At 39.4% G+C, this 123,669-nt stretch overlaps 7 protein-coding genes and 1 pseudogene across 8 annotated transcripts; 5 read left to right on the forward strand and 3 right to left on the reverse strand.

Annotated features, from left to right (window-relative positions):
* Positions 1-7,673: 7,673 nt before the first annotated feature.
* On the forward strand, positions 7,674-19,323 carry slc4a1b (solute carrier family 4 member 1b (Diego blood group)). The gene is given in 23 exon segments (XM_034119916.1): positions 7,674-7,740; positions 9,409-9,449; positions 10,872-11,064; positions 11,610-11,745; positions 12,785-12,857; positions 13,342-13,384; positions 13,493-13,677; positions 14,334-14,544; positions 14,617-14,820; positions 15,502-15,650; positions 15,766-15,963; positions 16,084-16,191; positions 16,193-16,333; positions 16,439-16,528; positions 16,917-16,979; positions 16,981-17,040; positions 17,042-17,090; positions 17,231-17,289; positions 17,291-17,416; positions 17,418-17,460; positions 17,920-18,089; positions 18,455-18,628; positions 18,710-19,323. Coding segments are annotated over 21 exon segments (2,532 nt in total). The 5' UTR covers positions 7,674-7,740; positions 9,409-9,449; positions 10,872-10,895; the 3' UTR covers positions 18,791-19,323.
* A 243-nt stretch (positions 19,324-19,566) lies between these two features.
* LOC117473295 (upstream-binding factor 1-like protein 1) lies at positions 19,567-25,811 on the forward strand. The gene is made up of 16 exons (XM_034118812.1): positions 19,567-20,716; positions 21,208-21,389; positions 22,390-22,467; positions 22,599-22,754; positions 22,840-22,904; positions 22,998-23,049; positions 23,233-23,282; positions 23,661-23,796; positions 23,885-23,926; positions 24,001-24,066; positions 24,220-24,275; positions 24,393-24,579; positions 24,682-24,729; positions 24,820-24,875; positions 25,190-25,258; positions 25,338-25,811. Exons 1-16 carry the CDS (start codon positions 20,683-20,685, stop codon positions 25,387-25,389), a joined length of 1,329 nt encoding a protein of 442 aa, XP_033974703.1. The 5' UTR covers positions 19,567-20,682; the 3' UTR covers positions 25,390-25,811.
* A 126-nt stretch (positions 25,812-25,937) lies between these two features.
* On the forward strand, positions 25,938-30,335 carry si:dkeyp-118b1.2 (uncharacterized protein LOC559983 homolog). Its single transcript, XM_034120058.1, is given in 10 exon segments — positions 25,938-26,096; positions 26,627-26,675; positions 26,784-26,907; positions 27,038-27,174; positions 27,607-27,777; positions 28,130-28,230; positions 28,341-28,363; positions 28,495-28,513; positions 28,516-28,539; positions 29,402-30,335. Coding segments are annotated over 8 exon segments (606 nt in total). The 5' UTR covers positions 25,938-26,096; positions 26,627-26,675; positions 26,784-26,856; the 3' UTR covers positions 29,482-30,335.
* A 743-nt stretch (positions 30,336-31,078) lies between these two features.
* Positions 31,079-39,449, forward strand: smarcd2 (SWI/SNF related, matrix associated, actin dependent regulator of chromatin, subfamily d, member 2). Its single transcript, XM_034119774.1, has 13 exons — positions 31,079-31,467; positions 32,725-32,960; positions 34,506-34,548; positions 34,652-34,774; positions 35,244-35,363; positions 35,986-36,081; positions 36,370-36,471; positions 36,568-36,729; positions 37,158-37,255; positions 37,442-37,577; positions 37,698-37,820; positions 38,064-38,165; positions 38,274-39,449. The coding sequence occupies exons 1-13, from the start codon at positions 31,321-31,323 to the stop codon at positions 38,325-38,327; spliced, it is 1,542 nt and encodes a 513-aa protein (XP_033975665.1). The 5' UTR covers positions 31,079-31,320; the 3' UTR covers positions 38,328-39,449.
* A 656-nt stretch (positions 39,450-40,105) lies between these two features.
* On the forward strand, positions 40,106-44,372 carry psmc5 (proteasome 26S subunit, ATPase 5). The gene is made up of 12 exons (XM_034119977.1): positions 40,106-40,174; positions 41,223-41,294; positions 41,384-41,453; positions 41,559-41,656; positions 41,743-41,799; positions 42,038-42,268; positions 42,403-42,529; positions 42,647-42,837; positions 43,345-43,443; positions 43,530-43,640; positions 43,727-43,813; positions 44,211-44,372. Exons 1-12 carry the CDS (start codon positions 40,151-40,153, stop codon positions 44,262-44,264), a joined length of 1,221 nt encoding a protein of 406 aa, XP_033975868.1. The 5' UTR covers positions 40,106-40,150; the 3' UTR covers positions 44,265-44,372.
* A 1,366-nt stretch (positions 44,373-45,738) lies between these two features.
* LOC117473410 lies at positions 45,739-62,319 on the reverse strand (annotated as a pseudogene).
* Positions 62,320-63,655: 1,336 nt separating this feature from the next.
* lrp2b (low density lipoprotein receptor-related protein 2b) lies at positions 63,656-107,787 on the reverse strand. The gene is made up of 81 exons (XM_034119889.1): positions 107,620-107,787; positions 106,783-106,893; positions 106,554-106,676; positions 106,061-106,177; positions 105,797-105,907; positions 104,163-104,279; positions 103,716-103,832; positions 103,237-103,380; positions 102,644-102,760; positions 102,174-102,302; positions 101,804-101,973; positions 101,415-101,638; positions 100,391-100,597; positions 99,495-99,697; positions 98,674-98,814; positions 98,029-98,238; positions 97,738-97,930; positions 96,965-97,090; positions 96,729-96,859; positions 96,119-96,256; positions 95,288-95,566; positions 94,773-95,012; positions 94,548-94,670; positions 93,876-93,992; positions 93,265-93,642; positions 92,671-92,919; positions 92,196-92,404; positions 91,819-92,003; positions 91,008-91,236; positions 90,406-90,583; positions 90,079-90,207; positions 89,750-89,916; positions 89,262-89,405; positions 88,590-88,699; positions 87,877-88,054; positions 87,047-87,260; positions 85,985-86,221; positions 85,701-85,892; positions 85,098-85,570; positions 84,419-84,866; positions 83,697-83,862; positions 83,444-83,602; positions 83,063-83,352; positions 82,468-82,671; positions 81,989-82,231; positions 81,659-81,784; positions 81,405-81,524; positions 81,133-81,264; positions 80,749-80,950; positions 80,370-80,665; positions 79,180-79,693; positions 78,808-78,963; positions 78,141-78,311; positions 77,770-77,993; positions 77,505-77,682; positions 76,863-77,059; positions 76,311-76,556; positions 75,796-75,924; positions 75,214-75,333; positions 74,953-75,069; positions 74,751-74,867; positions 73,932-74,069; positions 73,414-73,536; positions 72,106-72,234; positions 71,108-71,239; positions 69,987-70,112; positions 69,473-69,616; positions 69,214-69,379; positions 68,832-68,960; positions 68,408-68,628; positions 68,138-68,320; positions 67,485-67,604; positions 67,022-67,109; positions 66,611-66,675; positions 66,329-66,506; positions 65,995-66,058; positions 65,438-65,569; positions 65,003-65,089; positions 64,686-64,769; positions 64,403-64,459; positions 63,656-63,939 (listed from the first exon to the last, which is right to left on the reverse strand). Exons 1-81 carry the CDS (start codon positions 107,687-107,689, stop codon positions 63,913-63,915), a joined length of 13,878 nt encoding a protein of 4,625 aa, XP_033975780.1. The 5' UTR covers positions 107,690-107,787; the 3' UTR covers positions 63,656-63,912.
* A 2,296-nt stretch (positions 107,788-110,083) lies between these two features.
* muc13b (mucin 13b, cell surface associated) lies at positions 110,084-116,848 on the reverse strand. Of its 2 annotated transcripts, none has more exons than XM_034120187.1 (12): positions 116,707-116,848; positions 114,990-115,841; positions 114,753-114,875; positions 113,962-114,068; positions 113,631-113,692; positions 113,308-113,477; positions 112,460-112,588; positions 112,128-112,173; positions 111,986-112,023; positions 111,563-111,650; positions 111,017-111,284; positions 110,084-110,256 (listed from the first exon to the last, which is right to left on the reverse strand). In XM_034120187.1, exons 1-12 carry the CDS (start codon positions 116,759-116,761, stop codon positions 110,089-110,091), a joined length of 2,106 nt encoding a protein of 701 aa, XP_033976078.1. In that variant the 5' UTR covers positions 116,762-116,848; the 3' UTR covers positions 110,084-110,088. The 2 variants fall into 2 exon arrangements, with proteins under 2 accessions (XP_033976078.1, XP_033976079.1); XM_034120188.1 differs by having other exon boundaries at positions 114,990-115,838; positions 116,707-116,829.
* Between the last annotated feature and the right edge of the window lie 6,821 nt (positions 116,849-123,669).

Below are 123,669 nucleotides of genomic sequence, written 5' to 3' on the forward strand. Positions count from 1 at the left end.
TCTTTTTCTGCCTGGTGACTTTGACATCCTGAAGTCTGACCTGACCTTGTTTTTCTGTCAATCAGCACAGCCTGAAGACAGCAGTAACCAACACACTCCCTGTGAATGCACCTTAACACAGAAACCTGAGACCCAGGTATGCATGCATTGATTTGCAGCAGCATATGCAACTTAAATAAGAGTATGAGCTTGATTTGAATCCCATCCCGTTAATTCAAAACTTTATTATGGTGATTTATTTCTTTGTGTCACTGCTAGGAATCACACGGCTCTGATCAGACACACTGCTGCCTTTATGTATAAGAAGAGGCATCTTCTGTCTTCCAACACCTGAGGCCAAGTGTTGGCCTGAAATAAACCTGGGAGCACATCATGTTCACTCGGGTTTAGGTCATGACTATACATGCTACCCTGCTCAGCGTGTTAGATGGACAAAGTTGTTTGTGAGCTTTACGGACAGATGGGTTTCATTTGTCATGTTTGTGCACAGCCTGCGAACTGAATGTACAATTCAGCAAAACATGATGTTGGATCTATTTCTTGAACAGTTCATGCTAAAGGTCACTGAACCAGTTGCTGCTCATACATATTGCTTTCTTGTATTATATAAAGCGCCATTATTGTTTTATGTTTACTTTCAAATAGGCTCCTTTTGTAAACTGTTTAGCAGATGGAGACACTAATGTACAGTTGTTTAAAATATTTTGGCAGATATTGTGAAATTAGATAAGAACATATACAAAAGTCGGGAAATCTTTGTGAGTTACACCAAGTTTTGACATTAAGGCATGATTCTAAATTCCTTCAAAATAAAGTCAATATCTTAGTATGTATACGTTACATTCATTTATATTATGTAATGATGAGTATATTACATTTACATAATGTTTATTTATGTAACTAGTTCTTAAAACATGCTAGGAGTTTATTTGTCTGACTTCTAAGATGAAGTAAGGACGTTTCCTCTTTGATTGAATCATCTTGAAGAGACAGTGATTTATAAAGAGCATGTAAGGAGGACATAGGGCAAAGGAGGAGGAGGAGAGAGGAAGCTGGGTTGCGGTTGCTATGTGTGGATAAATAAAACATGAGAGGGAGAAACAGACAGACGAAAGAAAATCAGAATCATTTTTTTCGGCCAAAATATATTAATCACTAATGAATTCATCTGAAATCACTAACATTTAACATTATAACTTTTTTTTTAGCTTTAACAATCAATCTTTTTACTTTGTGTTTTATAACCATTAGAGTAGCACATTTTAATCGTTTTTAATGGGTAATTTTGAAGACTAAAACAAATTCAAAGCCGACATAAAAAGTTGTTTTATAGGACTGGAGAGTGATGGAATAAATAAACAAACTGAGAAAAAGTAGTTTAATGATAAATGCTCGGTTTTCTTAACTGTAAATGTCAAAATGTTACATATTATTTAAAAAACAAAAAGCATTTAAGGAAGTTATAGGTAATTTAAACAGCAAACAGGATAACTATTGGCTACTTTATATTTTATAAAGCACGCATTTGCGTATTCATCCACCTTTGTTTACTGGTATGAAAAAGAGATGAGGGCATGCATATACAAAGACAAAGATCTAGCCTCACACACCATGCAGTCACACAGATGTGCACACACACACACACACACACACACACACACACACACACACACACACACACACACACACACACACACACACACACACACACACACGCAGTAGCACACACACACACTCATTGACCATCTGTCACCAGTGAGTGGACAGAGGACGGGTGGTCCAGGAGACGTAAACCGTCCCATCTCATGTTCCGAGAAACTGATTCTGTTCCAGGTGGCTGGTCCTGTGGCAAAAAGTGTGTGTGTGTGTGTGTGTGTGTGTGTGTGTGTGTGTGTGTGTGTGTGTGTGTGTGTGTGTGTGTGTGTGTGTGTGTGTGTGTGTGTGTGTGTGTGTGTGTGTGTGTGCGTGCGTGCGTGCGTGCGTGCGTGCGTGCGTGCGTGCGTGTGTGTGTGTGTGTGTGTGTGTGTGTGTGTGTGTGTGTGTATTGTCTGTCCCAGTCTAGGTAAGCCTTCCATGCTTATGTATGTCCAATGTTTATTGATATTACCTCCCATGCAAACATGTATATCCATCTTAAACATGTACAAAATGTAAATGCTTTTCTTTCCACCAACACTGGCCACCTGTCACTAAACAACAACAGAGGAGCACAGACAATGTGATCCTCAGCTTGCGAGCTTTCTTTCTCCTAATGCACCGTAATAGATGGAGAGGCATCATATGACGAGGCAAGGAAGCCCTTAAATTACTCTGAGAGCACTCACAGCAATAACTGGCATGAGAGAGATATCATGTTGTGTTCAGAGAGCACTGCAGTGCCGGCGGAGCATTCCTCTTATGTGGTGTATTTGGTAAACAACCTCAAGTTCAGCAAACCAGCATCATTATGTGCAATAGAGCTTTGGACTAGTGAGTCAGTGCAGATATTCTTAATTTGGTTGTGCGCCTGCTGTGGAGATAAAATAGTGGGGTTAATTTGGTACCAGAGTGAACCTTGAGCAGGCCAGATGGCAACGAAACTCGCCCCTTCCCGTGGGACCCCCTCATCTGCGCTTTATTGATCTGATCTGTCTTCCCCCTTTTTCTCTCTTTTTACTGTACACCCTCCCTCCTGCCACATCTCATAGGAGGAATAACAAAGTTGCTTGATTTTACATTAGAGGTCATTGCACATCATGTGAGAAATATCTCTTTTAAATACCGTGAGCCCTGCTCATTCCTCTGAAAACTTTGCACATTTCTGTATAATGCTATACCTCTTTCAAAATCTACACACTTTAAAATCTGGTATACTGTATTTTTTCATATTTTTCACTGTTCTTAGTTATAGTGCACCACAAAACACCAAAGCAAATTCCTTGTATGTGTAAACCTACTTAGCAATAAACCTTATTCGGATTCGGATTTTCCTTACAGATTTAGATCTTTCACTGTTATCTGAGTCATTTAACCTTTTCTTGGATATATAACTTGTTGAAAAATGCACTACAAATGACCCAGCCAATCAAAGATATACAAATGTAATGAGTAAATAAATGTTAAAAAGGGTTTCTACTAGGTAAAGATGCTTATGAGGTTTTCTCACTTCACTCCAAAACTCTCAATGAATGAATGAGGCTCCTCTGTTGAGAACGTGTGACCTTTCAACTGGGACCTGGCCTCAACCCAGAGACAACGCACACTGTGGGTGTCATGTTTAGGACATTTGTCATTTGTCTTTTGGCTCCTCTCCAACTTTGCCCTTTTTCGTATTTTGTCAGTGTTTATTTACTTTTTGCCGTCTGCTTTTAACATGGTTCGCAGCATGCAAGCCAACCGCACCAACTCTGCTATACAATATAGCAGAGAGGAACTTCTTCACATCAGAAACCTTGTGGACAATAGCCCACCGACAGACAATGGAGATCCGCCATGGCTACCTGTTGCTGTCCTACCTAAGAGACGCAAGAAGAAGACAAAGCACTAAGTGCCGGCACTAAGTACAGCAAAGTACTTGGTGTGAAAGCGGCTATAGAGAGTATCCTGACTGGCTGCATCACAGCCTGGTAAGGTAGCTGCACCGCCCTCAACCGTCCGGCTTTACAGAGGGTGGTGAAAACTGCACAGAACATCACCAGGACGGAGCTGCCATCCATGGAGGACCTTTACTCCCAGCGGCTCAGGAAGAAATCCCTCTGGATTATAAAAGACCCCCATCACCCCAGCCACAAACTGTTCTGTCTGCTGCCGTCTGACAGGCGCTACCGCAGCATCCGGACTAAGACCACCAGACTCAGGGACAGTTTCATCCCACAGGCAATAAGACTGTTAAACACCTGAACTGTTGAAACAACATAAACAATATTCATCTGGCTGCTACTTCAAAACTATTTATCTATTTACCTAATATATCATATTTCAATGACTTGCATAGACTCTTATTGCACTATTTCACTATTTCACTTTTTTAAACTATTTTTCTTCTTGTATTTACTATTTACTATTTACTTGCACTATATTTTTTCTGTTTATCTGTGTTTTGTGTTGCACTGTTGGAGAAGCCTGTGACACAAGATTTTCATCGACATAACTACACTGTAGCTATGTTCGTTTGACAAATAAAGAACCTTGAACCTTGAATCTTGTGCCTATGATGATATTCTGTGTGTACACAGTCATGTTTGCACCTTCATTCAGCATGATGTCCATGCATTTGTGCATTTTTCTGTTGTTGTTCTCACTGAATCAATAAAAAAAGTATTGACTTCAAAGTTTATTTGTGTCTATGTTGCTGATATTGAAGGGGCTTTTTTGTGGGGGTGAACAGGCCTTTGTATTGATCAGATTTGGGCTGACAGTTGGATTCATCACACACACACACACACACACACACACACACACACACACACACACACACACACACACACACACACACACACACACACACACACACACACACACACACACACCGGGGTAAAACCGGGGCCTCGGGCTGTTGACAGTCAATGCAGCCCATTATGCATTCAGACACAGATTTGGCTGATATGAAGCACATACATGCTCCCACAGACACAAGAGTAACCTGCTGAATCACAGAGGTACAGGAGGACATGTTTTACTTTATCTGTTTGAAAGCTGACCCAGGAAAACTAAGGCTCTGTTTGGTAGATTATCTTGTCTTGTTACGTGTTTTTAAAGGATTCAAGACAACAAATCTGAGAATATTGCAGTAACAAATTGAAGAGATACCCATCCAGGAGTAATTTGAGTTCATTGTTGCCTCAATGAGAAATGCCTGTTTCTTTTTCTCACTCCTGAGGAAGATCTTTTAGATTGAACATTTTTCATGTTTTTTGAGAGTTTATTTCGGATTCATTTCTCGTGTTTTACATTTCAGAAAATATAAAGGGGAAACAAAGACTGTGGTACAACATGGAATTGGTGATATGTTTCTAGGGAAGACTCTTACTCATGATCAATAAAAAATGGGCCTTGCATGAAAACCTGAACATTTCCGTTTCCACTCTCACCGATGATGCTGCTGCTGTAAACTAAGACAGTGCTGCCCCCTGCTGAGCAGCAGACATCAGTGATGTGAAGGGGAACAGCAGCCATGCATATTTACTGTTAGATTATTTTATAACAGCAAATTATATTTTCCGAGACAATGTGTTTAGTTTGTTAAATGTTGGATTTTAACCACTAGGGATGATTGATGAGTAAAGTACAATACAAAACTATAATAATACATAAAGTAAAGCATAGCCATACCTGTTATGTAATTTTAGAGACAACTCCATTCAGGTGTACTGTAATCACCAGCAGGCCCTTCTTTATAAACGATTGCTGCTTTTGTTCTGCTCATGTTGGCTTGTTGCCATCCATTCAGAAGTTTAAGCCTCTCCCTCTAGCAATTCTCAAAATATCAGCACCTTGCATACAAAGAAAGCTCTGGCTCAAACCTCAGTGTTTAATCTCCTTCACTGTACTTACATTGTTGAATGATTTTATTTAGTTTGCAGCATTACCGACATGCCTTTATTCCATTGTGTATTTATACCTCTACATCAAACTGAGAATGTCTCCCAGATTTTGATTAATCACATAAACGGGATTGAATCTCACTGAGACACGTTAATCCAGAAGTTATATTGTTTGACAGTTCTGGTAATGTTTCCTTATTTAGAAAAATGATTAAAGAGATTCTATTGTGGCTTTCCATTTCCTGTACTGTGTACTGTGACTTTTATTTTTGTTATTTTGTCTCATTTTACTACTATTACTTATTATTTTCTCTAAAATGTGATTTTTTTACGAGTTGTTGAGTTTTCTCACTTTTATTAAATTCATTATATAGAGCTAATGTTTGTATTAGGCAAGCTTTAAGTTCTAATTTCTAAATATAATTAAAATATGCCCAAAGGAAGACAAGTTGCTATTGAAATACACTAGCTAGTTGGGATCCAAATAAACAAAACCTGGCATTTAGGTCTCTATTCATTAAAGAAGATTATTATACATTAAAATAATGCAACTACTTATTATCTATGACTTCCTATAATAATTCATTTCATAACACTAGTTTATAATGTTGCATCAACTGATAAATCGATGCTGGTTCCCTCTATTTACAGTTAGCACCATCTCTCACATGTATACTAAACAGTGAAGAGCAATTAGCCTGCTTCATCTTTTGTAATACACGCTTTATATTGGCACGGAAATACCTCTAATTTTGCCTGTTTGACACTGTACTGGGTTAAATAACATTTTATTATGAAACTCATTTAAAATATGTATCCACAGATTAAATAAAGAGATACAAATGTGAGGAACTTGTACTTTATTTGAGTATTCTCATTATGAAACACTTTGTTTTTACTTGAATTAAGTGCACTATGACTCCTACTACTTACTTTCTACTTGTTTTACTGCACCAACAGCTTTAGTAACTTTACAAATTAAGATTTCTACAAAACGTTTAAAGAGCTCACAAACACTACAGTTTTCTTTTACGTTTTTAAATAATGCAAAGGGTTTCATTTACTCAATGTCCATATATCTCAAAGATACATGATCAACAAAAAGAAGAGAGAAAAACATATTTGTACAATGTAGCCTTTTAGGAAGCTAACTCCTGCTCTCTGCTGCACTTTCTCAATGCACTCCGATGCATTTGAACCTGTCACCTGATTTTGTGTTGTATTTGTACTATCCTCCTTTTAATGCACAGTTTTATCATCATACCTTTTGATCTACATTTAATTTGAATATGTTATTATATGCTATTTTAAGTTTGTTTGTATGTATTTTACTGGTAATTGTATTCTATGTGATATCAATTTTGATGATATCAAAGATGTCTACTGTGAAGCATTATTATATTATATATGATTATTGAACGTTTTGGTGTGTGTTAATCCAAAAACGCTATTGTTTGATCTGAAGCCAGATTGCTTTCATAGTTTTTAATCAGATATCTGTAAGAATGCACATGGGTTTATATAAATTGCATATCTGTGCATGTGTGCAGCCATGCATGTATAAATGCATATACAGCATGTTTGTGTGAGTGTGTGTGGGGGGGGGGAATCTCAGGTAAAATCTGGTAACACAGTGCAAAGGCGACTAATAATGTGTTTTAACTTTCAGGCTTCAGTCTATCAAGGATGGACAGATCCGAGACGTTGACAGTCTTTTAAAGGGAGAGGAAGGGAAGAAGATGAAAGGCAAACCCCCCCACCTCGGTGATGTTGAAGGTGAGTGTGCAGAACCGGCAGTGTAATCCAAGCCTTTGTTGTCCTCACAAACACAGACATGAAATATGATAAGATGCTGGTTGGATAGTGACACAGTGCGACTGTTATTTCTCCACATAAAGTCGCTGTATTTACTATCAATATTATGGGTTAGAGAAGAACACATCGCTCTGATGGATGTATGGTTCAGAGATAATTAGAGTGTCCACGTCCGTGTGTGTGTGTGTGTGTGTGTGTGTGTGTGTGTGTGTGTGTGTGTGTGTGTGTGTGTGTGTGTGTGTGTGTGTGTGTGTGTGTGTGTGTGTGTGTGTGTGTGTGTGTGTGTGTGTGTGTGTGTGCGTGTGTCTGTGTCTGTGTCTGTGTTGTTTAAAGAGGTGGTGTTTATAAAGTCGTGCATTTTTACCATCCTGCTGTCTTTTATGCTGCTGAGTGCCTGCATGAGGTAAGTGTCACCTTTTCTGCCAGAGCTATGAGTGGTATTTGTGAAGTAAAGCTGCAGCTTTGAAGCATAACAAATAGAGGAACTCTTGTAAACTTAACTGTTGCTGTTATTGTCTTTTGGTTGCAAAGGCTGACAGCTGCAAATATTAGTGCAGACATTTTCAGTTTTATTTTTCTTTAAATATTCTTGAACTGCAAAGTACTACTCTGAAGAAAGTTAGACGCTGAAGGCATTCATAATGTAACACACATGAGGAGAACATTTGACATTCATTACCAAGTGCTTTGCAATACAACCAAGTCTCTCAATAATCTTAGTCATGACGTAAAACATAAAGCGTTAATCTTGAGAGTCAAAACATCTTCACAGCTGCAGTTTGATTTACAGTAGGCTACGTTAGTATTGCTCAACTTTGATGCCTTAAAGGTAGGGTAGGTAAGTTTGAGAAACCGGCTCGAGATACACTCTTTGTTATATTCCATGGAATGCTCTTAACATCCCGATAGCAATGAATATCTAAAATGCTTTGACAAAAAATCCATTAAAAAATATCATCTGTGGAAGCCGTAATACTGTAAAAAGTACGACCAATCATTTTAGCCGGCCCGGCTAAAATAACTGGATGGCCTACCTGCCTGTCAGCCTTCCATCTGTGCACAAACTTATCTCGTGCCCTCATTGGTCATGTGCGCGTTCGTGTGTGTTGGAGGAGGGGCTCTATAAGGAAGTGGCAGATTTTCTCCGGTTGTGTATTTTCTAATTCTAGCGATCTCGAGCCGGTTTCTCAAACTTACCTACCCCACCTTTAACTTACTTGATTTTAATGAAGGCTTGTGCTTAATTGATTAGTTATGCAAAGGGAAATGTTGGGTGTGCATTAACATTTTCTTGAAGTATGAAATATCTTCTCACATGCATATTGACAACAAAATAAAGAGTATTTTTTGCAGTGGACACATGTTGAAATAAAAAGGACAAAAAACTGAAATATGCATGTTTTAATTTATATGACATTAGTTTTACATTTTGAAACAACCATTAAATGTGTTTTTTGGGTGTGATGCATTTTTCCCTGCAACATGAACCAATAGAGTTATGATTGTACTGTCATCCTGATGCCATTTGAGACAATTGCACACAGCATTTACACCTACTCATGTAACAAAGTTCATTTTTATGAACTGTAAACTTAAGAATATGCCAATTTGTACCTTATGATGTACATACACACAAACACAAACACACAGAGCTTCTAGACCGCCTAATCCAAATCTTCCACCCCTCTGCTCAGCTGTGTTTTGGAAATAATTGTCCTGTTGTCACAGTCAACTTCAGCGCTTTGGTCCAATCTGAGATAATATGGACACTGTGGATGATCTCTTGCATAACACTGAAACTCAACAACCCAAAGCAATATTTCTCACACAGATTATTGCAAATGTAGAAATTCATTCGTTCACCCACTGCTTTTTAGCAAAGCTATATGAACAAGCACATACAAGATGAACCACTTTATTTTAGTATCTCCTAACACACCATTTTATTTAAACTTAAAAAATGGTAAAAAAGTGAATTTAAAGATTATAAGGGGAACTTCATCTCATTTTATATTATTCACTGTGTCATTGTAAGAGTGGGTTTTAACAAAGTCCATTGTGTCTTTTACAGCTGCCTGGAAAACCAACTCCAACCCCAGTGCATAGTGTCAGGTAAGGGACACATACACACACGCGCAGTAGCACACACACACACACACACACACACACACACACACACACACACACACACACACACACACACACACCACACACACACACACACACACACACACACACACACACACACACACACACACACACACACACACACACACACAGTAACAAGGCACACGACATGTATTGACAGTCCAAACATGTCCGTGGCGAGCGATCATTCATCTCGACTACGGAAACTGCGGTGGCCCAGAGCGTGGAGCCCTGTGTTTGTTGAGGCGGGATACCTAACAGGTTTACCTTACAGACACACACCCGTGTCACCTGCACATCACCTTTATACACTAACCTGCTCCAAATCCCCCACTGGTGCGGAACAGAGGATTATAAAGAGGATTATAGGGAATGATGTTATCTTTTTGTGACACTTAACACCCAAAATATCATCCGTGTTTTGTGGTGTTATCGGATCCTGGTCTGCAGAGAGTTCTTGTCTCTTTGGGTATGCAGGATGATATTTCTGGTGCTCTTTTCACCCACAACTATAATCTTTAGTTGGAGGTAATATCCTCATGAAAATAAAGGTTTGTTTAAAGTCAGTCTGGAAAAGTTAAGTACAAACAGAAAGGTGCATTTTCTTTCTCTAGTGCTATGCTAAGTGCAAGCTACTCCTGATAAGAATGAAACCAAATGAAATGAAAATGCAAATACTTACTTAATGCTTTAATAATATCTACTTAAGTCTTTTAATATAATTCACTTTGTTGTTTCATCGTTACTTTTATATTGAGTTTACATAAACCTATTCTTTATTGTTATTCTATTAAGCACTGGTATTACTCCTTTATTTGTACTACTTTATCGTATTTTATTTTCATTCTCACATTTGACATTGCCATTTTTTATAAATCAAAAGTCCTTCAAGGATAATAAAGTTCTACCTTATCTTATCCTAAATAGTAGCCTAACATCACATCCTGCATTAGAGGGACAATAAGACAAAGACTAAAACTATTTGCTACAAACATACTGCAGCTTTGGTAAGATAAGAGGTACAATTGCAGCAACCAAATATCCTTTTACGGTTCATATTGGAATGTGGTTGTTGCTTGAAGATGGCCTTGAAGTAATGTCAACCTAACCTAAAATCTATTAACATCTGTGATAATAAAGCTTTTTGTACTCAAATGTCTATTTTCAGCTTACATAGAGGCTGACCTTACAGTGAAACACACAGACAAGCAGGATGGGGTCAGTGAAACCACATGTGGAAAAGCTGTAATTGTGGGAGGTGCACGTTCATTTCATCCACCTGCACCGTGCAGATTTTCCCTCTCCGTCTCACAGACACAAGCATGGTTTGTGTCCCACGTTCAGGTCCTCATCAGCGGGTGTTTGTGTTTCTCTCTGTGCCTTCAGCAGTGCGTGGAGCTGAAGGAGCCAATGAAGGAGCCAATGAAGGACCAGAAGCAGCAGACCTACTGGCAGGAGACGGGCCGATGGGCGGGGTGCGAGGAGAGCTTCGACCCTCAGGCCGGGGTGTGGGCGACCTCCAGCATCTCCTACCTCACCCTCAAGAGCCTCATCCAGCTCAGACGCACCATGAACACAGGTCAGAGCAAAATCAATGCAAACATAAAGAGTTTCTATACATAAACATAAACCATGTATTCTGTGGTGCAAAGTAAAGTATGTTTACTCAATGACTGGTATTCCATTTGAGTAACTCCAAGTTATGCTATACTCTGTGAAGGAATTTAACCAAATACATTTACTCGAGTACTGTACTTAAGAACTACTTTACATTTTTGGGGCGAATACTGCACTTTATTTATTTCACTCTCATAGTTACTAGCTACTTTTCACACATAAAAACACATGATATGCTTATGATGTGATATATGGTACCATGCTTTTAATTAAATTAAATTGTCTAAACATTGACAAACTACTACATTTAATTGCTTTGACATGTATAGTGATATCATTAATCAGTATTAATGGGGGCACTCTAATGTTTCACCGTTGAAGAGCCAAAGTTAACCCCTTCAAATCCTACAGACTCTTTCTTGTTTAAACCTGTTATTCTTAAACCACAACACTGCCCTCGTCTCATGATCACTTCTGAATATTTTCCAACATGTTCCTATTTCCAAGGTGTGACCATTTTCGACTGTGAAGAGCAGACATTTGCCAGCATCGCGGAGAAGATGGTCAACGAGATGGTTAACAAGAAGGAGATCAAACCTGAATCCAAGGAGGGAGTGCTGAAGTCTCTGCTTCAAAACCACAGGTATTCTTTCAATTACCTAACTGTGACTCAAACACAAATGACCCACATTTATGATGCTGTTCTCAAAGCTGCATGTGAGGTCCAGCATCTTGCTCAGGGAAAGTTAACACAACACGGAGCTCCTGTGGAGATCAAACCTGTAATTATGTCTCTGACCACCAAACCACAGTGTCTGTCTGCTTAAGTCTCTTTTAAAGGTGACCAATGTGAACTGAAGTTACCTCGCACCTTTAAAGGTCACTCTAAAAGTGTGTCGATATCGATATGGGTATTGATTGAATACCCATAATATTTAGGAAAGAAAATGCTCATATCATGTTTGTAATACACATAAGATGATTTGATTCATATAGTCCAGCGCCTCTTGAATAATTTCCAACTTCAGTTATGGTTTGAGACTCTCTGTCCACCTCCATTCACTTGTATTTTGAGTGAAATAAATATGCCGACATTCTTTTAAAATAAATATTAGTTTTTTGAGTTCTTTAGTCTAGAATAATCATTTAGAGAAAATCTGATATTGTGACAACCCTGTCTAAATATTTGATCTACGCTGTTAGATATGGGATCCTTTGTTCAGAATATAAAAGGAATTCATTAAAAAATCATTTTATAAATAATGATTTTGTTTTTATTCCTAAACTCAGTTAGATTTTAAGATATTTACACAAAAATATATCAGAATCAACCTTTAAGGGATAGTTTGACCTCCTGGGAAATATGATAAGCTTTCTTGCTGAGTTAGATGACAACACTTGATCTCATGGCTGTACATAAATACAGAACGGTATACAGTAAATATGAAGCCACAGCCAGCAGCTAGTAAGATTAGTTTAGCATAAATAATGAAACTCGGGATTACAGCTATCTCTTTGATCAAATCTGCCCACTAAACCTTATCAAGTATGCTGTTGAATGGCTGCTTACCATCCTGAATGTATGCGCAGACTACTTTCTTCTGCAAAAGAAAACCATTTGATTGTCTTTCATCTGTCTGACACCTATACAGCCAATGACACGTGTCGTTTCCTTCCTCCAGCCAATCAGATGACCCGGAGAAACAAGCCCTGACTGATGGGGTGGATCTAAAGAAGTTTTCAGTCAAGGACAGGGTAAGATCTTCCCCTGATGAGATTATCTGCATGAATGAAAGTCATTGATTATAACTTGAACTGATATCGTCATCAACAATGGTGAGACGGTGGCAGTGAATTTAAAGGAGAAAGTGACTTCTGGCATCAGATCATTTAGAAAGTCCTTGAGAAAAGTCAGAGTTTAGAGGAGTCTGTTGCTTTTTTTGGGACATACAATATAATTATTTTGTTCTGGTACACAAAACCTCAGTTTTTAGTTGTTGATTAAATTACATTTATATTTTTATTTATGTGCTAAGTGGATCTTAATCAGTTTTAAGGGCCGAAACAAGTCTTGACATGTACTAAGTACTATAGACACTATTTAAAAGTAAGTATTTGAGCACAGCAGACATTCTTAGATTGGGATTTCCTATGAAAACTGCTGCTGTCATTTTCAAACATCACAGATTATTAAATCAAGCTTTACTAGAGAGACATTCTATACTCTGTGTTCCTTCAGAGAGATGAGTCTGACAGCGTTGAGGCTTCCATGGTGCTAGTAGGTAAGCCAGTGTTTGCATTGTTCATGTTTCATTTAGGATATGTAGTTTGTTGCAGTAGTGATTGCATATAATACAATTCTACTTTTATCTTTTTATTTTCTTAACCAGGAGCTTTGGACATTCTGGAAAAGCCTACCGTGGTGTTTGTGCGTTTGAAGGAAGCCGCCGTGCTCGATCCGGCCTTGGAGGCCCCGGTGCCCGTACGCTTCGTCTTTGCTCTAGTTGGCCCCACTGAGACTGACATGGACTACCGCGAGACTGGCCGTACTATGGCAGCACTAATGGCTGACAAGGTGAGTTAGCTGATACCTTCTGTACTTTCTGACCTAAATTGTGTGAGTAGTGACTCATTTAAGGAATAATTTCCCCTACTTTCTGACCTAAATTGTGTGAGCAGTGACTCATTTAAGGAATAATTTCCCCCTAAAATGCTGATTTGTATATATAAATTCACCCTCTTTAATTCCACATCAACAGTACTCACAATGATTTTGCCAGCATTCTTTCCCAAGCAAGTGTTTTAAATGTCAAATTCAGTGAAAGTGCCTGTGTTGGGAAAGTAGTGGGCATGTATGACTTATAAATGAGCCCTAACATTAATTCTGTATGAGTTTGTATACATTAGTGTGCGACTGTTTTGCTGTTGTTTAAAATTAACATTTATTAGGTGAAGTAATCCTTTAACAGAACAGATACGTAATGGTTGAAAGACATCTTCAGCTACAAATGCAGGGTAGTAGTAGCTAGTAGTAGGTAGTAACATACGCTTAAATCCTAATTTAGATTGTTCTAATAATGCCAGAAGAATATAAACTCCAAACAATACAAATTGTGCAGATAAAAGGAATGTTTAGATGAAGGAATTGTACTACCACTCTGCACCAAAGGTATTGATAGTATGAAATTGGGGTAGTCTTAACATCTCCTCAACTATCTCCTCCACATCCAGGTTTTCAACCAGGCAGCGTTTCAGGCGAAAAGCCCCCGTGCACTGACAGACGCCGTATCCGACTTCATGGACTGCAGCATCGTCATCCCGCCCACAGAGATCCAGAACGAAGCGATGCTCAGCTCCATTATCAGCTTTCAGAAGAAGCTACTTCAGGACAGGTTCCAATGCTCTGATCCAAACAACGACCTGGAGTCCAAACCTCGCAAGGGTGAGTCTTCAACACACACCCATAACTCCAGTATCAGAGTTGAACAAAATCAACATTGTTTTTTCCCTACAGTTTCCTTTTGTGCTGGTAACCCACCTGAAGACCCACTGTCCCGTACTGGTCGCCCATTTGGAGGGATGATACGAGACATGAAGAGGCGCTACCATTACTACAAGAGTGACATCACAGATGCATTTAACACCCAGGTCCTTGCTGCAGTCATCTTCATTTACTTTGCTGCGTTGACTCCTACCATTACCTTCGGAGGACTGCTGGGTATGTGTGGATAGTAATTGCATTTGTATGAGACCTCGTGTTTCTATTGCATGGTTTAAGATGTATATGATATGTTTTTTTTCTTTCATAAGATACACCTTTCAAGTAATTGTGTGTGGTTCATAGAAATCCAATGTTTAATATCTAATGGTAAAAAACACACACACATACAGATAATCTGGACAAATTTACTAATTCCGTTTCATCATCACAATTATAATGCTCGTGTCATCTAAACATGGCAACATTTTGGTCTGGGTTCCTTGAACAGAGCATTGTGTGTCATTAGGAAAAACAAATATGCCACAGCCAAGTAACATTGCCCTCATGTTAGACTTCTTAAATGATGTCATATTTTCATTTGACCTGCTTTTATCATTGTCATATTGTCAAAAAGGTGTAAATGGGACCTAAGGGTGTTAACAACCATGTGACACTTTAAACTAATCACCTGCCATTTCCTTTATAAAAATACATGACTTCCATTCTCCTTCATGCTCTGATCAAGGCCAGGGGCCAAAACATTAGCATGTTTGTTTGACAAGGCCAGAGAAAAATTGTGATGAAAATATACTGAGTATGTTTCCCTGAAGAACTGTGTGTGTGCTACCCTGTTTATCCTTTTGTGTATTTAACATTTAAGGCTATATTAATACTATGTTGTCATCTTTGCGACTACAGCTGATAAGGTGGACAACATGATGGGCGTTTCAGAGCTCCTCATCTCCACCAGCATTCAGGGGATCATCTTCTGCTTCGTTGCTGCTCAGCCCGTCCTGGTCATCGGGTTCTCTGGTCCTCTGTTAGTGTTTGAGGAGGCCTTCTTTGTTGTAAGTTATACCACTGAATCCTGTGATGATCCCATAAACATTACATTTTCGAATACCACTTCCCATGATTGATGTTTGTTTAAGTTCAACTGGTTCCCATTGCCCCTTCTTTCAGTTCTGCAAGTCTCAGGACATTGAGTACATTGTGGGGAGAGTGTGGGTTGGCGTGTGGTTGGTCATCATCGTGTGGTCGGTCAGTGTGGCCTTTGAGGGCAGCTTCCTGGTGTGTTTCATCTCCCGCTTCACCCAGGAAATCTTCTCCATCCTCATATCCCTCATCTTTCATCTATGAAACATTTCCAAGCTAGGAAGGGTAAACCATTTTCATCCATGTCACACATTTCATCTGTCCAAATGGAATTTAATACATTTCCTTTCTGTCATTATTAGTTTGTCTTAGATATAATCTGCTCTCTCTTGACCTCTCTTCAAGACCTTTAAGGCTCATCCGCTCATTCTGAATTACGATCATGTGAATACAACTGTAGAAAATCCCTGGCACCCAAAGGTGGAGGAGATGGCCATGTATGACAACGCTACCCGGGAACACGACTGTTGTTGTCAACATTATTAAGCCGTCTTACCCCAACACAGCCCTACTCTCCATGTGCCTCATGTTAGGCTGCTTCTTTCATCGCTTACTTCCTACGCCAGTTCAAGAAGGCACTTTTCTGCATGGAAAGGTACGTCTTGTCCACAGGCTAGCATTTTACTAATTCATTTACAGTTGAATGAACAAGTCGTGTATTTTTATTGGCTATTCAATTAAATTGTTAACTCTCAAACAGGTCAGACGTTTGCTTGGTGACTTTGGTGTGCCCATTGCCATTTTCCTCATGGTTCTCCTGGACTACAACATTGATGATACCTACACTAAGGTTGGTCCATCAGTCTAAGTTTCCAAAGCCAGTTGATGTACTGAAAACCTGCGTCATTCAGCTTAAATGTAGTATATTATAGCTTCACACTAACCACTAAAACATTAGTTAGGTACACAAATAAATTGATTTTGCTGCTGTAATCATTCTTCCTGTCCATAGTTGCGCGTCAAAAGATACAATCATAATGTTATGTCAATTTAAGTGTTGTACAAAATCCATCGTTCTCTCTCTAAGCAAAAATGTATCTAGGCTAATACAGTATAACCCATGTCTTGATTAAGGTGAACAGGTTTCACTGCACATTTATATTTGCAAAACATAGACAAATTGTGAAAATATCCTTTAAAACATGGAAGATTTCATCAAAAACTGTTTTTCTTAACAGAAACTAGCGGTTCCCAAAGGTCTCATGGTGTCCAACCCGTCCAAAAGAGGCTGGCTCATCAACCCCCTTCGGAGAGCACCAGGCCTTCCCTGTGTGGTTGATGTTTGCATGCTGCCGTCCGGCCCTTACTACTCGTCTTAATTCTGATCTTCCTGGAGTCGACAGATTCACAACGTGAGTCATCGCTTGTCCACAACAACGATCACTCACCGAATTATCAAACCTGAGAAAACACATATCATGTCCTGTTTTCAAACTAAACCTGACTTCATCTGCTTGACAGTCTGATTGTGAGTCAGCCTGTGAGAGGACAGATGGGATTGAAAGGCCTCACGGGTTCCACTTTGACTTGCTGGTTATAGTCGGCAGTGGGATGGACTCGCTGCAAACTTTTTGGTGTGTCCGTGGCTCATGCTGCTGCACACGGTTTTCGCTCTGTCCATCCACCCAACGCCCTCACGGTCATGAGCAAGGGACAAAACCTGTTATTGGAGAGATTGGAATGAGCAGAGGGTCAGCGGCATTCTGGTGGCGCTGCTTATTGGTAGGTGTCCAATCATCCATGTACTTTTTTACAACTCTCCTAAAATCCAACCCCTGTCATTAAAAGAAAAGTTACACAATGATCTAATTAACTTAATGCAAAGAGGAGGTTGCATTATGAACTTCAAAGCTCTGGATGCCCTTTTTAAATTCAGATTTCAAATAACCTGCATGTATACAGTATGTAACAGTATGTACTTGGCGTAAAATGTCAATTTTTTAAGACTCGAAAGGCATCGTACCAACCACAACCTCTCTTAAGTTTTATTTCATTTATTATCTGTTATACTTCTTCCTTATTTTGTTTCATTCCATTAGGTAGTTGTTTTGTTGTTGGTTACTTGTTTATCTTATTCAATGTTAATACTTTACTTAATACTGTTAACTATTTTGAAGCCTGTAACAAAATTATGTTTTAATTGTAATTATCAAAAAACACACTTTATCTATTTTTGTCTAGGTCTGTCCATTCTGATGGAGCCGATCCTAAAGATGATTCCCATGTCGGCCTTGTTTGGGATCTTTCTCTACATGGGAGTCACATCACTCAATGGCATCCAGCTGTGGGACCGTATGCTGCTTCTACTCATCCCCAAGAAATACCACCCTGACGAACCCTACGCCACCAGAGTAATACTTTCTAAAATATTAGCCTAGATTTAGATTTATGTTCAACATTTACATTTAGTATTTAGAGTTAATATCCCATTTTAATATATTTTACATTTAAACATATGACTAACAACTAACACGTATTTTTAAACCAATTTCTGTCCCAAATATTAGGAAAATTAGCCATATTTTCACAAGAGGACATCAACTAAAAACGTATTACTTTTGGCACCACGTTGAATGGTGTTAAGATTAGCAGAACTCATGTACTCATGTACTCATATCAACTCACTATAAGAGCCGCTGAATTATACCAGAAGACAAAAAGTATTTGTGGGTGCAGACTCTTCTAACTGATTAATATTTTTACATTTTGGCTACAGGTGAGCACAGGACGAATGCACTTATTTACGGCCATCCAGATCGTGTGCCTTGCACTTTTGTGGATTGTTAAATCCAGTCCAGTATCCCTCGCACTTCCCTTCATGCTCATCCTCACCATCCCTCTGCGCATGTTTATGACCGGCCGCCTCTTCACTGAACTGGAGATGAAATGTGTAAGTGGAAAACTCCTGTCATTTGAACACATTTATGCAGATATACACAGAATCAAGCACTAAAGTATCTGTTGTTTTTAGTTGGATGCTGAAGGCGCCAAAGTGACCTTTGAGGAGGAGCCGGGGCGGGATGTATACTGTGAATCTCAGATGCCATTGTAGATGTCTTCCATGACAGCTATAGCATGCCAGCAATCATTTTATTTTAACAAAAATATATATTTATTTTTTATGTGGCTCACATTTTTCATCTACTTATGAGCTCAAACTAGTTTTTTCTAATGAAAAATGCAGATATAGAATCTATCTTTATGAACATTGATATCTTGTATAAAAACGCTCAGGTACTTTTTTTGCTCAGGTACTTTATTTGCGCTCAGGTCGCTCAGGTACTTTATTTGCATTATGTTGTTTTGTTTCTATAAGCTTGTGCTTTGCATACTACTGAAGCTGAAATCATATTAAAGGGACACAAACATTTAAATATTGGACGCTAAGTGAAAAATATTGTAGTATTAAAAGCCAATATGTTCTTCAACATTGAATGTAATGTTGTAACATGTGCCACTTAAGTTATTGTTATACTCACTTTCTTCATGCTTGTAAAATCCAAATTTGAATTAAAGGTGGGGTTGGTAATTTTGGAGAAACCAGCTCGAGATCGCTAGAATTTGAAAATACACAGCCGGAAAAAATCTGCCACTTCCTTACAGAGCGCCTCCTCCAACACACACGAACGCGCACATGACCAATGAGGGCACGAGATAAGTTTGTGCACAGATGGAAAGCTGACAGGCAGGTAGGCCATCCAGTTATTTTAGCCGGGCCGGCTAAAATGATTGGTCGTACTTTTTACAGTACTACGGCTTCCACAGATGACATTTTTTAATGGATTTTTTGTCAAAGCACTTAAGATATTCATTGCTATCGGGATGTTAAGAGCATTCCATGGAATATAACAAAAAGTGTATCTCGAGCCGGTTTCTCAAACTTACCTACCCCACCTTTAAGTAATATATGATTTATGAAGTAACATTGCAAGCAAAATGTAGATATTTTAGCCAGAAGGATCAAACTGGTAACACTATAGACTATAGAGCAACAACACTGTGTCGCAGTACAGGGAGAGATAAAATGGTGAATTTGTGTTTGTTAAGTTTATACTGTGTGTCATGTTGCTGTCTTATTGTCATCTCTCTAATAAAGACTACCTCCCAAAAGACCTATCAACTTAGTTTCATTTGGTGTGGCTTCTTTCTTGGGTTAAGGGAAACATGAGACCAAGTAAATGCTCTGATGATACTATATTACTTTGAAAGCTTGAAGCTATAGCAAAGAAACAACATGCCTTTGACAGCAGAAACAAATGGAGTACTTGATGGCATGCATGCCTTTGCAATACAATGAAATACTATACTTTACCTACAAGCAATAAATAAATGTACCTACATAACTGCACAGTTGGTGAGGATTTAGAGTTCTGCCCTTGATGGTAGAAGATCAATTAAAATGGGGATTTTAAGAGAGGGAGCGGAGTTAAGGCAAGATATAAAGATAAAAGTTCAGCTAGTAAACAAATATCCGTTATATTTCTTGTATTATTATTTTGCACCAAAACGCAATCACCCTCCGACACAATAGGTGGCGATTTGTTCAATCAACGCTGCTTGAACGCTTAACATCCGGTTATAAAACACGAAGAAGAAACCTAGTAAGCTCATTGGCTGTTCTTTGAGGATGTTAGTTTCTGATGGTTGGGCCCGCCTCTGTAAAATGGAGACATCTAACATGCTTTTGGTGAAAAAACACAAATTGTGAATGTGTTTCTTTTTAGCTCCATGGGGTGTTTTTTTCCTGACGCAACGACAAAAAACCGCTAATATAGATTTAGGGTCAATACGCTACCCTCGCTACCTCTTTGTAATAAACTTTGAAGCTAATTTTGATATGTTTGCTAACTAGCCTGTGTTGTAGAGTTCCCCACAGTCACTTGGACCGACCTAAGGCTTTGCATCAAGTGACCTAAAGAATTGGAAATACTTTTTATTGGAAAGATGAGTGGGACGACAACTGTGCCTGAAGAATCTGGTGGGTATAATTAAATAGATATTTTATTTCACATGACTCAACTTAGATTGCACAAAGCACTGAAGAAGTAACAGACGTTTACTTTGCATGATGACCTGCTTGTCAAAGCTTTTAAAGATGATTTCAAATATGTGTTGTGAGTCAAAGAAACAATTACATGGAGTATATTGTTGTCAATGCTCATTCCCATTTATATTGAATAATTATAATATGAAATTAATGTAGCCTACATTCACAGATATAATGGATATGATTGTATTTTTTAGATTGGAACAATATCAGAAATAAGCATATTTAAAAAAAGAGAAAGGTAAATAATCTAAATTAATATGTCATATACTATGAAGAGTTACACAAAATACATATGAATCACAAGAGACAGGAACCTAGGTAAGATAAGGAAGTTTAGGCACATTGATTTATTTCCCTTTATCCTTCACCTTATCTTAATCATTCTAATGATTCAACTTTGTTTTGTCCCTGTGCTACAGATACAGAGTGGACCAAGAAAGACACCCAGAAGCTTCTTGCTGTAATGAAAACCAGCATCCTAATGAAAGACCTAAAGAGCACATATTTAAAAGCACTGAAAAATGTGGACTGGAAAGAAGTGGCTTTCGATCCTTTCACTCCTGAAGCATGCAAAAAGAAATGGGGAGAGATTTTGCAGAAGGTGAGTCGCAGTTCAATCCTAAAGTTTAAAGGTCCCATGTTATGCTTTTCTGGTTATTACCCGTCCCCTTGTGTGTTATGTAGCTTTTTCTGCATGTAAACGGTCTGCAGAGTCACAAACCCTCAAAGTACACCCTGTAGAGAGTAAAACTCTAACACAGAAAATACCTGTCTATGCTGCCCCAGAACGCCTCGTTGGAGATTTCTCTTTTTCCATTGTTTTCTTCCTGGGTACAGTGACGTGCCCATACCCAAATGGACCCATTGGTCCAAATAGACCAATCCCTGGAGCCGTTATGTTACACACACACACACACACTCAATCTTTTCTCAGCTGCAGCTCCGCCGATTTCTCCTCCCTGAGACGGCGGGACGCGGCGAGGCTGTGAGTCGGTGTGTGTGTGTGTTCGGGCGGGTTTCGCTGTGTCTTGCTGTCTCGCAGGCGGCCACTGGGCTCATAGGGAGGGGGGGGCAGGAGCTCCAACAAGCCGTTTAGGACAGAGAGTGAATACACATACTATACAGAGATGCTGTATGAGAAACCAATGTGATTTTGGAAAATTGCACAATATAAATCTATTTTAGTATACCTCAACAATGGAATTATGATCAGTAGAAATGGCCATGACATGGGACCTTTAAGTTGATAAAACAGTGTCATCACATAGTAGCTGTTTCAAGACTTTTACTTATATCATACAATGTACTTCAGCCGATGGAGTCGCCCAGCTGACTCTCAAATCTTAAAGAGATAGTTCGGATTAATTGAAGGGGGGTTTTATACACATTATATATATCTATGTATATATATCGAATTCAAATGTGTGCGTATAAAAAAGACAGGTAGTGAAAACACCATATTGTTTTTCAATTGTATTTTTATTGGAGTCATATGGAGTTGGTCATCTGCACAACTGACAATTTAGTGTTTCAAAATATCAAACTAAAACAAATACACTCTTATGAATGTTTTTAGTAATATCTTTGTTTTTCTTGCGCAGTTGCAGAAGTTTCGGACCCTCACGGAGCTCCTCGTTGAAGCTGAAGATGTCATTTCCAATCCTTTGATGAACACAAAGGTAAACCCTGCACAACCTCTCTTTGTTCAGTGTTATTTCTGAAATACCATTTCAATAAACACATTAAAAGTCCAGTAACCCTACATGTTTCATTCTGCGAGTTAACAGTAAGCTATTTTTTTTTCCTGCAGATTCACCCAGATCACCCGAAGAAACCCACTCCTCCAAATGCCATCTTTTGCAAGGAGAACTGGGTCAGTTATCATAATAAGTACCCAGATATCGGTCAAGAAAAGCTATTCAGGCGTCTAGCCAATAAGTACCAAGCGCTCCCTGATGAAGAGAAGGTACAGGCAACATAAACAACATTTCCTTTCATTCTGTGTTATCTGAGGTCTCACTTTTAAATTATGAATTTCTGACATTTTCCAGGCTCAATATGAGGAGAAGTTTAATCTCGCAACAGTGGAATACAAGAAAAAGAAGGAGGAGTTCAAGTAATTCATTAATACACTTACCAAATAAATGTATCACATTAAGTATAGGCTGCCTGCTTAAACACAGTGTCAAACTAATTCTTTATATTTCAGAAAACAATCGAGACCCAATAAGAGGAAACAACTCTCAGACGACAGCACAGATGTAAGTGATGGTCACAACAGCCACACCTAATGTTCACAAACGTTAGTGTCCTGACTGAATACCATAATCATATAATAACTGTTTCTATGACAATAGTTATTATGAAGGTCACATATAACACTGCTGAAAAGGTTGTTATTATTAATTAATTAACTTCAAATTAATTGAATCCAACAAATGCAGGAAGAAGAGCAGACTGAAGATGCAATCTGCCTGCCTCCCAAACCTCCATTGTAAGCCACACACACACACACTCACTCACTCACTCACTCACTCACTCACACTCACAACACGCAGGGTTACTAATTGGCAGCAGGTAGTGAAGATGTAGTGGTTAACTAAGTTATTTTATAAGTGTTGGCAGAGACAGTACATTTACCGTTTGATTTAAACCAGGGCTTCTTAAGCTTTTGTTACCTACACTTAGTTCTGTTAAAAGCATGCTCAATGTTTCCTGCCTGTGATGATAGTTGAAGAAGTTCAGTGGAGAACCAGCAAATGTATTTAACTTTGCTATACGTCTTATCTTTTGGTAAATTAAACAAGATAACATGGCTAACAAGCAGCTTATTCACTGTCACATGTTTGTATGTGTGTTTGTGTTTCATTAGCAATGGCTATCATATTTTCTGCAAAGAGCAAAACATGACGGGTTTACCAAACAATGCCTACACCGGTGTGTGGGCCCAACGCTGGAGAGACTTGACTGACAGAGAGAGGGAACAATACAGCTTCCGCTGCAGACAGGTAGGGAGGAACACAGACAAAAGTGTTACAAAACATTAGCATCCTGGTTAAAAATCACTTGAATGTGAAATAAATACTTTTATTTCAGATGAAGAGGGAGTACGCGGTTAAGCTGAAGGAATATTTAAAGGTGAGTCCTTTACAAGACTACAGTTGAGCTACTGCTGTCAGACTTTGTGTGACGATGGTGTTTCTGTTGCTCAGACTTTTGACCAGGAGGAGCAGCAGAAGATCCTGAAAAAGAATGGCATCAAAACTCCAATGCAAAAGGTGAGAAGTTATTTTTTGGTTCATGAACAGTTCTTGTGGTTAGAACAAAGGCCAAGTACCTGTAGATGTGCTATTTATTCTGTTTAATTAGAGGAGTAAACGTCTGAACACTTGATTGACAAATTTATGTTAAAATGTGTCATTTATGTGCAGCGTGATGTTAAAAAAGGTCCAAAGAAGATTCCTGGCGAGCCCCACAAACCTCCTAAGTAAGCACGATCGTCATACACTTGTTCCTTATAAGATTCCCAGAAATATTTAAAACTCTACAACTTGCAATATCTACCTGCAGGAAAACTAATTTGAGATTTTTTCCTTACTCACAGTGCTAATATAATATTCTGCAAAAAGCAGATGGTACTTTTCAAGGAGACATATCCAAACTCAAGGGAGCGATTCACCAAGGTCAATCTAATGTGGAGAAAACTCTCCTATGAAGACAAGAATTGCTTCATACAGGATGTAACTGAAAACATGAAAGAGTACTCGATGAAGCTGCAGAAGTGGTTTAAGGTATGAAGAATCCTGTTCTAATGTTCTGATTGTTTCAATCTTAGACATTTAACCTTTATACTGGAACGTCCTTTAAAATGTGTCACATTTTCCATTCTTTAGACATTGTCAAGAGCACAGCAGGAGTCTTATCGGACCAGTAACCCCTCCGTAAGAACTTACCGTAATCAAGTACTAGTTTCTTTCTTTACACACTATTCTTCAACATTTCTTCACGATTGTTACATGATTCTTTTTCAGAAATTGAAATACCTTGGTGAAAATTGCACTGAAGAACCATTTGCCTACAGACATCGGTAAGTTTAAGTAGTGTTGAAACGAAAGACGTTACGTTATAATTAATTATTTACCGCACCAATGCAAAGCCCTCTGACTGTCTGAAATGTCACTTAAATTTACCAGAAGTATGCGGATAAGTTTGTGGTCAATGGTACACAGTTAGGAAATTCTTATTTTTGGGTTAACTGGGTCATTTAAGTATAGAAGACATAATAATTGAGATATTTATATTATATGATGTAATTCATAGGATTTAAAAACAATTCTATCTGCATTTTGGTTTTTAAAACAAGCTCTATATTCAGTCCACGTTTATCATTATGTCACGCAGGATTCAGAAGATGAAATGTTTGAAGACAGCAACAGCGAGCAAGAATGGAAGATGTTTGACTTTGAAGAGGTTCGAACACATTAAAAAACACATTATTTTAACTTTTTGTATCATAGATGTTTAATTAATATTTAATGTTGTTTTATAGGACGAAGAAGAAGATGACGAAAACATCACATTTGAAATGTTTTAGATGGTGATGGGATGGGAAACAGAGCTTGTGAAGTTCAGAGCCGAATTCTGGATTAAGTGACTGACTTTAATGCCACATTGTACTGTATTGAGGAACTGCTTGTTGTTAAAATAGGGTCCCTTTGCAACAAGATGCTTTGGGATCAATGTAAATTTAATCCTGTGTTGTGTTCACATGCTGTTTTTACTGTTAAACAATGACTTGCATGTATGCATCAAAATAGTTTAGGGAGAAAACACGACATTGGAGTTTTATATCAGTTCTCATATTGCCTCATTTTACATTTGATGTTGGGAATTGTATTTTTATTGATTGTAAAAACAAAACTTCTTTGTCAAGCATTGTTTTTGTATTAATACAAACCCGTTTTAGATGTTTGTGAAACCCAGAAATAAGATTTTTCCAATAAACATGTTGAATAAAATGTGATTCATTTTTCGATTATCCTTTGTTAAGTTGAAGTAAAAATGCACAAACGACCAGTGCAGAGGAAAAAAGGTTTATAATTACTAATACAGAGCCGAACAAAAGGCTTATTTAACCCCTAAATGTCAGGGGGGTAACGCAGTCACATGTCGCGCTGGATGAAACAAACACATCGGAGCTGACGCAGAGAAGAAGCACTGCTGCAAAGGAAGCCCTCGGTGGAACTCGTGTAGCGATCGATTGGTACTGTCTGATCTCTGATGTAAAGATGGATGCCTGCCGAAATAGGTAAATAAACACAATTAGCAAATTCCCGTTGCTGTGGTTGCTATTTTTCCTCGTAAGTAGTTTTGTATTATGGGATACAATCGTACGATCGTTTTGGTCTCATATTGTTGGAGTTGAGAGGGGAACAGCCGCAGTGCAGCAGCGGTGTTGTGTTCGGGGACAAGCCTCGCTGTGGTCAAATGCAATTCTTCAACAGCAGAAAACCATTCAACCACTTACAAATGTGTTATATTGTTTCTAAATACTCAGCCAGGTTTGATACATTTTGATGTGTTTAGTTTGTAGATGTAGCTGTCGTTTACCTGGAGGATACAGCGTCTTGTAACCTCTTGGCATGCTTCAATTCCTCCAGCCTATTCATAGCCACGCTCTTTGTTTTCCCCAGCAAGACTTTGGCTAAGCTACCTTCGTTAGACAGCAATGCTCGCATGGGCAGCGTTTGTAATTTGAGCTAATGTCACGTTTGTGTGTTTATTGCGACATTGCAGTGCTACAACACCAAGTTATTTTCTGTTTTCTGTTATTCGCAGGTTATAAACGAGGGAAGTGAGTCCCCTGGCAGTGTTCAACGTGCAAGTGGTAAGTAGCTGCATCACATTCAAGGCATCATATGTTGACCATGCGCTCATTTACATGCATTGGGTAACGCCGCTGTGTTGCTAACTGTGTGTTTCCCTCCTGCTGCAGCCCTGTTCTGGCCAATGTTTGCTGCGCTACAGCATGACCACAGCAGTGTCGGTTCATCTGGTAGTTCTGGCAAATGAAAATGGAGGAGGTTTCAATGTCCAGCCTGGACAACAGCAAGCTGGAGGTACAGTAGAGCAGAGCCACTGTGTGACGGTGGTTTAATCAGCCTTGGAAATGCCCATTACATCTGAAAACACACGGCAGGAAACAGACAGTCTGACTTGTGCCTCTGTTTTCTCCGACCCTCCTGCCAGGGCCTAGCTCAGGACATCCTGTCTGACCTGGTGGAGGATGCCTGCCTGGGTCTTTGCTTCGAGGTCCACCGGGCCGTTAAGCAGGGCTATTTCTTCCTGGATGACACGGACCAAGAAAGCATGAGGGACTTTGGTGAGCACAAAGTCTACTATAGTGAAATAAAGGTGACATAAATAATGTTTGTGAACAACAGAGGAAATGTATAGCTTTTTCTCTGTGTCACACATTTGATGATAAAATCAAAAAAGATTCAAATCTGACTTCAACACCAATGACTCATGACTTTACTCAGATCTGAGCCTTATGACTTGAAAAACCTAATAATTAAAAAGAGTAACACAAAGGAATGTATTTCCCTTCATTTCCTGAATCAAGTGAGGTTACCACTTTCCATCAATTTGACACTTAATTCCCCAAATCCATTTTGTTGAACCAATCCGTCAGCATCCTTACAGGTTGCAAATCAATGACTTGGTCACACTTAAATAACACAACATAAAAAAAAAGACAAAAGTCAATAACAATGCATTCAGGCTATAACATCTCTCATTGCCATCTCTCATTCCAGAATTGTGGACCAGCCGGGATTGGATGTGTTCGGCCAGGTGTACAACCAGTGGAAAAACAAAGAGTGTGTGTGTCCCAACTGCAGCCGAAGCATTGCTGCCTCCCGCTTCGCTCCACATCTGGAGAAATGCCTGGGGATGGGACGCAACAGCAGCCGCATAGCCAACCGCAGGTATGAGAGAGATAAACAGGTAACCACAGTAAAATGGACAAATTAAAATCAAAGAAACATTTACACATTTGTCCTTTAAGCTAAATAAAAACCCACCCTACTACTATGTGAAAATGATAATAGGCAAGGTATTCATAGTGCATATGTACCATATTTGAGTTATCAAACTTGTAATCTATGTATACTGGAGATGCCCCACCACCTTTGAGTATATTTCCTTAAATAGAAGGATAGAAAACATTAAAGTTGGTTTCAGGTCATAATGTATTTTTATTCTAATCAAACTGTTATTTTGCAGCGAGTAATGCTGAGTGCACAAGGTGTGTTGTGTCTAATTCTTCCCTATTTACAGAATAGTCACCGGTAACAACACCAACAACAAGTCAGAGAGCGACCAAGAAGACAATGATGATGTTAATGATAACGACTGGTCTTACGGTGCAGAAAAGAAAGGTGATGTAGTGCTGTTATGTTTGACTTCCTTTTTAAATTGATTGTCAATATTCCCAAATTAAATGACCCTGTTTTTTTTAATCTAAATGTAATGTGTTTCTTTTACACAGCCAAGAAAAGGAAATCTGATAAGGTACTTTTACTTTCTTCTAACAATAAGTATTACATTGTTTTATTATCTAATCCCTATTTAATTTATAAAAACACATGGAGAGGTTTCTGATTTGTCAACGCATAATTGATATTTATCTTTTTCTACCTCAGAATCCAAACTCACCCAGAAGATCAAATCATTCAAGCATAAGAACAGTAAGCGAAAATGAATGCCTTAAACTTCTTCTTTTGTTTGTACTATGTGTACTTGTGTATCCAAATACTCATTACTTCTCAATTGTAGGCTAGTTATTTTTAACATATTTCTTATGAATGCTGTCTAGTGCAGCATTGTGGTTTCATTATTTGATGTTAAAGTAAAGAAGTGAAACCGCTTTGTGTCCAAAAACTTCCTCCTTAGATTATTGCTTAGTTCTAACCTCTCAAAATAGTTTATAATATCTGTCTCTTAGCTATGCGTCTATGATGACTTGCATTAATCAGACGTATCAGGGAATTAACCCTTGTGTCTCACTTTGAAAAAGTTCCCTTTGTTTAAAGTCTGTTTACATCAGAATTTCTTTATTAGTCAGCATCAGGGACATGTACAACTGTTCTTTAATACATTTATAAAATGTATGTCAATGTGTCATGGTCTGTCTCTTGGCCATGACAAAATAATATTTTAAAGACACGAGGTACGGAATAAACTAAGTGGTTTTATTAAAATAAACCAAACTAAGGAAAGATACCAATATGAAGTGTGTATGTCAGCAGTATCAGTCGTGTAGCTGTGGATGAGTGAGCATAATGTAGGGCAAACTGTTGTATGCCAAAACCAAAGATGATGCCAAACAAATTACAAAACGGGTAGCTGCTCTCAGGAAGGAGGGTCTGCCAGAAAAGAGAGAGCGGGCGAGACACAGATTTTGATGCATTTTTTAGTGCAGGAAACCAAGAAAATAGCAAAGACATGCTCCTGGAGATGCTCAAGGGTTAAAGTTCATAATTAAATCATTGTAATTTGTATATTGCATGAGTGAATTAATGAAATTCAGCCTGTTGTTTATTCCCATAGGCATGATGGGTCCTAGACATCGAATGGACAACCAGGAGAGCCCACGCATGCTGATGAAAGACGAGGCATTCCCTCAATAACACACTCAGTCACAAACACACATTCTCTTACCATAGTGTGTGCACATACACACATAAACGCACATACAGGAAGACCAGTAACACTTCAACTTTGGTTCTTTATGTTGTGAATCAATGGACGTCCATGTTATAGGTGACACTCATGGCGTTTGCTGCTCTGAACAAGCAGTCCAGACCTCTCACTGTATACTTGACAGATTTTTTAGTATTTCACAAATCATTGTACCAACACTCATTTTTTCTTTTTCTTTTGTTTAAGAAGTTCTAGCTGGAGTCCAAAATAATGAATTTAAACCGTATACGGTTCTTCACTGCACAGAGGTAGATTCTGGTGTAGTTCATGCAGCGGCCAAGCAGAGGCGGCTGTGTGAAGAGTGATCGTGTGCACATACAGTATGTTTTGTTTTGTTTTTGTATACAGAAATGATTAGGTATTAGGGTGTACTTCTATTTCCTCAACTTTTTTAAATTTCATTCTTTGAATAATAATGTCAAAGACAATCATTTCTAATGGTTTGTCTTTTATTTTCAGTTGAATCACGATACAGTGTTTGAGAGAAAAGCGACTGTTTGCCATTCACCTGTGGAAACTAGAAAATGTTCAGTAAATCAACCACCAATTGTACAAGCAAGTATTTGCTGCAGACAGCAAGTTTTGTTTTGTTTCATTTTGTGGCTAGGTCGGCTTGTTTTCTAGCATTCAAAAATGTCTTTGTATCATGTGTTTACATTGTAAAGGGTTACATATATCTTCGGTGTGATGTGATAGTGTAAATATTCCAATAGTTGAATTGCTGCTATCATGGCTCAGTTTGTTTAATCTGTCTAGCATAATAAATGATTTGTTACCTGTCTTTATGTCTCGTGTTAACTTGGAATTGTTAGCAGGCACTAAATGGGGTCACCCTGCTCAAGTACTTGCATTGAAAACAAAAATGACCAATAGGGGATGCTGTTACTCAAATAATGAGGTCTAGAGATGTTAGTTTGGTTATTTTGGTACACCTACCATAAATACATAACATGTTTTCTTAGTGATGTGCTTCTGTACAATTTATTCTTAGGAAATTGAGACGTAGTAAATAATGATTTCACACAGTGGAAAAAGTAAGAAGTTCAGTGTAGTCCTATTGCATTGAGTTCCCAGAATGATGCCTTCAAGTTCTTAACTCCGACATATGAGCTGTGATTCATTGGGGATCATTAATGAAGGCTAATAGTGGGCGTAAATCATAGACTACAGATTAAATCATGCATTTAAGATGATACAGACAGTTTTATACAATTTTTTTTTTTTAAGTATTAATTTGACAACGACAACCAATCCTTGAACCGCTTTGTGTGACGTAACCAGAGACTAAAGATGTCAATTTTATTCAATATCTCAAACTTTAGCATTTATTTATTTTATGGTCATTTCTTTTATCCCTACTTTGAGTATTTAGTTTACATTGTGCTCACATGGTACATACTTTTCATACTTAATTTACAAAGTATGTCTCTTATCTTTTTTTTACGAGTTAGCCATGTTAAGTCTTAAGAACAAGAGGAGGAGTTGACAAACTACCCAACAGCCTCCACTTGCTGTCCAGAAAACAAGCCGTTGCAGGCAGAAGCAGATCCCGGAAGTAGAAGCCGTTAGAAACGAGCTAACGTTAGCCAGCTTTTTGTTGACAGTTTGCTGGCTGTCAAACCACAGCTTGACCTCATTTAAAGAAACTGCAGTCAGCTAACACGCTTCGTCCCGACTTGTACCAGCGACGTGTATTTAGCAGCTTGATAGTCTTGTTTATTGACCGAAGTTTTCGTCACTTTTAAAACCACTTGTGGATCCAGAAGATGGCATCGAGAGGAGGAGGAGGGTTCACCCCGATGGGTCTGAGCCCCATGAATGTGGGGCATGCTGCGGGCATGAGGATGCCAGGTATGCCCCAACCTCCGGGGGGATACTCCCGGAGCATGAACAACGCTCCCCAGTACCCACAGGTGAGTTTTCTCTTTGTTTGTATTATTACTTTTTAAAAAGAGGGAAACTTGGTAACTTACTGAGCTTAAGTTAAGTGTAATGAAAGTTCATTTCACTATGGCTTTTGTAAAGTTTATGTTACCATGCCTGATTTGATTGTGCACACTCCTACATTTGGATTACAAAACAATTATTTATCTTCTGACAGTCATCAAACAGATTAAATATAATAACCCTAAATGTCTTTATCCTTAAATATCAAGGTGTGGACTCGCACTACTTCCGCATTGTAAAAATCAATGTAATAACTTACTGCCACCAACAAACTGAGTGTTGCATATTTAAAATGTTTTTATAGTGATTGATTATTTTCTACTCTAAAGTATTTTAATGTTTTAAAAATAATTAGCATTAGGCTACAGTTTTTGTGCATTTGTTAAAGAGAGAATCACGTGGCTGCCCTCAGCCTCCTGACAGTTAGCGTGAAACAAAAGTAATTTTATCATCTCCATCTGTCAGAGCTGAGCGTGCAGTTTTCCCGCCATCTGCATGTGGTATTTAGTTAATACGCATTATTACAATTGTGTCATGTTTGTTAGTTGAAGCCATATGGGTTCAGATATGTGTTTGTCTGTTAAAGGGAGTGTCCAAACACAGTAAGCAGCCGCGTTGAGATAGAGCATTCTCATCCATTGTTGGTTATTCATTCAATGTGGTTTATGTCAGACTAGAACTGATTTGAATCATAACACAATAAGTTATCCAATAACTATTGGAACATCAATTGAAAAGCCATAAAGCAAGTATACATACATTACATAATAGTCCAAATAAAACATCTGAATTAAAAACATAGCTTTTTGTAGGATTTACTAAAATTGCTTTTATCTAATGTATCCCATCAAGCTTCGTTCATTTACACAGGATTTTCTTTTAGATTTTTTTGTATCTACTTATTCATTAGTACTAAACGTTGTTGAACGCATGTTCTATGTACCGTAGTGGAAATACACATTTTTATACTACATCTGGCTAGAAAATCTTTTCTGCTTTAATGGTGAAATCAAAAGTAGCATCCTATTGAAAGCATACACATATTCTTGTAAACCAGTACTGCAGGTAGAAAATATAATTGAATCATCTGCACAAATGCTTTTTTTAATCGCCACACTTGTATTTAAAAGCAAATTAGTGAGTAAGAGAATATTCTGGAGAAAGAATATAGAAAATTCTTATGAACCACAAATAATAATTTCAGCTTTCCCTTTTATCTTTAGCGCCCAGGGATGCCATCTAACAGAGTTGGGGGCCCAATGGGATCAATGGGGGGTCAGCTGCCTGGCCCTTCTTACGGCAGTGGGAACATGTCCATGCGGCAAGGCATGGGGCCTCCAGGCATGGACGCTTCCAGAAAACGCTTTCTTCATATGCATCAACAACAACAGCAGCAGCAGCAGCAGCAGCAGCAGCAGCAGCAGCAGCAGCAAGAGGCGCTGGGAGGCATGAGACGAGGGTAAACTGCGGAGAAGTGAGATTGTTTGTGTGAGAGCGGGAGAATAATAATGCCAAGGATGATTGATCAATACATCCAGGGGCCAAATCAGGGACTGGTGCAGCCTGGGACTTAAAACTGGTGCAACTTATAGTTGTACAAAATCAATACATTCGATTTGACGTGAAAAAGCAGCAAATCCTCATATTGGAGAAGCAATATCCTAACATTTCTACTTATTAAACCACTTAAATGATCAGTTATTACATTGTTTCCCAATCAATGAATCACCTCAACAATTATTTAATGAAAATTGCACACCACATTTCCTGCAGAATGTATTTCTTTGAGGTTCTTAAATGTGATGATGTTGCAGTAGAATGAAACATTATAAATCAAATCAAAAACTCTTTGAATTATAATGACATACTTTCCAACTTTACACAATAGAACCCATGTGGTCATAAAGACTCAGCCGCTGATGTTTCCTGTCATGGCTCATTAACACAATAACAACACCACTATTCATTCAGGATGTGTTTTTCTCTGCTTGTGAAGTTACTGTGCTGCTAACACAGCTCAGATAGCACAGACACGAGGGGAGAGTATCTCATGACTGGCCTTTGCTTTTAGAGCAGCAGACACAAGTTGGTATTTTTGACTTGAAACTGCTCAGTGATGCCACGCTGATCAACGTTGCGATCCATGATGTGAGGCGGCATTTACATCCACAATGAATCTCTTGTCTGTAAAGCTTGATCTCATAACCAAATTCTCAGTATACGGGGCTTGGTGTGCCAGAAGCAACAATCTAAATTCTCATCAAAGAGCCTGGGAATTACATTGTGTCCTAATGAAGCGAACTGTGTAATTTAATTAAAGCAAACAACAGTGCTTTTATGAATTCAGTAGCGATGATGAGGAGTCAGAGCCCTGGGTGAGGGGGAGTCGATGAAGAGAGAGCCTTTTGTTATTGCACGATGAAGCTTTCACAAATAATTGATAATCCAATGAAGTCAATGAGGTCTTTCTGTTAATCTTGTGTATGTCAGTGTGTTGTTAGTTCCTTGTACATTTGTTAATGAAGGTCATACTTTAAACAGATCAAATGCTAAGTGATGATCCAGAATTGGCAACATACGTATGTCCTTGTTTGATTGAGTAATATGTTTAGCCTCAGGATTTTCTACTGTTTCAAGACAGCATCATGGTCAATTCATTTATGCACATGATAGTACTCTGGAAATCATCTTAATAACGTCTCTCGTTATGTTTAATAACTTGATGAATAATTATGACTTTACTATAGTCGTTAAATTAACAATCCATTTGAAAGTTCTGCTTGGAATAAATCCCCTGTTTTTTTTCTTTCATATTTGTTATTTATTTCTTATATTTCTTCTTCTTATTCTTCTACTTGTACTTTTTCTTCTATTTGTTTTTCTTCTTATGAATATTATTATTATCATTATAATTGTTAATGATGATTTGATGCTGAATCTCAAGGGGGTTATTCCTGATTAACACCAAACCTCTTATTTATTTCAATTTCTTTGTGACCTTTAGGCCAAAGAGACGAAAGATGGCCGACAAGGTTCTCCCACAGAGGGTAAGAAAGTTTGGACCCCCACTGAAACAAATGTAACTGGATTCAGTTTATTCACAGTCGGCTGAATTCCCTTAATATTAACGCCCTGCTGTCGGCTCTTCAGATCAGAGACCTGGTCCCAGAGTCCCAGGCCTACATGGATCTCTTGGCCTTTGAGAGGAAACTGGACCAGACCATCGCTCGAAAGCGTATGGAGATCCAGGAAGCCATCAAGAAGCCCATCATGGTACCTCATCACTAGACTGAATTCTTAGCTTTTAACAAAATGAAGGATATATTTGATAGAATATTGAGGCCTTACGAAGTGCTGCCTATTCACATATTTTGCGTTAAAAAGAACAAAAGCTCGACTACATGCATCATTTCCTGTGATTCCCTCTTCCCAGGAAAGCAGGCAATCTGAATCAGGTGTGGAAATATAACATAGAGAGGGAAAAAAGAAATACAACAAATGACTGTTGGAAAAAATGTGGCCTATGAATCGAATGACAAAGCAAAGTTTCATGAATATCTATCTTAAAAAGTATAACCTTAAACTGTCTTGATTAACTAATCTATGACTTCCTGTTTTGTCGAAGATCTTTCTTGTTAAAAAAAATCTATATCCATAAGAAGTCATCATGGTTCATTTATGTTTAAACAACAGTTTTTACTGGAGTTTCTGATTCATCTGCTTGTTCATGTCTGTGACACAGCAAAAACGCAAGCTCAGGATCTACATTTCCAACACGTACACCCCCAGTAAGCCGGAGGGCGAGGAGGCAGAGAAGGTGTCCTCCTGGGAACTGAGAGTGGAGGGAAAACTTCTGGAGGAAGTACGTGAGAAACTCTCTTCATTTTAATCTCCTCGCTCTGTTTCGCCATCGTCCCACTGTGTTCTGACTCCTAAGTATTTCAGTCTGTGTTAATCTGTTTCTGAAAAGTCTCCCAGCTCTGGTTGGCCTGTGTCCTTGGCTCAGACCACGCAACCAGATGTGTGTTTACAGCTCTCCCCACTCCACCCCACGACACACACACACACAGAATCATGTTCCCCTTTTGAAGCGAGGAATTGAAACCACTGGCCGTTACATACCATGAGCTGACATGCCTCCCCTCCCTCCATCAATTCTAGCACATTGTGTCATCTGGGGCCACATGAAGGAGGCTTGTTTTTTCAGTTAATTTCTCTCCGCTGGCTCATTTGGTTTAGGCATGCGTAGGAGTAGAACATGGAGTAACAGAAAAGGGATGCGAGGGAAGGAGTTGTGCAAACAGCACTTTGGAGAGGCCCGGGGAAAAACAGCTTTTTATAGTTGTCTGCAGCTTTGTGCTTCAACACCCCCAATGTGGTCAGAGCTAAACAATGCAGCTGCACACAGCACAATATAAGATAGATAACAATCATGCTGCCCTGTCTTTTCACACTCTTTCCTTTATGCACTTTTTGTTTTCTAGCCTGGCAAGCAGAAGAGGAAGTTCTCATCTTTCTTCAAAAGCCTGGTGATTGAGCTTGATAAGGAGCTCTATGGACCCGACAACCACCTAGTAGAGGTATGGCATCATTTAACAGGCATTTGCTGCAACAATCTCATAACCTCCAGGGGACACAAACACCAACATCTTCTGAGACTATTATTGGTTCACTAGCCCCAGCACTTTCTTTTTTAGCCTGGTCACAAAGTTGAGTTCAGCTGGAATTGTCAACTTTTAGATTAAGTCCCTTTTATAAGAGTTATTGAATCTGGAAACATTAAATCCCAACATGTTTATGTTTTGTTCGAAGTATTATGGTAACTAAATAAAGTTTAAGCTTTAATAAAAGAAGATCTGTTTTTTCAGTGGCACAGAATGCCCACCACTCAGGAGACGGATGGTTTCCAGGTCAAAAGGCCCGGTGATGTGAATGTGAAATGCACCCTGCTGCTCATGCTCGACCACCAGGTATCACCTATTTTCTCAATTAAAACATGTTTGAATGGTATGGCTTGTTTCCTATTTTCAAACCACCAATTTCTCTGCTACTTTTCCATTTTTCAGCCCCCTCAGTACAAACTGGACCCCCGGTTGGCTCGTCTGCTCGGTGTTCACACACAGACGAGAGCCAGCATCATGCAGGCCCTTTGGCTCTACATCAAGAACAACAAGCTGCAGGACTGTCATGAGAAGGAGTTCATCAACTGCAACCGCTACTTCAGACAGGTAATGGAAACATTTGGAGGCTTTGCCAAGCAGCACAAAGCTACATCAACTTTTCCAAGTGTTGCTCTGATGTGCTTTCACATTGGTTGTGTAATTTATTGATAAATGTGCAGAACTCAGCATATTCTTTTTTCATACAGAGAATTACCATAATTCATACCAGATTTAGAATCTGATGCCATGATTTATTCATTTAAACAATACATTTATGCATACAGTTACCTTATTTTTACCCAAATGTAATTGTTAATAAGTTAAAATTAATAATTATTTTTAACTTGTAGCTTTAATTTCTTAAAGATCCACAAAGTAGTACATTGTGCAACTAATATGCATGTTTATTAATGCTAATGTGGAGAAAAAAAGATAACAAAACGTTACTTTCAGCATATAAAGTTTGCTCTGTTTTCTAACCAAATGCTGTTCAGATCTTCGGCTGTCCTCGCATGAAGTTCTCTGAGATTCCCATGAAACTGGCAGGCCTGCTGCAGCACCCTGACCCCATCATCGTCAATCACATGATTAGGTAGGAGTGTGTGGATCATTATCATCTTTCTGTGTTTGTGCATGTGCACTAATATTTTCAGGATCTCATTAATTATACAGAATCTTCACTTTAGTGAAGTTTTAGCTCATACTTTTCAACCACCATATGACATGTTGTTCATTTTTAACACCAACATCACTCTTGACTTGCATCTCCTCTGCACAGTGTGGACTCCACCGATCAGAAGAAGACGGCGTGCTATGACATTGATGTGGAGGTGGATGACCCTCTGAAGGGCCAAATGAACAGTTTCCTGTCCTCTACAACAAACCAACAGGAAATTGCTGCGCTGGAAATTAAGGTAAGGCCTATCAGTCAATCACAACTGGCCCTCATCTCCCTGGCTTTTCAGATAATTGGAGTAACATTTAAATATGTTTGGTTTACTTATGTATTATTGCACTGGTTTTGTATACTGCAGATTCATGAGACGATTGAGTACATCAACCAGCTGAAGACTGAGAGAGACTTCATGCTGAGCTTCAGCAATAAACCTCAGGACTTCATCCAAGACTGGCTCAAGTCTCAGTGCAGAGATCTGAAGGTGAACATTTTCTCACAACGCTGATTACTGTATGTGTTAATAGGACGAGAGTCATTACACATAGCACCTCTCATTGCGTTGCAGTAATTTGCAGATTCGTTTCCTCAAATGAAGGGACTTTAATGCCTTGACTGCCTAAGTAAATTGACAATTGTTGACCTTATTTTGGTATTTTAAATGAAACATTTATCTGTTTTCATAAAATGATAGTTCCTCATGTTCAATGTTTTCTTTTTTTGTCAGTTGATGACTGATGTGACAGGAAACCCAGAGGAGGAGAGGAGGACTGAGTTCTACGAGGGGCCCTGGTTACCAGAGGCTGTGGGCAGATACGTCTACTCCAAGGTAAAGAATTACACAGCCTTATGTAGTGCTTCACAGTGAACACCGGATGGTTTATTGTAAGTTATTCTAGTTTCAACATGCACTAAGACATTTCTTTTTTTGTTTCAGGTGCAGCAGAGAAGACAAGACTTGGAGCAGGTGTTGGGAATCCGTCTCGCCTAAAGACATATTACAGTATACAATATATACTTGACTTAATCAAAATTGGAATTTGCTGGGAAATAAATAGGCTACTGTTGCAGCTTAAATGTTAACAAAGCCATCCTCATGGTATATGGGAAACATATAGGATTGTAGTTTTAAATCAACAAGTATATTGGACCAAAGTGATTAACATTTCCTTAATTCTATGATTACTTTGTATTTTGTGTCGTTTTGAGCCTGTTCAAATAATCTTGCCTTGTTTTGCAAAATGTTTTGTTTATGGTACATTATGCTTGAAACATTGGTGCTGTGTAGGTGTTTTAGAAAGGGTGTCTGTTTACCATTTAAAAGCCATAACCTTAAGTGAGGAACAATGCAAAATAATCCATACTGAACTATTTTGCACCAGAGATATATACACATATTTCAAAGATGTATTTAGAAAACATTGATAGTTTCCCTTCAAAAATACGTAGGAATGTTTACGATGTTTCATGACTTGGATAGTAACTGTTTTTGCCAACAATAATAATAATAATTTGAAGAGCTGTTTTTTCTTTATATCGATGGATATGTCATTTGAAATGAAACGTGTATTTGCTTTGTAAAAAAAGCATGATTTTGAGGACAGCTCTACATGGGAAAATGTGAGCTAATTCGAGTCCTCTCTGTCCAGCTGTAATTCATCAGCTCTTTTTGTACTTTTTGGATGTTTACAAGCTGTTCTTGTTTATTATTGGGGTTGTTGGGGTTATTGTTTTAAGGCCAGGAAATTGAACTGTTGCCTTCTCTTTGGATTGAAGTGTTTCTTCTGTCAGATCCAAAAGGTTAACTGATATTAATAAAATAGGAATGCAGTTTGTGCCAACTAAACAATGCATCAGATTTTTGTCTATAGTTTCTAGTTTCTGGAGGTAACTTTTAATTGAAATGCCATTTTGTTAAGGTTTTGTATGAGGGTTTCTTTAAACATTCCATGTTGACAGTATCATTTGTTTTGTGAAGAACGCACTTAAAATATGACATTTTGTGTACAAATATTTGTTTGTACTGCCTCTTTTGTAAAATGTTTGCATGTTTTGTATCAATCAAAAACCTTTATCTTTTATACATTTTTCACAATAAATGTTCCTACCAATGTTTTGTGTTACAATGTTAATGCTCATGGCGTTATTCTAAATATTATTAATGGTATAGTCTTATATTCATATATTTTACTCTGCAGTCTCAACTGTGTGATAACAGCTAGGCTCAGGCCATGAGTGTGCATGTCAGGGCTGGTCTCAGGTGTCTCAACAGGGCTGGTCTCAGGTGTCTCAACAGGTCTGGCTGGTTTTACCTGTATGTTAGCGCCTAAATGGATTTCCCTCTCCTCAAATAACAGCCAACCCAAAAACATCCTGCACTCTTTGCAGATCTGCAAATAACTGACTAAAGGTTTGCATAGAATTACATTTATCAATAAATGGGGAGTCAATTAAGCTTTGAACTAAAAAATAATAAAAAATAAGATAATGTTGTTAGGCATTAGAAGTATGTTTTTTGTTGGACAGATTGTACTTTTGACAAATGTATGGAAACTCATACATTCCAAAATGCCAGAGGGCAATCGCTGAAGGTGATAAAAGCAGATCAAAGGAAATACGCTTTAATTAAATAACACACACACACACGCGCACGCGCACACACACGCACACACACACACACACACACACACCCATTACGGCGTTTATGGCGGGGGAAAGGCTGTAGGTGGCGATGTGCGGAGTTATTTAAAAAAACACGAAGAAGAAGTCTTCCGGAAATACCTCTCTCCTCCAGCGGAAACAGAAAATTCCAAGATGGAGGTGGACGGACCTGATCATGTAGGTGTATTTTTTCTTCCGTTTTGTTTGATTTATTGGTAATAAATGACTAAAGGAACGTTATAATTATGCTTTGAGTCGAATAGTTTAGCCTTCATCGGCTGTAAGAAATACCGGCTGTGCGACTCAGCTGTAAATAGTGACATATCACTTCTTTGGGAACAATAAATGTGTGTAGTATTCTGCCGGTTTGCTGTCTCATTGTAGCTAACTATGCTAACGTGCTAGCATAGGCTCACTGTCAGTTGACGTATAGCTATTTTAAGATAATCTGAATGACTTGCAGTTAGGGTCTTCTTTGTTGTAAACTATCAAATAAACAACCGATGTTACATTCAATTTAGGTTAAATAAGTGTTTGAGCATCACAAAGCGCTGGCTAAGCTACCTCATCTAAACACTATGCCGAGTCGAGTTGGCTAACGTTAGCTGCTAGCATAACTTGTTGTTAGAAGAATTAGAATTGGGAGGGATGAAACCCTCTTTAATGGTCACACGGCACAGCACACACAGTGACATTTGTTCTCTGCATTTAACCCATCCTAGTACCAGGAGTCTAGTATTAGGAGCAGTGAACTAGTCAGCAGAATAAACTAACTAGATCATTACATAGAGGCAGGTAACAGTTACTTAAAGCTAACATTATGGATTTATTTATTTCACGAACTATAACGAAATGTAGCTTTCTTTAATTGTGTATAATTGAGTAAACACTTTGACAACTAATCGAGACGGATTGAAATCGCTCAAAGATGTTTATTACATTTGCCTGGTTAATTAAAATTACTATCTTTTTGGAAACATTTAGCTTTTCTGCAAATAAAGAAATAGTCGAACATCTTATAATGATTTAAGAGAAATTGATAATTGTTCAAATGTTCTTTTATTTGGCAAAATAGAGTATGACATCTTGGGTATAGCTTATAAATGTAAACTATTGTAAATCGGATATATGTAAAGTTTCTGCTGTTCTGAGACAATATTTCGAGTGACTTTTTGCTGACATAACGATCAACAGATAAATAAGTTTGATGATATTTGTTTGACAGATGGAGATGGGGGACAGCAAAGGTGGCTCAGGGCTCCGACAGTACTACTTGTCCAAGATAGAAGAGTTACAGGTAAGAAATCATGATATCGGCAAATGTTTAGTCGTTAATGTGACTTTGATTGCAGAACTTCAATTTCTAAACGCTGCTTTCTTCTTAAGTTGACAGTAAATGACAAGAGCCAGAATCTCAGACGTCTGCAGGCACAGAGAAATGAGCTCAATGCCAAAGGTAAACTGTTCTTCACCACTGTGTATTTGACATATCATTTCATTTTATCACATAAAGTCATGTAAGCTTTACACATTGGTGACCTTTTTATTTTGTATCTCCCAGTGCGTCTCCTTCGTGAGGAGCTGCAGTTACTACAGGAGCAGGGCTCCTACGTAGGGGAGGTGGTGAGGGTCATGGACAAAAAGAAAGTGCTGGTCAAGGTAGGCTGTGTTATTGTGCTTTGTACCACACCGTAATTTTGAGTACTAGTTGACATCTTAAATTAAAATGTCTCCATTATTTTCAGGTACACCCAGAAGGAAAGTTTGTCGTTGATGTGGACAAGAACATTGACATCAATGATGTAAGTTTTGAATTCACAATCCCGTCAATGGTTGGCATTTGAATAGTTTACCCATTGTTGTCCTTCTGTTTTGCAAAACAAACATTATGGCCTTTCATTTGTTGTGTTGATAGCTTAAAACTAAATAGTAAATAATTCAAGTCATATTTGCTCACCTGTAAGTTTATGAAAACAGGATGTCATGTCAGGAACATAAAACCTGCAGTATCCAATAACACCTCTGTCATTCCTTCATCAGGTGACTCCTAATTGCCGCGTGGCTCTGCGTAACGACAGCTACACCCTGCACAAGATCCTGCCCAACAAGGTGGACCCGCTGGTGTCCCTCATGATGGTGGAGAAGGTGCCGGACTCCACCTATGAAATGATTGGTGGCCTGGATAAGCAGATCAAAGAGATCAAGGAAGTGATTGAGCTGCCTGTCAAGCACCCAGAGCTGTTTGAGGCTCTGGGCATTGCACAGCCTAAGGTGAGTGACTTATTCAATGTTTCTGTACGGGTTCTTAAAGGGGACGTTTCTCTTTAATAATTGTTCAGATGTAGTCATATGTTATCTTCCTCTGGCAGTGTAAAGATGGTTCTGTTTGCTTTGAATGTGTGCAGGGAGTGCTGCTGTACGGCCCCCCCGGTACAGGGAAGACCCTGCTGGCCCGAGCTGTGGCCCACCACACTGACTGCACCTTCATCAGGGTGTCTGGTTCCGAGTTGGTCCAGAAGTTCATTGGAGAGGGTAAGCTTCCTTTTAATTATTTTATTAACAGACACTTTTAAGGCTTAAGACCTCCCCGTTTATTTTATTGTAAACTATTTGGTTGTATAACCGTTATTTCTCCCTCTCTTGTGCCAGGTGCCCGTATGGTGCGTGAACTCTTCGTCATGGCCAGAGAACATGCTCCCTCCATCATCTTCATGGACGAGATCGACTCCATCGGCTCGTCTCGTCTGGAGGGCGGCTCGGGGGGAGACAGTGAGGTTCAGAGGACCATGCTGGAGCTCCTCAACCAGCTGGACGGCTTCGAGGCCACCAAAAACATCAAGGTAACACACACACACAATTATTTTAGTTTTTTTATTGCATGAATGTGAGCGTTATTATGAATATGTAAATGTAGCTTTATAGTGTGCATAGCCCTTCACTAAAACTTTTATTGAACTTGAACTCCCCTGTATTACCATTTAAGGGTATATACAAATAATGATTTAGTACATTATAATTTTGTTAGAGCAGATATAAGGATTTTTATGTAACTTTTTTACAAATAGATCCATTAACACTTAGAATACCTTATATCCCCGGGCGCTGTACAATAGCTGCCGACTGCTCCTAGTACTAGACTCCTGGTACTAGGATGGGTTAAATGCAGAGGCCAAATTTCACTGTGTGCTCTGCATGTGTGACCATTTAAAGAGGGTTTCATCCCTCCCAATTCTATCTGCTTAAACCTACATTAAAGTTGATATACTGATTTTATACACTGATTTTATACAATTATTTCACACATTGTATTTTCCCAAATATTTATTTCAATTGTTTCTCTCTCTCAGGTCATCATGGCCACCAACCGTATTGACATCCTGGACTCGGCTCTGCTCAGGCCCGGCAGGATCGACAGGAAGATTGAGTTCCCCCCTCCCAATGAGGAGGTAGGAACTTTCACAACACAGTAAATACACAAATGTAGACCTGCTGTGGGTTTGTTTTTGAACATCTCTTTATTGTGCATCATTAGGCCCGTCTGGACATCCTGAAGATCCACTCCAGGAAGATGAACCTGACACGTGGCATTAATCTGAGGAAGATCGCAGAGCTGATGCCTGGAGCCTCTGGTGCAGAGGTTAAGGTGAGAGGAAACCCACTAGATGGCAGCAGTTGGTTGGTTAATTAATACCTCTTTTTTTAATTGAATGTTCTTGTCTTATTTTCTAGGGTGTGTGCACAGAGGCAGGGATGTACGCTCTGAGAGAGAGGAGAGTTCACGTCAACCAGGAGGACTTTGAGATGGCTGTGGCAAAGGTTTGTGTAAAAAAGTGTTGTCACACACTTTACCACTTGCCCTGTATCTACTTACTTTTATTGACCATGTTAACGTGCACAAAATGATATTCCGACTAAGCTTTTTACATGGCCGATAACAATGACATTTCACCTAAATTCCTGGTAACATGCAGCCGGATGATAACATTCAGTACTGCATTTAACATGTTTGTGCTTATCACAAAAGCTGTTAATATCCAAGTCTATTATGTTACAAAGAGGCTTTTCTTTTGGATATGCTAGAAAAACCTTAATCAGATGTACTGTATGCATGTTCTGTTCTGTTTGCATAACTGTACCAAAACTATGACATACTTGGAATAGTGTTCTGTATAATTGTTTCTACTACTAAGTCTGTCCCGTTTCCCCCCTCCAGGTGATGCAGAAAGACAGCGAGAAGAACATGTCCATCAAGAAGCTGTGGAAGTAAAAGGCCTTGTGTATTCATGCACACAATGCAAACACATATGTATATTTTCCTTTTGTTTATGCTTTGGTTTATAATTGTCATTCTAGAGTAAATGGTTTCCCCAAATAACAGATGGTCCATGGTTTTTATTTCTCAGTTATCACCAAATAGCAGTGCCAACAAATACAACATGCTTCTTTTAATACAGATTTGTGTCAAAGCCAAGTTATGTCACATTAGAACGGTCTTCCTTTTACAATGATATACTTGATATGGCACTCCACAATATAGCTTCTATTACAGTAGAAGTCTGACATGATTGGTCTTTTATGGCATTATTTGGTGATCTAGTTCCTACATGCTTCTGAGAGGTTTCTACTGCCACTTCACACTGAAGGATCTAAAACAGAAAGTTGTGCTTGATGTTTAGAACAATGAAATTGCAGCTACCGCGGACCTGTGTGTGTGGAATTGTTAAATGGCAGTAACACTGGCTGATTCCTAGGTTGCAGTCCAATAGTCCAAAAATCAGCTCCTAACGTCTAACCCTATCGTCTATCCCTTGACCTCTGTGTGAAACGTTAAGGGATAGTGGATAGGAGAATTCAAAAGGACTTAGAGAATCCTACTGCACTTTCACTATCCGACGTGTTTATGATGCGCCAGCGGACGTCATAAATGTGCGTCTGCTGCTGCTGTGGGGAAACTATGGAAACTAGTTTTCTATACAGCGGACTACAACATGGATATAAGTCACCCTCTCTCTCCGGTCCACATTAATACAAATTATCCCAATACGTATGATTGTATGAACGGCCCGTCCACATTGCGGCGTGTGTTAAAGCTTGCTCCATTTTTTGGAATATGAGGAAATGACCTGCAGTGTGTCTCTCCCAGCATACACGCGGTTTGATTGGCTAGCGCTTGTACTGGCAGATTTGCATAAACGGGATTTGATTGGCTGACGCTTCCACCGAAGCTTCAAAAGTTGAACATTTCTCAACTTTTGCAGCGAGCCACGCCAGCAAAGCCCCGCTTCGCTTCCCACAATGCAATTCGGCGAAAAGTGACGTCACCCCATTCAAGTGAATGGTGAAGCTTTCAACGCACGCCGCTGTGTGGACGGGCCGGAACTATGAAAAGATCTTAAAATCAATACAAATGTATTTATTATAAATGTTAGTCCTTAACATCTATCACTGTGTATATCACCATTCAAACATCTTTTGTTTAACAAACCCCACACAGCTCAGTAAAGACTGTGAAATGTTGACTTTATTTGATCATTTCAGTAAAAACTAACGTTCATATTTCTCTTTTTGATTATAATACTGATGAACGTTCAAAACAAAGCACTTGTGGCAAGTTACCACATGTTTTAAAAGGCTTAATAAGCACCGTAACTTTCATGATATAATTTCTCGGTCATAATCGGTTGTTTCCGTGAACGGCCGACTTGTGCTGCGGCCGCAAGGCATTGTGGGGCAGCATTTTCTCCTCTCCTTTCGTAAAGAGAGGTCCAGTGGTTCCTAAGCTAAAGGAGGTTATAAAGGAAGTTTGAAACCTCCTTTCCTATCATCTAGAGAATTGGAACGGCACTTATCACTGAGGGACTTCCGGGTCATTTCACTCGGTTAGGAAGGTTCCTAAGCTAAATGGACTATTGGACCGCAACCCAGATCTGAGGACCTCAGGAGGCTTCCCGCGGTATAACCTGTCCTCCAAACGCTGAGCTGATTCGACTGGAAACAGTCAGCTTGAGAATGCTAGCCCCTCACCCAGGACACAGGCACCCACTGCCGCTCCACCTGCACCCTCTCCAGGACCACCTGCAGCTCCGCTAAGGCACCGACCGGGTCCTCCTTCACCAGGACGTAGTCCACCCAGGCGCCGTAGCTCTCGTCCATCCTCTCCGCTGAGTGTTTCATGTCCTGTAGGTCGCATTCCTATTCGGCATGAGGAGGGGGACACGTTGATTCAGCCTTTTGATCATTATACACTCCTCAAAACATGAACACATGTACAAAGCTCCCCTATAATGTACATTTAATATATCCAAAAGCCTTAGTATGTTAATTGCCATCAAAAGAAAAAGGCATTTAGACTTTTATGATGACGCTGTGTTTAATGTAACTCACCGTGATCCCTGAGCTGAGTGAGGAACAGGAGCCAAGTGTTTTCCTGATGCTGTCATAGATGCGAGGCGTTACATAGATGACATAGGGTTTGAACTCAGCAGTACGAAGAGTCTTCAGTGCCTGAAACAAATCATATTGTACTTTAAAACACAAGGGTTGAACTAAATACGGTATATTGCAATGTAGTTATATTCAAACAAACTGTCAGCATATAAGGTAGAACTTAATTCCACAATAGACTGAATGCCCTGTAAAACCAAGGTGAGTCTGTGTCATTAGATAACATTAAATACCAAAACAAAATTAGGTAAGAAAAAAAAACGGTGCAGAAAATCCAATTAAACTCGAGTGTGAAAGAACCCTTTAGTTCACAGAAAACTGCACATATTCATGCTTTGAATAAAACCTTTAATTAAACTGTCAGATGTGATGCTAAAACTTGGAATATGTTTTCTTCTGCATCATTGAGGCAGATAAAGGCAATCAATTCTGTGAACAAATTAAACGTTTGTGACAATCTGGACAGAGGAGCACACATCTGCACGTACTCCTGTAAAAGCCCTTGCACATTTACTATTACAGATAGCTGCAACAGTTATCAGAAACATATGTTGGTATGTAGTGCTGCGTGACACTTTTTATACTAACCTCTGGTTGCACATCCACCAGACAGACCTTGTTTTGATCCAGATTTCTGTTAATGGACTCCAAACTGGTGCCGTACAGATTATCTTTATAGTCCCCGTATTCAATGAATCTGCAGAAATACAGCAGCATCATCAGTGAAGTATATCAACACTTCATGCACTCAATTAGTTTACAAAAACATATTACCCAGTGTCCAATACTTACTTTCCACTCTGAATGTCGGCCTCGAACGTTGCCTTGGTGATGAAGTGGTACTCCACTCCTTCTTTCTCCTGAGACTTCCTGGCTCGAGTGGTGTCTTTGGTCACATGTTCAAAAGCAGGAAGACGGGGTAGAGGAAAAGATAAGAACTGAACTTTTGTATTTTCTCTTAATATAAAAAACGTGTTAATATAATGCATAAATCACAATGATGACATTTGACCTGACACAAAAGAAGCATTCAGGCCAAAGGAAGATTTTCTTAGATAGTCCGTTGTCAGTCAACACTTATGAAACTCCAGAAATTACCTTTTCATTTTTGCTTTGTTCAGGACGGCAACATAAATCATTTACAACATACTATGTCGCTTTTGATGTATTATACGCTTTCTTACTGATTATGTTGACATACTGCAATATAACTTTTTTTGGACATTATACCCTGAGGGTTTTTTCTGACATTATATGACATACTATACTAAGATGTTTTGCCGACATACTATACTATGGGGTTTTTGCACTAAACAATGAACAAAACATCTAATCGTCCTGTTATTTCATTTAATGTGATTTTGAAAGAAAAACATTGACAACAGTGTATTAATCGTATTTGAATCCAAGATTACAAATATCAGGTGACCCAAGTGCAAAGTACACGTTGGTGTAGTTGTTTTTTTTAATCAAGTTTTGATTTAAAAAAATTTAAAAAAAGGCAACAAGACTCACGAGGCACAGCCAAACCAAATCGTCGAGGATTTCCAGCGATCACTTTCTGTTTGAGTTCCGTTATCCGAGCTCCCAGGGAACCTGTGAACAGATTAACATATCAAACAATTATTCGACACGATAAGGTGCTGAGGAAAAAACATCTGAGAGCAAGGTCCTCTTGGAAAACAAAATGTCTTTACCTTGAAGAAAAACATGGATATACCTTCAATTCATGCATGGGTGAGGGGGAAGGTGTCTTGTATTGGGGAGACTGACTTACATAATCAGAGGGAGGGCAGAATCATTTGTAAAAGTGTTGAAACCTTTTTTTTAAAAAGGTTTCATGGACGTCAACGTGCATAGCGATTTTGAAACTGCTGTGTGTTGCTACATTTATTTGTATTCTCTCTTATCTGATATCGTTTTATTGTATTTCGTTGTAAAGAATGTGAATCAATTTTCCTATTAGTTTTAATTGCCATTTATATTTGTGTAAAGACCAGCATACCAGAGTTTCTTACGTGTCAGTGAACCTACCGATCAGCACAATGAGGCGAGGTCTCTCCCCAGGGCGAGGCAGATACTGTGTTACTTCTTCATAGATCAGGAACTCTTTGTGATTGGTGTCTGGAGTTTGAGGTTCTCCTGGTGAAGCCTGGCGATCTTTCCTGAGGCGGAAACTTCTGCGCAGGCTAGCTGCAGTCAAAGAAATACAAATGTAAGCTGAACGGAGATACATACACCACATTCTATTGCAAATCACACAGCTACTTTAACATTTTGATACAAAGAAACATATGATGATAGTTTAACAAACAGCAGACTGTAAATTCCATCAATTTTAACACACATTTCAATAGTTTGTAACAAAGTATTTCTCACTGATTAAAAATGCCACAGACACGCAGAACAACACCGTTAGGAATCAGGAAGAGTACCTGAGTAAAAATCCCATGAGAGAGCATGGCCACAGAAGGCAGGCGCTGCCTTACTCTTGGGAGAAACTACAGCTCATATTAGACCATTTATTCACCCAGCTTAAATCTCACCAACAGAGAAGAAGCTTTGAAGCCATGCATGCTGCGTCTACCAAAAACCAACAAAGCACTTTAGCATGTAGCATGAGAAAGCCATTTGAGAAGCAGAGAGATATACGAGCTGGCATGAGATGCTAGAGATGCTGAAGAGGCTGTCGGGTCCGGCACAAAAAGCCACACTAAACAGTCCAAACGCAGAGACTGCTGAGCGAGGGCATGAAGAAACACCGACAACACACAGGTATCACTTATCATCCTGACATGTTTATGCAGAAAAATCAGTGACGACTAAAGCAGAAGGCCAGCAATTGTTCCCTTTACATCTACAGTTTTCACATCTTTGTCCATTCAAAATCATCACAGTTGTTTCACTGTAAAAGGTATTTGCTTCCTATTTTTTTACCAATAAAGTAGCAACAGGACTACAGTATGTGGCCATACTAAGGAACAATAGTGATTTGAGCTTACACCAATGAGTAACATATATACTTGCTCAACAAAGCTGATAAACAAATAAGTAATCAATTCTAAGAATCTGGAGTGAAGCTGTGTATATGATTTTGGTTACAGTCATCATTCAGATGATTAAATAAGATGTGAAAATAAGGTCCCAGCTGTGGCGATGCTTTCAGGCCCATAGAAGCACATTAAGACACGTCTAGACAGACAGAAAAGCTGGTGAAAGGCTAACAGAGCGGTGAAGACATCAGTAGATCAGGTAAGGTGAGGGGAACAAACACATCTGTCAAGAGACGTTACATCTGGCGTTTAGTTCAAAACATAGTGCATTCAGACTAAAGGCTTACATCTGTCCTACCCACTAAGTCCTAAGTAGGACAAAGCAATCTACTATAACACTTCATAGTATGCTAAAACAAATCCCTGGTACAGTACAGTTGGCGAATTCGGTTGACAACTAAGGCACTTATTGTGGAAGAAAGAATGATACTCATTAAACCTCGAGAACCCCCGTCCTAAAGAAAGATATGGATTTGCACACAGATTGAGCAGAAATGTGATGAAGCAGTGATTAGTGTACACTCATGGCTCCTCACCTGCGTCCTTTCCATTCAGAGTGCCCTCACTGTCACAGTCTTCTGCAGGACGGCATGCAGGACGAGAAGACAGGGTCAGAGGAGGGAGGGGAGGTTCATGTGGAGGGGACTTTACACTCAAAACAAAGCAGGTTAAAGTGAAGTGACCACGCTAATAATATTTTGAGGCAACTGTAAAAGGTACAAAATGGGTAAATGGAGGGAAAATGCAGCATCATTTTGTGTTTCGGGGACTCAGGTGGGGTGATGATAGAATTTGATTTAGAAATTCTGACCATGTGTTCAATACATGGATGAGTGCTACTTTCTTTCTGAAGTTGTGTCCACGTACCTCTCTCAGTCTGATCATCTGAGGTTAGCAATGCAAGGAATAACACAAAGCATATAGAGAGTGACAGAATATTACAAATGCTATACTGTGATATTACCACTGCTCTATGTAAACTGTGATCTAAATGTATGCTTCTTTTGTCTTGTAAATGTCATATCTAAACTGTATCTGAGCTAAGAAATACTCAACATATCTGCTTTCTCGATCTGCTTCTATTTCCTTTGCATATTATCCTGAATCATTTGTTACATTCAGTTCAAAGAGTATCACCTTAAAAACACAGTATACTGTTACATCAATACGACATATTTTTAGAGAACATACAAGAAAGAAGTGATTTTGCAAGCAGCCGTTGTTTTTCAGACTACAGATCCCATTTACTTTGAAATGGGATCAGGAAATGAAACCGTGGATTATGTATTTCTTTTAGAGATTAACCTCTGTTCTCTTTTTTTAATCTCTATTTCTGCATCTCTTTGGCTAAATTACATTCAACATGCAATATATATCTGTGGTTCTAAGCCTATTGTACATTTATGGTTACACTGCAGGTTATCTGTGATCTACAGAAGAGAAACGGGCTTACATGCAGGAGCTTTGGGGGACATTGGGCTGGAAAAGAGCCTATTTTCATCCTGTACCTCAGGCGCCTGGAAGGAAGAAAACAGAAAAAACATTAATTTCTCGTCTAAAAAATGCCACCTTGTCAGATATCTTCAGATCCTAGTCACAAAGGTTTATCAGTTATTTGACAGCAGAGAAGACTACCTCTCCTGGAACTGTTTTGACGGGATGAGAGCAGCACGCAGGTTACAGTCGCCCATCCTCTTGGCCTGCCACCAGGTGGCGTCCTCCTGACTCACGACCTGGAGGACGTCCCCCCTCTTGAAAGGAAGTCCCGCCTCCTGGCACGGCGTGGCCTTGTCCTCATAGGGCGTGTAGTCAAACAAAGCCCGAAGGTAGACCTTTTGGGAGCAGGAATATTCTGTTAACAAGGGTAACTTTAATAAATGAACATTTGGATTGTATGGGGAATATAGATTTAGGATGAATGTGTCAGATAATGAGTCCTCACCCTGCTTTCCTTCAGCTTGTCTTCTTCTGCAACAGCTGGGATGATTTTCAGTGTGATGGAGCCTTGTGACTGGGACTGAGGAAAAACAAAAACAGCTGGAATCATCAGTGAATAATTGTAAAGAGTATGATGATATGACCCAAATCTTTTTCCCCATTACCAGAATCTGACTAATTTCCTCTGGCTTTTTGTTGGTTATCAGGTTCCCATTGACCTCTCGCAGCTCATCCCCTATGTGCACCAGCCCTGGAAACACAAACACAGCACACACAAAAACAAGTCCGCTGAAAAAAAGCCTACCAGCCAAGCAAAATACAGCAAACATAATCCCAGTATGTGGAGTAAAAGTACTTTTAGAGTTTGAGGCTCAGATATGAACCACAAATCACACAGTTGTCTGTTGGCATGAAGTTGATAACATCTCCATGGCTACAGCCCAAGCAACCCTCATTTGTAATCTGGAAATATGCAATCGTGTGGCACTAATCTCAAGGATTTGTTCTCTGTCGACAGTTCATAGGGGGTTGTACCACTTAATCTTCTCACTTCTCTGTCAGTGTCAGCAGAGATAAGGAAGTCCTGTTGAGTAGGAAGTTTTAAGACAAATAAAAAACATATTGCATTATGGTGTACCTTAACACAGTTTGACTCACCACTGCGGTCGGCTGCCCCCCCCCCTCATGATTCTGGCCACGATCACAGCTCCTGTCACCTCGTCTCTGCGGATGGTCGCTCCCTGATTGAAAAGACGAAACGATTAATCCGGCTCGGCTGTATGTCATCTCCAGTTCACTGAGCCGATACAATCCTCTGGTACACGGTGAAAGACACTCCTCAAGTGCACATTGTTGGCTTTGGCAGGAATGATCAATAACCTGTTAGACTAAATGCCAAAACCGTGTTGCTGAAAGTTTTAGATACTTGATTATCCAGATCACCTCCGTGTCTGTGCTTGATTTCTGCTGGCTACATTCACAAAAGAGGGTTCCTGCTTTTTTTTAAAACCACAAAATAAGGGAAAATAGCAGATGTTTCTGACGGGTTAAATGTATTTGCTGTGAGGATTGGTGTATGTTGTATAGCATTACACAGAGACACACAGTCACACCATGGGGTTGTAAAGCCTTAAAGCTGCCCCATTAAAGCAAATTGAGCTGTTAAAGCCACGCTTGAGGGCACAACAATAATAATCGAAGGAAGGGCTCTTATTTAGAAATACCCTCCGGTGTGAGCAGGCCCTCACCAGCGGCTCTTTGTTCTTCACCAGACGCACGATCTTGACCGACTCTTCCTCCAGGTCGTCGTCCACGTCCTCCGGCAGTGGCGGCAGCACCGGGTCGAAGTTCTTTTGGGCCACGGTGTCGTGGGCTGACAGCACCGCCTTATGAAGACAAACGCACAGAAGGTACCATTTTAGAACCTGAAATACAACATAAAGCAAGCAAGAAAAAGCTACTAACACTAAAAAGCAGTAACATATCCTACACTAGCTGGATTGCTTTTGGTTTCACAGATGTCATCTCTTTCCTATTCTCATAAAGCCAATACCTTGTAAATAATCATTTGAAATAATCATTTGATACGTGTAATTAGGCAGCTCCGAGTCTGGTGTTCAAGATGATCAATTTAGAGTCAAATCAGAGCAGCTCCGGCTGAAAGCTCAGAAAACCAGCACAATGAGATGATATCAAAAGGGAGACACTGTCGAGCGTACATTACTTTGTGTATGTGTGAGGAAGAAAACTAAAGTGTGTGAGAGTGTACCTTGAGGTGAGGAGTGCTCAGCAGGAGGAGCAACTCTTTCTCATCGCCCTCGAGCGGACCGTTCTGAAGCTCTTCTGCCAGCTGAGGATAAGAATGAGAAAAACATTGCTTGAAATATTTCTAAGTGTTTTTTCATTACACACATTTACTTAAGAAATGTTCATGTGCTGAGATGGACTGTGAATGTTTACTTGGTGATGAAAGATTGCACTTACATCCTCGGCCAGACAGGTGGCGCTGTAGAGAACTGGAGTCGGGCTCTGTTTCTCATACTGCTTCAGTTTGTCATGAATCTGGGACGTACAACACACGAACATATAATCAGATACAAATATTTTAGGTTAAAACAAAGCCTGGATTTTCTACCATTATACATGTGAAGAGACACAAGTACTATGCTGTAGTATGCAAGTATGTAGCTTCTGGTAAAATAGTCTAAAACTATATACAGTATATACTATAACAGGTCATATTTGTGCACCCATGTTGCGTCTGGAAGATACTAGACACACATTCAGATGAATTTGTATTTGCAGCATTGCAGGTTTTTTTAAAGAAGTTTAGGTTTTAATGCTAGACCTGACTAGATGTCCCTTTGTCCAACACAGTATTTCAGACATATCTGCTGTACCTTCATGAGGTAACTGAGACTCTTCTCACTGAAGACATTTCTGAGGAAGACCAGGTCCTCTTTGTGGTTGGCGTCAGGGTGGAGCTGAGAGGTGAGCAGGGCCAGAGTCTCATGCAGCCCTGAGTCATAAAAAACGGTTATTTATTAATCAGACATTCAGAAACCCATTCTAAGACAAGAGCTACTGAAAAAATAAGCTTTTATATCATTAGAAAAGCATAAAAAATCAAAAAGCAATGAGTAATTGTTCATATTTTCAAATCTGTTTTGCATATTGAATGCATTTTAATCTTCTTTAGGGATCATATGAATACGAGTAGGCATCAAGAACAAAGTTCTTGCTTTGATACGAGTTAATTAAAGTAATACCGGATTATCTTCTTTTGCTAACAGCCGAAAAACAAATGCTGCGTGGATAAACAAATCCAAGTCCTCGTGACACAAAGACTTCCTGAAATTCAAAACATTTCCTCTTTTGTTTATTTCTCCAACATTTGCGTTTTTTTAACTTATTTTCCATACCATAGCCAAAGATTTTAGATAACTACACATCTAACTTTGATGTATTGAATGTTGTTGGAAGTCGTTTGTGTAAATCTAAAAGATGTGTAAAACTCACAGAAAGGTTTTTTTATTAAAACTTCTGTTTGGTGCTGATGAAGTTTCTAATAAAATGCATTATTTAGAAGCATATACTGTATATAAAATAGAATCAGTAAGAATGAAAAAAACGTGATCATGTGTCTGAACGTACCTGTGTTTGCAGACACGATGGGCATGGCTTCATCCAGAGGAGGCAGGAGGGTGCAGAGAGGGAGCAGGGGGGGGGGGGGGGGGGGGGGGGAACTAAAGCCGGGGCACGCTCTCCACTCCTCTGTCCTCCACGTACGTACGGCTAATGTGAAAAATCACAGCTGGAAATAGACAAATAGACACAGAAAATGATTTTTTAAAAGTGGATTAAATTAAGATTTCTCAGAATTTAGGACCTTTTTTTGTTTTTCTAATATTAATCTAAAACTACACAAGGTTGAGTATTTCTGTCAAAACAAATATTTGAAGACAGACCTCTGGGGATGCCGATGGAGAACACATGAGGTTATACAAATATAGCTCACTTGTAAAGCATATATTTTCTCATTAAGAATGACTTCCTTACGTAAACACATCTTGAAAGGGAAGCCGGCCAGCCGTGAGCCGTCCATTACAATAATGAAGTTTCAATATAATGAGTAGCTGCTTTCATTACTGAGCCATGGCACATTCATTTCATTTTAAACTGAAGAAAGTGAGGCTAGATTACACTCAACCCTTTTGTCCAATAGGATGCTTCACCTCGTTTATCACCATGGCAATCCTGTGGTGCCAAATACTGATGACTCGCTGTTTTCACATTTCAATAGCCTCCCTGAATAGATCAATTAAATGATTGGGTCCCATTATACACTTCAGCGGGTTGGTATTGTGTGCGGTGAAGCATGTAGCTTCGATCTGCCATCAATTTAACATTTCCATTAGGGTCTTAGATTTCTGAAATCAGTTGTTTTAGATAAGAGAAGATATATTGATCTGTGAAGGGAAAGGGCCTGTTACTCCAATCCATGTGCATACATTATTATTTTATTTAACTAAAGTACAATAACATTATTCAGTAAAGATATATTGGCACCTTGATGTTTATGTAAAGATAGTAATCGTTTTCTGATTTTAGCTTTTACATTTGGAGATTTGACGACCTTTCTTATTACATTACATTACATTTACATTACATGTAAGCGACTAACATACATTCAGTACTGTGGACAATCCCCACAGGAGCAATTTGGGGTGAAGTGTCTTGCCCAGGAACACAACGACATGCTGACTGCAGTGGAACTCGATCTTGCTATCCCCTGATTCAAAGTCCAGCACTCTATCCACTGAGCCACAGCCTCCCTTATGGTTATCATTGTATATTAAATATATTTTGTTGTAGGGTATTTGCCGGACAAAACAAATAATGTGAAGTTGTTATCTTCCAGAAAATGTTGCTCTAATTAAAAAAGATATAACTGTATAAGAAGTATGACTTTGCAAGCTTTTTTAAAATCAGTCTTGTAGGAACGGTCCTTTATTTAAATTACTTGAACAGTTTTAACATCATTTTATTTTAAAACATAATTCCCCTGAGAGGCAACTGGTTTTTGCAGGTGTAATGACATTAACCAATCAAAAGGTCGCTAATATTTTACAGATTAAAGTGAAAAGGTTGCCTTTCTTTGAACGCTGCACATGTTCCTCCGCAGCTGGCAGGGTGAAGACTCTGATCTAGATTTTAATGAACAGTCCGCGGAGTTAATCATGTAAAACAGCAATTTATTCTTCACCTGCTCCAACCCTTAAACTTATTCTGGCGCAGTAATAACACTATAAATCATGTCTTTACCATCTAGTGGCTGATTTTCTGCTCTAGTGATGTTGAGTTCTCATTCCTACAGACATAAAATCTATGACTACACATTTCCTTTTTTTCCAGCCCTCTTTCTAAACGTAAACATTACTTTTGTAAAATAAAGTCTGTTTTCCACCTACAGTCCACATGGTGGTCTGTGTGAAACAAACAGAAAGCGTTAGTCTGTGTTTTCACGCTGAAAGCAACATTTACTCTGAGATTGAAATAAGAAAACAATTCAGCAGCGTGTTCTGGCTCAGGTTTGACATCTACAATCACCACAAACACGCTTCAGGCCAGAAGTTGGCAATGTAACAATCTGTCAAATGTATTTACTGCTCAAGACAGATGAGTGAACATATCAGCCTGGTGAGTTTCTTATTGTAGATCAGACAGTGATTGTTTTTTGCTGTAGAGGTTTGTCTATGAATACAACACAGCAGTTAAAAAAACTACTTTGCTTATTTTCAGTAATCCTGTGTCAACATCTTTGCCAAATTGATCAAAAAAGTGATTCACAACTGTCTTACGATAATTACATGCTATTTTCTATGATCAAAATGTCCCCTGATGGGCTGGTAACAACAGAAAAATCTGCCAAGCGTTTTTCTGATTTGGAAAATAAAAGTGGCTGGAGGGGCAGGATGGCATTCTCCCAAAGTGGCAATTACAATAAACAGTGACACAAGTAAAACAATGCATTCAATTGTGCATTAGATCGATGAGTGGTTATGAAAAATAATCTGCTTCGAGGCCATTACACATTGTAATCGACAGTTACTGGAGTCCATCAGCAGCATGTTGATATTGATAGCATCATAGCAGACATGCGAGATAAATATTACCTTCCATACGACTTACTGGAAGATGAACGGGTCATAAATCGTATTTTTGCCTTTCGTTCAGCGATGTCGACAAACAAAATATATATGAATTCAAATAAATTATGATTATGTTTGAATTAGACTTATTTCCCCTGCCTTAAAGGTCACCTATTATGCAAAATCCACTTTTTCATGTCTTTTATACATCAACATGTCTCTGTGTAAAGAGATTCTGAAAGTTTCAGGAAGAAAGATTCTCACTTTTCATCCTGATCCATTTCTATAAAAACCTGTCTGAAAATGAGCTGATCAGATTTTGGCCACTTTATGATGTCATAACGATTTGTTGGGTTGTGTAACCATTAGCCAATCAGCAACCAAGGTAACCCCCCCACCACCTGGATCTCCTCCTAGAGCACCCTTGTGTTCTTTTTAACCAAATATCTCTCAGAGGGGCGTGGGGGAGTGGCTCCTTATTTTCATCTAAAGACAGAGAATCAGCACTTTTGAAACAGGGCTGAAACAGAGGGGATTATGGGATGCTACAATGATCTGTTTGGTGTTTGGAGCAAAACACTTCAGAGACATGTTTTGTATATATCTGAGACCTGTAATATATTGATGAAAAACAGTGTAATAGGGGACCTTTAAAAAGGAAAGCTGTTTTTTGCCATTTGTCGGCCATTGCTCAAACTCCCTCTCTCCATTGAGAAAACTTGGTCTTCACAACAAAGCTGACAGTTTGTGGTAAATCCCTCGCTGCTCCTGGTGAGCCTCCCTCTCTACACACTTGGCCAGCGTGCCTGACCTTCTTTCTCTCTGCCTTTTCCTCCCTCCATCCGCCTCTCTCTCTCTCTCTTTAATTACAAGAGGCTGAGAAGAGCTTAAGGCCGGCATCGCTCTGTTTTTTTTATCTCACTCACTGAGTCTAAAATACTTAAGGTTACCACCAGCCATATGGTGGTATTATCTATCCTCTCCTTGAATTAAGACAGCAAAGCTGGCGGTTGTGTGCATCACTGAGGATTTCAGCGAACACAATGAAGCAGATTAGGAAGAAAGATCAGCAGAGAAACTGAAAAGCAGCAAGGACAGCCGGGGCAATACTGAAGAGCATTTACATTCGCTTTTAGAAACAGAAAGAAAATCATTTAAAAATGTACTTTATAGCAAGAATAACTCGTCAGCAAATGAAAATGAAGCAATCATTCAAATAATTGATTTGGTAATTGACAGAAAATCTATCTTTTAGAGACATTTGTTCATTATGCATGTTTTCCTTTTTGTTGAGCTCAATTCTGTTACAGTTATAAACAAGGACATTTCAGTAACATTTATAAAAAGACAAGTCAGTGTTGTCCTTGCTGTAAGACATGCTATCATCTTGATTTGGAAAGGAGTACAATATTTTGATTTGTTTGGAAGAATCGTTACAGGAAAATTATTAGCCTGATTTGTATTCAACTTTGGCGTATGTCAAAAAAGGAACAAGTACATATCTGTGCATACAGACGAATCATTTCTCACTTTAGTTAACATTACAAGAATGGGCACGGCTTTGGTGAAGGTCATGCACACCACCTGTCCTTCTAGTTCATTATTTGTTAGCCTGCCTTTTACATCATTTGCATAAAGATGGTATACAAAATGAATTATTCATGATTTGTTGACTCCAATTGTCAAGTTTATCTTTTTAACCATCTCAGTAACGTACGTAGGGGAGAGGGAGCTGCTCAAGGAGACGTCAACAAGCAGGCTGTTGCATCCTAAACTATTTCCATCTTTCACCTCATGATCTTGTTTACCTTCGGAACATTTCAAAGATTCGTCCCATGCTGTCCCTAGCCGACGCTGACACTTTAGTCCATGCTTTTGTTTCATCTCGGTTGGACTACTGCAATTCACTTTTCTCCGGGCTACCAAAATTAACAACCGCCAAACTACAACTGTCAAAACACAGCTGCCAGGATATTAACCAGAACCAGAACATTTGATCATATCACCCCTGTTCTCATTTCATTGGCTCCTGATTCAAATAAGATCAGACTTCAATATTTTACTGTTAAAGGTGGGGTAGGTAAGTTTGAGAAACCGGCTCGAGATACACTTTTTGTTATATTCCATGGAATGCTCTTAACATCCCGATAGCAATGAATATCTTAAGTGCTTTGACAAAAAATCCATTAAAAAATGTCATCTGTGGAAGCCGTAGTACTGTAAAAAGCACGACCAATTATTTTAGCCGGCCCGGCTAAAATAACTGGATGGCCTGCCTGCCTGTCAGCCTTCCATCTGTGCACAAACTTATCTCGTGCCCTCATTGGTCATGTGCGCGTTCGTGTGTGTTGGAGGAGGGGCTCTGTAAGGAAGTGGCAGATTTTCTCCGGTTGTGTTATTTCAAATTCTAGCAATCTCGAGCCGGTTTCTCCAAAATTACCTACCCCACCTTTAAAATCTTACATGGACTAGCCATCATCATTAATTACCCCACGAATATCTACCAGGCTCCCACGATCACAAAATGCCAGTCTCCTTTCCATCCCCAGAATTTAAAAATCATCCGTAGGTGATTGACTCCTTTAAAAGCAAACTCAAAACCTATCTCTTCGCATCTGCTTTCCTTGTCAACTAATTTCCATCACCTAGTTTCCATCTACATTAGCATCACTTCAGTCACATGCTTTCATCACATGGCAATACTTATGTTGTTGTATAATGTTTTTATAATTTTCATGCTATGACTTGTTTTTGTCTTTGTTCGCTTTGTACAGCCCTTTGTGGACTTTTTTGTGATTTGGGGCTATAATAAATGTTGATTTGATTTGATTTACCACTACACATCCTAATAAAGTAGAGCTGTGTGTTCTCATTGTTTAGTTATTTCATATTATTTCATGTTTTTCTCATGGGTTTTCCCCTGCTGGGGCTCACATTAGCTGTGCCGGATTATAACAATGCTTCATATTCACATGTCTCCTCTTGTGACTGACAGTAAATCCTCACTGATTGTTCCTTTAATGCTCCGTTTGTCTGAGTTTTGAACTGTTTCTCTCGGTCTGCCTCGTTATTTTATCCACACAAATCCTACTAATGAACTAGGCACTGGTACAATCTACAATCACGTCTGCGTAGTACTTTATTAAACAGACATTGTTTTCGCAGAGCTTAACCTTATGCACTGTCCTCTCTCTACTCGCACACAAACATGAACGCCACCTGTTTGCCATACTTGTTTTCTGTTGGACGTCCCGAGAGGGAGCCAGAGAGGGGCGAGGTCATCGACACTCTGCTGATGCCATCTGCCCATCCCCTCTGTGTGTGTGTGAGAGTGAGGTTGAGTGTGTGTGTGTGAGAGTGTGTGCGTGTGTCCATCCTTCACCTTTGATGCCACCCACATGTCTGATTTGACATATCTGGATATGACAGATTTCCTTCCAATATCCATTTAGGAAAAGCTGTACACTCATAAGTGTATTACTGTAATCTATAGCAACTACCCAAAAGAGGTACAGCCATACACAAATAATGTTCCCTATGCTCTTTGAAAAGTGGAAAAGTTTAAGTATTATACGAATATGAAATGTTAGAGAATACATCTCAGAGCTCAAGGTGATATCGTCAATCTTGGGTGTTTAAATAACGTTAAATAAAGTATCATCAGAATATCATATTATAATGTTTCTTTGGACCCTAATACAATACTTTCTGATATCACAAAGCCTGCAACAAAAGGACTTTGATTTGATTAAGTTGCGGTTGTTATGAGAGACGTGCCATGGGAATTTCACAAATCAATCTATCCTTACAATCCTACTTACATTTCTTGTTTGAGTTCAACCAAAACTAAAATATATTAAGTTTTAAGGATATATTAAAAAAGACCCAGAGTCTCTTATTGGCAAAGCCTGGATCTTATTTGGTATGTTTCCACTATTTTTGCTTGATAAAGACTAACACAAATTACAAATTAGTTGCCTATTTTCCCTTGAAATCCACTAATTGCTTAATCCTAAAGTCTGTCCGTTAACAGCTGTAACTGTGTGTAGGATCACAAAAAAGGAAGTTTATCTAATGCTAGCCTGAGAGAGATTTACTTTTTAATTGTGCTAGAAATCAAATACAATATATTGCAGAGGAGGTCAAGAGCAGCTTTATAGAAGCTTATAAGAAAAACATCTCTTCAGTACACCTTCAACTCACCCACTCACAGCTAGATAAAAAAAAAAAATCCCTTCTAGAGATTGAATTTGGCTCTCAGTCTGAGGGAAAATTGAGTGTGTTATTTCAAGATTTCAACAGCCAAATAGGTTTTTAGGTGGAGGGGGAGGGCCTTGACATGCTCGTTTATAAAATGCCAATCTGGCTTGGAGGGGGGCCAGACTTCAGAGGCTTTTTGACTGATAGCTGATGTTAACTCCCACTAAGCCTATAATGACATGTGTAAATGTACTGGGTGTGACACATGACTGCAAAAAAGTCCTCCTTATAATCAATTAATCTGATTTACTCGCATTAAAAACACCATATTGTTTACGGGGAAATAAATAACCATAAACAAAATATAAGTTCCTATTCCCTTCCTATCCACTTAAACTCTGTTTAAAAACCCTGTGTATAAACCCTGACCTTCATTGTATTTCTCTGCTCTTCAGCACACCAAGGGAGCCATAACCATTGAACACAATCCAGCAGCAAAGCGAGGAGAGATATCAGGAGATAAATTTAAAAAAAAGGGCTAGTAAGGTCATTTTTTGTCATTTAATTAGCTCAAACGTCACATTTAAATGTACTTTACTTGGATATTGCAGTCTGTCTTGGTGCATGTCATGACCACAATGGCCTCTTCTATGCCATATATGGAGTCTGCAATCAATCACAGGTGATGCTCAGCCCTCATTAACATGCAGCACAGACAGGCCACATGGTTTTACTCGGGAATGTAAAAAAAAGAAACCCTTAGTGAAGAAATAACAGAATAGAGGTTTTGGCATTTTCTGTGCTAATTAGTGCTACCTGTGACTGTCTCTGGAGCTGTTAATTTCTCTTTGTCAGAAACACATGAAGTTCAATCATTGCACGTAAAAGCATCCTTACCTTGCTGAGGCTCCTCTCAAATTCCGCGTGCGTTTTTAACCCCACGCCGTCTCTGTTTATATCCCGAGCGTGTTTTCTTTAGTTTCTTTATTTCTCTGTGTATTTCTGTTTACTGCGTCTTCAGCTGAGTGGTTTTATTTCTCGGCTCCATCCAGTGTGTCTCTCAATGCGCCGCCCCTTCCCTCCCTCAGTCAGGCAGTGGGTCTGCTGCATTCAGGTGCTCCTCGTAATCTCTAATATCCAAGGTTCCCTGATGGAAATACACTAACACTGCTTGTTGCTGAAGGGGAAAATTAGGAGAAAATGTGCGTTTGATAAGGAAATTCGAAACACTAACGTACAATATCATTTATATTGCTGTGTAAATCTTTGAATAATTGTTTTATGTGAGGTACGTAGGGGCTACTTTTTGCAACTTATTATTTTGGTTATACTGGTTTCAATTGTTGGATATTCTGAAAATAAAAAAGGTTTGTTACTGGTTTTAAAACACCCTACAACTGAGGACTGAACCAAATGTTAAAATAGGGAGATGTAGATTTTATGGAAAGTCCTAATTTTGACTGAATTTTCAAATGTTCCTGGCTCCCATATAAAACAATGAAATGATGGAAAACCAATCACCATAAATCTTAGGGTATGCTGAAATGGATTAGAAAATGTACATACACAGTAAGGATTCAGCCTTGTTACTGTACATGTTGCATATAGTCTATGGTTGCACTTCTATCCTTCGTTTTATTACACATTGTTATACAAAAGAAAACTATTTCTGCCCTGACCCTTGTATTCACACTGATACAAAATAAAACACGTTCTCACCATTCAGGAATCATGAAAATCTCATTGTTGGATCATTCGGAGAACTGAGTGTTTGTATTCTTTCTGGCAGTTCCTGAAGGCAACACAATGTGCACATATGCTGCAAGCTGCACGCCTTTTTGGTCCGCCTCTTTCAAATCCATCCATTGCTATTCATCCCCTCCCTCCATGTCTCCCAGTGAGTGGTACAGTACATGCTTTGGCTGATGGTCAGAGATGTTGAATGAAAAAACCACAACATAGAAGCACATAATTCACAACTCCCTTTATTTGTCTCTCTTTTGTGTTTTCACTTTCTTTCAGTCCCTATCTTGTATTTTTCACTTTTCTTTGGACCCTTCTCTCATCTGGTTGGCCTAGTTGTTGCAGCTCAAAGAGACCTTGATGTGTTCAGACATTTGTGACAGTGGGAGATGAGCAGAGTCACTGCAGTTTCCCTGTGATCACACGATCAAATATTGTCTCTCTGGTTTATTAAAGGGATTATGAGAAAGCATTTCATCTTAGCTCAGTGGGTCAGATACAGGATCAGAGTGGTATCTGAGCTCAGCATTGTCCTAATGAAAGACTCACTGTCGCACGAAGTAAAAGGGATATATTGTTATAATTAGGGATTATATCTAAAGGGTTTAAAAAAACGAAGTGATACAGAGTGATGATAAAAGCAGTTTTTTTATTCAACCTTCTCAAAATCAAAATGCACAAAAGGATATAATAAAAACAAATCATAAATACAGACATTACAAGTTTCTATTCATTTATTGAATGAATCTCACATTAAATAATTTCATTCATTTTCTTTCTTTTACAAAATGTTTTGGTTGATTTGTTCTGCGTCCTCCCTCCAAAGGAAATGACGAGTTTTCAGTCCTGAACGCCATCCAGTTTAATCTCTGATGACGAGGTCGAGTCAAATGTCAGAATCTGGTCTTTGCTCCTGTTTAAAGAAAACATGCAATGCGATTAGATATATTGTGTCCTGGTTTATGTCACACATTTCATACATAAGGTCATAAAAGGGCTATTGTAGTGTATACAAATACATCCTCAGTATTTGAGATTACATTCATACATTTCTGAAAAAAATACTCAATTCTCAAGCAAACACATCCCATGGCTTTGAGAGGTTGGATCAAACTCATGGCAAAGCAATTATTATTTATTTTACCTACAATGGTCATAATACGGCTTCCAACACAATACATATACAACGAAATCATCTTGCAAATCTGTTTTGTGAATAGTATCTCACTAAAGTCATGTTACATAATCATTTGAAAGGGAAATGTAAACTGTGCACTAATACTAAGAAGACTGAAGCTTTTAAATCAAACAAAAAAAAGAAAGTTCAACAGTGTTAGAGACACTTAATGCCGCCTGTTCTGTTATTCTGGACTCACAGCGTATGTGGGGTTTTGGAAAGACCCAAAACTCTCATCATCAATGGGTTCCAACTGCTGGAGAAAAGAGAAATAAAAAGCTTCAATAACTCAAAACATAAACAAGCACACATTCACATATAAACATTTCACTGCCTTCCCTTCTACAGTTGACAAAACAGTCACGTAGATCATTTATTTGTACACTTTTCCCTCCATTAAAACATTTAAACCGTGTTATTATCAATGTTGTCAGAAACTGAGCTGTTTTAAGAAACAGTTTAACATGCGTCTCCATGGTTACCTGTATGCTGGAAGCAGGTTGTTGGGTAGAAGTGACGTCGATACCTTCCACGTCTGAGCCGTATGCCGGGTTCTCAAAAGGCTCCTAAAACAGTAAGGGAAAATTAAAAGGGTTTAAAGGATTAAATGAAACTCTCTGGGATTTAGTTAGTTAGAACTTAAAACCTAGTCAAAAGGATTAGAGATTTATTGTATAATATATCTTTCTCTCTCTCTGATTTGTCTTTGTTTGGTGTTGTATTTTTACTTGAAACCCTCGTGTTATTATATATATCTAATTGGTTGTGCAATTAAATTAGTAATGAATGTGAAACAGACCATGTTGACAGTGGGTGTGTTTGCACTTCTCGAGGGCTCGTCCACAACTTTAACTTCCTCCACATACAAAGGGTTCATCATGTTCTCCTGAGGAAGGAAACACAGTATATCATATTTCAAATCATTAAACTCCAAAACCAGAAGTGATTCGCTGCATTGGAGCACAAAGTCATGCTTTTACTGAACGTTTATCAGTAAAAATCACTTTAATTTGTGAGCAGTAGAGCAAAAATGAAAACATTAAGTTAATATTAAAAATATAACATTGCAGCAGTGGGAAAAAATCGTAACGAAAAAGTCTGTTCTTGATACTACAGCCCTTTGGCATATCATCTCAAACTACTGCCATGTAGCACGATATGCAGCCAGCAAGCAAGAGGGGGTATTTGCAGAATCAATTAACTCCACAGGGAGGAGTGATTTCTGTTCATCTACCTCGTTTGCTGCCTCAGGAGCGGAGGTAGCTGCCACTGCGCTCGTGGAAGGAGGTTGTTCTTCAACTTGATATGCCGGGTTCTCAAAACTCTTCACGTCTGTTTCCAACATGGACACTGACATACAGGGAACCTGACAACAAACAAGTAGACACAAAAAGTTGATTTGTCACTTTGTTTATATGAAGAGTTGTTAGTCCTTGGAGGCCTCCTGAAACCTGGGTCTGAATAGGAAGCAGGTTTAAATGATTGAGAGGGCTTTCAGGCTCTGATGGCAGACCTTTATTATCCACATTATCATGACAGAGAGGATATCAGAGGACAGGAGGAATAATGAGAGAATAGTGGATGATTTATGTCCTTCATTCATTTTTCACGCAGTGTTTAAATGTCTTGAATATCATTTATTGGATTTAGATATCAGATACGTTTCCAGGGAGATATTATAGAGTTTATATAACTTATTTGCTTCTGCTGTTTTAAAACATGAATAAATCAAAAACCTGTTCAGAATGTATTTATCAACCCTTTTTCATGATTGACTGCTCTGCTACTTACCGCTTCACAATTCAGCCCCGCTTCACTCTCCTCTGTTCTCGATGCATTTGGAGACGCACTATTTCTATAAAAAAGAATTGAAAACACACCCACACGCTGAAACAATGCTGCGCGGTACATGACATACAAACAAACCTTGAAAGTGAACGAGACACTTATAAAAGAGAACTTTAGAGTAAATAGGAGATTCAAAACATTCTGTATTGAAAGCATATCATTAAACTAGTAGAGTTAGAAGAAAACTGTGGACATGTAAGGAAACAAATATTTTAGATTTATTAGGCTTCTGACAGAATTAACCTATTGCATCTTTTACAATCTGGCTTCATCTCACCTGAAGCTTGGCAGGTTGGGCATGGACGGCATCGAGGGCATACTGGGCATACGGGGCATACTGGGCATACTGGGCATACGGGGCAGATGGCTCAACAGGCTGGACTTCTTCCTGGCAGCATAGATAAGAGCGACCAGCAGAACCACGATCAATACTGTCACCCCGATCGCTATGCCAACTGAGATCAGACAGAGGAAAGAGCAAAAGGCAGATTATTAAAATTGAAATAAAGTTAAAGTTTTTAGTGTAAGGTTACATTTCTGGCTTTTAAATCAAATATACTTGAGGATGCGACCGCGTCAAATTTGTTTTTCTGGCAGTAATCTCCCGTCCACTCTGGAGGACATCTGTGAAAAAACAAAACAAACATTAGAGTTATAACATTTTAACACACTGCGGTAATATACAATACTTAAGAGTATTGTGAATTCATTAGTATGGAATAGCTGTTTCACATTTATATATTTTGCACACTTTAACTGCTCTACAGTGGACAATATTCATATGTTATCTCATATTTGAAATTGAAAATGCAAAATAAACAGAGTAACTTGATTTCAATTTGTTCGAGCAATATTTCAGTCAGAATAAAATGACTCTTAGAATTTGAAAGTGTAAAGATTTGTCCTTTAAAATGTGCATTATAATTTTCATTCAGTCCGTTTTGGCTTCAACATTGAACACATTCCTTACTTGCAGAGAGCCTTGTTGTCATCAAAGTAACAGGTGCCTCCATTCTGACACTGACACTGTGGGGGCATGGTGGGCGGGGGATCAAAACCTGAAATAATAATATATATTAAAAACCATCAAAAGTTACTACCCCAATGGAGAAAAAAAAATACATCATATATATCATTTGAATGTCGTAAGGAACGTGACAGATTAATATGCTACAGATTTGCCAAAGTATTTATTATTGTTATATTGCTTTATATGAACTCCTACATGGCATTTGTAACGTTATTGAATCCCCCCCCTTCATTAGCTTTCCCGACTTATTTTTTTTATATTGAAGTTATAGTTGCAGGAGAAATAATTCAAAGAGAAAATGATTCAAGTTGTATCAATATCACTGCAATTGAGGTCTGAGATTCATTCCTGCAACTTCAACACATGATGCCCCATAACTGTAATTCACTGAGTCTTTAATGACCTGCATCACACTCGGTGTGGCTGCCGGGGATGAAGCTGGTCCCCTGGGGGCAGGCGCAGGTGTACCCCCCCGGCCGGAGCAGACACAGGTGGCTGCAGGTTCCCTTACACGGACTCTTCACTGCAGAGACAGGAAGGGGGGGGGGGGGTTTGACTCCTTCATTTCAACAAGTTGAAGTGCATGACTCACATGTTTTTGAATTGTAATCAGAAAAAGACATGAGATAGGTATGATATCAAAGCTGTGAGCAGGATTTAGCTTTCTCCTTCCTTCACGAATGTTGTCATTACTGTGAGGATTTCTTCACTTTTTTCTGTCAATCCTACTTGACTTTCTTCCTAATCTTCATCTTGAACTGTGTAGAAATACCAGGTTTAAAAAACATGCAAAAACATGCAAAAATGTCCACGTCATGAATCATTAATAAAGCTCATAACTATTTGGTACAGCCCTATCATAATGTCTAACGGAATACAAACATAATATATTAGTCAATAAAAACATAAAAATAAACAATTATTAGTTTTATAGATAAAGAAATACAAACATGATCCTTTTAGGGTGGTACTGCAAACTAAACAACATATGCACATTATAGTCTGTACTACAGCACAGTATGTGTTACTGTGTGTGAACATGTGAGTGTAGCTTACTATCTATGGAGTTGTATCTCTGCTGCTGGTACACAGAGACCTGGGTCAGCCACGGCCCCGCGGTCAGCAGCTTGGTTTTTGATCCGCGGCCAAACTTGTCCTGCCGAAACACCTCGCCTTTCTCCTGAGTGCTCCAATAAACATGATCCTCGAACACACTCACACTGAAGGGGTTCCTCACATCTAGACGAGGAGAAACAACATGTGTAAACCTTACAGTGCCTTACAGTCTCACATACAACAACTCATGTCAGCTTCCTTTCTCCTCACCGATGTAGACGGCAGTTCTGCGTCCCTCTCCTGAGGGCAGAACAGACTCTATGCGGCTCTCCTTGGAGTCAGACCAGTAGACTCTGTCGCCGTTGGTGAAGTCGATTGACAGACCAGTCGGCCAACCCAGGCCGTCGCTCACCAGGACTTTCCTCTCCTGCCCATCCAGCCAGGAGCACTCGATCTTGGCAGCTTCCCCACGGTCTGCCCAGTACAACATCCTGCAGAAACAGAGCAGAGATTAGATATCTGCGCTCTGAGATAAGGTGCATTAAGGTGTCTTCCTTTAAGGTCTTTCATGACCGTGTGAATGTCCATTTCACTTCAAAAGTGCAAAATACATTTCGGATTTTCTGCTGAATTATGAACCATCCAGACCTTTCTGGGAGAGGTGTGCTTATCCAAACTAAAGTGTCAGTCTCACCCCAGTCGTGGGTTGATGGCCACAGCAGACGGATGTCCCAGATCAGTCTTGACTAGTTGTTTTCTGTAGCGTCCGTCCAACATGGCCACCTCTAACCTCTTCACCCTGGAGTCTGCCCAGTAGAGGTTCCTACAGGAAGAAAAATAACAAAACTACTCACAACATGTGTCTTTTTATCAAGAGTGTTCTTTCTTTGGGAAAGCAAGGATCTTTATCACTGGGTATGAGTATTTGTACTTTAGGGACATCACCTAAACTTAAAAAAGCTTAATTTGTTGATTTGATTGAAGGTTTTTATGTATCACATTAATGTAAATAAAATAAATAAATAATTGAAATGATCAAGCGCAAAGCATTAGACTAAAGGACTGTGATCACGCACCTGCCCACCCAGTCCACAGCGATGCCGTCTGGTGTGGTGATGTATTTGATGCCGAGGTCGACAGCAGCACCGATGTTGTTGCTGCCATCGTCCACTGAGGGGATGTACGCTCTCTTAATGGCCCCCGCTGCAGAGTCCTTACCGGCTACAGTGAAATACACCATACCTGAAGAAACAAAAGGTCACCATCAAACAATTTAAGATTTGTCATTATTGATTTTTGTGTGTTTTGAGCTGTTTTAATCTGTGTGTAACCCACTGAGTCCGGTGTCGTTGTGGTCCCAGTCGTAGTCCAGAGCCATGATGTGCTCTTCTTCTCGGAGGAAGTCGTGGTAGGCCTCCGTCTGCAGGTTGAACCTCCGGATACGAATGTTCTCCGGAAGAAGCAGCAGGGGGGTCGTTCCTGAGGGAAACAGACATTTAAATGTACTCATTATTAAATTAATAAATGTATGAAAAAGTGGGAGCAGAAACAACTTGTATTTTTCTTTATATTTACCCATCTATTTATTTCTCTCCACTAATCCACCTCTTCCCACATTTCTAAACATCCATCTGGTCACAGTTTGACACACTTACACAACACACTTACATAAAAACACTTACAATATACCCACTAACCACTGAAAAATCTAGCATGTCTAAAGAAGTTTCATATGTCTTACTTGTGTTAATGTCTGTATATTTCATTCCATCGTTATTGGTCAAATGTATCACTTCTTTGTACTGTGACAAATTAGAAATAGAAACATAAATAAAAATGTCTTTCTCACCCTCAGCCTCGCACATGTTTCCGTTGCCCACTTTCCGGTAGCCTTGGGAACACTCACAGTCGTAGCTGCCCTTGGTGTTCTTACAGACCTGAGGGCAGGTGCCGAACACCTCGCACTCATCGATGTCTGCAGCAGAGAGAAGAGATTGTGACAGTTCAAGTTTTTCACAGTTTGGCACATATGGTTTTTAACTGGAATGATGAAACGTTATTAAACATTCATATTTGTATGGAGTTTTGACAGCAGAATCATCTGTGTGCAGTCAGAATCAGAATCCCTTTATTAGTCGCACAGAGGGGACTGTAACATTGTTACAGCAGAAAAGAGCCAAAGACAGCTTAATGTTACCTAAGAAGCATACATAAAAAAGTATGAAAGATACAAAAATTATAATAAAAAAAAAGGTTACACAATTTATTAACAGCATATATATATATATATTGCACGTATTGCACATATTTGGTTGGTATTTAACAACAAGGGGTGTTATAGTCTGTGTTGTTGTGTGTGTGGGGGGGTTTACTAGGGGCCATGGTGGTTATATAGTCTGACCGCTGCAGGAAGGAAGGACCTATTGCATCTCTTCTCTTTGCTGAGATTAATGTATTTGTATGCATGCTCCTTCTATAAATAAATACATAACAAAATAAATACATACACCTGCGGTATCTCTCCGTGAGACAGTGGGTGTTTCTCAATGTCGAGTACGCTTGCTTGGTAGCACATGTCTTCCGAGCATCTTGCTTCAGAAGCGAGGCAAGAATACTTCCTGCCATTCGGAAAACGAGTGGAACAGGCTAGCAAGTGTGCAGGTGTGCGTCATATGAGAGGCCCCGCCTTACATTTTCCGCCACAGATTTGGGGAAATTGGTCCATGCGCAAAGCATTGTGGGGATTTTAAGAACGCGGAGTCTACACATGTGCAGCCTCGAAATTTCTCGCTACGAAGTACGCCGGGCTCGGTAGAATTCCAAGTATGCTGGACATTGGAACAGTCCTTCGGCGGCACTCGATTACGTAGTATGCTTGAAATAGTGGCTCTGAAGCAGCTTTGAGAAACACCCACTGTGTGTATAAGTTCAATAACAGCAGGAGGATTCCAAAAGTGTGTGTGTGTGTACCCATGCAGGTGTAGGTGCTGACTGGGTCCACGGTGTATCCGGGCCGGCAGGAGCAGATGAAGCCGGTGCCGTTCAGGTTGGTGCACTCGTGCTGGCACAGCTTCTCATCACAGTTGCGATCGTGGCCAAAGTCTGCAGCCAAACAACACAGAGCGGAGGAACTCAGACACATTTAAAAAAAGATTTAGTCTCCAATGTAGGAGACGCTTACTTTTGATGAAATACAACAATGGCTTTGTTAACATAATCAGATTACTGTCTCGACCCCAGGTTCCAATTATTCCCTGCACCATCATGTATACTTAAATAAATGATCTCAAAGGATATTTACGTCCTCTGATGGTGTTCTGACATGGCTCGAGTCAGCCTCAGAGTTTTGCTTTAATTAACTGTGATTTTCTGTCTTAAATTACGATTATATTTAAGAAGCTGACATCTAACAGGTTAAAGAAAAGAGACAATTATCCTATAGTTACGCATTCCATTTCCATTCATCATCATTATAAGAACATTTTTCTTATTTTTCGAATAATAAGAAAGGGTTCTTAATAACAAGAATCTTATCTTATAATTACAAGGTCTCTTTTCCTCATTATTTGACACTGCATGCATTAGTCAAAATTAAACAAAAAATAAAGTTATTATTACAAGAAAACAAGATTTTACTTGGAGAATTCAATGCGCTAACTTAAAAGATTGCATTTTCAAATTATTGTATAATATCAAGAAAAATATCTCATATTTATACAACATGTGCGTCATCTTTTTCTTGTAATTATATAATTCTATTGTTTGGTTTTTGGTAAATACAATGCGCTGAGGTTGTCTTAAAATGTGATCTGCTATTATCTGTGCACATAATGTAGCTATTCTAGATGCAGATATCTGTAACTTGGAAACATTATGAAATCACGGCAAGGTCACACTTGATAGCATCGTGTAATAACCGCTATTAAAAAAGAGGGTATTTATAGTGTGTGTGTTGTCGTGCTACTCACTGCAGCCTAATTCATCGGTGCGGTCCCCACAGTTGTCGTTGTGGTCACAGACGTACGGCAGGGCCACACAGTGTCCGTTGGTGCATTTAAACTCTTCCAGAGTGCAGGGCGGCAGCGTGGGCTCGCGGCCTGAGAAGGACACAGTTAGAATGAGTCATCAACACAAGTACGCAGGAAGGTTGAGTGGGTACTAAACCATCTGTAGAAACACGTCCACCTCCACTAGTTTTACATTTAATTCAGAGCTTTTTCTATACTCTTCAACTGTGTATATAGCAAAAAAAAGATGGATAAAGTGTGTGAAAATTGGACTCCCACATACTATATTTTCACTATTCAATTTAAGGCTTGTTTACAGCTCCTACTGCGAGACAACAAATGGCTTTAGACGAACTAGCTTGTTGTCCACCTGCACTCCGAGCACAACTATTTAATCCCCTCTCAAAATAATTTGCTGTGATGATGTTTAAGCTGATTGTGCAACAATTCCATAATACAGACTTGTTCCTTATCCCTTGTATGTTTCAGGCTTTGTGTGCCGTGCATACACACTGATATCATTTTGGGATTTCCCATTTCATTGGCATGAAGGAGCGAGGTTCAGGAGGCATTAGTGATGTCCTCACTAATCCGCGGGGATCCCAGAAACTGATGATTAGTGGTGCACTTGCTCGACCTGAATTTATTACAAATCTGGTTATGGCTATGTTAAAAAAAGTAAAGAATAATAACAACAATGACAGCTGTAAAACCTAATTTATTACATGCAGAGGCACAGTGTGCTCAGTGTGTGTGCACATTTTAGGTTCTGCTTGTTACTGTGTTTTAACATCTCCTTGCCTTAAACTTCGAACGTCAAATGTAATAGTAACCACCAAATGTCCACATGAATACTTTGTTGTGCATCTCTTGCCTGTATATAATAGCTACCTGTTCCCTAGGGATACATTATGTTTTATCTTATCAAGTTTTATCATATGTATGATATTTTTGTCTATTTGTCTCATTATCTGTATATTTGTTTGAAATGTAATAAGGTACAATAGTCATTCTTGAAACTGTGTGTAATTTTGTGAAATGACAACATTTGAAGACTCCATCTTTAGTGCTTTTGTTTGATTACATTTGAGTTCTGCCACATTTAAAGTGGATTTAATAAATGTTTAGGTGATCGAGGAGTTTACATACATTCCCTGTTAAACAAAAAAAAAGCATCACAATTGGTTAATGGCAATGTTTCCATTCCAAACTTCCCTGATGGACTCTGTATGCTTTTATGTAATTGTATGTGATGTTCGTGGGTCATACAGAGTTCTTCCTTCTCGTCGCTGCCGTCCCCACAGTCGTCCTTCTGGTTGCACATCAAACCGGAGTAGAGGCAGTAGCCGTTTGCACAGCGGAACCTGAACGGCAGCTCGCAGGTGACGCTCACTGTAACACACAACACAAGTATGAGTTAAGATCAACCTCTGCCAGAACATATTATTAAAACACACAGCTATTTGGAATCATGTTTGCTTTTGAATTCTGCAGCTGTCTTGTCTTGATATCTTTGTTGAATTAGGTATAAGTTGTATTAAACAGGGGAGAGCAGTTGCAAAGAAAAACAGTTTGCTTTTACCTGCTCATGTATGAAACTAACTATTAATATGAGGATTAGGAAAATATGCTCAATCCTTTATATAAAGTTTAGGATTAGGGTTAGAATTGTGGTGTACCTGAAAAAATGCCATAGGGTAGTTGATCAAACAACAAGAAATACAGAGAAAATACTTTTTCACAGGGCTTATTATATATAAATATAAAATGAAGGAAACATTTCTCACAGCATAAAGTAAGCTGTTCGTCGGAGCGGTCCCCGCAGTCATCTACTCCGTCACACACCCAGCTCTGGCTCACACACAGACGGTTCGCACACTGGAACTCACTCTGAGGACACCAACGGCCTCCTGGGTAACGAGTAGCTTTGGAGTAGGGAAAATTATAAATGAACAGATTAACAATCTACAAATGACATCATTGGTAATCTCTTTTTCTGTTTTTGCTACACCACTCTTTACTCTCGTTCAAACAGTCACACCCAAAAGCTGCGTAGTACAACCAGAGTCTTGGTTATGGTAACATTTGACTCATTATATTCTGGTATCAGGGTTGTGACACTCCACACCAAGCCACAGTTTCAACAGAAAGATGTCAACTTATGCCTTTTTTTTGGGAGCCTATTTGACTTTATTCGATTGTGGAAACTAAAAATATGACAAGAATCAAGATGGAGAAAGGAAATTGGAATGACATGTGACAAAGGCTCCTTGCCAAACTTGAAATAGGAACATTGTTATTGATGTCGGATATCTTAAATCATCCCCAGACCAAGTCTTATGGGTGTTTAGAATGTACTTTTTTGGTGTTGTTCACTATCAAATTCAAATGTAGATAGAACTGCTGACAGTCTGCCGCCTATTTGCTTGTTATGTTTTTTCTACTGTATATTTCTGCATATTTTAAAAATTCTAATTAAAATGTATTAATACTAAGGGTATGCAGATACCTCATACACACCCACTCAAAACAACAACAAAACACACATGCACTCAAACGCTGCAGGAGCCAGGCACTCTGCCATTACTCTTCTTGTTTCTACTCACGACAGCTGGTCTCATCCGACAGGTCCTGACAGTCGGGCCGGCCGTCACACTGCAGAGCGGCGGGGACACAGTGACCCGAGTCACACTGGAAGGATCCTTGGCGACACGTCTGCAACTCTGGAGGAGAGCCAGGATGGTAACGAGTGTTGTTTATGACAGAGAATATTTCATTTCATTTTTTTTGTGTGCAACGCTTGCTCACCACAGTCCCGTTCATCCGAGTTGTCCCCACAGTCGTTGTCATGGTCACAGACCCAGTTTCCAGGGATGCACTGTCCGTCGTCACATCGATGCTCACTCTCAGAGCAAGGCCTCGGCTCTAAAGAGACACATATTGGCCAGATTGTTTCATACCCCAAAAATACACGACTGACCTAAAGAGGAAAATATAACCCCTGAGGGAAACAGGATTCTTGCTGGTTTGGGATGGATTTGGCTATAAGACATAGCGTATGACACTCACGGCAGTTCCTTTCATCTGAGCCGTCCCCACAGTCGTCGCTGCCGTCACACTGCCAGCGGATGGGGACACAGCGGTGGTTATCACATCGGAAATCTCCCAGAGGATCACAGGTCACCTCCGCTGTTGCCAAACAAAGTCAGACATGGATAGAAATATGATTCAACATGTAGCTAATGAGAAAAAACAAAAGTCAGCCTGTGTTTAAAACTCCAGATATGCTCATACAACACACATATAATCTGATGTGCAAAGTGGTATGTTAAGATAACCTACAGCTTGTGGTTGTCCCCAATAGACTCCTACTTTACTTTCTCCTTTGTTGTAAAGCAATGTTTTTTGTACCTTGTTTATTAAATGTAGCTGTGGAATAATTATATCGTTTCCTGTTTTTCTGACAGCACAGTGAATAGCTGGATTAGATTAGTCCACATTTCTGTTCATCCTCAAGAAACTCTATAAGGATTTTTTAAACATAAAACATATAAAGTGATAAACGGTACTGTATTGCAAAATGTGATTTTCTTCAACTGGACTTCGTTACAGCCCTACAACATGACATAAACCCTCTGCTGCCACACTGACCGCAGCCCTGCTCGTCGCTGTTGTCGATGCAGTCGTTGGTGCCGTCGCAGCGAGCCCACTGAGGGACACAGCGGTAGTTTGTCTTACAGGAGAACTCAGTGTCCGCATCACACTTGTAGTCCGGACCCACTGGGGGGAGAAAGAAAAAAAGAGAGATGAGACATTTTAATTAAACACAACAAAATATTAGTAAGTAACAAGAACTTAAGAGATGAGAAGTTGTGAGCAAGACAGCGAGAGAAGAAGGATTAAAAGGGAAAGCTCTGAGTAGCTTATTTAATTATATTAAAGTTAATAATGATACAACAGGGTTTGGGAGGAAAAAACATGGTTTCACTGAAATGTTCAATATAATCTGATGACAAAAAAACAAGTTGAATTGACTTAAACTATACTATGGAGGTTGACTACATCAAATAAAAACTAACAATGACTTTTGACATAGATAACATAAGAATAGCGGGCAAAATGACCCCTAATTCACCAACACCACCATCTCCTGATGTCCCACTTACTGCAGGTTTCATACGGCTCATCAGATCCGTCCCCACAGTCGTCCTGGGCGTCGCACACGTAGCTGGACGGCAGACAGCGTCCGTTAGCACACTGGAACTGTCCCGGTGTGCAGGTCCTCTGGGAGCACATGTCTGCGTCCTCGTCGCTGCCGTCTCCACAGTCATTCACTCCGTCGCAGTGCCAGGAGACTGGGATGCACTTCTTGTTCTTACACTGGAACTGGTTTTCCTGGCATCGGTGGTCACCTGAGAGGATAGAAAGCAGCTTGACTCATGTTTGACATTTTAAGGTAAATCCAAAATGAACAAATTGCCTTAACTAAGTCTTAGTGGCTATGTTTGATTTTAAGTGATTTCTTTAACTAGTAAATGTTGTTTTTCAGAATTTGAGCCAAAATGTCACCTTATCTAAATCCAGTGAAGTTAAAGACCAGACCTAAAATGTCAGCGTAAAATACCTTCAAATTAAACTATCTATATGGTTTCCCACAATGGTGCAGTTAATTACAGTTGCTATTAGTATCATCCCGATTTTTATGATTGTTTACGTACTGCAGAGAGCTGCATCCTCATCTGAGCTGTCAGGGCAGTCGGAGTGGCCGTCGCAGAGGAAGCCGGGGTAGGTGCAGTTTCCATCCTGACACTGGAACTGGCCGATGGGGCAGAAACGGGGCGGGCAGGTTTGAGGTTCATCTGAGCCGTCACCACAATCTGACTGGCCGTCACACTTCCACCATATAGAAACACACCTAGGGACCAGAGAGAGTACAAACTGGTTACCTCACAGAATATAAATGTAAAATGATCTAATCTCTTCTAATCTCCTTTTTTTGTACCTTATCTGCTTTGTTCATATGATACAGTTTTCTAGTTTTTCAGCTCTTATTTTTAATATATCTATATATATTTAAGTAATACTGCATAAACACCAGAGAGTGATGAAAATAATCCAGGGCTTTAAAGGATTGAATTGAAAATGTTCTACAATATTCATAATTTGTATATATATGTGAATGTATGCATGAATTAAAATGTTCTGCATACAAAACAGTTTATCTGTTTACAGGATTTTATGGACAATTCCCCAAACTTTAAAGCTCGGCAAATGATCACTTTCATCACTTTTCAAAGACTGGCTAGATGAATGGCATTCTGATGACTGTGAAGTATCAGCTGATTATTTATCTGACTGACTTCTCGTTGTCCCCGCATCTGAACTGCGTGCTGGAGCAGTCGGCGACACACTGGATCTTGAAGCCCACAGCGAGGCCGATGAAGTGATCTGGACACTGGCAGGTAGCTCTCTCCCCGCCGGGGGCAACCAGACACAGGTGACTGCAGGTCAGGTAATGGGAGGAGCAGGGGTTTTCACCTGGGAAATAGGTTGATTAAACATATTTGTCAATTCGGCAGTCTATGGAGACAATAGGAATAAAACCTGCTGTTCAAATGTACGTACTGCGAGGCTGCCTGTAGGGGTGGGAGACGCGGATGTCATAGGGCCGATGCGTGTTGTTGCCCATGATTGTGCGCTGCTCTCCTGTGTACTTGTGAGCCTTCTCCACTGTGTGTGTGTTCCAGTCCGTCCAGTAGACCCAGTCCTCGAACAGGGAAGCAGCAAAGACATGAGGAAGTGTACCAGCAATGGCCCGGTGGCGGTTCTTGCCGTCCATGTCTGCAAAACTGAAGGTGGACACAGTGGAGGATTAATACACGATGTAAGAACAGATACTATTATACAGGAAACACTTCGGGAACTATTTCAGATCCCCATTCAAGCATATTTGATGGAAACTCATAATAATCTTGTGTCTGAACTTCTACACTCACTCCAGAAAGTTCAGGTGGGAATCAGCGAAGAAGATCTTGTTGGTGGTGTAGTCGATGGTCAGAGCGTTGGGCCACTCCAGCTTGGTTGTGATGATGGCACTGATGTTGCTTCCATCCATGCCGACTCTGCCGATATATGCTGTGTCACCCCAGTCAGTCCAGTACAGCCATCTGGGAAAAAAGGGTAAATTGTTGGGGAAATGTTGCAATTAAAAATCTTCAGTAAAAAGCAATCAGCTAGTGTTATCTAATATGATATTCCTGGAGGCGTTTTATTACCTTTCCTATCATCGTTGACGGTACATGTATAAGATGAGATAGACAATGTGCACTAAATGCCTACCATTAGATCTTTCTAGGGGTTTAAAAAGTCTTTAATGGTGGCACAAACCTCTGTTAATCTAAAAAGTAAAGTTACAGTTGTTTAATGTTCTTATTGATTATTCTATAAGAGCAAAACAATAAATACACAAAAACACGGTCTGAATGGAATCGTATATGTGTGTAACTAACACCCCAAGGTTTTTCCATTTGTTTTGTGATATTACATATCAACTGAGTGTGTGTGTGTGTGTGTGTGTGTGTGTGTGTGTGTGTGTGTGTGTGTGTGTGTGTGTGTGTGTGTGTGTGTGTGTGTGTGTGTGTGTGTGTGTGTGTGTGTTAGTACCCATATTTCGGGTTAACAGCCACAGCACGAGGTCGGCTGATGAGATAAGTCGTATTTCCTTCTGTGAATTCTCCTGACAGCAGTCTCTTCTGGTAGCGCCCATCCAGCTCCATCACATGAACCGAACCGTAATAACCGTCCACCCAGTACAACTTCCTGCAACATATAAAACGCTTTTACTGATCAACCAGACAGATTAAATACTACAAACAGTGTGAGATATTAAAAGAAGAAGAAAAGGAGCAAAAGTTCTCCTGCAGATACGAAGATGTTTTTTTAAATTAAATTTGCACTGGTTATTTCTTAATAAAGTATCCAAAAAGTGATTTAAAAAGTCAGCTTAATGAATGATATTCCATCCATTTCACACACCTGCCCACCCAGTCCAGCGCCAGGCCTTCAACTCCTCTTGCATCGTCTTTCACCGTCTCCCTGTCAGTCCCGTCAAAACGCATCCTCTCAATCTTCCCCGTCCCCGCGTCCAGCCAATAAAGCCTCTTCTCTTGGTCGTCAAAATCTAAAGCCACTACATTGGAGAGCCCCTGGAGGACGATACTCAGATGTGACCCATCGGTGGTTACATTTCGGATGTAGTAGCGGTTGCTGTACAACAGGTAGGGCGCAATGCCACTGTTCTGACGACAGGTGCGTCCGTCCGGTTCACGGAGGTACCCCGGGGCACATTTGCAGTGGTACGACCCGACAGTGTTCTCGCAGACCTGGCTGCAGACGGCGGGTGTGCTGGTACACTCATCGAGGTCCTCGCACGCTTTGCCATCGGGCATGAGTCGGTAGCCGGCGTTGCAGGAGCAGTAGAACCCGGTGAGGGTGTCGGTGCACAGCTGCGCACACTTGTGGACTGACGGGCTACGGCACTCATTGATTCCTGAACAGAACGAGGAATTGGAGGTAAGACAGGAAAACAACCTAACACAGATTTATGAGTTCAAAGACCTCAATGTAATTTTAAATGAGTAACAAGGATTTTTCACAGATGAATATAACAATAAATCAATGAATGGATTCACAAAAAATGATATACAAATGTGGAAATGTATTGAACTTTTATGTTATTTACTTTTAAGCTAAATATTTCCTGTTTTATTTTTGCTGGAATTGAGCATATATGTACTCTTATCTATAGAAACGTGTTCAAGCAGAAACCCAATGTATTAGCTATAAATTGTATATGGTGTTAACCTGAAAATGTGCACATTATGTCCCATTTAAGTTCTTGTGTATATTCATATAATATAACACTTGGAGATGGGATATTTCTTCTATTGATCCAACTTAGTTCAAGCACACTTTTCGTAAAATATGGTGATTTCTGAAAAAGAGAGGCAATGTTTCGGGTCATAATGCACCCAACTACACAAAGATTTCAGGATTGTGCATAATATTTTTTTGTCTCCACTGAAATAAAAACATTTATACAACTCTATGGTGGCGAGGGATTTTCTTTAAACCAAATACACTGTCTCGTTGTGGGAGAGAAATGCTGTTTTCCCTCTTTCATCACTTCACATCCCTTTTGTCACATGACGCCACATTTCTCTCACCGCATCCTTTCTCGTCGCTGTTGTCCTGGCAGTCCTTCTGTCCGTTGCACACCTTGTTGATGTCGATACACTCGCCTGACTTGCACATGTACTGCGTGGGAGCACAGGTGGGCTGGGTCGTGACGCACAAGCTGTCGGCCTCATCCGAGCCGTCCATGCAGTCGCTCTCCCCGTCGCAGGCGAAGGAGGCGGGGGTGCAGGCGCCGTTACTGCAGGTGAACTCGCTGCTGCTGCAGGTGTCATAGCTACAGCCCAACTCATCACTGCCGTCCCCGCAGTCATTCACACGGTCGCAGCTGGGGAGGAGATGACGAGGGAATTAGATTTGGGACCGGTAAACGAATGTCTATTTGTATTCACTCACACACTTCATACTTACTGGTAGGGGAGGAAGATGCAGAGCCCGTTGGAACAGGCAAACTCATTCATGTGGCAGGTGCGGTTGGGGCAGTTCTGGAGCTCATCGGCCGCGTTGGCGCAGTCTTTGTCCCCATCACACACAAAGCTTAACGGCACACAGCGCGGGTAGCCGGGGAACCAGGTCAGACAGGTGAACTGGTCCGAACTGCAGGTGCGTTGGCCTGGAGTGGGTGAGGATGAGAGGGGTCAACAGGGAAAAGAGGAACTAAGTAATACCAAAAAAGTCACACATTTAGACATTACAAATGTGTCGAGGAGGCATTTATTTTGCTGAAATATGTTCTAGCTTTTAACCCAGATTCCCACTTTAATCCTCACACAGTGAAATGAATAAATGACTCACCGCACTGTAGCTCTGGAGCCTCGTCACTGTCGTCCCAGCAGTCGTTGTTGCCATCGCAGACCAATAACTGGGGGATGCAGTTTCCATTTGTACAGGTGAACTGGCTGGGGCCGCATGTTTTGATTTGATCCTCTGTATTGCATCGAAAAAAGAAAACATATTTTTTAGATGCATTTAGAGACTTCCATTACAGACAAAAAAAGCTGAACTTTATGATTTGAACTACAAAGTCTTAAATGCCAACATTTAAAATGTAAATGCAGAGAACTCACTGCAGGAAAGAGGTTCATCTGTCCCGTCATTGCAGTCTCGGACGGAATCACACACCCAAAAGTCTGGGATACACTTCCCTCCATCGCAGCTGAACTGATCCGGAGAGCATGTGCGACCCGCTGAAGAACAGGAACACAGATTCGGACAAATACCTATGAGTTTTATTCCCATAGGTGAAACATGTCTGTGAGTGATACTATTCTTTCCAGCATGTTTCTTACGCCCTCTCACCCAGCAGCAGTATTGAACTTACCGCAGAAGAGAGGATTCTCATCGCTGTTGTCTCCACAGTTGTTGTAGCCATCACACAGGTTCTCAGGGTAGATGCAGATGTTGTTGCGTTCACACTTGATCTGTCCTGCAGGACACGTCCTGTCAGCTGGAGAGAGCAAAGATCAAAACATCAACCACAGGATCAAAAACACATTATTACTTCTTTAGCAGCACAGAATCCCACCTGGAAGGAGAATATTGCTTGTGCAGTGGAACAAATGACATTAGAAGAACAATTTCATAAACATTTTCCAATCTTCGAATGTCCTATTTTCCACCATTATGAATTATGAGCCGAATCATCACTCACGGCAGTTGATCTCGTCGGAGGTGGTGTTGTCTCGGCAGTCGTTGTGTCCGTCACAGACAAAGGCTGCACTGATGCAGCGCCCGTTGGTGCAGGTGAACTCTGTGGAGGGGTTACATGTGGGGAAGGGGCACCCTCGTTCGTCACTGTTGTCCCCACAGTCGTCCGTGTAGTCACAGGCGTAGCTCATCGGCACGCAGCGGCCATTGTCACAGGTGAAGTCCATGGCGGAGCAGGTGTGGAAGGCTGAGCAGGAGGAGCAACAGAAAACAGTCTCAAATGTATGTGTGTTTTATAACAACAACATAATGTGTGTGTCCCTTTTCCCAAGTTGACATTGCGTGGCACATTTGATACCTTATAGGGGGTTAAACGGCCAAAAATCATCAGTGTCTAATTAACATGTTTTTCAGTCTGCATGCTTATTTGGTTTGGATTGGAACCATTAGGATTTTTCCATCAGATTAAACCTCTTCTCTCACCACACACTCTCTCCAGCTCATCCGAGCTATCGTAACAGTCGTTGTAGCCGTCACACTTCAAGCGCGCTGAGATGCAGTCACCGCTGAGACAGGTGAACTGCTCTGGCTCGCAGCGTTTCTCTGTGTCTTTGATACAGTCTTTGCCGTTGTTGGCCAGGTACCACTTCCCCTCATGAGGACACTGGCACTCAGGGCCCAGCGGACCTGCAGGAGAGATTATGAGAGGTGAGGGAATTTGATAAAGTGGAGGAAAGGAAGGGAACACAGAGATAATCTGTCTTTTTAATTAAACGTACTGTGAGTACAAAGAGGTTTTATTAAGGATGTTCAGAACTTTCTCTACTTGCTTTAAGCTTTAATTGTTAAAGTTCACTTTAAAAACAAAACAAAACACTTATCTGAGTTGTGTCAATCATGGTAACAGATTTATGTATTTTTGGATCATTTTAATGTTAAAATGTATTCAGTTTTGTTAGCCTGAATTACAGGCAGCAAAGAAACAATGAGTCTAATGGATACAATAACTGTCCCCAGCAGGAAATGAAACTACAGTATTAGAGGGGCTTTGGTGCCTTGTTTAGTAGTCTGCTCTTACCAGAAACACAGATATTGCTGCACCCTCCGTTGAACTGCTGACAGGAGCTGTTGCAGCTCTCCTGCTTCGACGCGGAATAAACATGAATGTCGTTTGGTCGGTACTGCAGGTCCTGGGCCAGCACTGCGAAGTCAGAGCCATCGTCCTTCCCTGCCCTAAAGACGGCTCTCTCAGTCCAGTCGGTCCAGAAGATGTCCTGTTGGAAGACGGTCAAGGCGTACGGGTACTGGACCCCCTGCACGATCACTTGTCGGTTCTCCCCAGTCAGAGTGGCCCTCTCAATTTTGTCTCTGTAGCAAAAGGGAGTAAAGGAGCATTGTCAAACATTATGAGCAGTATAGGATCTGCTGCAACAGTAAATGTAAAAAAAACTGGACTTACAATGAGGAATCAGCCCAGTAGAGCATCCTCTCCTCGTAATCCAGAGACAGGCCGTTGGGCGTGGACAGGCTGGTGTTGATGATGGAGGTCTGGAAGTTTCCCCCCAGTGTGGCCCTCTCAATCTTAGCTGGATAGCCCCAGTCAGTCCAGTACAGGTAGCTGGGCAGAAAGAGCAGAGTGAGAAGGGAGGAGAGGAACTTTATTGTCTAATCTGTAGACCTTTAGTAGTAAAGTAATGGACTGTGGCTCTTACCCGTAGCAGGGGTCAACAATGATGCCTCTGGGACGGTTTGCATGGGCGATGATTGAGCGGTTCGTCCCATCCACCCCCATAGATTGGACAGTGCGGCTGTAGTAGTCAGTGAAGTAGAGACGCTTGTTGACCCAATCATACGCCAATCCCTCTGGGTCATCCAAATCTGAGCAGTGTATCAGAGAGCAGAGGATGATGAATAAAGAGAAAAACACAAGGATAAGATCATGAAGGGAAACAGAAAAAGTGATGTGGGAGAAAAACAAAACGGGGAGATAAAACGTTTTCAAGATGGAGACAAAACATTTTTGTAGTAAAAAAAGAATGCGTAAATACTTCTACAGAAAAGATCAGGCTAATTCAATTTGAGAAAATGATTATATTATTTGTGGAATAAGATTTCATTGGTGGCTGCGTGGGGTTGTTTAATCCAAAATGTACTAAAAATCATAAATGTAATAATTTACATGTTTTTATTTAATTTATTATTCGGTTTAAATCGATATTTGTGGGCATTTAGCCTAAAAAAAACATTAATTTCACTGCAACAGTAATCCTTGGTGCCATACAACCATAATAACATATGTTTTGGGTAATGATGACATCATAAAATATGAAAACAGAAATTCAACACTTCTTTCAAAATCCCAAATAGAAGAATTATTATATTATTATATGATATTTGGTACAACCCTATAGTAACATAGTCAAACTAAACTCACTTGTAGCCAAAATGACAGGCGGGGTGGTGATGGATGATGTGGTGACGTAGCCAATTCTGCTCCGACCAATTCCCATATTCTGGGTGAAGAAAATTCTCTTCTCTTTGAAGTCATAATCCAAAGCCATCAAGTTGTAGCCTAAATTCACAGTTGGATAGGGGGCGCTGTGATCTGCAGGATCTAACCTTATGCTATTCAGCGTGTTGTCTGTGGTGAAAACTAGGAACTCGTCCTGTCCGTAACCACATGTTACTCCGTTATTAAGGAGTGACCCATGAGCACAGCCACATTTTGGAGCCTCCTGGCCTGGCAGGGCGAAGCAGAACTGCTGGCAGCGTCCGTTATCTTCCTGACAGGGGTTGAAGCCCACCTGGTTGGCAGATGTCGGCTGGACATGAGCGTCAAAGATAGAGACATCCATCAGCCCGTCAAGATTGTCCCGAATAACCTGGTACCATTGAAGAAAAAATCAGTTATTTACAGGAATGAGCATTGAACATTCACAACCGAAGTTATTTACATTTAAGTGTCTGTCTAATAAATGTAGCTTTGAGCCCACATGGTGCGTATCCCCATCAAATCGCACAAATTATACAAAGAATTTAGTTTTCTCATGTAAAGGTCATAAAAAAAAAAAGTCATCACGTTGGAAGAAACTGTTAAATCATTTGACTCTCACCTCTGGCTGGTCGGTATTGGCCGGGTCCTTACTGGCCTGTAGGAGCTTCCCTAGCTTTTGATCCACCCACAGCATGTAGTTTCCAAATATAGCCATCCCTGTTGGAGATGGATACCGGCTCCCGTACCGAACAATCTGTCTCTGTGTGCCGTCTACGGCCATTCTGGAGATCATATCAAGAACGTCATCAGTCCAGTAGAGGAAATCATTGGTGTAATCAATGGTCAGGCCACGAGGGGACGCTAAGCTTTCTGAAGCCAACACAGTGCGGTTTGTGCCGTCCAGCGAGGCCCGCTCGATTTTGGGTGTTTGGCCACCATCAGTCCAGAAGAGGTAGCGGAGTTTAGGGCTAACAGCCACGTCACGAGGATGGTCCTGCGAAGACTTGAGGAGAATCATCCGGTACGTGGTGTTGATGGCAAGCACCTCCAGGAATGTCTCGCCTTCGAAGGCATTGGTGAAGTATAGGTTACCTGAGAAAGTTAATGGAGAGACATAAGGGGTTTTGATCTGCATGCAATAATACAATGAATTATTAGTGTGTGGGTGATCCTAGAGCCTCAATGGTAAGATAAATACAGGAATGGTTGAGTGGCTTTGTACCGGCAATCCAGTCTACAGCGAAGCCCTGAATGCCTCCTTTTCCAATGCCAGAGTTGAGGACAGTGCTGTATCTTCCTCCGTCTGTCTTGGCCCTGAAGATGCCCCTGTATGAGGTGGCGGTGCTGTTGTCACTCCAGTACACAAAGCTAGATTCAATATGGAGGTCCAACTTGCCTTTAATGGAGTAGGAAGCTGGAAAAAGAAAAACATGCTGCTTGAATAAACTGATAATTTGGTATTTATAGCCAACAACAATAATGCAGAACAATTTAAAGCCAACATACGTCCCCCGACAGGCAACATAGCCTCGGAGTGGTCGGAGCTGTTTATGTGGAAGCCTCGGATGTACTTTGATGTGGAGACAATTGCAAACGACTCATATTGTTCACAGCGGGAGCCGTCTGGAGAAGGGTTGAATCCTGTAGTGCAGGCACAGGTCTTCTTATTGTCTGGTGTTGGAAGACAGAGGTGGGGACAGCCCCCGTTGTTGGAGCTGCAGGCGTTGGTGGTCCCTGCTGAATCTGACGGGGAAGAAAACATTGGACTTGTTAGTATGCTCAATAGTGCTAAGTAGTTATTAAGAGCATTCAAAAATGCATTAACAAAAATGGTGTGTTATGAAAGTGATTAAAAATAAATGTAATGCAAGTTGTAGTCTATACCCATGTCTGTCCAAACTGTCCTCATTTTGCCAATTTTTCATATATGCCATTTATTTAAGTTTCAAAATAAGAATTAATTCTTGAGTTATGGCTGTAAAAAAGGGTTCGCAAGGTCACAGTGATATTGGCTTTTAACCATCAAATAAAAATGTGTACTTCCTTGAGGCCAAGTGGAAATTCCTGCTTCCACAAAATCCCTTCCTGCAATACCTCAAGAATAATATAGACATGAGGTCCCCATGACCTTGACTTTAAACCACCAAAATGTAATCAGTTCATCTTTGAGACCATTTTAATGTTTGTGCCAAATATATAGAAATTCCATCTAAGCCTTTCAGAAACATCACATTTACAAGCATGGGACGGATAGATATACAGACAACCTGAAAACATGAATCTGCAGCCACAGCTGTCGTCGATGCAGAGGCATTAAAACACTAACTACAGTATGAGGGTGAAGGAAGGCAAAGGCCTTATGAACACAAAAGCTACATTCAAAGGATGAAACACAAGTGGTGCTAAATCCGGCTCTGTGCTGTCCTTGAGGAGGACACTGAACTCCTACTCGCTCTCTCAGCCGCAGTAATGAACTGTTGCATAATATAACAGTCTAACTGAAAACACTAAAAAAGCTCAAGGACAGACAACTCAGAATACAATTTAGAAACCAGTGAATCCACATACTGTCTCTGGCGTGCACTTTTAGGGCGCGCAGGCCAGACATGCCGCTCCTCATCACCACCATGTTGGCCCCGTTGTCCTTGTCCACCCTCTCGATGACCTCGTAGTCCAGATCGGTGTAGTAGAGGTGGTTCTTGTGGATCGTCAGCCCCCATGGGTGGGACAGGCCGTTCACCACCGCCATCCGGGTGACTCCATCCATGGTACCACTCTCAATCTGGGCAAGGAGAGCAAAGAGGTGAGTGAATGTACCCCACCATGGGGTCCAGAGCCTTCAGCCGCTCTGCACCCCGCCTCTGGAACTCCCTCCCACCTGACATCCGGAGTACTGACTCTCTCTAGATTTTTAAATCACGTCTCAAAACACATCTCTTCACACTGGCATATCCACCCTGATCAGATCACACGTCCTCAGTTTTTTCTGTTTTTATTGATTGATTATATTGTCGTGTTTCTGGACTTTGGTTTTGGTTTTGTGTTTTACATCTGTTCAACCTATTGTATAAATAAAATGTATTATTATTAGTTATCAGGACCAGGATGAAGATAAGTAAGATATTAGCAAAGAGGTCACATAAGAGAACATGACAAAAAAACATAAGCTTTGTTTGAACTTATAGAATTATTTGGGTGGAAATGACATGTAGTGTAAAATTGACAATTTCTAAGAGTACAAGTACAAAACCAGATTTAGGGTGAAATATACGTAACATTTTGTTAAACTTATATTTAAAAAAACCACTAAAAAGGTCAGTATACTCAGTTGAGGTTAATTAACTCACATTTTATTGTTTTTTCTGGGACTATATTTCGAACATGTATACTGAACTTACCACCCCTGAGCCCGAAACGCCCCAGTAGAGTTTCCTGGTGGAGATGTCAGCAGCGATGTATCCTATGTTGGCCAGGTTCTCTGTGTAGAGGTTCCTGGGGTTCCCCCCGTCCATATCAGCACTGCCAACCTTTGGGGGAACTCCATTGTCTGACCCCTTATCTGTCCAAAACAATTTCCTGTGAAGGGAAAGTGTAAATGTGAGAATAATGTTTATCACAGTTTTTCTACTGAGCTATGTGTGAACCTCATCTTTTCTTAAAACATTTATATATGGAAAACGTGCTTATTTAAAACTACTGTATTCAAATGTTAGAATATCAAAACTGTGTCGCCTGTTTAGTTTTGGGTGGGTTATTTATATTACAAAGGACATGACTGGGATTGAGAGGTTGTTGCTGGAGAAATAAATCCTCTTCATTTCCAATTATGTGATGGTCCTTCAAAAAATAAGACTGCTTCGTCCATGTCAGGCTGCTATTGTCTGCTTGTTTAATGCTGTCCAATTAATCACGTCCTGGTCTGTTGGTTCAGTCTCTCTAGTGCCAGCAAGCACGTAATTACAAATCAATAGGTAATGCTCTTGCCTTCAGAAACACACATCTTACCCTCAGATATTGACACTTGATGATTTGTTCCTTCCATAGTTATTTCCCCATGTCACTGAGTTGAATTAATATAGCAAATATACAATATGTTGAACAGATGCTTTACCCTCGGGCTGGATCCAGGGCTATTCCAATGGGCTCTCCTGCTCCCTCAGGTTTACCAGTGGAGGTGATGAGGGTCTTCCTGTAGTGCTGGACTCCATCCACTCGGATAACCTAAGGGAGGTGGAAAGTTAGGGGCTGGCTCAATAATGATGTAAAAACATAAATTAGGTGTTAAAACGCTGATATATGTCACCAACAAATCCACAGCAAATACTATGAATTGTAGATTACAGAAAACTAAATAATGTATACTAAATTCATTAATTAAACCAAAATGATCTGACTAAGAAGACATCCAAGACACATGTATTGTAAAAAGTGATATAAATTAACACTACAGCATCCCTTAGTAATCTAATACATTTTTCGCATGTGTTTTTTTCCCCTTTATCATTCCAGCGTTTAATCATTTGTTTTCAAGTAACTCAAACTTTTACATTTTTGATAGGTTTTTTTAATTCATTGTTTTACTTGATTATGTATTTACTTATTTATTGTGATGCTATGAACTATTTATCGTGTAAATTGGAATGATCCACATCCAGGCTTTCTTCCTGTATGTTCCTGCCTGTGTGCATGACATAAGCTGTTCATAACCAATTGCCCCTTGCGGGATTAATAAAGTTGTTGATTGATTGATCTAATGTCTGGTTTTATTTCACATTGTTCTTACCTCTATGGTCTTCACAGTGGGATTGGTGTAATACATAATCCGGCCTATCCAATCAAAAGCCAGACCAGACGGCGAGCCCATGAAAGCAGCTGGAGCAAACTCAGACCTGTTGGTACCGCTGGTCGTCACTTGCCATACAGAACCCTGATATAGGAGCAAAACAAGCGTTAAAACAAGCATTTGAGAAACTAAAAAATAATCAGTAAATGTGTCAAAAAATAACCAAAAACGGGGGGAAATATCTATAAGTTAGTATCTTGTGTCTAATTAACCATATATTCCATTATATCATGAAAATCATCAACTCAAGCAAGGCATTCTGCAAAGTCTAACATGTATCTTCTCATCTTAAGCAATACAAAAGTATAAGACAATGAACAGTGGTCTTTAATATATTTTAATTTGAATCAAAAGCTGTCATTGCATCACTAAATTCATTATATATCGTAAAACATTTCTACATGGTTCAGTTTAGGAACTCCACTCACAGTGCTTTGGACCCAATAGATTAACTGCAGCTGGTCATCGAAGTCGATGTCCCGCCCCTGGCTGATGCCGGACACTGGAACCATTGCATTGTTGGAAGGGTCAGCGGGGTCCAGGGGAATGCCAAAAATCACAGAATCTCTCACCACCATCAAGAAGGGAGTGTCATCTAGAAAAGAATACAATTATGGATGAGGAGAGGAACATCATTCTCTAACAAGGGGGTGTCAAGCTCTAAGAGAGAAGAGACATCTAGCGAAAACTTAATCATATGGTTTATGTGTACAGAGATTTAACATGTTTTATCCGATATACTGTAAAATAAACGTACCTTTGACACAGGTGCGTTTGTCGGCATCGAGCTTCCAGCCAGACTGACAGTGGCAGGTGTAGTACCGGGGTCTGAGGCCTGCCAGCAGACACAGTTGAGTGCACAGGTGCTCTCTGCATGGGTTGATGGCTACACACAAAACCAGAGTCAACTCCAATTAGACATTTGTATGACATTTGACAGCATTTATTATTTTCAGCTATGCTACTAAAGCTATTTATAACTGCTGTGCACTTGTATTACTTCAAGACTGCAGCAGTGGCTAGCATTACATTAGGGAGATACAATACAACAAAAAGTAGACCTTACAGATTGATTGGAAGTTACCTGTGGGCTGTTTGATGGGATGGTCCATTACGATGCCCATTGGCTGGTAGACATTGGTCATCAGAGTGGTGATGTTGCCACCGTGGAACTTGTTCGTCCTCATCACTTTGCTGGTGTAGCGCTCCGACCAGTAGATGTTGTCCTCAAAGATGGTCATACCATGAGGGTGCTGGAGAACCTGGATGAAGGGGAATTATGTTGTTTATTAATCAAAGGAACTCCCTATTTTACCATGAGTCACATCTAACAGTAAGGTAGTGTTACACTCTCCCTGATTTGTTAGATGTGTTAACGGTTAAGATTACTTCTTGTATACGACTTCATTAAGTTTGTCAATGTCAGTGAAAAACATATTAGTAAGAATTGATCACACTTATTCTCAAAAGATAAAAATAGTACGTTTTTTGTGTATTGCAATTTCAATATGGCCTCAAATCAATTATAATTTACAAAATGGAAAACAATTTTGATTTCTATTAACGAACAAAAACAAGCTATAAAGTAAATGACTGTCTTGATTTTGTTATTGTCTTGTCGTGCCATAAGTAAAATGTCCCCTTTGCTTTTTCTCAAATGTATCAAGTGAATGAAACTGAACCAACCATGTCACTCGCCATAACCTGATAGCGGTTATTGCCATCATAGTCACAGTAGTCAATATATTTGAGGTAGGCGTCAGCAAAGTAGACCCTGCGGGTGGTGTAGTCCAGGGCGAGGCCGTTGGGCCAGTAGAGTTTGGTGCTGACGATGACTCTTCTCATGGCTCCATCCATGTCGGCCCGCTCGATCCTGGGGTTCTGACCCCAGTCGGACCAGAACATCAGGTTGGTGCTGGAGGAGGAATGACAGTGTGATGAGTTTTTTATTATATGAATGTGTTATCGCTTGCTGTAAGTACGGTAACCCTGAAGGGAAGATTCAAGATTCAAGGCTTTACTATCATGTGCACATTAGTTATTACAGTGTAGATTATAGATATGGCAATGAAAAGTCACAGGCTCTAACCGTGCAACAGTGGAAGTGAGAAAGAAAGAAATTCTAGGGATCCAAGTCTGATTTAAATATTGTTCTCTTCTGTGTTAAAACTTTAGAAGACATCAAAAAGATTATGCGTTTGTTGTTGTAATACTCATTTTGGCCACAAGAGGCTGAAGTGTACCACTACTACACTAAAGGGGATTTTATTCCCACTAGTTTCACATATATAAAAAAATAGAGATACCTACAAAGATTATCCTTATAAAAACATTTGTTTTACTTAAGTCAGAAACACAGGAGAGCAAAACAATTGACATCATTTGGATCACTATCTCTTCTCACTTCCATAGCTGCCGTAGCTCAAATGTGATGTAACATCAAATTAAAAACCATCTAAATACCCATGTCAGTTTCTGCTTAACAGTCTTTACTTACTAGCTACGGGGGTCTAAAACCAGTCCCCGGGGGCTGGTAACATTCTTGGTGAGAAGGACTTTCCGAAAGCGACCGTCCAGAGTTGAGACCTCAATGTTCTCCATCACAGAGTCGGTCCAATAAAGGTTCCGCCCCACCCAGTCCACAGCTATACTCTCTGGTACCATCAGACCAGTGGAGAACACCTGAACAACAGGGACACATTGAACACAGTTTGATTTAGTTTAAGCCCGTCTTTGTGTTGCCCTTCAGCAGCTATGTTCAAATTCTATTAATATATTCTATATTTTGATGTGTATGTTTTCCTTTCAGAGAAAATGTGTGACCACTGGTTGAAATCTCTTGCTTTAACACATCTGTGCAATCATTTCTCTTACTTCCCGTCTGTCGGTGCCGTTCTGGAAGGCACTCCATATCTTCTTCTGCGAGGCATCTGCCCAGTATATTCTGGAAGTTACACGATCAAAGTCCACAGTCACGATGCTTGAACCGCTGACCACTGGACGCAACAGGGGGGGTCTCATGTTGATCCGGTTGGCAATGATCTGGCTTCGCTTGGCAACCAGAAGTATAGCTGCTCCTGGGTCTAAGGGCAGACAAATATCTTGTTTCCTACAAATCTGAATGATTTCAAATATAAATAATATACTCAATGAATAATCTTCTGCTTAGTTTAAATGTGGTGTTTTGATTTGTTAGTATCTTACTATGCTTTAGGTGGCTGTAAATTATACATTTAGGGCTTTTTTAATTTATTGTCTTCATTTCAGACTGATTTGGCCTATTAATACACACCCAGAATCTCAGTGAAATGTTCTTGATATTAGACCTTTATTTATTTGTGTTGTTTACCTGCAGCTTTACAGGTGCGCCCATCAGGCTCTAGGATGTAACCCTCTGAGCAGTAGCACCGGAAGCTTCCTCTCTCGTTGAAGCACTGCTGGCTGCAGAAGCCTGGGATAAGACACTCGTCGATGTCTTCGCAGGTCTTGGAGTCGTTGAGAAGCTGAAATCCTGACGGACAGGTGCACTGAGCCCCGAACGGTCCTTGGACACAGCCGTTACTGCAGCCCCCGTTGTTCAGCCCACAGTCGTCTTGGGCTACATGAAATGACAAACACAATATCAAATGCATCTTGTTTGTGTAGGATTACTCTTTCCTGAGGCTAAATGTGATATCTCATAGGGTTGCACGATTTGGAAAAAAAGATTATACAAATTTATATATTATCATGGTATTATTTTTAAGTAGATCTGGACCAAACAAATATATTTAGTTAAGTTTGTAAAACACAATTTGTAGGTCATGATATCTCTGCAGCTCCACAATACATTCAAATTAATACTATAACATATATTTAGCCTTTACAAATCTTGTTCTTCCTGCCATTTGTATATTGCAAATGATTTCAATAAGTTGTTGAGCCCTCAATATAAGATACGCACTGCAAATAGGCGACTCATCGGCTCCATTGGGGCAGTCCCTCTGGCCGTTGCACACCTTGTCCAGGTCGATGCACAGCAGGTCCGTGGGGCACTGCCACTGTCCAGAGGGGCAGCTGAATGGAGGGGTGGGGCAGTTCTGCTCATCACTCATGTCCCGGCAGTCGTTGTCGCCGTCACACAACCAGCTTGCTGGGATGCAGATCTTGTTGGTACACTGGAAATAGTTGGGCTTGCAGGTGATAGGGGCGCAGGAGTTGTGTTCGTCAGACGCGTCCTCGCAGTCTGGATGGCCGTCACACTCCCACTCCTTTGGGATGCAGAAACCATCCGTCTGGCACTGGAACTCCTCATCGTGGCAGAGGCCTGGACCTCGGGTGGCTGGAGGAGCAAAGTTACTTTAAAAATTAAAGTACTCTCGCTTAGAGTAACTTAAAGACAGAGCGAGATGTTTAAATTGTAATGGTTAACATTTTAATTTATTCAGGTAAATAATTATTTTCTATCAGATTCAATTATACACACATAATATGATACAATACATCTGACAGAACAAAAGTGTTGCAATCAGCCTTAATTACATCACTCAAAAATTATTAAGTATATTTGCTTACGACAGTCTCGCTCATCAGAATGGTCCCTGCAGTCAAACACGCCGTCACACTGATATCTGGAACTGACGCATTGATCCCCACTGGCACAGGCAAACTCATGGGAGGCACAGGCGTACTCTTAAGGTGGAAAGTAGAAAAATAAAAGGTTAAACATCAGTGAACAAAAAAAAAATGTAAAGCAAAAAACATAAATGGGTATTTCAAAACCAAAAATGTGACTCCTTAAAGGTGGGGTAGGTAATTCACTTCAGAAACACTTTTTGTTATATTCCATGGGATGCTCTTAACATCCCGATAGCAATGAATACATTAAATGCTTTGACAATAAATACATAAAAAAATGTCCTCTGTGGAAGCCGTAGTACTGTAAAAAGCACGACCAATTATTTTAGCCGGCCCAGCTAAAATAACTGGATGGCCTACCTGCCTGTCAGCCTTCCATCTCGCACACAAACTTATCTCGTGCCCTCATTGGTCATGTGCGCGTTCGTGTGTGTTGGAGGAGGGGCTCTGTAAGGAAGTCTGAAGGAAGGGGCAGATTTTTTTTGGCTGCGTACTTTCAAATTCTAGCGCACTCGAGCTGGTTTCTCCATTCTTACTTACCCTACCTTTAAGGTGAATTTATTATCAACATAACAAAACAATAAAGATTTCAGTTATAAAGATCCATACCACAGTTTTTCTCATCAGAGCCATCAAGACAATCCTGGTCTCCATCACACACGTAGGAGTTGAAAATGCAGCGGTGGTCGGGACACAGGAAGTAGTTTGGAGAGCATGTAGTGATGGTCGAATCTGTCAATCAAAGCTCTTTTATTAGACTTTTGTTGCACGAAGTAATTATATCGGAGTAATATCATATTACATTTCAGTGACTGACAGTCCCCAAATACTTACTGCAGTTGTGTTCATCCGAGCCGTCGCCGCAGTCGTTCTCACCGTCACACAACCACATTTTAGAGATACACCTGTTGTTATCACAGGTAAAGTAGCTGGGGTCACATGTGGTGGGAAGACGAGTGGGACAGTTCGTCTCATCAGAGCCGTCCCCGCAGTCATCCGTGCCATCACAGCGCCAACCGGACGGGATACAGTGCTTGTTGTTGCAGGTGAACGCGTACGGAGAGCAGGTCGCTCCTGGTAATGATTAATCAGAATCAGAAACAGGTTTATTACCAGGTAGGTTGACACGTACAAAAATAAAAAAAACACAGATAGAGAACTATTTTAAGAAAACTATAATAACATTAAAAAATATTTGAAAGAAATATATATATAGTCACATTTCGCAGTATTTACATTGAAATAGAATGGAAACAAATATGGAATAACATTCGGCAGTAATAAAAAAAGAAATATTATGGTTTGCACATTCATTTTGCACACACACTTTTTAAATATTATACATTCACCTGTATCGGTGCAGTTGGCCTCATCAGACTTATCAACACAATCAATAATTCCGTCACAGCGGTAGGAGTTGGGCCTGCAGCGTCCTTCATCACACTCAAAGGCGAGGTCTCCACAGTTGTTATCAGGTGGGGGGACAGAATCGTCTTTGATGCAGTCCCTCTGATTGGCCTGAAGTTTCATGCCATATGGACAGCCACACACTCGACTGTAGGAGGGGGTCGGGAAACAGAAGTGGCTGCAGAGCCCGTTGGCCACCACATTGCAGCGGCTGGTGATAGCTGTCAGGAGGAGGATGAAGAAAGAGTCAGCAGGTCTCTGGATATTATATCTGGTTTGGTCACAGCACAGCTATCACTCTATCCATGCAGGCACTTAGTATTCTGATTTGAGATAGTGATATATATCAAATGTTCTTATTTTCTATCGTTGCTTTGTCACTGCCCTTCTTGCTTACTAACTAGCTTTTAGTCCTGTCCATACACACAGTTAAATAAACCAAGGTTTCCGTGAAGTTCTGGTGCCGGTCAATGTGTCCTGGAAGATTTCAATGTCCCGGACAAAAAGGAGAAGTTCCAGTTAAATATAATATTTAAAACAACAATTGAAAGGCAGGTTATGTAAAGATAACATCATCAAGATGGCTGGCATATAGATTGTTAACACTAGGCTTCCACTATAATCAATTTAACTGGCATGAAAGCATTGTGTGTGTATGCACCACTGAGGTCCAGTCTTCATTTTTCTATATGATTTTCTTAACCATCCTGCTTCAGTTAGTGCAGGCCTGACCTGTCTAACCATCCCCAGACTCCAATGCTGTGAGAACTTACCGCTCTGGAGGTCAGCTGTGTAGGCCTTGACGTTCATGATGCCGGTGACTCCTTGTCTGATCATGATGTTTCCTCCTCCATCCCTCTTCCTCATCTCGAATACTCCTCTGGTCCTTATATCAGCTACATACAGGTAGTCTGCAAAATATATATGGTTCAGGAATTGAAACCAGTAAAGGTACTCAAAAAAAAATTACATTCACAACAAATGACATTTAAGAACACAAATAATGAGTGACTTATGAGCTCAAATAAGTGGTATTATAATTTCCCCCAAAGCATGATTTACCCTATTCTAATAACATAATGTCCAAGTCAGTATAAGAACAAAGTATTACACACACATATCCCTTATGGCAGAATGGAAATATGAAGACATTTTATTTTTCTTATAGTATTGAAAATGAATTTGTTATTTTGTGTTACCCTCTGTTCACCACAGTCTAGGTCAGTTCAGCAATATTTAGAAGTTGATATTATATAAGACCTTTGGTTTTATTGTATCAAAGCTGAAGATAAACCTGAATAATGACATATTTAATTTGAATAATATTGTGCATGTGTAATATTAGATGAAATGGGAGATATGAGGAGAGACTAACAGACTCACCTGAATAGATAGTTAGAGAGTAGGGTTGTGTGATCTGGCCGATATTGGTAAATGTTTGTCTGTCGGATCCTTCGATGCCAATGTGACCAATCTGTTCCAACTGGTAATCCACCCAGTACAGCCGGTCCATCCTGTTGAAGCCCAATCACAAGGAATCAACCAGCAAATAGGAGGAATACTGATAAATAAAGTACAATGCCTGAGAATAGTTTACTAAAGGTCATTACTGTGCTTACAGATAGTCAACAGAAAGTCCATACGGCCATCCCAGCGCTGTGTTGACCAGAGGAACTGCGTTGCTGCCGTCTGTGAAGCCTTTCATGATGACCGCGGGACGGTACCAGTCAGACCAGAACAAGTAGCTGTGGATCAACGTTTTATTAGACACACAGAGGACAAATCAGTTTAGAGTAAATCAAAAGAAAATATATACATAATAAAATCAGTAGGGATGAAACTCTTATAATTTATTTTCTAGAATAATCAACTGGATCATAAAATAATAAAACATAGCCATACTAGTGGTCAAAAAATGATGTCTTAAATGTCTTGTTTTTTTCAATCCAAAAAAACGAAGATGTTCAGTTTGATATAAAATACAAATATGGAAAGCTAGACATTTCCATATTTGAGAGTCTGAAAACAGAATGATTTGCCATTTTCGCAAGATCGTTGGTAATTGTTTTTGTCAAACGACTAATATATTTGTCAATAAATGGTTTCAGCTTAAGAAATCACTTACCTTTGATGTCTTACTATGGATAATACCTGAACTTTGTTGCCTAAAGTATTTATTTTTCTGTATTTTTCAGAGGCAAGACAATCAATTTTAATTTCTGAACTTGAATAATGCAGTTCATCATAGTGAACAAAATGCATATGGTGGGTATGTTAAGGGGCCGTTATGTATACTGTACTTTATTCCATTGATATCCCTGCAACGTGAAATTCTCCTCAGAGCCAACCAATCTCTCTCCAGTATTTACACTGGATACGTTTATGCACTAACCCAGCTCTGGGATGCACTGCGATTCCTTTTGGGTTCCTTAATCCCGTCACAACGTCTCGTCTCGACTTGTCTGCGACTCTGAAGGCCACCACCGACTTGTAAGTGCTTGTGGTCCAAAACAAGACCTTAGAGGTCCAGTCGTAAGCCATGGCGTCAATTATTCCCACTCTGTAGCCCGTTAAGATCTGTTGGACTGAGAATGCATAAGGAAAATAAGTTGTAAACTCCATCCTGATCTCACACAGTGCTGTTGTAACAGAGCATTATAATACATCTGAAAAAGTAACCCACCAGTGCCATTGAGGTTGGACTTATAGACGAGGCCTCTGGACCTGTCGTTGTAGAAAATGGCTTCCTCTTTGCCGTCAAACTCCACAGCTGAGCCAGAGAAAGACGTCCCGAGCCCAGAGAGGGGCAGGGTGATGTCCTCCTGCAGGGACAAGTTCAGTGGGATGCCCCGCACCCCCAGAGAGGTGGCCAACAACAGGAAGTCCTTCACCTCTGTTCAAAGAGCAGGTGGCAGCGATTACTAGCAGGAAAAAATGCTTTCTAAACACGTTTCCTTTTTTTTAACTGTTTGTTTTAAGAAGATCATTTAGATACAAAAGATTTGACATGGAAAAATGTGTAATGATCATGCATATTATGCCTTAAATTTGATTCGAACCAAGACTTTTGAGATTATTTTTGATTCCTGTGGATGGATAACTTGTGTACGCCAAAGTCAGCATAGCATCACATTGATAAGAAAACCTTTTAAAATAGCTACCTAAATAATAATACAAAAATATTTCAATTTATAAAATGTGTGTAGATCTCGTCAATTTTATGTGCATTACTTATGAATAACATCTGAAGGCAGAACATAAGCAATGATATGAATGGAGTAACAGACTGTAATAAGGACATTTGGCCGTGAAATCAAGGTTAACTCACTATAGCAGGTCCGGCGGTCTGAATGCAGGTCGTAACCATGGCTACACTTGCAGCGAAAGCCCAGACCTTCATTGTCGGAGCGGTGACTCAAAACACAAATCTGCTGACAGCCTCCGTTGTGTCGGCCGCAGGGGTTCATCACTGAAGGACAGATGTGGTCGTTTTATGAGAGCAGCACTGTTGTTGTTTTTTTATAATGATGTAGTATTAATACATAAAGATAACAAATAACATTGAATCTTGTGTTGAACAAAAGGAAATAGAGAGTTGCACATTCTGGTTTATTTTAAAGGTCACCTATTATGCAAAATCCACTTTTTCATGTCTTATATACGTAAACATGTGTCCCCTCTGTGGAAAGAGATTCGGAAAGTTTCAAGAAAAAATATTCGCTCTGTTTTCGTCCTGATCCATTTATATAAAAACCTGTCTGAAAATGAGCTGATCAGATTTTGGCCACTTTATGATGTCATAACGATTAGCCAATCACCAACCAAGGTAACCCCCCATATCACCTGAATCTCCTCCTAGAGCACCATTGTGTTCTTTTTAACCAAATCTCTATCAGAGGGGCGTGGGGAGTGGCTCCTTATTTTCATCTAAAGTAACAGACAGAGAATCAGCACTTTTGAAACAGGGCTGAAACAGAGGGGATTATGGGATGCTACAATGATCTGTTGGGTATTTGGAGCCAAACACTTTAGAGACATGATTTGTATATATCTGAGAATATATTGATGAAAAACAGTGTAATAGGGGACCTTTAAAATAATAGTTTGAATTGTTAAGTAGGAATTCTCGTTATAGGTTGCGTGCATTACCAACGGGTTGCAGGGCAGAGTGTGAGACGACAACATGGCCGGGGCGCTTAGCGGTGCGATAGAGGAGAGCTGGGTTGCTGCCGTTGAACCGGTTGGCTCTCACCACACCCATCTTGGTCCAGTCCGTGAAGAACACGTTGTTTTCAAACACAGCAATTCCAAAAGGATGTGGAGCCTGGGTTGCACCATTTAGTACCATTTTCCTGGGAAACAACATCAAGGAGATCACTGCATGGTCTCAGTGTTTTCTTTTGTAACTAAAAGGGAGAGTTTATCCTAAAATCAAAGATACATATTTTTCTTTTACCTGCAGTGCTATTTGTCAATCTACATTTTGTTTTGTGCATGTTGGAGCTATTTGCCTAAGTTATGTCTGCGTCTACAAGTGGATGTAATCAAGACTTGGTTACTCAAGATAATCAATGGACCTTGTTGTAAGCCGTTTCAAGTAGGAATGATTTTTTCTACAGAAATACATCCACTCAGCATTGAACAGAGCAGAAGGAAGCTTTACTTATAGACGAGAAGCTCATGTTTATTCATTGGCGGGTATAGTTCAGAAGAAAGAAAAATAGTTCTTACATGAAACCGCACAACAAGGTCTGTGGATTCTCTAGAGTAACTGGGTCGTCATTTCTTAATAAGGGACATTTCTGTGAGTTTTTCAAATGTTTTTGGTGAATTCAGCACCACAAGCAAAGTACAATGTAGTTCCATCATATTTGAGAGAAAGCAGACATCTCTGAGCCATCTCTAATACTGTGCAACTCACTAAGCAATCTAGATTGATAAAAAGCACGACTACGGGAAACAGGAAAAATATGCACTTATGATTTTGGGGTGAAATGTCCCAAGTTCAAGGTGGTGACTGACAACATTTTCAGTGCAACCTTTACCTGTCCAGACCGCTGTAGGTGACGGTCTCCACCGTGTCAAAGTGGCTGTCGGACCAGTAGACCCTCTGAGTCACGATATCTAAGGTGATTCCTGTTGGAATGCCCAGTCCCTTCTTCACCAGCTCAATACGATTACTGCCGTCCATGAAGGCGCGTTCGAGCTTCATCTGCTCACTGGAAACGCCCATGTCTGTGAAGAACATGTAGCTGCAAACAAAAAGGAATAAAGAAATATAAATCAAGTGAAGTGGGTACAAAAACTCTTGGTAAAAATAAAAATGATGGAGTTCTAAAAAGGGATCTCTTGTAAAGTAGCCACTGCTTTACTTCTTGTATTTGACCGTAAATAACCTGAGATAACTAAGATTAAATAATAAGGAAACATGTCATCCCAGACAAATGACAGACTAAGACAGACATAGAGCTGGACTAATAATTACACACTGAAATATTTAAAGGTGGGGTAGGTAAGTTTGAGAAACCGGCTCGAGATACACTTTTTGTTATATTCCATGGAATGCTCTTAACATCCCGATAGCAATGAATATCTTAAGTGCTTTGACAAAAAATCCATAAAAAAATTTCATCTGTGGAAGCCGTAATACTGTAAAAAGCACGACCAATTAGCCGGCCCAGCTAAAATAACTGGATGGCCTACCTGCCTGTCAGCCTTCCATCTGTGCACAAACTTATCTCGTGCCCTCATTGGTCATGTGCGCGTTTGTGTGTGTTGGAGGACGGGCTCTATAAGGAAGTGGCAGATTTTCTCCGGTTGTGTATTTTAAAATTCTAGCGATCTCGAGCCGGTTTCTCAAACTTACCTACCCCACCTTTAAGTTTCAGTAAAAAAACAAACAAATAATGACATGAATTACATGCATTGTTAGATAGCATCACGTTATCATACTAAAACCAGTTGTTATTAACATGCAGCTCATGAAATCATGTCTGATATGGTTTGCCATGCATGCCATTCTCAACAGCTTTGGTAACAGCTTTTAAATACTAAAGCACTTAAACACACCCCACTGTGGGGTCCAGGACCAGGCCGTGAGGAGTCTGCAGGTTTTCAGCCACCAGTGTGACCCGATTCCCTCCATCAAAGTCACACATGTCGATACGCTCCATCATGGCTTCTAGGACGTAGAGTTTGAAGTTGATCCAGTCCACAGCGAGGTTCTGCACATTCTGTACTGCAGCAGTCAGAACCTCCTTAATGTTCCCCCCATTGTAGTTCGCAGAGTACACCTGGCAAAAGAATGATAGGTTTTAGGATGAGGGGCTTTTGTTGACATGAAAATCATTCTGGGCCCCCAGAGCTTTGCAGTGTAGCTGTTGTGCAATCATACAAAAGAAGGTGGGAAGAAATTGAGGGGAAAATGCACTGACAGACAATAATCCAGATTGACAGACCTTTTTGGTGTTTGTATCACTCCAGAAGACTGTGTCGCTGTGCCAGTGATATGCCACACCTACAGCATAACCTTTGCCCTGGGACGGCACCAGAGTTCTGACAAAGCGTCCATGTATATCCGCCATCATCACATCACCCCCGTTGGTGAAAATGAGCTGTGGCAATCCAGCTGAAGAAAAATGCAAAAAATACCTCAGCAGCTAATTCATTTTCATCAAGTCCTCTTAGATATTTGATATGATTTTACAAAATATACATACATTTAAGTATTGTCTCCTCAACTATGTCATATGGACCTTTAAAACAGCCCACAGATTATGTTCCAGCAGACACACATCGTATGAAGCTATACTCTTTGACTCTCTGTACCTGACACATTGGCTTTGCACATGTGACCCTGCTCCAAGAAGTATCCATCAGCACAGCTACAGTGGTGTGTCCCAGGACGATCTTCACACAGCTGGTCACAGATCCCCCAGATTTGACAGTCATTATAGTCTGGGGCAATAAAACAACCATTTTAGGAATTAGGGTGAGATTTATAACAGAAATCTGCAACCAGAGTATCGTTAAATTACGAAAAGCTCTGTGCTAAATTCATCAAAATAAGCTGACATTTTACAATTAAGGTGTAGTATATGTCGTAAACTAAAAACATATAACAGAATATGATATGCAACAATGTGAGGAGATCTGAGGAATTAACCAAAACAAATCCAACTCCATCAATCACCTCAAGTGCTCTATTGTTACAGTATATGCTTTCTCCTGATGCCTAAGTATGTTTAATGAACATATAATTTGTTTTTAGAAAAAGAAAAATGATATATGGCACTCACCTACACAGGAGCGGCTGTCATTGGCTACAGTGAAACCATCAGGGCAGTAGCAGGCCCCCCCCTGTGGAGACGGGTGGCACAGGTACTCACAACTCAAGGCAGAGCATTGGTCCAGGCCTGTAAGCAAAATACATACAAATCAACATAACGGTTGAATCTAGGTTGCAAATGAAGTTTTTATTTGGGATGCTGATCTATGCAGCGTTATCTTCAAGAGCATCATTGTGACCAGCATTATAGCCATCATTAACTGAGTCTGGAGGCCCAAATGACCTGAAAAAAAGTTAATCTTAAACCAGGTGAGTGTGAAGGCAGCGATAAGGAAGGCTAAAGCATCCTATCAGCTGACTTCTGAGAATCATTTATGAGTATGAAGCCTAAAACCCTTGCACCTTAACTTAAAGACGTATTAAAGTGTTGCAAATGTCAGATGTTTTACATGTGACTAGATGTCTGCCATTGACTTAACAGTCATTCAGAGTAATTTTCTGATCAGGTTTTTTTTACTGTTCTCATAAAGACAAGTACAAATAAGTTTACTGCGGGATGTTAAGGTTGTTATGTTAAACACATGTTAATCATTAATGACTTACTGCAGGTTTGCTGTGCTGTGGAGTTGGTCTCATCGGTTCCTCCAGGACAGTCAGGTTTTTCGTCACACACTTTGCCCACTGGTATACATAATGTCGAGCCCGGGCATCCCCACTCGCCAGGGTAACAGGATCGAGAGTTACTATCTAAAAAACAGAAACATATGTGATTAAAATATGAACTGTATATTTTTTACTTTCTTTCTCAAGCTTTTTTTTAATGTTAAAAGCAATTTTCTATTCGATAAATTTGAACTTACCATGAATAGGCTAGTCTTGTCATGTTTTAGGTCTTCTCATAACAAGTTTTTTAAATGTATTCTTCCAGTAGGCCTATTCAGTTCAAGTAATCATTTGTCCTTTCTTTCTCATAGTGTTTTATTCATTTTTGAATGACACTCCTCAGCAATAACTATATATGGTTATTAACTGAATTTCTAGTTCATGCTCTTAGTCCATCTGTAAGAAAAATGGGTGCTTACCACATCCTCTCTCATCACTGAAGTCCCCACAGTCGTTGAACTCGTCACACACCCAGCGCTGAGGAATACAGCGGCCACTCGAACATGTGAACTCACCGCCACTACAGCTCTGGTACGCTTAAGAAAACAGAGAGAAATAACAGATCTTTAACTCATCTTTACACGCCTAAAACAACTAAAAACAGTGGCCTATCATACTTTAATTTCACAATTATATCTTATATGTTGTAAAGCTCTACAATGCATATCGAAATGCTGTTTAGCATTAGACCTTGCATTGAACTGTTGAGCCACCTGAAAATAAGCAAATACTGAATTTAGTTTAGTTAAATTCCTCCCTTTTTAGTTAAACAAAAAGGATGGTCTTTTAACAGCAACTACACACCACTACAACGTATTACAATTTAAGGTGACACTAAAATCCTGTGGAGACACTTCCTTCCTTACCACAGCCTTGCTCATCGCTGTTGTCCCCGCAGTCATCCCAGTGGTCACAGACAAACGGCCGAGGGATACAGTAGCCGTTTGCACACTCATACTGGTGGATGGGACAGTGCTGTGTCGCTGGAAATTAAACAAATACACTGATTTTAGAAGTGAGTGGTCAAGCAATTGAAGTCAAACATCTCTACCTAAACTTAAGGCAGAGGTGGAAGAAGTACTCAGAATGTAAAGTATGCAGAATAAATAATTGCTCTTTTCCCAGAATTATGTTATTCTACAACACTATATTAGGTTGTTTTTAAACTAATTAATACATATAGGAGAATTTCGTTTTTTTATTGTGGAGCCAATTCACTCACCATTTACCTTCTTAAATAAATAAATATATGTATAGTACAGTACTGCATCACATCAAATATCATATGATTTTACGTGTTAAAACCATACTGTAGGTTAAAACTCACTATGAGTGTTAAAGGATTGTAGTGGAGTAAAAAGTACAATATTTGCCTCCAGGTGATGGAGTAGAAGTATAGGTAGCATAAAATAAAATTACTGAAGTACAAATATGTCAAAATAGTACTTAAGTACATTACTTAAGTATATGTACTTGGTAACATTTCCCACAACTGACTAAAGGGAAACCTAAAAGGTAATAAAAGGTTGAACACGTTTAGCTTTATTAGAGCTAATAACGTTAGCAACGTCACCTGTAACGTAAACTAACGTAGATGAAAACGAGAGAATAAACAGCTAAAGAATCGTTCCTTATAGAAAATAATAGGCATTATGTGAATGCATTTCACATTGAACAGTTTAACATAACGTTACATTGAGATATAGCGTATTCCAACCTTTATATATACAGTCTATGATTCCAACGCAAGTTTGTGCCCCTCATTGTTAATGACAAACTATTACGCTATTACTGTTACGCTTCTGTCAGTCATAAAGCTAATGTTTGAAAAAAAGCGTTTGACAACACTTACGACAGTCTTAGATGTATTCCCGGATTTTTAATATTCCTTTTGTATTCAGCTGGGATATTAAATTACTTCGCTGCTTAATAATTAAGAGCTATTTTAACCTTTCATTTATTGCGAAATATTAGCTAGCTCAATCAAAACAAAGATGGCGGCCGGAAGTTACGGCCTACTTCCTGTAATGTAGCCTACACTCCACAAGACAATTGTGAATTAATTGTTAAATTAATTATGGTAGAAAATAAGATAAATATAGGTATACAGTATTATAACAAATGTTTTTATTTTTAACATCATCTTTTTTATGAGCAAGTCACCTCCAGTGACAAATCTGTGTTTGGCTGTGGTCCAAATTATAACCAGTTTAACTCTATTAATAACACTATGATTAATTCCTACAGGTTCTATGGTCCAGCTGGTCATTTATTTTGAAACAGGCATATTTTTGTTATCCTATTAAACAATAACATTAGGCTACAACATCTCTCCACAATGTTTAACATATAATCTTAGCAAATACTTTGCATAAAAAGTCCTTTTCTTTTTAAATGTAATGTAATGCCCAACTATTTTTTTTTAGAGGTAAGCCTACAAAACAGAACATATATCTTATCATTTAAATGTTGGGTTTTGCGATACGTCTCAGCTACTCACTGCAGTTGAATTCATCAGAGCCATCTCGACAGTCCTGCAGCCCATTGCAGTGCTGAGTGTTGTTGTAACAGGCCCCATTGGCACATGTCTTTTCAGTACAAGGGGGATAGTCTGCAAAAAAACATTGTTTTATTATTTTCATAAAAAGGATTTTAAATTCGCTCAATGCTGCAAATAAAATGATTCCTATCAAAGTATTAAGAAAATATAAGGGTACCTGCAAATATCTGATATGATATTAATGTACAGTGTGGAAAGTCTTACTGCAGTTGTTCTCATCAGAGTTGTCCACGCAGTCCTTTACGTGGTCACATCTGTATTTGCCGGGGACACACTGGCCCTCCTGGCAGGTGAACTGGTCCGGGCTGCAGGTCCGCCCACCTGAACCCAGAGCATATGAGATAGTTTGGTTGCTAAATGCTTTGTAACAGGGAAATTACTACTCGCAATTTGTAGAATGACAACATGCTTTGAATGTAATTAAAGGTATTTTTTGTTTGTCCAGAATATCTTTGTCACTGACATGGAGAGCAATGAACAAAAATATTGGAAGAATGAAATCAGAAACATACATTTGTTTATTACCAAGCTACTAATAGGAATTTTGGGACAATGTGTTTCTCTTTCTTAACATTTGAATTATATAAATGATTAGATGCTGTATTTTGAGCCAATGTTCTTGACGTATGTGATTTGTTTTTTTATTGTGTCAGTTTCTCATTCTTAATAACGGTACATCAACAATCACTCTGCATACCACAAGTTCTTTGTTCATCTGATCCATCAATACAATCTTCCTCTCCGTCGCATACAAATCCCGAAGAGATGCATTCACCGCTTGTTACACACTTAAACTCCTGCAAGGTGCATGATGGAGGTGCTGCCACAAAGAAGAAAAACATTGAAGAGTTTAAACATTAATTATTTTCTTTCTCTCAAACTTTATTTACCCAGTTAACAGATTATTATAAATCACTGAAACTCACGACAGTTCAGCTCATCTGAGTCATCTGCACAGTCTTTAGTCCCATCACACCTCCAAGCTTTGTTGATGCATTGTCCAGAAGTGCATTGAAACTCTCCACTGCCACAACTTCCTGCAGAGAACACACATACAGAGACAGATCTATTAAGTTAAAACATCAGCCATCAGTCATCTTTTTATGATTATGGTGTGGGCTTGACCTTCATGATTTGAGTTAAAGAGGTCATTTACACATTTAATACAGTTTATTTACTGTTCCAGTGACAAATGAGTTACCGTGTTTATGACAGCTGTATCCACACTCTGTATGCAACTTTTGAACCTTAAAACATGTGATTCTACAATTAAAGGATGGTTAATTCTTCACCATGAATGAACAGCAAATCTTATGACCCTGGAGTAACAGGCAATCATTTCAAATGGATAAATGATGTCTGAATTAGCACAGGGAAGTGTGCATTGTATAACTTCAGCATTCACTGTTCAGTATTTTATGAAATGTAGAATAAGGTGACAAAAACTCAAGAAATTGTATTTGTAATAAATTACCTTTTATTATTTTAGGGTTGAAGGGTGACATGTTATCATCATGTGTATGTTTTAATTATTTTAAAACAGCTATAATTCTCACCATTTTTATATATGAAATCATTTTCGTAGGGTGTCAAACTACTCACATTTTAGGAAATCCCTTCAACCTCAATATTTTTGGCCAAAATAACACTTTGACACACCTGACCATTACAAAGCATTTTTAATCTTATCTAATTACTTAGCTTTTACATATTTGTGATTACTAGAAAACATATTTTTCGAAAAATCAAGATTATACACTTACCTTGAGCAAGATGAATTCCTTGGGACAGCAGTAGGAGAAACAGAAGATAAAGACCTTTTAGGTCCATCATTTAATGTTGCTGTTAGTTTGATAAAGTGTGTACACTCATGCTACATCTGACTCCTGGGGAAGATACTGCCTTTGACACTGAGATGTATGACCCTGAGCAACCAGCAGACCAATACTGTGACACGGAGTAATACAGCTTTTTATGGCTCGCTACTTTACATAAACTTCATCTAAGATTAACTTTTACCTGTTGCTATGTTGTCTACATCAGCAAGAAAAAGCAACCACTGATTTTTGTATAACACTGCGGCAGGAAGTTAATACAGACCATATAGTTCCTGAGTACAGTTATCACGAGTGCCTTTCATCAGTTTTTTAAGATCTAAAAAGGACCTTTAAGAACACGATATGCTTTTGTATGTTTTTTGGTTGAAAGCATATGATGTGCATCTTTTTTTTAACGTCTTCAAAATTGCACTGTTGAGGAACCTGCGATCTAAGTTTTTCATACATTACATAATTACACCGTAGTTTTGTTATGACAATAAACGTTTGAATCTTGAATCTGTGACACATATGTAATACATTGCAACCACAACGTTCCTCCCTGCAATAAATATTGTTGGTAAATCAAAGTTATTCTATACAGTGAAAGGGGTGCATGGTGTTCAATAGCAGTGCTTATGAAATGACTACTACTTCTTACTACTTACATTAATTTATGCAGAGGTCTTTGAATTCCACCCTGCTGGGAAACAATAAAACGTATTTTCATTATCATTTCACGGAGCAGCGTGTTGCATGTTAATATAAAAAAATTGTCCCATTATCGAGAAATTATCGTAGCTTCTACTGTAACCATGTCACAGTACATGTGCTTTATTGGTTTGAAGCAGAAAGGAACATTACTTTGTGACAGAAACAAGAACAGTTTAATATCTACTAGTGGAATTGGATTGTTTGTCCCTGTTGCATTTATCCTCTTCAGTAGTATGAGACAAAAACTGTAATAAAGCTACACTCAGAGCTCAATAATATTGTTCTGGCTGGAAGTGTTATACCAGCAAATGAACAGATCAGATGTTAACATGAATGATGTATCCCTTACAAACATGTGTACCATTGCGAATTGGATATCATGTGTTTTTTCTGATTGATACACCTGCTGTGCTTGTAGTCATTTTTCGCCCCATGTTAAACTACATTTATTACAATGCTTTTAAAGCTGACACATGCACATACGTCATTATAACTGTATGTCTACAAGGATTTTTAAAGGGTGCATTTGTTTCAAACAATAGTAACCTACGAAAGGTTAATCAGCAAAGCACAATAGTGTAATTTGAGGACATTTCAGTGATTTAATTAAGTCAACATATATTTGGACTGTTATTGAGTGTTAACCCCGTCTTCATCACTGCTTGTGTTAGTTAAACTTTGGCGCCTTCCAGTGGCAGTACAAAAAAAATACACACTGCAACCACCTCTACATATTTGACTTCACAGAAGCTGTTAAAAAAACATCATAATAATAATATTTATAAAACTTATAATAGGTTGCTTAATATTTAAGATGTCTTATAGTTAAGTTAACTATTTAAATAAACCATGAATATCATAAGTAGTGAAAATGTCATTATTTTGTGTGTGTTTAATGTAATGTCAATTTTTTATTGTTGAAATTAGGTACATTTCCTAAGGATAATATGAGTGACGAAAAAAAACAACTGAATAAGTATAAGTATTGTAAGTATTGTTGTTTTATTTTTCCATGTTGAATACAGCTTGGTATGAAGACATTGGTTGGAAATAAAACAAAAATATACTCATAGTTGTACAAAATAATACATCAAACTGTTTCAATGTAGTAAACATTTTACACAAATTATACTGAAATATATAGGGAGGGATCTGGCATGCCCTAATTTAGGAGTAACTCATTAAATGGTATGCGAACAAAGGAAACCCGTCTCATTCACAACAGCTGAGTTAAACAGAAAGATAATTCTCATGATAAACACAACACATTTCACATACAAAACGATTACCTGTAAATTCATGGACGACCCTCACATAACATAATAATTTATTTATAATAATATATCGAACAGCTCCTCGTTTGAGGGTTTACAAATGTGAAATCGTTAAAGAGTAATATCTTAATTGATTGACAAAAATGTTGAGAAACCATTAAAAAGACCCCCATTGTATCTCATATTCAGAACTTTGACAACGATTAAAGAAAGACACACATTATTTATAACAGCTTATAATTAGTAAGAATAGAGTTTACACTTTTTTTGCACATTTCTCCAGCTATTGCACAGGACCTGGTGGTGTTTAGGAATAAAGTTATTTGTGGGGGGAAAAACAAAAAAAGGAGAATGTTGAGGTGTTCCTGACCCAGTTTCTGATCTGGGTAAATGTCAATGAAGGATTTGTTAACCATCTTCTCCTGTCTTAGTGCATGTAAGGGCTGCTGTGGCCTTGGCTCTGAGCGTATGGGTTGCTCTGAGCGTACGGGTTGTTCTGAGGTCGACTCTGGGAATACGGGTTGTTCTGCGGGCGAGCGTAGAGGCTGCTCTGTCGAGACTGAGCATACTGGTCCTCATTGTCCTCGTTGAACCGCTAAAATGGAAAGAGAATTTTTGGATTCAATTATTTTAAAAACCAATATATTATGTTTATCTTAACCTGATAAATGTTTTCTCTTCTGCTCAGCATTTTGTCTTTTTCTGTTGGTCTGTCCTCCTTCTTTTTTTTTTTACAAAGGACATCTTACAAGATATATAATATATGGGGGGACCCTATGGGGGATATATGTCCCATGTCCAATTATATCTATAGCCTCAATATTTTTTGAAATAACAAAAAATAAATGTTTTGAAACTATATTAAACATGTGTTCTAACAGATTATCTGTTATACATCCATATGATCTGTTTTCTTTTTTTTTTATTACCGCCTAATTTTATTCCATATTTTATTCCATTCTATTTCTATGTAAGTACTGCAATATTTTACTATATTTTGTAGTTATTTTCTAATATTTTGTAATGTTAATTTATATGTATGCACCAGGACATCAAGTCAAATTCCTTGTACGTGTAAACCTACCTGGTAATAAACCTGTTTCTGATTCTGATTATTTGAGTAAAGTAAGTGTAGAAAGTATCATATCATTTTTACTATAGATTTCGTCATGAAAATATGAGCTTATCCTCTGAACAAAAACAACACATTTTTATTTTTGAAGAAACATGATCATTTAAATGAATGGATCTCAACACTTTTCCAGACACTGTTTCCATTTTATACTTCATTACTTTTTTTTTGCAAACTACCGTCCAACTTCTCTCCTCTGTCTATCACACAGAGTCATGCTCACCGAGTTCCTCCCAGCAGGGATCAGGTTCTGCCGGCTGTTGCTCGGAGTCATCTCCAGGTTGGTCCTGCTGTCCCAGCTGCTGGTGGTCGTGGCCCGTGGGATCCTAGGCACCCCAGCATTGCCAAAGGCTGACTGGCCGTTACCTAGCCCATTAGCCGGGGCTACGTGGCTGTGGGCTCCCAATGGCGCCTTGACAGGAAGTTGGCTAACATAAGAGTTCCCAGTGTCTGCTTTTTTGCTCTTTTTGGAGCTCTTTTTCTTTGGGGATCTAAAAAGAGTACATACAATTACTCTCAACTTTAGCTTTATCTGTCATGTCTGCACTATAGACTTCATTGTATTAGTAGATAGATTATTCTACAACTCCAAATGTTGCCAAATGTGTGGTGCATTAAGAAAATGTTAGGTTAAATGCAGCTTTGTCACAATAAAAAAGGTTCATAATCAATCTGATGGGTGGGAGATTGAGAGATAAACATGGCTAAAACATGACAGAGTCAACAATGAATGACTAAAAGTGGGCAGGTGAATAGATGTGGGGCTCACCTGACTGCCATTACTATCAGAACAATGAGCGTGATGAGCAGCAGTGCCCCGAGCACAGAGCCAACGATTACCAGCGACAGCTTCCATGCTAACAAACACAATGACAAGGACATTTATAACAAGGCTATTGACATTTTTTACAACTTTTGACATACAAGTGTTTTAAAATGAAGGTACAACAAAGTCATAATGGACCCCGACTTTTCTTTACATCAAGGTCTGTTCACAGGTCTCATGTAAAAGTTATAAAGCCTTTTATAAAATCTGATAAATGTATATATATATATATATTTTTTTTAATTCATTTTGTATACATTTGATAGGTTATTGATTTCTTCTGTGTCATAATAAATATTTTGATAATGTATTCTTTTGTGGCTGTCGTTTTGTCTTAATGGTCAAACAGATACTGTGTATACTCACAATCGGTGCAGTTCAAACCAGAATAGCCAAATGAACAACTGAAAGACAAGAACAAATAGTCATTTATAATTTCATTTTAAACCAAGCCTTTTGTATGAGTTGTATTATTATTTTTTAATATGATATGTCATTTTAACCTTACTTTTCACAGACATTGGATCCATCAGGTTTTTGACCGTTGGGACATGCTGCAAAGATAGAAAAGTTTCAGGTAGTGTCGTTTAGTTAAACAAAGGCTAGTATGTCACACACACACACACACACACACACACACACACACACACACACACACACACACACACACCACACACACACACACACACACACACACACACACACACACACACACACACACACACACACACACACACACACACACACACACACACACACACACACAGACACACACACACACACACACACACACACACACACACACAATCTGTATGTCTCTACCACACTAAATGCCCTTACCAATGCATATCCTGTTAGTGTAGTTGGTGGTAATGTAACCAAGCGCACATTTACAGGTAAAAGTTCCGTTCCCAGATTCGCATCCTGCAGTATTCGTACCACAGGTAGTGTCACCACACAGTTCTCCAGCTTTAAATGAAGAAAAAAGAGTTGGTACATCTAAATCCAAGAAAATCCAATGGTACAAAATAAAACTCATACATAATAAGAAGCATGGTCTGAAATGTACAGTATATTTATAGTTGCACATTATCACTCGCCAGCTAAATTATACTCTGTACACTGTACAAAGATCACCATATATGTGCAAAGACCATGATTGGGTAACCTTGTCTGCTGGGGATTCACAACCAACAAGCACAAATACGTTTAATATGTCAAAGCAACAAGAAGACACTCTGCAACAACTAAACTAAACAGATCAAATATTAAAATGTATTTTATGTTCTTTTTGCTTCACGCTGACAGAACAACATTTTATTCCTGAAAAAATCCAAGGCTTCAGGCTTTGTTAAAATGATAGTTTGCTGCATTTTATGTATTATAATAACACTTTTTTCAAACACATTACACTTTAATGATTCATTTATATGTAATGATTACATTAAATGATCACTGGGCAAATAAGTGAGTTAAGTTCTTAAAACTAAACAGCATTATATGGTTATGCAATTCACAGCCCTAACATTGACAACTTCAAACAATAATGCATACAGCTTTTTGAAAAAAAAAAACCTCTTCAATTACATTCTACCTGCAAGTATATCTATTTAGGTTTAAATAATATTTTTGATAAATCTCTCCTTAACACTAGATAAAGAACTGAGGTATACATTTGATAAACTTACGAACGAAAGATGAATCCTTCAATAGGCAATCCTCACAAGCCTTCTCTACCTCCAGTTTCTCTGTAACTTCTGCTGTTACGATGTCAGCATTTGCCTTGAAGATGATCTGTACATCTGCTCTGACCCCAGTGCCTGCTCTTGACCAAACTTTGGTGTCTTTAGTGATCTTGCTGTATATAGAAAAAATCACATGTAAATTATATTATGTGTATTATATGATATTTACATTCTGCCTTATTTAAGAGCAACATGGTGTAAATGTAATGTAGGAAGTATGGTTTTAGATTGATAGACAATAAGATTGTTAACACATTGTGACTTACCTGAGCTTCAGCACTATAGATCCAGAGTAACTATCATTATACGATTCAAAAACTCGATCCAGCTGTGTTTTAGGAAAAAATACCATATTGTTAACCACTTCGTCAAACTTCACTTTGATCGTTGTGTAGCAAAATGCCACATTCATTACAACATGCATCCAACTTAATACCCAGGTGTAGCACTGGTGAGTTCGTGATCTATCACTTATGTCACTGAAATGTACAATCATCAACATTATTTAATGTGTTTAAAAGAGAAAAAAGGTTTTATTACTCAAAAGGAAAAAAATAGAAGCCATTAAAAAACTAAATATAAGAACGTATTGCTTACCTCGTCAGTGATTTCTTTGGATGCAACACGAAATTCCTTTGAGGTCTTGTCATCCATACCTTCCTTGTATGCTTGTACAAGAACAAGGTTTCCAGGAAAAACTTTGGCTAAAATAGGAAAACATTGTCTTAGCTTAAAGGACAAACTCCTGTCATAACCATTTAAAAAATAAATAAAAATACTTCTTGCCAAGAGTTAGATAAGAAAATAAAGCCACTTTCTTATCTGACCAATGAGCGAAAGACTACAGTCAGCAGCTGGTTAGCTTAGCATAAAAGGGAAGCTAGCATAAAATGAATTATTGTCAGGAACACGGTACAAACAGGACTTCTGGATGTCACTGTTCCTGTCGTAAAATATAGCCCTGGAAAACCCCAAGTAGCTGCTCATTCACTTTTTGTGTGTGAATTCAACAAACAAATGATGACGCGTTCATTCTCAGGTGCTTGAAGATGGATTTACCCAGGCCAGCTTTTTTCACGTTGTTCAAGGTGTGGATTTGAGCTAAGTTATTCAACCAAATTCTGGCTGCAGCTACATATCTATATTGTTAAATCTTCTCATCTTACTGAATATTACTTAAAACGTTGAACTGTAGCTCTAAGTATTAGTACTTGTTTCCTAAAGATGCTTATCATGTTGACCAACCTGATACTACTAGACTTCAATGATTAACACTACTCTTCATCCCACAGATAGGCCTTACATACAGGCCTACACTTTAATATTACAAATCATTTAGCCAATTCTAAGCATGGACTGGAACAACGTCATAGAGGACAAATACTTACCACTGTCACAAGTTTGGCTGACTTCATTGTAGAAATCACCAGCCAAACACAAGCATGCAAAGGTTTGATCGGCACGACGTTCACAGGTGGCCCCAGAGCCACATGGGTTTATATTACAAGGGTCTAAGGCAAGGCAAAAGAAGAAGAGAACAATTCACAGAACAGTACATGATAATCATTTTTGAAACAATGACATCTTGGAAACAGATAATATGTATTTTTGAAAAGTGACATTACGTGGAAGCTCTGTAGTGGCAGGCCCTGCTATGGTTGTGGTGGCAGGCTCTATGGTTGTGGTGGCAGGTCCTGCTATGGTTGTGGTGGCAGGTCCTGCTATGGTTGTGGTGGCAGGTCCTGCTATGGTTGTGGTGGCAGGTCCTGCTATGGTTGTGGTGGCAGGTCCTGCTATGGTTGTGGTGGCAGGTCCTGCTATGGTTGTGGTGGCAGGTCCTGCTATGGTTGTGGTGGCAGGTCCTGCTATGGTTGTGGTGGCAGGTCCTGCTATGGTTGTGGTGGCAGGCCCTGCTATGGTTGTGGTGGCAGGCCCTGCTATGGTTGTGGTGGCAGGCCCTGCTATGGTTGTGGTGGCAGGCCCTGCTATGGTTGTGGTGGCAGGTCCTGCTATGGTTGTGGTGGCAGGCCCTGCTATGGTTGTGGTGGCAGGTCCTGCTATGGTTGTGGTGGCAGGTCCTGCTATGGTTGTGGTGGCAGGTCCTGCTATGGTTGTGGTGGCAGGTCCTGCTATGGTTGTGGTGGCAGGTCCTGCTATGGTTGTGGTGGCAGGTCCTGCTATGGTTGTGGTGGCAGGCCCTGCTATGGTTGTGGTGGCAGGTCCTGCTATGGTTGTGGTGGCAGGCCCTGCTATGGTTGTGGTGGCAGGCCCTGCTGTGGTGGCAGGCCCTGCTGTGGTGGCAGGTCCTGCTATGGTTGTGGTGGCAGGCCCTGCTATGGTTGTGGTGGCAGGCCCTGCTATGGTTGTGGTGGCAGGCCCTGCTGTGGTGGCAGGCCCTGCTATGGTTGTGGTGGCAGGCCCTGCTGTGGTGGCAGGCCCTGCTATGGTGGTAGTTCCTTCTCCGTCTGTAGGTCCTGCTGGGGTTGTATGAGAGAGGTAACCACTATGCTTGACATTGTTTTCTCTTTAGTATCAGAAAAATAGACATATTTGTACTGTGGTATGAGCAGATATTAAGATAGAATGAAGGCTTGCGGATAGGAAATTCTCAGTTCAGTTTATTGTTGATCCAAACTAAGAATACATATTTTAATGTGTCACATTTATATGGAAGATTTTAGAAAAACAGAAAAAGAGAGACATAATCGAAGAGGCCAAAAAAATTACGTGTCCAACGTCTAAAGCTCAATCAAAGCTATTAAAACCAGACTGGAGGGTGTATAAGGAAAACCAATAGACTTCCTTGATTGAAATAGAAGGTGACAACAAGGGTCATAAGATAAGGTCAGATTGTCTGAATTAACACAGTAGTTAAATATTTACATTTGATGCGTTTAAACCAATCCTACATACAAAAAATTGTTGTTAGGCCAAGCTTGAAGCCATTGTGAAAAGCGGGCCTTCATTTCTGACTAGCTGTTATTTTAAATTTCTAACAAAACTGATCTATTCTTTTTTTGAGAAAAATAGATGCATACATTAGCAATGTTGTTTCGGCCCTCAGTCCATATCATCACTTCCATTTGACCTGAAAGGGTATCACTTGATCTAGAACCACGCAATATCTTCTTTAGATCTTCTACTTTCTTATAAAAACCCATTTCAACACAAGATCTGTGATGATTATATTATTGCTCTGGATAACAACTTTTTACATATCCATAAAAAATAGACTGTGAGAAAAAACAAAATGTTCCTCTGTTATAAAATATACCTTAAATGTCTCCTATTTATTTGCGAGAGGCTAACGACTGATACAAAATAAAGGTTCAGGCAACTTACCAAGACAGGCCACAACCAGCAAAAGAGCGTAGAGGAGGTTAAATTCTCGAGCCATTGAAAAATAATTTACTGACAAACTTTACCAAGAGAAAGAGAGCCAGAGAGGCGGGTGAGTGGACGAGGATTAAGGGCTCCAGTGTCCTCCACTGGCAGTTTTAATCATTAGCCACTCCTTTGAGGGCGGTACCGTGTGCCAAAGTACATTTCCCGCCCAGAAAAAAAAGACTTGGAGGTCCCACTTCCCATGTCTCTGTTTGTTTGTTTTTGTTAAAGACCAGAAATTGAGTCAGATCTTTGAGACATATATCTATAGCCATCATAAACACAACCTTTTCCATATTTAAATGATAGAGAAAAACCAAAGAACAATAGGGCTGGCCTGGCTGTTTGTTTGCCAAATGATCTTTGGGAAGTGTAGCGTGAAAGAGGAACCACTTAATGAATAATCACAAACTGTCTTAAAATGACATAAGAGAACAGGCTAACATCCTCTGTACACAGCAAAGGGCCTGAGTGATGATGTGTTTGGGACAATCCTGAAAGTCAAACCTAACATCATTGGCGGGGGCAGCAAATACGCTTTGTGTTAGAAAAAAACAACAGTTTTCAACATAAAGTGTTTAATAAGACATCCAAGTTAATAGAGATATCTAAAATGTAACAAATGTGAAAACATTATCTTAAAGAGAGGTCAGGTAATATTCCTCAAACATCGTCAACACGCAAATCTTCCCACACGCTGCAGTAAATCACAATTTATTTTTGCAATATAGATAATTAATAATACATTTGTCTATCCAACAGATCATCGCATACAGTTCATTTCTGTTGTTTTCTGCAATTGTGTTTTTGTTTATTTGTGTAAAGATACCAATAAAATGCCTTAAAATTCTTATCTTAGACCTTTTCCTTTAGGAACAGTCATATCTCACACAGCTAAGGTAATTCAGAAACATTTAAATTAACGTTGTTCATCTCTTAGATCATATAGCTCAGACATAATGTTTAAACGTAGTATTTTATAGCCATATATATTTCTCTAAACTTCTCAGGGAAAGTGTTTGTTTCTCTTTTGTTTGTAATAACGGTTAATAAAAGCACAGTTTAGGAGAACCAAAAAAAAGGAAGCAATGGCTGTAAGGCGGATAAGATGAAACTGTTGGAATTATACCAGGCTTTTTGTATATAATGAGGAAGCTTTAAAGCAGAGGAGTGTTTAATGACAGGGGTTATTATAAATATATGATATCAAACTAATTACAGTTTATGATGTCACGTATGTATTTCCTGGCTTTACAGCTGAAACCATGTGGAAACAGAATTGGAGGATTGACGTCGTCATTTATGACAATTTTCAGCTTCTTTCTTGTTCAAATAGCACGTATAATTGTACATCTAAGCCTCAGACTTTATAAGTTACTTATAGAGGCCGAAATGAACAGGAGGGGCAAAGATTACATTCCTTGCCAGTCATTTTATGAATTTATGGCAGTTTCCGCGGTCACCATTCACCCCTGGGACAGCTTCTGTAAACATGATTTCTCCACAGCACCTAACATGATTGTGTCCGACTCCATACAGCGACACAAAAGAAGCTGCACCCATGACGCTAAATGCCATTAAGAGCAAATGTCTTAAAATGTTGCTTCAGAAAGTGATTAAATCCAGTTTGAACTGTCTTATCGGAAAGCAAGTGGACAATAAACCAGGGTGGGCCGTAGGAAAATGTGACCTTTGATTCAGAGACGTCATAAGATGTGAGATATTGTGATCTTGTTGTTAAACTGTCTACAAAATAAGCGTTATGAGACCTCAACGTGAAAGTTTGAACATTTGGTAAATCAAAGTGTGTTATCAACCTTCCCCTTCACAAGTCTGAAGTTATGTTTTAATATTTTAAAGGTCACTGATATATCTTCTCATTAACACCCATAAAAAGGTTTTATCTCCAGGTTGACTTTGATCCCAGATCTATATCTAAATGAACACACAACTGACTAAAGTCTTACGCCACTCAAGCGTCACCATGGGCGTCAAATGGCTAAAATAGCCTTTAGATAAAAACAGTTTGACCTGTAGGTGAAAATAGTTCAAGCCCTTGTTTCCATGGGTGTTGGTTTGTAGATAAAAAAAACAACACTTTAGTTAAAGTGGGGATTTAATAATTAGTTTTCATATTTTCAAAACACTGGATTGGAAACTGCCCTCACTCTTTAATTAACTTATGACTATATCTAAGTAGTTCATATTTTGGGGAAATATTATATGATAATACAGGGGTTATAATATACTGTGAAATATCATGATACTCAAAGCAAGGTGATATATTGAGATAATTGAAGGAAAACTCAAAGCATTAAGAACACAGCAGCATATGCATAACGTCTGAGTTAAAACATTTCACATGATATCAGAACAGTGGGATCTGCATGTACCTTTATTACAGTCTCTGGGACATTTGACATTATATCACTTTATTTGAGAAGCCCCATACACTGGGATGGTGAAGAATTAGCAGAATATTGACTGAGTTCATCTTTAAATGAAACCAATATTTGAATTCGATAGTATTTTTGGGGTCAATGCAGTATCACAAAACATTATATCGCCGTTCGATACTGTATTGATTGTTTCTTACACCCTTGTTAATAAAATAAGCCTATATCCTTTAATTATAATAAGTTTAGAAACAGACATGACTTGTTTTTAAAATGCATGTCAAACGGTTTCACTATATATGTAAATAGACATACATTTTGCAAATTCATCATTTAAATACATAAGTTCAATTGTCAGGCCTTTGGAGTGGATAGATTATAACATTACAACATATGATATATGATAGGACATTCTCTTTACCCAGACATCTACATTATCACACCAATGGGATCTACTAAGTACAAACTATCCAATACATCCCATTGCTTTGTTGAACTAGAAGGATTTCACTCTCTATTCCATCCTCACCTACCTTCAACAGATGTTAGTTAAATTGGTTAGTAATTAGGAGTTAATTTCTCCAATAGCGAACCATGGGTTTATTATTATTTTTTTATATGATGTGATCGCTTCAACAGTTTATTTTGGATCCGGTAAATGATTAATCCCTGCACATTTAGACATCGACGATATAATTCCCCGGCTACATTTGTCAGCGGCAGGTTTTATGAACATGTTGCCCTGAGTCAACAGAGGTGCGATGGCGGAGCAGTAACTGCATCTGTGTCTCCTGCTAGCTGTAAGTCCAAAGTCACTCGCAGTTACGGCCATCCTCGACCCCACCCAGCCTGCTGTTCCTGGCAGCGATTAGAGTTAGAACATGACGTTCATGATGGAGAGATACCAGCTTTGTAAAAGGTGGCAGTGCCATTCAAACCCACGGAGACCCTTAACTCTGATCACGAGGCTCCTTCAACAAGAGACTGCTCAGAGATACTGCTCATCTGCGTTCAAAACAATGACATAAGAGCTATAAACACCAAGACAGGAAGCTAATGATTTGCACACATTCTTTGTACCGACTGAATATTGTTGGATTTGCTTATTGTTGTTGCTTTATAACCCTTTCGTCAGACAAGGACTTAAATACAGGGTGATTTTTGAAAAAGCCCAGAATATCCAGAGGTATAAAGTAACTAAGTACATTTACTCAAGTACTATACTTAAGTACAATTTTGCGATACTTCTACTAGTGTATTTCCATTTTAAGCTACTTTGTACTTCTACTACACTACAATTCAGAGTTAAATGGTGTACTTTTAGTCCAATACATTTATTTAACAGTTTTAATTGCTTTGCAGATCTGGATTAATGATGTGAAATATAATCAACACTTAAATAAGACTTTAGTTCCACCTGGAAAACACAAGCTACCCTGCAGTATACAAAGTCATTCAAACTAGCTGTACTTTTACCTGCTTTGATAAACACAATAATGCATAAATAATTATGATCAAAACATAAAATATATTATTTGCATAATGAGTGCTTTTACTTTTGGTACTTAAGTATATATTGATGCTAATTATTTTTCTACTTTTAATTGAGTAACATTTTGAATGCAGGACTTTTACTTGTAACAGAGTATTCCTGCACTCTGGTACTTATACTCTTACTCAAGGACAAGATATGAGTACTTCTACCAACTCTGCTGAAAACTACAGTATGGTTGGAGACACAAATCTAGTTATGGCAAATAAACTAGTTATGTTCAAGAAACTGTAACATTTAGTTAGGGAAATATCATGGTTAAGCGCTGTGGTAATACTGTCTATGACCAGTTTACGCAATATAAACCATTTTAAAACGCATTGTTGACCTACTAATCCATAAACACCACTATTTATAAAGCATATGATAATTATAAGTGCCACAATACTTCATAACTGCTGGCCACTCACTGACATTTAAGAAGTTCACTTGTGAACTTTATAAAAGTGATTTACAACCAGATTGTGGTGTATTATATCTGCCAATACCTGATACAGTTCAAATATAATTTAAGATTTAATTATAATGTATTACAATTATGGGAACACTATGATCTTTGCAAGAGGAACACAAGCGAGTGACGCAAGTATTGTGAAACTTTATAACATGAAGTGTTGCGATGAGTGTTGAAGCATTATTAATGTTTAGTGCTTTTAACAATCATTATAAAATGGAATGGGTCGATTTTTACCAATGTGTCTTGGAAATCGATGTTTGGCTGACACAGATTCAGTAAACAGAGAGGACAGATAATTATAAGTGTCTTCAAACACTACAAAAGGGTTGAAACTGCTGATCTATTCCAGACAAAAGGCCATAATAACAGACTCTCTTCAGTGTCTGGGAAACAGGTTTCACAGCTGTTAGGGTGTCAGGGTGAACACTAAAGCATCTGGTAACATTACATTCAGCACCTATCAGGAGGCAGCATGTACATTTCAACCACTATAGTATAAATGATCTGATAATGTTTTACCTGCGTTTGTCTGTCAGGAGCTACTCGATGGAACAGCTCCATCCTCTGGCAGCAGGTCGTGTTTCTAAACGATAGGATTCACATTAAAATCACATTATCTATGGAAGGATCACATGACTGTCACTCACAGCAGGAGCAAGGCGCATCCAAAGTGAGAATGCAAGTCACTGTTTTCTGGTGGCTTCTGTGTTGAAATACAACCTGCAACTGGGAAAAAGTGTTCAAAGCATAATCTGAGGAGAAAAACGAGAAGTTTTAGAAACCATATCATCTGAATTACAATGTTTCCTGAAACTAAAAAACAATCACAACTAGGGCTGCACGATATATCGTGTCGTGACGATAATCGCGTTATGCGCATGCGCGATATTCACATCACAGGACATGCGATAAAAAAAATGGAAGTGCGATATTAAGTAGGCAAATTAACTCAAACACGTCATGTTACAATTCTTTTGCTGCTTGCTACAAAAGGAAAAGGTATACTTGAGTGAGTGACATGCAGGCTCTGCATGCACAGCAAACCACCAATCACAATCATTCTTGATCAGATCACAGCAGGATAACCGAGCTAGCTCAACTTGTTGCTCTGATAACTTAAGATCCAGAAGTTTGTGACTAAAATCCTTCATCCGGTTAAATATCGTTTAAAAAATACCAGTTGTATAGCATTAAAGTTCAAGAAAGGATGGTTTGCGGACAAAAAAAACTGTCTTTTCTTCAATTCCTGTATTTTTTTATATCGCAGGGGGAAAAAAAATATATCGCAATGTCAGTTTTTTCCAATATCGTGCAGCATATTTATTTCTCTAATTTAATCTGCAGTGTGCTTGTAATGCCTTAAGTGTGTATTTACATTAAACATCACATGATTATTTAGAGTTTTTGTTTTGCAATTCCTAATTCTCTTCAGATTTCTATCAAATGTTGTCAGCCATCTTTCTATGTGCTGCTGTCATTGCCAGGAAAAGATGTTTGCCCAAAATCTTTTGTAAAAACAGAACAAAATACCAATAATTAGAAAAAATAAACAATATCAGGTATCATGAGCTTCTGAGAGACATAAACCACACCGTCTTTTTTTTGTAACAAAAAGTTTTATTGGCTTCTCTAATCCGTTCATCATCTCAATAACAGGTACAGCCTGGGAAATCATATCACATGGGGTCTAGAACAAATAAGACAAAGGGGATGGGGAGGCCTCTGCTACAACATTTGGTATTGAGGTGACAGTCAGAAAAAAAGCCATAGAAAAATGTCTTTATCATGCATACTGGAGAAAAACTCAAAAAAAAAAAAATGAGAACACACATTTGTAGTGTTTTTGTACATTTTTGTAAACAATATCCTTCTAGAGATCATATCAAAACACATTATGGCAAGTAACAAAAATAAGGGATATAACGAGAAAAATGAATGTTCTATGAGGCATCTAGAATGCAACACTGCTTGGCGTGGATGTTTTTACAGAAAAAGAAAAATACATTTGCATTTTGACGAGTCATTTGCTCTATAATTGTAAACACAGGCAGTGTTAAAATGATTATACAATATGTCGAACCTATACTACAAATATTTCCACTACATACATGAAACGCGTGTCCCTGCTTTCTTGCGCTTTAGTGATATGAGGTATATTTAGGTCAATCGTATCGTCTTTTTTTGTCTCCGTCTCTCACCCACTTTTTTTTTTTCTCCTTTAGAAAGCATAGTGTTTGTTTGGAGTGAGGTGGCTGGTCAGTCTTTGTTCCCTGTGATCTGAGCAGCTTCAAAGTCTCTTGGCTGTGGAGCTCACAGACATAGGAAAAGGAAAAAAGGGGAGAAGGGTCGGCTCACCGGAAATCAACTAAATTAAATATCAACCCTGGCTGCCGGGATAGAATGGCTTTAGCCACGGAAGACAAAGAAGGCCATTGTTTATTCTTGCGAGTGCAGGGCTGCATTTTGGGAAAGGGGAGGGGGGAATAAGTTACCGTTTGTGTTTCTTAACTGTATCA

Source organism: Trematomus bernacchii, unplaced genomic scaffold, assembly GCF_902827165.1.
Source record: "Trematomus bernacchii unplaced genomic scaffold, fTreBer1.1, whole genome shotgun sequence".
Lineage (NCBI taxonomy): Eukaryota > Metazoa > Chordata > Actinopteri > Perciformes > Nototheniidae > Trematomus > Trematomus bernacchii.

Bases quoted from the DNA above. Each gene is read 5' to 3' on its own strand.
- LOC117473295 (XM_034118812.1), top strand. From the start codon at position 20,683: ATGAGTGGGACGACAACTGTGCCTGAAGAATCTG. The intron at 24,276-24,392 runs GTAAGCACGATC...CCTTACTCACAG, and splicing joins GAGCCCCACAAACCTCCTAA to TGCTAATATAATATTCTGCA. The intron at 24,730-24,819 runs GTAAGAACTTAC...ATTCTTTTTCAG, and splicing joins ATCGGACCAGTAACCCCTCC to AAATTGAAATACCTTGGTGA.
- smarcd2 (XM_034119774.1), top strand. From the start codon at position 31,321: ATGGCATCGAGAGGAGGAGGAGGGTTCACCCCGATGGGTCTGAGCCCC. The intron at 34,775-35,243 runs GTACCTCATCAC...TCTGTGACACAG, and splicing joins CCATCAAGAAGCCCATCATG to CAAAAACGCAAGCTCAGGAT. The intron at 36,082-36,369 runs GTATGGCATCAT...CTGTTTTTTCAG, and splicing joins CCGACAACCACCTAGTAGAG to TGGCACAGAATGCCCACCAC.
- psmc5 (XM_034119977.1), top strand. From the start codon at position 40,151: ATGGAGGTGGACGGACCTGATCAT. The intron at 41,657-41,742 runs GTAGGCTGTGTT...CATTATTTTCAG, and splicing joins AAAAGAAAGTGCTGGTCAAG to GTACACCCAGAAGGAAAGTT. The intron at 43,641-43,726 runs GTGAGAGGAAAC...CTTATTTTCTAG, and splicing joins CCTCTGGTGCAGAGGTTAAG to GGTGTGTGCACAGAGGCAGG.
- lrp2b (XM_034119889.1), bottom strand. From the start codon at position 107,689: ATGATGGACCTAAAAGGTCTTTATCTTCTGTTTCTCCTACTGCTGTCC. The intron at 77,060-77,504 runs GTCAGTCAGATA...TCTGGTCCCTAG, and splicing joins AGATGCGGGGACAACGAGAA to GTGTGTTTCTATATGGTGGA. The intron at 63,940-64,402 runs GTGAGTCCAGAA...TTCTTTAAACAG, and splicing joins TCCAAAACCCCACATACGCT to GAGCAAAGACCAGATTCTGA.
- muc13b (XM_034120187.1), bottom strand. From the start codon at position 116,761: ATGGCTCGAGAATTTAACCTCCTCTACGCTCTTTTGCTGGTTGTGGCC. The intron at 114,069-114,752 runs GTAAGTATTTGT...TTCCTATTTTAG, and splicing joins CAGCCAAACTTGTGACAGTG to CCAAAGTTTTTCCTGGAAAC. The intron at 112,589-113,307 runs GTAAGTTTATCA...CTTCATTTAAAG, and splicing joins GAAGGATTCATCTTTCGTTC to CTGGAGAACTGTGTGGTGAC.